General features: G+C 38.6%; 1 protein-coding gene across 3 annotated transcripts; it reads right to left on the bottom strand.

Annotated features, from left to right (window-relative positions):
- Positions 1-40,283: 40,283 nt before the first annotated feature.
- On the bottom strand, positions 40,284-139,544 carry Lrrc8c (leucine rich repeat containing 8 VRAC subunit C). Of its 3 annotated transcripts, XM_078026688.1 has the most exons (4): positions 139,406-139,544; positions 112,575-112,650; positions 79,983-80,124; positions 40,284-48,061 (listed from the first exon to the last, which is right to left on the bottom strand). In XM_078026688.1, the coding sequence occupies exons 3-4, from the start codon at positions 80,118-80,120 to the stop codon at positions 45,788-45,790; spliced, it is 2,412 nt and encodes an 803-aa protein (XP_077882814.1). In that variant the 5' UTR covers positions 80,121-80,124; positions 112,575-112,650; positions 139,406-139,544; the 3' UTR covers positions 40,284-45,787. The 3 variants fall into 3 exon arrangements, with proteins under 3 accessions (XP_077882814.1, XP_077882815.1, XP_077882813.1); XM_078026689.1 differs by lacking the exon at positions 112,575-112,650 and having other exon boundaries at positions 139,406-139,528; XM_078026687.1 differs by lacking the exons at positions 112,575-112,650; positions 139,406-139,544 and adding an exon at positions 104,566-105,531.
- Positions 139,545-144,179: the final 4,635 nt, after the last annotated feature.

Here is a 144,179-nt window from a genome sequence, read left to right as displayed (position 1 = left end):
ATATATATATATATATATATATATCACATTTTTTAACCCATTCATCTCTTGAAGGGCACCTAGGTTGGTTCCATAGTTTAGTTCTTGTGAGTTGAACTTCTGTAAACATTGATGTGGCTGCATCACTATAATATGCTGATCTTAAGTCCTTTGGGTATCTCAAGGAGTGGGGTGGCTGGGTCAAATAGTGATGAGCCTCTTGCTAGACTTCTCTGGAGCCATGTGGATACCCCTCTTTCCTTGGTAGTTTCTCCAGCCCCATGCTCTGTGGGAGTTTATGCCCCCCTTTAAGAGATCCTGAGGTAGAATCTGGAACAGCCTTGGAATGCTCAGTCCTTGGTCCTGTGCGATCTGCCTCTTTTTTTCCTGCCACTGTAGGGGGAAGCGGTGGGGTTGCAAAAATTTCTCAAAGATAGCTACTTGTCCCCTTCTCCCACTCTCAACCTTTTATCTAGCCAAGCACAGTGACACATACCTGAGGTCCCAGCTACTTTGAAGGCTAAGGCACAGGGATCACTGGAGCCCAGGAGTTCAAGACCATTAGAGACAACATAGTAGCAAGATACTGTCTTTAAAAAAAAAAAACAAGAAACAAAAACCAAGCAAACAAAGAAACCCTTTTAGCTCTTAAAGTGAGAAAGAAGCCCCTGCATAACTGGTTTGAGACTTGAAGCAAAGTCTTAACAATTTTTTTTTTTTTGTGTGTGTAATCCTTCTTATGATCTATCTATATAGAGTTTGGTACTATTGGCAAAATGCCAGGGGCCATTCTGACTCGGCTGTGGCTCTCAGCACCACTTGCCAGTGCAGAGTTTTGTTATGTATATAATTTTAGAAGGTGGTACATACTGTGGAAAAGGGAAAGTTGGATAAGATACAGAGGATTAGAAGTACTGGAGTAAAGTATAACAGGTGGAAATTTTAAATATAGTGGTCAGGAGGAGTTTTTTTTTTTTTTTCCTTTTCTTTATGTGAAGGCCATCAAGCAAAGTTGTGAATGTGAATTCTAGGCAGAGGGATGAACCAGTGCAAAAGCTGTAAATACATGCCTGGTGTGTTCAAAGGAAAGGGCATTATAGAAGAAATTGAGGGATGAAGAAAGCAATGGAAGAAAATAAAAAGAGGGAAAAGAGCCAGAAAATGTAGGACCTTCTAGAAAAATGGTGAGGACTCTGTCTTTTTTTAAAAAAATAGGTATCTTTTTAAAATATTTATTTATTTATTTATTTTTAGTTTTAGGTGGACACAATATCTTTCTTTTACATTTATGTGGTGCTGAGCATTGAACCCAGTGCCTTGTGCATGCTAGGTGAGCACTCTACCAATAATCCACAATCCCAGTCTCTCTGTCTTTTACTGTGAGTGAAAGAAGAAGCCACAGCAAGATTTTTAGCAGATGAATAACATGAATTATGTTACATTTTGAAAAGACTGTTTTGGTGTCTGGCTTGAGAATAGACCATAGGGTGGGGGCAGTTAACAGTCTACCATAGGAAGTGACATGGTAAGATGGTGGCAGTGAACATGTTGGGGCTGGGTAGATTCTAGATATATTCTGAAAGTAAAGTCATCATTATTATTGGCAGCACCAGTTTTATTATTAGCAATGCTGTGGTAGTAATGATAATTATGATGTTTTTGACCTCTTACTATGTCCATGTTCTGTTTTATTATCTTCATAAAGTTCAAAGAGGTTAAGCAACTTCCCTAAAGACACACATTTCATAAGGAATAGACCAGGGAGTCATCTCAGCTCTAGCAGATTTTAAAGCAAATGCTTTTATAACTTCTTTGTCTAGGTCAGGTTTTCTTTTTGCCTAACTCTGTGTCTTGTACATAATAGGCAATCAATATCTTTATGTTCAACAAACAAATGGTACCATTTGCTTTATCCTAAACTTACTGAGATTAAGCTACATTTTTGCTTCTGAGGTTTCTAAAAAGTTTATTTTAAGCTAATGTATAATAAACTTTAATATTTTTGTACAGTTCTATGGGTTTCAACAAGTGTATAGATTTGTGTAATGATGACCACAATCAAGATATAGAACATTGATTGCCATCACTTCCAAAAATTCTTTGTGCTGCCCCTTTGTAGTCAAAACCTGTCCTGTTCTATTCTATTCTCCATCTTTACATACTTTAAACACTGGTGTACATGTATTTTTGTATGAGTGCACATGCTTAGGCACAGGGTTGCTGGTTCATATGGATTATGTTGTTTAGCTTCATAAGAAGCTGCCAAGACATTTTCCAAAGTGGCTGTGACATGGTGGATGTCCACCAGCAGCATCTAAGAGTCATAGTTGCTTTGTATCCTCATTGGCATTTGGTAATGTCAATTTTATTTTTCATTTTAGCTACTCTAGTAGATATGCAGATTATGGGATTTTTGAAATTTATGGTAAAAGTGTTTAGACTCTAGAATTTATTTATAGGCTGGGTCCAAATAATTTGTGAATAACCATAGCAAGATGCTTATTATAAGTTTTAAGTTTTAATACTTTGAAAAATTTACCCATTGCTCTTTTTGACCCATATGCTCTTCTACTTGGAGACTCTCTGATTGTGATGATGTAACTTAAATAAAAATAACAGGCCTTGCTGGCATAGTTTTTTTGACAAGTGAGGCAGTCCCTAATGAAATAAACCTATGTTTTGCTTTTCTTTTTTTTTTATTGTTGGTTGTTCAAAACATTACATAGTTCTTGACATATCATATTTCACATTTTGATTCAAGTGGGTTATGAACTCCCATTTTTACCCCGTATACAGCTTGCAGAATCACATCAGTTACACTTCCATTGATTTACATATTGACATACTCATGTCTGTTGTATTCTGCTGCCTTTCCTATCCTCTACTATCCCCCCTCCCCTCCCCTCCCCTCTCCTCTCTCTACCCCCTCTACTGTAATTCATTCCTCCCCCTTGTATTATTTTTTCCCTTTCCCCTCACTTCCTCCTATGTTTTGCTTTTCTTTCAGGGATGTTGTAAAAATTAGGCCATCGAAGTTCAAAAGACATTGAATGGAAAATTGCTTCAAGGTACAAGACTTATAGTACTAATATTATGATAAGATCCAGTCAGTTATTAATTAAATTAAGCTAGTGTTTACTAAATAAGTAACACAATGAAGTACTAACTCGTATAAGTGAAGGTATTTTCTATGGAGAAAAAGGTATAAAACAGATCTTATACTACGCAGAGAAGTGTCAAAAATTTAAATTACTATTCTAGTAACGAACGTATAAGACTTAAATTTTTAAAAAAGATTGCATACACAATAAAAATACCATACACAATACATACATATATTTGTACAAACATGCATGTATGTATGTTTGTATAATGCCCCATCACAAGTTATTTCAGTAACCTCCATATGAGATAGCTTAAGGTAGATGGGTTCAGGATGATTGCCTCAGTCCCTCAGAAGGGGTTTGAGCTGGGCTTGGAAAAACAGGTGAGATTTGGTTTTAGAGAGGAGGGAGAGGTCACTCCAGGCCAATAAAGTGTCAACAGCCAAGGTGCTGAGATGGAAAGTGCAAGGCATGTGCCAGACCTGTGAACAAACCAGATGCCTTGTTAACAGAGGAGTAAAAATAACAGCTGTTATTGACAATCACCTTGTGGCAAGCACTATGTAAAATTTGATACACAGGCTACAGTACTTAATTTCCATGACAACCTCATACTAAGAAACCGAGAATGTAGGATCTTTCATGTAGCTTCATGCTGGCGTTAGCCAACTGTGACAAAATACATGAGATAAAACAACTTAAAAGGAGGATAGATCTATTTTTTTCTCATAGTTTCAGAGGTTTCAGTCTATGGTCTCTTGGTCCTTTGCTTTTGGGTCTGTGATGAGGTAGAGCACCATAGCAGAAGCACTGCGGCAGAGGAAAGCTGCTCACATCATGGTGGCCAGGAAGCCAGAGACAGAAGGGACAAAGGTGCCAATATGCCCTTCTAGGGCACTGTTGCTTTCCATTAGGCCCCACATTCTAAAGTTTCCACCACCAACCAACAGCTCCACCAGCTGAAGATGCAGCCTTCAACATCCAAACCTTTAGAGGGCGTTCCACACCCAAACGGTAACAATTCCTAATAAGCAAAATGCCTTGGATTCTAAAGCAAACAGTCTGATTCTAGACATTCACTTCTTCAACTCTAAGGTCAGATGTTTGAACTTTTGCCTAGAGGACTTGAGGTTTTCAGTCTTTCCTTCACTTTTTTTTTCTAATATATATATTTGAATGTCTGGACATCTCCAGGAACTATACCTCAGTAACAGTGGTTCAATATCACACTTAGAGGAAGGGCATGTGTCTGGGTAGCATGTAGGGGCACTGTACTGCATAGACTGTTCTAGAATAGCGATATACCTCTCAAGGAAGGGCACTCCCCCCCCCCCACTTAAGGATCATTGCTAAAGACAGCAGGGAAGCTCAGGAGATTCTTAGAGAACTTGGTAGATCAACAATGAGTGTCTGGAAGGCGAATCTGGCAGAGACTTACAGAAGCTGGAGGAGGAGAATCAGGAAACAGACTAATGCAGCACAATTGAGCAGCGGGCGGCCTGGCAGAACTTGGTGGGGCAGTGAGGAGAGCTGCTGAGAAGGGAAGAGCCCGACTTGACCACTGGAACGCTTGGGAGTGAGGGAGAGGCAGAAAGGAGCTAGGTTCTAGTCCACTATTGGGTTTCCTTCCGGAGTTGTTGTGTCAGCCTCGGCCACTAGAGGGCTTCCCCACCTCATTTGGAGCCCAGGTTGCCGCACATCCCACAGAGGGTTATGCCTGCTGTTTAAAATCCAAGTGACTTGCTGAAATGGAGCTTGGATTTAGAGCAGTTGTTCTTCATTGAGATAGAAACATGCAGGGTCTCCTACTTGATTGACAGTGGCTGGAATTGTGCCTAAGGCTCATCAGGGATGAGTGCAGGCAGGGGTGCCCAGATGGTAACCCTAGGCAACAGGAAACAGCTGCCTAGGAAGTCCCAGCAGGGGCTGACCCTACAGGAGTCAGATTCCAGAAATTTCTAATATCCTTTCCCTGCTTGCATTAGGCCAATCAGTGAGACGGGCCGTTACTTATGTTTCTCTCCCAGTCCAGGTTTTCAATGGAAAGATGAGTTACTCTAGATGCCCCCCAAACAGCTGACTATAGAGACCTTGTACTGACAAATTGCAGCTGGTGTGTGTGTGTGTGTGTGTGTGTGTGTGAGAGAGAGAGAGAGAGAGAGAGAGAGATATGCATATGAGCGTGCTCCCAAGTGTCTACTGTGTGTCTGTTCTGCAGGCAGAATGTTAATGTTTGCTGCTTGGCTTCAACCCAACAGAGAAAAAAAAAATCATGAGGTGAAAGGAAGTGAGCCGAAGTCTGCTTTCACTACTAATTAGCCCCCAATCGATTTTGACCCAGAGGACATACACTAGACACAAATGAGCAAAGGAAGAAAAACTCAGGGACCTGAGCTCTGCGCTGGGCTGGGAAGCTACTCAGCAGTGCCTAGGGCAGGAGAGGACATCTCAGAAGCCCAGGTGTCAAGATCAGGCGAGCAGCACATTCTCATCTTTAGCTAAAGAGCTGTGCATTGCCCCATCTTGGCCACTTGGCTTTGGCTTCCATCTTGCTTATTTGACCAACCTTTCACTTAAAAAAAATTATTTTTTATTAGTGCATTAATCTTTCACTTTTGAAAGACTGACAGTTATCTACCTCATCTTCTCTGAAGCAGTTTTTACTTTCTCTTTGTCTGTCTAGATTCTGTCCACATTTCTCAGAAATGTGGTCACAGCCCTTTTATTCAAGAACTGCTCAAACAGAGTTTGGACCTGTCTCTGCACTTAGTCATGTTGCTTCTGGTGCTTAGGAAGGACAAAGGATGGTGAAGGAAGCAGAATGGTAAAGATGGAAAGATGGACTATTTGCTGGCTTGGTGAGAAGGAGTTGCAGCTTAGTCTCTAGTTCTGTGTATATATTTACGCTAGAGGCTGGAAAGGTGGTGGTAGACAGTAACCTAGGGACCCCTGAGCAGGCCCTTCACTCATTGGCACCCCCAGGGGTTCCAATCTGTGGGTTCCTAGAAGATCTGGCTCATATGAGCTTCAGATACACTAGATCAGCTGGGCAGTGTCCCCCAAGCTGTCAAAGGACATACCCTACCCTCAGAGAACATGGTCTCTTCCTAGCTCTCAAAACTTCTTGTGAGCACATCCTGGGGGCATATGCTCTTTGAGCATGACAAAGAGAACACTTAAAAATTTTTAAATTTAAAATCTCTCCAAAAAGAGGAAGTTGTCCTCAGACTTGGATTCTTTTTTTTTTTAAGTTATTGATGGACTTCTGTTTTATTTATTCATATGCGGTGCTGAGAATTGAACCCAGTTCCTCATACATGCTAGGCAACTGCTCTACCACTGAGCCACAACTCCAGCCCCACTCTTGGGTTCTTAAGTGTATGTTTTAGCTTTTTTGCTGCTGTGACTAACAGACTTGACCAGAACAATTATAAAGGGCAAAAAGTTTATTTGGGCACTCGTGATTTCAGAGGACTCAGTCTATAGACAGAAGGCTCTATTCCTTGAGGCTCCAGGTAAGGCAGAACACCGTGATGGAAGAGTTTGGTGGAGGGAAGTGGCTCACATGATGGTCATAAAGCAGAGAGAGAGTCTCCTTGTCAGATACAAAATATATATTCCAAAGCCATGCCCCCAATTTCCATCTCCTCCAGCCACACCCTATCTGCCTTTAGTCACCACACAATTAATCCTATCAGGAGATTAATTCACTGATTGGGTTAAGACTTTCATAACCTAATCATTTGTCCTCTAAAGCTTCTTACAATGTCTCACACATGAGCTTTTGGGGGTCACCTCACATCCCCATGTGGGTATGTAGGAAGGTACTTTATCATTTCATTTACATCCTAGTAAATCTAGAGAGTGGTTGATTCTTGGAATTTTTTTGCCCACAGCATGCTCTTCTGCTTTGTTGCTAGTCTTTAAACAGTCCATGTTTTTACTTTGCCCCAACAGGGCACAAGCGGCCCCATCCTAGTTTTCTTTATGTAACTGCTCTTCTATTAGTTTGTTTGATTGAATAGCACCAGGAGCTCTCAAACTTTACGTGAAAAAGGAAAAACAAATGTGTATCTATATATCTGTATATAGAAATACAGATTTCTCAAGTTCTACCAAAATGTACTGGATTAGAATTTCTGGAGTGGGACACAGAAATTGACATTTTTTCCAACCCTTCCTGTCCACTCTTCCCCATGATCCTACATCAGGTGGTCCACAGATCATACAGTTTAAGTCATGGTACTGAATGATACCTTGGGTCTTTGGCTTAGTCTTCTTCATCTGCTCTAATAGAATCCATGGATGGGTAGTTTATAAGCAGGGTGCCATGAGCTTGTGGTCCCAGATAATTGGGAATCTGAGGTGGGAGGAGCACATGAGTTCAGGAGTTTGCAACCAGCCTGAACAGCATAGTGAGACTTGGGGGAAAAAATAGATAAGTAATTTAAAAACAACTGAAATTTATTTCTCAGTTATGGATGCTAGTTAGTCTAAGGTAAGATGCCACAGATTTGGTGTCTGGTAAGAATTCATGTCCTGGTTCACAGAATAGTGCCTCTCAGCAAATGAACTTTCTGGGGTCTATTTTATAAGGACTCTAACTTCTTCCTGAGAACTCCACCCTTGTGTCTTAATCACCTTCCAAAGTTCCTACCTCCAAATATCACCTTTGGGGGTATGATTTTAAAACACATTTTAGGGAAACAACTATTCAGACCATAGCAGTCTTTTTTTGAGGGGTCTAGTTTCAAGAATTTTTTAATATATTCTAGACATGAGGCTTATCTCAAATGTGATTTATAGATATTTTTTTCCCAGTCTGTAATTTATCTTTTTGTCCTTTTGGTGTTACACAGAGCAAACATTTTCAATTTTGGTGAGGTCCAATATTTAATTTTTTTTCTTTTATGGATTCTGTTTTGGTCTTGAGTCTAAGAATTCTGCCTAGTCTTAGATTCCCAAAGCCTTTTCTCCTGTGGTCTTTTCTACAAGTTTTATAGTTTTGTGTTTAAGTATATGTTCCATTTCAATTTTGGAATAAGGTGTGAAGTTTAGGTCTAATTGCTCCAGCACTATTTATTGAAAATGCTATATTTTCTCCACTGGGTTGCTTTTACTCTTTAGTCAAAAGTTAATTGGAGGGGCGGATGCTGGAGTTGTGGCTCAGAGGTAGAGGGCTCCCCTAGCATGCATGAGGTACTTGGTTTGATCCTCAGCACCACATAAAAACAAAATAAAGACATTGTGTCCACCTATAACTAAAAAATAAATTAAAAAAATTAATTGGATCTACATCTGGATTCTGGATTCTGTTCTACTGATCTGTTTGCCCATTCCCTCTGCCATTACCACACTGTCTTGATACTGCAGCTACATATTAAGCCTTAACATGGGAAGAATGATTTCTTCTCATCATATTCTTGTTTGCCAAACTTGATAATCCTAGGCCCCTTCCCTTTCCATAAAAATCTTAAAATAAGCTTGTTTATGTCTATGCAGAAACTTGTTAAGATTTCAATAGGAGTCACACTGATTGGGATCACTTTTAAGAAAGGACTATTTGTTGTCTTGTAGTTGAATTTTGGGCGAGAAAGTTTTAACCAAAGCAGTCTGAAAGTCTGACCCTGGGATATATATATATTTACTTTCAGACAAGACAAACTTTTCTCTAGTTGCCGGGAAGAAACTCCATAAGGAAAAGGTGGGCAGCTGTAGCTGGTGCACTGTTTGCTAATAAACTTGGTTCTATCTAGAATCCTAGAATCTGAGCAGACTCAATACTTTAAATTGGCTCCTTCAGGGCTCACTGTAGCTTCCTGGGGTTCATAGGCCGTCTTTAGGAAAACAAAATAGAAATGTTTTAAAAGAAATAAATTGTGCTTCTTGAAACCAAGTGTTTACTTCAAAGTAAAATTGATCCTCACTTCTACCTTGCCAGAAAAGAAAGGTCTAGTGGTCTCGGGGGATGCTGAAAACACACATCTTGCCAACACCATCAGGAGGAGTTCATTCTGAGGGCTGGGGAGCCAGAGTGGTTTCAGTGAATAGTGGTTTTGTGGGAATTTTCAAACTCCCAGGCTCTGCTGTCCAGCCTCCTCTCTGTTCTCTTCACAGTCTTGCCCATTAGGGAACCAGCTCTCGACACCAGATCCTATTTTTTTTTTTTTCTGAATCCTTTCCTTCATTCAGTGCCACCACTTCCCTCTAGTTACACCCTTGAGTTCTCCAATCTGTCTTATTTTAGGCAATGACCCAGATATTTGGCACGTTAACCTTCATTTCAGTTAACACCGGATAAATTGAGTCCAGTTCCTCCTCTGCTCTCACCTAAAAGTAGGCCTCAGACTAACTTTAAAATTAATTATTTTTTTTTAGTTTAAATTTAATTCTTAGTAAAATGAATTCTTTCTTAGTCTCAGTTGTTTGTGCCCCTTTACTTTTAAGTTTGTATTGGCTTTCGTGCTGGGTGTCACATCCAGGTAGCTGTTAACAAGGTTAAGTCCTGATGGGCAGGACTGCTTACCTGGACTTCATCTTTAGGTGTTGGAAATCTGGATGACTGACAACTGATGACATTCCATGCACCTTCTAAGGGATTCTCAAACCTGGTGTTTTATGGAGATAACCATAAGATGGGTTGAGAGTGACCAGTATGTGGATTGAGGATTATATCCACTTACCTAAACAGTTGTGGTTTTGAATTTGTCCTCCAAAGAGCCTGTGTGAGATGTGTTGGAAACTTCATCTCGGATGCCATAGTGTTGGGAGGTGGGCTCTGTGTCCTGATGCTATCATTGCAGGAGTGGGTTTGTTATCCAGGGAGTGGGCTCCTTGGCAGGGAGTGAGTCCCCCGGCAGGGCTTATCTTTGCCCCTCTGCTCTCTGATACTTTCCACCATGTTGTGCTGCAGCAAGAAGGCCCTCACCAGATGCTGGTCCCCTGCTGCTTTGTTTCTGAGCCTTCAGAACCTTCAACCAATACATTTCCATTTGTTATAAATCACCTAGTCTGTGGTCTTCCGTTACTGTAGCACAAAAGGCAGAATGGTACCTTAACCACAAGTGCCTATTATCATCTGGTGTGTTTGAACTTCAGTGCCTCCATATTAGGTCAGTGGTGAAACCCTTTGTCTGATCTGGCTGCAGAAATGTCTTTACCCTGCCTCAAAGAAAACTTCTCCCCAGTCTACAACCATTATTTTTGTTCCATATTGTTTGCTCATCCTCTCATGTGTCCCCTGCCATGTTACACTGGAAAGGTCTGATTTAAATGTAAACTGTAACTTGATATCATCCTTGAATCTGTCTTCCCCCTTCACTCCCCTCCATCGAGAGTTCCCTATTGGTGAGAGGCCTCTGGAACCCAAGAATGACGGGATGGAGCTTTGCTGTGCTAACCTAGCAGGTGGTGAGCCTGCACTGTATGATCTCTTCCCATGACCGTGGGAGCCCCCAGCTGCCTTCCTTTGGCACCACAGTCGCCTATAGGGTAGCTCAGAGCTATGGAAACAATACACCTGTGGCACTAGGGCATCCACTGTCTATCTATTTGTGAAGTTCACCCCCGAAACCAAAGTAGAAATCACACTCATCCTTCTCCCCTCTTTCTGTTTTAGCCAGTCACTTCCTCTTAGGTTGGCTGAACTCCACCTACTTGCAAAAGGAAGAAGGGAATCTCTTTTGGTATTCACTGAGGAGTCCTAGGTTTTTCAGTTATGCTATTCTCATCCCAAGTTCTGCCTACTAATTGCAGAAAGTTCTCAGATTTTGGTAATCGTGGGGGTTTGCATCTTTCAGTATTTACTCTCTGCAGAATCAGGCTCCAGCTGCTGTTTGGGGGATGGCATTTCTACTGAGATCTGTGTGGACTCTGTCCCTGTGTTGGGTGCTGGGATGAGAATGGTTTCTAAGTCCCTGGCTTTCTGAGAGGAAGTGTGAAACTTCCAGATTGAGTACAACCTAAAAACCCTCTGAACAGCAGTCGTTGATACTTCCTGTGTTGCAATAACAAACACCCCTCCTAGCTGCTGCCGATCTGGGTTTGGCGGTTGAACCCTTCAGGCTCACCCAGGAGCTGGGGCCAGGAGGGTGGGGGTGGGCAAGCTTCCCATGCGTGCAGGCTCCATCAACATCTAATCCCTTCCTGCTTCTGTGTTCTCAGCAATACAGAGCTGATACTCTTGCCTTTTGTAGCCTGTCTGTGCTGAGCATTTCCTGAGTCTCTTGATTACCCTCTTTCTTATGAACTCCCAGGCCGGTTACAGTTTCTCTTCCTGTGTTTGCAGTCATCTAATCAACTGGCAATTTGTTTTCAATCAGTGCCACATTGTGTTTCTCAGATTCACATCTACGCTTTCATTTAGTGAGCAAATTATTGCCTTTCCTCTTTACCATTCATTTAAAATATTAGTTGCCATGTTTTGTGAATTAACAGTCCCTTAAATATGAGGGTATAACCTGGCAGTTCAAGAGAGTGAGCATTTGTTCAGATCTGTCTAGGTAAATCTCACACTGAAAGGCAAATCCAAATGCTTGGGCCTTGGGCTGGGAATGTAGCTTAGTGGGGTAGCCCTTCTCTGGCATGTGTAAGGTCCTGGGTTCCATTCCCAGCACCGAAGAATGAACAAAATGCCTGGGACTGGGGTAGAGTCTTTCATGCCAAGTCTTATGCTCAGTGTTGTCGAAGTTCTTCAGCTGATAGTGTCAAGTTTAGGTTTCTAGAGGCTGGCTGTTATTTAATTCTAGCCAGGAACAAATTTCTTCTTGAGTGCTATGAGGGCTGTCCTAAATGGCTGGGGTGGGGAAGGGCTGCAGGGCTGTGCTGGCACCCTGAGATGTCAGCTACACCAGGCTGAAGAGCTGGCCTGCTTCTGAGGCTCAGAAGGCATATCCTGAAGTGAAGAGCTCAAAGGCAGCTGCAGAAGCAAAGCTTCTCCCTAGCCCTCTCCTGTCTTCCTGTCTCCTGTTCTCCTTTATCGGCCAAGGTAAGACATAAAACATAGAAATTAGAATTTATCTTCCTCGAGACAGGCCATAGCAACCAGAACTCCTTTTCCACAAAGTCAACCACAAAGCTGAAGAATGCTGCTTTAATTTCCCCACTTTCTGCCTTTCTATCTGGAGTTGGCCACAAAGAAATTCTCTGCCTACTCTGTCTGATCCTAAGTTGTAAAAACTCTCATTTTAAAAGGGTCCCACCCCATACCCAGGAGGAAGGAGTGCTCCATAGAGAGGCCAACAAGCCTCTGAACAGACAGGCCTTGCTGGGTGCCCTGTAGTCTGTTACTATTAGATGACTTCTGTCTGTCACATTTCTACTCAGCTGCATGAGCTTCATCCTAAACTTGGACATGAATAGTTTACTTGGGTTTCTGGGCTCTGATTTTGAAATATCACATAAAACTGATCGAATTAATTTGTTATACTTTTCCCTTGTTGACCCATCATTTGATCTAGGAGTGTTGGCTGTGACCCTTTATAATGGACAAGAATAAGATTGTTGCTCTTTTCTCCCCTAAAGTCTGAAAAATTGCAGGCCAAGATCAATAATGGATTATTGTTGTGGCTTGTGAGGTGGGGTTGAGAAACTGATGTGACTCCATTTTTGTCCTAAGGAAGGGGGCATGACCCTTGTCCTTGGAAAAACCCACAGAGACTTTCTAGGCACATACACATCCTGCTGAGTTGTCTGCAAATAACAGGAGAGATCTTTGGCTCCATGTGTCCCTGACTCAATCAGGCTAGGTGAGGACCCATAGCAATCTCCTAGCAACCACCAATCAGCATGAGACAGGGAAAATACCTGGAATACTAGATGACCCCCAAGTAGTTTATGGTGGTTGATAACACGTTGGGAAACTATGTAGTTTAGCACATACACCCCTCGTGGCTTAAACCAATCAGTTCAAATCCTTCTCTTGTACTAACCAATCACCCCTACCCAACTTGTTCCCGCCAGTGAGTGTGCTAATCAATGTTAAGAATAGTTGTTTGACTTTCCCGTGGTATGGAATGATTTGCTGTGTGATGTGACGCATAGAGTATCTCCCCCAAAACCTATAAAATCTCACTGAACAAAGGACTGGGGCTCACTCCTTGGGACTGCTGCATTAGAAATGGTTGTGAGTCCAGGCTCGAGCTTGCAATAAAGACTCTTGTGTGATTGCATCAGATTCGGCTCCTGGAGATCTACTGGTGTCCCATGAATCTGGCATTACAGGGTCAGAAGGGCAGAAGAGAAGCTGGGGAGATGGAGAGACAAGGCAAGGAGACTGGAATCTAGAGGAAGGGGATGCTCTGAGGGCCAGTTGAGACTCAACCACCCAGACTGTCTTCTTATGCTTGTTTTTTTATGCTTGTTTTTTTATGCTTCTTTAGATAGTAATCATGTTCTTAAATGTGACTGTTAGGAATACCTCATTATTGAGAGATTTTGCTCTCTCCTGAGACTTTCCTAGTGGGACAGGAAGGGGCTGGGTAACTCTTGCCTCTGCCTGCCCCTAGTGACTCCTTACTCCTAACTGGAGCCTTCACACCTTCTCTGGATTTTGGGCTTGAAGATCTCTCATTCCTCCAAATCTCTAATACTTCCTTTGTTTGCCTGGCTTTCAAGGGTGCCCTAGAATTTTCACTACAGGAGAAGCTTAGTGGAGCCTCTATATGAAGCAGGGAGTGGAGTAATTCTAGAAGGCCTGTTTCAACATTGCCTGGCTGATCAGGTAGACTCCCAGGTAGGCTGTAGCTTTTTCAAAGAACCCCTAGAAGTACCTCTGCTGGACTCTCTTTAGTTGTTTTTTTTTTTTTTTTTTGGTCTCAGTTTAAATAGAAGCTTCTCTAGGAGGGATTTCTTCTGGCTCCCCCTGCCCCTCCTTTAGACTCAGACTCCTGTGCTTTGTCTCTGTGCTTCTTAGAGCCCTGTACTCAAAGTCAACTACCATTGTGATCTCTGTTTAACTTGATTGTTTCTTTCCAAATACAGGCATATTCAGATACGAGGTGTTAGAGCTTCAACATACCTTTTTGGGAATACAGTTCAACCCACAACATTCACCAACTGGAAGAACTGGTTGAAGAGTAGTAGAAGTGGAGTGGATTTGAATATGAAAGTCTAGAATTGCTAAGGAAGAACATCTGAGCTTTTGACATGCCCTTAAAACTCTTAAGGTAACATTTACAAATTTTAGGCAAAGAAAAAAAAAACTCAAAGGGAAGGTACTCAGCAAAGAAATTGGCCAATTATATTGTTGTAATGTGTGCCTGTATGAATATGTAAAAATAAATCTTACTATTAGGTATAATTATTATGCACCAATAAAAATTGGGAAAATATTTATGAAAGAGAGAGGTGGACAGGGAGAAAGAAAAAAAGGGAAAAGAGGAGAAATCCTCACAGGTATAATTTAAAGACTCAAAATAGCTGCACATGGTGGTGCACTCCTATAATCCCAATTACTCAGGTGCTGAGGCAGAAGGATCACAAGTTGGAGGCCAGCCTGGGCAACTTAGCAAGATCGTGTATCAAAATAAAAAATTATAAGGCCTGGGAATGTAACTTAATGGTACAGAATTTCTAGAGTTTTTGTCCTAGTATCACAAAATACTACTGATACCGCCTGTTAACGGTGATGAGTCCTGCTTTCCCACAAGTTGAAGTTTGAACATTAGAGAAGCAGACCAAGGCAAGCATATGAAGCAGGGTTTATTTAAAAAGGGGTAACATAGACTTCTCCCACGAGGGAGAAGAGGGCCATAGCTGGTATCATGGTATCCCAAGAAATGAGGTTTTCTGCCCTTTTTATTTTCTAGGATTCCTTTGTTCTCCTGCCTTCCCCCTCCTGCCTTCCCCTCTTTCTGCTTCTGTGACTAGGCCCAGGAATGCTCCATGGCCTGTGGCCTGTGGAAACAGGTGGGCTGAAGGGGGAAGGGCAGGATGGAGTAGACAAGGACACTTTAACAACCTTATAGCTCCCTGTAGGGAGGGGAAATTCCTGGGACAGGTTACCTTGGCAACTGGTTGAAGCAGGGGCAGGTTCTTGGTAAGATCCCTCAGGGAACAGTCTCCAACTACCTAGACTCACTCAAAACTGGCCTCCTTGACCCGACCTGACCTACCCGACCCACCTGACTCCATTTACCTATCTACACTGACTGCCTGTCTAATTCTGGCTTCATTACTAACTACTACCACCAATTTTCTTTTTTTTAAAAAAGACCCAATCATGAGAGATGATTTAAAAAATAAAATTCTGCTAGCACAAGTGGGAGTGAACCTAAAGAAAGAAATTACTGTGGCTGCAAAGAATGCTTTGGTGAGTTCTTACCTCCAAGGATCACAAAGAACTGTTGGTGGGTGGAGTACAGAATCAGGAAAGAACAAAATCTGCAAATTATAAAGCGATCAAAGGGAAGTAAAGAGAAAAAGAAGTCAAATATAGACGAGGCGATAGAAAGGAATCACACACTGTCTTGAAGGAGTTCAGATAATCACACTAGACTGTGGGTCAACAAATTTTTTTTCTGTAAAGGTAATATCTTGCAGGTCATGTACGCGTGGTCTTGGCTGATTCTCATCTTTTCTGTTGTAGTGGGAAAGCAGCCATTGGCACTTTAGACTGTGCTCCAATAAAACTTTATTTACAAAACTAGGCTGATAGCCAGATATGGGCTGGGCTACAGTTTGCTACACTGAAGTGTAATTCCCCATATTAAGCAATGACACCCCACAAAATGGAAAGAGCTTGCAGTTGCAACACAGAATCACTGTAAGTCATCTCTGAGGAGCCTTCAGTAAAGAGGAAGTACGCTGCACGAAGAGCAGAGAATTAAAATATTCTAAAATCTGCAGTCCATTTGGTTTAGCACCGATTTCTGATCCATTTCCAGGACAAATTATTACGTAGTCCTTTTCAACAAATATTACTGAACACTTCCTTTGCACTGTTTTAAGTTCTCAGTAGTAAACACAACAGACATGGTCTTTGCCCTTGTGGAATTCTTGGTCTCCAGGAGACACTAAGAAGTGATTGCCAGCATGTTGAATGCTCTCAAAGGGGAAGGGCAGGGCAGAGAGACTTAGGCAAGATAATCAAGCGTAGTTTTGGGGTTCCTGGGAAAGCTCCTCTGAAAAAACTGAGATTCAAAATATTCAATTAGTCTGGAAAGGGAGACAGAGTAGAACTTCTAAACGGCGAGAAAAGTCTATGCAAAAGCCCAAGATGGAGACTCCTGAGGACCCTGAAGTAAACTGGAAGGGGGTCTGTGTGGCTGGAGGACAGAGGAGGAGGATGGGACAGGAAAAAACTGAGTGGTAGGCAAGAGCCAGGTTCAGGACTATGGACTTTGTCATTTTTCTGACTCCAGCCAAAGTGGAAATGTGATAACTTTGACAGAATTTTATTTTTACCAGCTCACATTGGCTTCAGCACTCATAATCTCCTTCCCAAATGTTCATAAACCAGGCTCAGCTCTTCCTCCCATTCTAGTCTTAGTTTCTTCCAATTCACTCCCCACCCAGATGCATCTCTAAAATACAAATGTATCACCACCATGCTTCTAAATCTGCAGTGGATTAATGTGGTCCTTAGAACTTAAAAATATTTAGATTTTAACAAGGCATTTAAATAAATCTTTTTTTAGAAAATTGGTTAAAAGTTGGATATTTTTATGGTGTTGAGCATATTTTGACAAATGTATACATTGTGGAATTGCTAAATTAAGCTAATTAACATATATAACATTTCATTAAGTCTTTTAATGATATTTTAGGTGATATAATAAAATTATTGCTGGATACAGAGAATTTAAATTAAGGGAATATTTCTCTCTTCAGTGTATAGCTGAAGCATCAGGTAAGCTTTTCCTGTAGTATGGCTTCTAGAATGTGACGCCTCCAACCCAGATTTCTATATAAGAGGAATAGAAGAATAAAAGAATCACATTGCCTTTTAAAAGCCTTGGTCCAGAAGTGATGTCATTTACTGTCCATTGGCCAGAGCAAGTCATATGACTTCAACCCAATTACAACAGAATCTGGAAAAGTAAGGGACTGTGTGACATACTTAGCAAGAATTGTCTTTGCTACAATGTGACTCTTGTGTCTAAATATATCATCAAATAAATGATTGCTTAATATACTTGGTAGGAGAATTACTATTCAAAAATATCTCAAGTAGGTGAAATGATATACCTAAGTCAACAAAAAGAAATTGAGGAGTATTAAATAATAAGTCCTACATTTTGGATAAATTAAAAATGAGCTATAAGAGTGGAAAGTAGAAAGTATTTTGCTTAACACATTTCAAGTAAAAAATAACCACACCCACAAAAGAAATAGTTTTGGGGCTGGAGTTGTGGCTCAGTGGTAGAGTGTTCGCCTAGCACGTGTGAGGCCCTGGGTTCCATCCTCAGCACCATATAAAAGTAAATAAACAAAATAAATGTATAAAAAATAGTTTTAATCACATGCTCAATATGAATCACAAAGAAATCTAAAGTAATCACAGAAGCATTAATGAGCATATGGAATTTTGAATTAGAGTCGAAAACAATCCCCTTGCTCTCTCGGTTGGTTGGGCTGCATCTGCCCTGTATTGAGCATCAGGGGCTACATTTAATGAAGTCTGAGAAGCTGGAGTAGGTTCACAAAAAGGTGAGTGGACTGGTAAGTGTTTTTGAGAGATGTGGAAAACACTAGATATAGAATTAAGGGACCCAGGCTTAAGTGCTGGATCTGCCACTTCCACATCATGTTGAGCAAGAGCTACTGTTCACCCAGCTGCATTGCACTTCTTTAAACTCCATCTTCCGCCTGAATAAAGAGAGAGATCTGGACTTTGTCGCCAGCTGGCTGGACTGATGACTTGAGCTAGGTTTAAAGGAGCTGGCTGCAGTAATAACTAAGAAAACGGCGAAGAAACCACGCAACACATGAACATGAGTTTTGAGGGTGGGACTGCTCTGTGACCCCAAGGATCAGCTCCACACTGGCAGTGCTGGAAAAAGCAAGAGAGAGAGCACACCCAGAACCCCGCTATTTATTGGGGAAAAGACATTTGATAGAATATTCCACCCAAAGAAGGCAAAGGATAGGGTTTCTAAAGGTGGAGTCTTGCTTGATGATGTCTTGTGGTCAGCAGATTGGTTGACATCTTGGCAAGTCACACAGATCTCAGGTGCTGTGTGGGATCACAAGCAGAGCAAGAGGAAAGACACACTTGTGTGGCTTGGCCCAATCAGCACACAACGTCAGACCAGTCCTCTCATATGCTCAAATGTGCATAGCTCACACACACAGCCCATGGATGACTCGTGACAGGACTTGACTAGCTGAAGTCCTTTTCAAATTATAAGTCTGGCACTAATGAAATTATGCCATCTGAAAACAGTTGAAGGAATCTGGGCATGTGTTAGCCTGGAGCAGGAAACATTGAAAGAAAGGGGACATTGGAGTTGTTTTTAATTATTTTAAGATTGTCATGAAGAAAAGGAATTAGAATTGCTTTGTGGGCATGTAAGAACAGACCTACGGCCAAAAGAAAGAAGATGCAGAGAATATTATTTTTGGTACCACCTAATGACAGAGTGGGCTTCCATGTGACTATAACCATTCAGCCAAAGCAGAATATATATTCTCTTCTTGCTCCTTTAGAAATACTTAACATGATGATATAAACTTGTGCAAGTATCATATTCAAATATCTATTATGAGATTAGATATGTACCCTTGAGAATTTCCCCAGATTCACTCACCTCCAATGCTCCTAATCCATATTCTTCATTCATCAGCACTTGGGTATCTTCTTTTTGGGCATGGCAATCTTGATTCCCTTCTTCTTTTTTTTCATTTTTAAAAATTTGTTTTAATTAGTTACACATGACAGTACAATGACCTTGACATATTGATTCCCTTCTTCTATCTTGTGTTTAATATTGACAAGCATATTTGGTGTACTCTTTCCAGATTGAGATCTTGGCCCCTCTTTAGACATGATTTTCTCTATCAGCTCTTCCACCCTTCAAAACACAATTTCAAATAATGGGAGCAAAGTCAAGGACCTTCCCCAGTCGAAAGAACAATGTGCAATTAATTTGCCACTAATCTGAAGCCATCTTACATCTCCAACAGACAATGGAGAGGCTACAGAATGCTGAAGAACTCCTATAAGGACTACAAAGAAGAATCCTACATTGGGAAGGAGATTGGACTTGATGATCACTAACATTCACTGTGATTCTCTGAGTCTATGACATTATCATTTATATTTCTCACTGTTCACAAGATGGGAAAGAAACAGTTTTTACTGATTTTTTTTGGGGGGGTCAGGAATGTGTTCTTCCTAGAATTCCATCATTAAATATAACACATATATTTGTAGGTACTTCTTGAGTTTGCCACTAAACAACCCTGAGCAGAGCTCATTAGAAATGAGCTAATGTTTCTTAATTAACCTCACTTCTGGTGCCCAACACGACCATGGGGAGCCTCTGAAGTATGCTGGTTAGACAGGAAGAGGGAAGCAGTCAGTAACGGAGCAGTACAAATGTTGAGAGCCCATGTGCTCAAACCATGGCTTTAGACTACTTGGCCCTTTGAGCTAACCAAGACTTGACTTAGATGCTATTTGAAAGATGATAGGGAGGAAAATCTAGCCACAGTTGTGTTGGTCCCAACATTAAATTTCAATGGAAGGTTGAAGTTGTGACTCAGTGGTCAAGCACTTGCTTGGCAAGTGTGAGGTGCTAGGTTCGATCCTCAGTATCACATATAAATAAATAAATAAAAGGTATGTGTCCATCTACAACTAAAAATATTTTTAAAAAATTTCAATGGAAAATAGCAGAAGGCTAAGTCCCTGACTCACAGATAGATTGCACAATGACTCTTTCCCTTTACAATGATCTTATTTTAAAAAACCACTAAGTTTTATCATATCATTCCACTAATATGCCCTACCACATGTACAATAGTATCTGAACCCTATAGCATAGCCAAAATGGTCCAATTTCTGCTTCTGTGTCCAACCTCTTTTCATATGCCTAATACTTACTTCTTGAGAGCTGAAACCTTGTGTCCTGCTTCATCTGAAATGTTGAGAACAGCATTTGTCATATAGCTTAATACTTATTCATAAGACTTGCAAAAAACTGGAACTAAATTCATATAATGGAACATCCCATCACTAAATTCTTCAGCATAATCCCTCTTTTGAAATTCAATGCCTATACCCTATCATACTTTTGGAATAAAAAAAGATTAGTTTGATTTATAAAAGGATAATTGAAGAAGTGAGGAATAATGTCATGTACAGTTCAAACTCCTTGGGAGAATTTGGTTGTGAGAATGGAATTATCCAAGTTGGATTCTGCCCAACACACTAGACTTAAGTTATTGGGTAAGAGCACATTACAAAAATGAATTTTGGCAGCTGATAAAATATCTCCTTAATGTGGAAGTAAGTGACCTTGGATTTAGTTTCTTTTAAAAGCTGACTTTTTCTGGCAGTGGCAAGAGATGGTACTTTGAAGGAGCCAGGATTTTGCAATGACAGCAGTAGTATACAGGAAATTTGTGGGTTGTTTTAGAGCATCAATTTCTCAGCATCCATTATAGTTAGGAATGTGGTGGACCAAATGTGTTTTTATTTTGCCAACATTTGGCTTCTTCATTTGAAGAATCACCCATGATTGTAGCTGACTATATTCCAAGATTCATGAGCTTTGGCACCTGTATCATATACCTATCATCCAAAAAGAAACTTTCTCTTTCTCTTTTTTTGCTCTTTCATGTAATGTTCCCAAATGATGGTGGATTAATCAAATGTTCCCTCTTCTTCCACAGAGGCTGACCTTGGAGAAGATAATATAGTCCTTTATATTCTTTCCCAACTGGGACATTGTGACATTCTGAGATTTGACAACAAATTTTCTCCATCAGGCCATCCTAGGATGGCTTACACCTCTTTGCTTATTTTTAACAAGAAAGATTGAACACAGAGTCATAACACACAGGATGAAAGGGATTTTTTTTTTGTGTGTGTGTATGTGTACAATGGGAGTGGACAGTGCAGATGGAGCCGAGATTGAGAAGCCAGTGAGTCATTAAGAAGGCTTCTTGTCTAAATAACCCTATATTCCAGCAAGTCCATAAAACTGGAAATGCATTTTAAATAATGCAGTTCTTCTTTGAGACATTTATATTCTCCACTAATAAGGACCCAAATAATCACCTTTAATGTGAATGCAAATAGAGTATATGATCCAAATAGAGAATATATCTCAGTGAGATTTGGAGGAAACCACTTCTACAGACCCCAGTCCCCAACCCCTGCCTGGTCTGGTGTTCAAGTTCTACTTATATCCTCTCTTTGGGTAAAGGCACTGCTTCCAAAAATGGCCCACAAAATGTTGATATTTTAACTGGGGAAAGTTGGGGGGGGTCAGTTGACAAGAAGCGGATTAGTTTATTTAGCTGTCAGCTAAGAATGCAAGTTTTGCAATGAACTGAGTCATTATGTCCTCCACAAATTCATATGTTGAAATCCTATTCCTTTGGGAGATGTATTAAGAGGAGGATGCAAGTCTATAGAAGCAAGTGCTCACACAGTGAAGAGCTCTGGGGAGGCTGAGAGAGCAACAAAAGACACTTGTTTGGAGGGGCCAATGAGATGAGCCAGCAGATTAATGACAACATGAACACGTGTGAGCTGCTTCTGCTCTACAACTCCTACACAAGAATATCAGTTTCAGCCCACTCCAATGGGCAATCCTCAGGGAAGGCAATTCTGACATGAAGCTTCATCAGACTGACACAGGGGTTATACCTCTTTGCTCATTTTTAACAAGACAGATGGAAGTCAGTTGCAACACAATAGGATGAAAGGGATAGAGGAGCAAGATGCAGAACTTTTTTTTTTCCCTTTTTTTTTTTTTTTTGTGGATAATGGGGGTGGACAGAGCAGATGGAGCTGAGGTTAAAAAGCCTGGGAGGGGCTCAGTGGTAGAGCACATGCCTAGCATGCATGAGGCACTGGGTTTGATCCCGGCACCACATAAAAATAAACAAATAAAATAAAGGTTAAAAAAAAAAGCCAGTTAGTCATTCCAAAATGACTCCGTGACCCAAGGCCTTTCCATGACACCACCTTGCCATCTCTCCAAATGGCCCTTTAAATTACTTCTTCATCTTTTAAGCCCAGTAAAAGGTATTCCTTCTAGTCATCCTCATTTATGTTTTTTTAAAATATTTTTTATAGATGGACACAATACTTTTATTTTATTTATTTATTTTTATGTATTGCTGAGGATCAAACCCAGCGCCTCTGTGTGCTAGGCAAACACTTTGCCACTAAGCTACAATCCCAGCCATTCATTCATGTTTTGATACCACATGCCTGGTGGAGGGCTAGCCAGTGGCCTGGGGTACTGTGGTGGAGAAGGACCAGGAGGAGACCTTACAACAGATTAAACTACAACTGCAAAAGAAAAGGGGATGCTCCATGGTGTGTCTCCAAGAGGGTCAGACATTTTGTTTCCTATGTACCTCTAATTGATATATAAAAATACAAAGATTATACATATTAAGGTGGATGCAATGTGATGTTTCAATACATGTATACATTTTGTAATATTTAAATCAGTTTAGACATATCTATTCCCTCAAAAGATTATCATTTCCTCTTGGTGAAAACCTTTAAAATCTTTTCTTCCAGCTTTTTCAGATATACATCACATAATTGTCGTCTATAGTTCCCTGTTGGATAATACACACCACGACTTTTTACTCCTACTTAAGTGTAACTTAATATCCCTTGAGTAAGCCTCTTCCCAGCCCTCCTTGTTTATTCTAGCTCTATGAAGAATGTCATTGGTATTTTGATAATTTGGGTATTATGAACATTTAAAAAAATTTAAATTTGTTTTAATTAGTTACACATGACATTTATGCATTTTGATATATCATACATAGATGGGATATAATTTCTCATTTTTCTGAGTAAACATGTTATAGAATCATATTGGTCATACAGTCATATATATGTATATATATATATGTATATATATATATATATATAAAGTAATAATATCTGTTTCATTCAACTATCTTTCCTATCCCCAAATCCCCACTCATTCCTTCCCTTCCCTTTCCTCTACCTAATTTAAGGTAACTCTGTTCTTCTCTAGTGCCCCCCTACCCGCCCGCTTGTTAATTAGCTTCCACATATTAGTTTTTGGGATTGGCTTATTTCACTTAGCATGATATTCTCCAGCTCCATCCATTTACCAGCAAATGCCATAATTTCATTCTTCTTTAAAGCTGAGTAATATTCCATTGAATATATATCACATTTTCTTAATCCATTCATCTATTGAAGGACAGATCAATTTCCAGTAATGAAATAGAAAACACCATCAAAAGCCTACCAACTGGGCTGGGGTTGTGGCTCAGTGGTAGAGCACTTGGCTTGCATGCATGAGGCCCTGGGTTCCATCCTCAGCACCATATAAAAACAAACAAATAAATAAAAATTAAAAAAAAAGCCTATCAACCAAGAAAAGGACAGGACAAGACAAATTCTCAGCCAAGTTCTATAAGACTTTCAAAGAGGAATTAACACCAGTACTTCTCAAAGTATTCCATGAAATAGAAAAGGAGGGAACCCTTCTAAGTTTATTCTATGGGGCTAATATCACTCTGATACCAAAACCAGACAAAGACACATCAAGGAAAGCAAACTTCAGACCAATATCCCTGATGAACATAGATGCAAAATTTCTCAATAAAATTTTGGCAAATCACATACAAAAAAACATATTAAAAAGATAGGGCACCATAATCAAGTGAGGTTCATCCCAGGGATGCAAGGTTGGTTCAACCTACAAAAATCAATAAATGTAATTCATCATACTAATAGACTAAAAACAAGAATCATATGATCATCTCAATGGATGCAGAAAAAGCATTTGACAAAATACAGCACACCTTCATGTTCAAACCACTAGAAAAACTAGGATAGTAGGAACATACCTCAACATCATAAAAGCTATATATGCTAAACTCAAGGCCAGCATCATTCTAAATGGAGAAATATTAAAAGCTTTCCCTTTAAAAACTGGTACAAGACACGGATGACCTCTTTCACCACTTCTATTCAACATTATTCTTGAAATTCTAGCCAAAGAAATTACAAGAAAGAAATTTAAGGGATACAAATAGGTAAAGAAGAACAGATGCTGATGACATGATTCTATATCTAGAAGATCCAAAAAATTCTACCAGAAAACTTCTAGAACTAATAAATGAATTCAGCAAAGTAGAGGATATAAAATCAACACCTATAAATTAAATACATTCCTATACATCAGCAATGAATCCACTGAAAGAGAAATTAGAAAAAAAAAACACTCCATTCACAGTAGCCTCAAAAACAAACAAATAAACAAACAAACAAAACCTCTGGGAATCAACCTAACAAAAGAGGTAAAATACCTCTACAATGAAAACCATGGAATACTAAAGAAAGAAATTGAAGAAAACCTCAGAATATGAAAAGATTTCCTATGCTCCTGGATAGGCAGAATTAATATTGTAAAAATGGCCATACTACCAAAAGCATTATTCAATGTAGATTTGGGTAGTAAGAAAGGCAGCCAGAGGGGAAATAGAGCAAATTGGAAAGTTAGAGGCAGTTAATTCACAAAATAACACCACAGCCTATGGATGGGGCAGATCCAAAGTCCATGCACCTTATACAGCCTCTTGACAAATAGGAGGTGGGGGAAGGGGTCAACTTAACCCACAGAGACTGAAATCTCTCCATTAAGAAATAGCAAATTAGGAAGAGAAGTAAGAGCTGCTGACATGTCAGAACTCATTTACCCCAGGAAGGCTTTCCTACCACAAGAGAACAGAGGGAGGTGGGAACAACTGAAAGTATATTTCTTTAAATAACCCAACAGAAGACAGTAAAACCTAGGCAAGTTAGGGAGACTGCTCACCCCAAAGGACTCAGCTAATGAGGACCAGGGGAGGGAACTTGCATACCAGAGAATAAAATGCTGGTTGTAACTAATCGGGGGTCCTGACCATGAGGTACTTGATCTTGCAAGACCATCACTAAAATCTTGCTTTTTTTTTTTTGTTGTTGTTGTTGCTGTACCTCATGTCACCCAGCCCATTCTTTGGGTTTGAGTAGATGATTGGGTTTCTCATAGGTGAGCAGGTTTCTCACACCCTGATGATACAGTTAGGAATTTTTTTTTAAAGAGAGAGTGAGAGAGGGGGGGAGAGAGAGAGAGAGAGAGAGAGAGAGAGAGAGAGAATTTTTAATATTTATTTTTTAGTTCTCGGCGGATACAACATCTTTGTATTGGTGCTGAGGATGGAACCCGGGCCGCACGCATGCCAGGCGAGCGCGTTACCGCTTGAGCCACATCCCCAGCCCTACAGTTAGTAATTTTGACCCCGGGGAGCTCTTACAGTGACAACACCTTACCTGGCTGGTTCCTGATCCAGCTCAGACCTCTGTAGTTTGGAAGGCAGGATTGTATGGCCACAGAGTAGACGTGTGTGTGTGTGTGTGTGTGTGTGTGTGTGTGTGTGTGCAGTATGCAGATACACATTGCTTGTTCTCATCCAATTGTTATTTTAAATAGACTTGATTGATTGATTGATTGATTGATACTGGGGTACTAATCTCTGAGCCACATCCCTAGGCCTTTTATTTTTTATTTTGAGATAGGGTCTCACTATGTTAGGGCCTTGCTTAGTTGCTGAGGCTGGCTTTGAATTTGTGATCCTCCTGCCTTAGCCTCCTGAGTCACTGGGATTAGAGGAGTACACCACCATGCCTGGCAAATAGACAGTTTTAGGTTCACAGCAAAATTGAGCAAAAAGTACTGAGAGTCTCCACACATCCCTGTGCTCACACACTCACTATTGACATCTTTCTAGAACAAACTTGGATTTATATGGTTACGAGTCACATCTGGGCTGCAGATTCCAATAATGTTGCTCACTGGATCCCGAGTCTCCCACACACCTGGACTGCCAGACTGTCAGGCATCTGAGAAGGTCAGATGGACAAGCAGGAAACATGGACTGTCAGATAGAAAGCTCTGGAATATTTTCAAGCTCATGTGGTCCTGCGGAGCCCTCTCAACTAAGAAGTTTTCTCCCAGCAAACGTGATGAATTCTTTTCTAGGAATTTCTCAACCCTGGATTTCACCTTTTGCTTTTTAGTTTTTTTTTTTTATCCTGAGTTGGCTCATTCTGCCCTCCAGACTTGCCTAGAAACTTCCTATTTAATGTTGAGCCTTGAATATATTCTCATTTGCCACATGGCTGAGTCATAGTGCATGTCACCCCTCAGTCGCTTGCTCCCAGCTGCCTTTCAGACAGGCAGCCTTGCCCTGTGGCTGAGAGGAAGTAGTGGCCAGCCAGACACCCACACCTTCAGGTGGAGCTACTTTTTAGAGGCAGTGGTGTGGAGAAGTGTCATCTGTCGGTATGGCACAGGGTCATGGAAGGGGGATAGGCTGGTGGTGGTGGGGATGTGGGAAGGAGAGTTGGAGGACGAGGGGGTAGAGAAGCATCTGGCCTGATCTTGCCTGATCTGAGGGGAGGTTCTGGGTGAGCCTGTTTTTTGAGAACAAAGGAGGTGAGGTCATTGATGAGCTTTTCTTACTTCGAAGTCAGAGGGTGAGGTCACACCTGTTTTTTTTTTTTTTTTTTTTTGCTTTTGGGAGAAGAAACTTTTGTTGGAAAAGTGAGAGGAGAGGGTATACCTTGCTCAACATGCATTTTTCTAGCTCTTGCAGGGGTGTGGAGGACCTCTGTCTCCAAAGGAGGGGTCCCCCTCCCAGTAGAGCTGGCTTTCTTCTGTGAAGTGCCCAAGGGAGCCAGCCCCTCCCTGGGCAACACAGCACTTAGCTAGCTTTGCTGTTCTGCTAGGGCACCTAGGGGTACATTATGTCTTTCCTGAATCCTGATGGCTTTTGTCTTCATAAACCATTTATCTCCATAAAAATATATCCATACATATATATGCATATATACTACAATTGTGTTGTTATAGGGATGAATATAATCCAGGCTGAATTTATTATTATATGTGGGCCTCTAAAATCATTCTGGGGCCTGAATTCCTCTGTGCTTATTGTGTCTAGTGGAAAAATTGGCCCCGAGTTTGCTGGGATAGTCAGGGTTCTTTTCAACTTCACAAAGGACTCTGGGACTGGAGCCAGTGTACATAGCTATCACCAGCATGCCCTGGCTTTACCTGTCTGAGATGCTCTTCTGGGGACTGGGCTGAGAAACTGGCCAGAATTGTAGCTTATCTTCTTGTACTTAGACAGGGGGCTGTGCTCCGAAGCAGAATGGTCCATTAGGCAAGAGGTTTAAGGTGAAGGGCCTTTGATGAAGTAATTCATCAAAGAGCAGATACTGATCATGTCTCCAGGGAAAGGCAGAGAGCAGGGGGGAGAGGCTATTTTTGGAAATTTAACTTCAAAGGGTAATCAGCATTGAGAAAACAATAGAAGGTAAAAATGATCATGTAAGTTATTCACATTCAGTAAACAATTTATTAATTTTTATTTATTCATTTAGTAAACAAACACTTATTGAACATCAACTACATGCTAAGCTCTAGGCCTTGGGGATAATGACATGTTCTGGTGTTTATGGAGCTTACCCTTGAATTCCCCAAGGCATCTTTACAGCCATAGAGAAGTTAGAAAGAGGGTGAGGTGAAAACACAATAAGTTATTAGAAGCCTTGTCAATTATTAACTGCCAGCAACTTGATACACATTTAGTCACTTGATCCTTCATAATCCTATGAAGCACATGTTATCCTTTGTTTTATAGGTGAGGAAACAGCCTCACAGAGATTAAGAAATGTGTCTACAATCACACAGTTCACAAATGGGGTTGGAAAGCATTTCTCTCCATTTCAAAGTCTGTGATGAAAATTCCACCTTGCAGGGCTAGGCCTGTAGCTCAGTGGTAGAGTATTGCCTTGCACATGTGAGGTACTTTCAGACAGGCAGCTTTGCCCTGTGGCTGAGAGAAAGTAGTGGCTAGCCAGACACCCACACCTTTAGGTGGAGCCTCAGTTTGATCCTCAGCACCACATAAAATAAATAAATAAAAATATTGTACCAACTACAACTAAAAAAAATTTAAAAAATTTCACCTTGACACTCTGCTTTCTTACTTATGATTTATGTTACAAAGAAATTTGGCTTGCTAATAGTTATCTCAGAGTATACAGGTAGTGCAAAGTCAAGTATACCCCTTGTGGCAATGGTGAAGGTAAACAACCTCAGAAAGAAGCTAAGTTCAAAAATGATGGGGAGAAAATGATGTTAAAAATATTGGGAGGGCAGAGACTTCCTCTCCATCTGAGTTAAATAGAGTGAGATGGGGTCCTGAGGTCTGGGGAAGACCACGACAGCTAGTATAGAAGTAGGTTTCACATAGCAAATGAGATGGTAAAGTAACCTTTCTGTTAAGGTAGAGTACTGTACCACCTAACTATGTTGACCACATATATGATGGTGATCAAGTAAAACGGCGTGACCTGTGATGTGGGCATCTTAGTTTGTGTAACTACACTCTGTAATGTTAGCACAATAATAAAAATCAGCCAAAGATGAATTTCTCAGAACATATCCCTGGGGTGAAGTGATGCATGACTATTTATATGTTCATGCCCGCTGGTCAAGATATGTACTACAGTTATCATGAGTGCTGAATATAAAGTGAAATTGCCTCACCCAGATGCAGACAGCAACTGGACACAACACAGTACTCTGTTCTTAACCTTGGTTTTGCTCTCCAAGTTTTCAGTTATCTGAGATCTACTATAGTCTGAAAATATCAAATGGAAAATATAATTCAAAAATCTTATTTTAAAATCTTTTAAAAATCTTATTTCCATGTTGTTATAATTTTTCTATTTTATTATCAATTATTATTGTTACTTTCTCACTGTGCCTAATTTACTTTCTGTTTAGGAAAAAATAGTGTTATGTAGAGTTGGTTCTGTCTGTTGTTTCAGGCATCCAGTGGGGGTCTTAGAATGTGTCCTCTGGATAAGGAAGGGGTATTGCATCTAGTACAGCATGGAATGCAAACAGAGGTGTCAAGGAGCAAATCTATTTGGGGTAAAAAAAAAAAAATACTTGGATGTACACAGCAGAATCTCAAATCAGCTTTGTCTTCTTTGAACACATACCCAGGATCTGGGGACACACAGTTCAGAAGTAGTCTGAAACTGCATCACCAGAAACCTGGACACAGCAAGGTGAATGTCAGTCCTGACATCAGGGAATGTTTAGTTGACTTGTTTTTGCCACATGTTATAAGTGTATGTGTGTAGTGTTTGCGCGCGCGCCCACACACACACACACACACACACACACACACACACACACACACACATATTAGATGGTAAGGGACAAAAAGCTGGGTTCCAGGTCTTGATAGGAGGCAAGAATCTAACAGACTTTGAATGAAGCCTACTTCCTCCTGAGACAAGATTGAACTTGCTGTGCCGATTTTTCTGAAATGTAAAATTGCTGGTTCATTTTTACATTGCCTCTGCCCACAGAATCAACTAAGTCCAAATATTGAAAAATCTACATAAAAGTAATGTATTTACATTTCTTCGCAGTCCTCTTCTGCTGCCCTTGTTTATCCTTATATACTGAGACCCACATACAGTCCAATCTTGCCCACACAGGCTCAGTCACAAGACAGTAATTCCACTAAAATAATCTGTGAGACCCATGGTTGCTACTGACTATCCTCCATCTCTGCTTCTAAGCCCATACTCTGTTACCCACCTAAATCACTTTAGAAGCTAAAGACTACTTTCCCCACTCCCCTCTAAATATATGCCAGAATCAGGAGGAGAAGGGGAAGTTGTTGGTTAAGGAAATTTCCAAATGCCAAAACATAAACAATCCCAGTAACTGTCCACAACTGGAAGTGCAATGTCTGAATAGAACTGTCTAGATAGTTCATAGCTAGCCTCGGAGGAGCAGAAGGGGTGTGCAGAAGCAAAGTCAGCTGTGATAAAGTGTAGCTGAAGTGACATGGGGAGGAGGAATGGGAACATCATGGAGTGTCTGTGACCCAATTTGTAGAGGAAAACATTCTTTCTCTCTGGAGGAGGAGTGAAGCTGTGAGATAGCAGGACTATTGTTTTCCAAAGAAAATACCAGGCAGGATGCAATATTGGACATCTGACCACACTAAGCAGAGATGAGCCAGAACTTTCGAAGCCAGAACTCTGATGCAGTCCTATGTGTCTTCTGGGGTCTAGTCTTTCCAGTCCATAGAGTCTCTCTCTCTTTTTTTCTTTCCTTCCTTGTACCCTCATCCTCCTCCCTCATTCCTCCCTCCCTCCATCCCTTTCTTACTTCCTTCTACATAGTAAATGGAGAATACGAATATAATTTAATCTGTGTTGTTGATTCTGACAATCCTCTGGAATCTCAGATTGACTATTAGGAATTATTTTCACTGGACAGAAGGACAAATATTGACATAGAAGCCTAGAGATAAAATCTGAGTTTGTAAAGCCTTGAGGATTATCTTGAAAATTAGTTTGAGCAAATCTCACTTTAAAGCTGCTTTCTTGAGATTTTCCGTTTTGTCCTAAAAGTCAAAGATTGAAGAATTTCAGATTAGTTGATGTTTCTGGTTGTTTGGCCTCGGGTTAAAGCTTTCCTTGCCACTCTCATCAGTCCTTTTCCAGATGCTCTGGGAAACTTTTCTTGGTTAAAAGATTAGCAAGAACCTATTTACAAAGCTTCTACATATCTGGCTGCAAAATCATTTTGATATGTGTAATTATCTCTGGCTGAAAACTTATTTTGATTAATTAAAGAACTTCTGCTGCTACTCACAGCAGGGAAGAGTTTCTGGAAAGGACTCCAGAGCCACTTAGCCTCCTTGAGAGTGCTACTGTCCATAAGTCTAGACCAGCAAATGCCTGCCACCACTTCAGTTATTTATCTAGCATAGCAGAAGTGTGGCAGTTGCCTAGTTTCAATTAGTTCTGTGGCAATTTAACACTATTGACATAATTAACATTTCAAAAAATGTTTTGAATTTTTTAAAAATTATCTATTTAAAAATATGCCTTTCTACTTTAAATATCACAGATTCTCATTGCAGAAAATTTAAAATAGAGGGAAACATAAAGAAGAAAATAAATAAAATCCATAATTGCATGACTGGATGATAAACACCATTAACATTTTGATGAATATCCCTTATATTTTTCCCCTATCATACAATTCCTTAAACATGCAGCTAAAACTTACATTCTAATAGGAATTTTTTTCACTTAAAAAATACATATCACACACACACTATCCACATATAGTTTTCATATACAACATAATATTACATGGCTACCTAATGATCCATTATGTAGATATATTAGAATTTATCTTAAAAAAATCCCCTCTTAGGAACTACAATTGTTTTAATTTTTTTTCACTGTTTTGGGTAATACTGACTGAATATCCTTTTACATTAATCCTGACAATAGTTCCTAAGTGCTTCCTAATGGCAAATTCTTAGAAATGGGAAGCTAGATAATAGAGCTTGAATATTTTAAAGTCTTTTGCAACAATTCTGCCAAACTGGCCTCCAGAAAGGATGTTACAATTTATTCTCCTAAAGACATTTTAGAGAGTAATATCCTCAGCAATATTCAGTCTTCAAATTAAAATTTTACTAATTTGACAGAAAAATGGAAATCTAATTTTCATTGAAATTTCCTGGAATACTGGGAAATGGAATACTATTTCACATGTTTAATTGGCCATTTGCATTCAGGCCCTAGAGAATGGTGCACTAAAGCCATCTATTCAGTCTCCTACTGTGATGGTTATCTTTACTTCTTGGGGTAGATGAGCTATTACTTGGTGGTTGCCTCTGTGGATCATATCCAAAGGTAAATTTTATGACAGTGTTTTAAATGCTGTCTTTTTGCCAGCTATCTAAGAATATCATGGATATGTAAGAAGTGACCAATTTATCCTGCCTCCAGTTTGCAAAATTTGGGGGAGGGGACAAGAATGGAGGTGGGGTGGGCGGGTAGGTAGGAAGGGGGTCTTGCTGTGTCGCCCAGTCTAGGTTTGAATTCATCATCTTCCAGCCTCAGCCTCCCAAGTGGCTAGAATTACAGGCATTGCCACCTAACCTGGCTTAAGTGAAAGTATTTTTCTTTTCTCTGTAGTGCTAGGGATTGAACCCAGGGCTTCATGCATAGCTGGGCAAATGCTCTACTACTCATTCGCGTCTGCAGCTCCCTACTTTGTTTTTAGTTACTCATATGCTCTACTATGTTTTGAAATTTTGCCATGACTCCTTTTCATTTTTCAAATAAAAACAAAACTTAGTAGGAAAATGACTTACTACTACATAGCAGATCTCATATAGAGCTGCACTGATAAATATAGCCTCCTTTGGTCCTCTGTTGCTATCTAAATCGAAACTTTAAAAAAGGAAATCAAATTAAGATTTATGTCTCTTACTTGCTCAATGGCCGAATGTGGCTGGCGGTTATTGACAGGTAACAGATGTAAATGGTGGGAACATGAGATTAAGGGGATAATTCTATAATTTGGACCTACTGTACTGACCTTCCACAAGCTTTCTTTTAAAAAGCAATTTTACCGGAAGTCCTACCTGGCTTAAGTCAATAGGATATGCTACATTCCTCAGCAAACAACCTGTTCTCTGTGGGGGTGGGAAGATGAATGCCCACTCCCCCCACCCGGTAGAAGGAGAAAAGGTTACCTGAAAGGGGGCAGTTTCGTGACATTTACACAGACCAGATTCCAGAGGTCAAGGATATATGATAATCAGGAGCAAAGCCCCCTGACAGTAAAATCTGTAATAACAAGTTCCAATTAGAACTGGTCAGAGTGAACCAAAGTGACCCAGAGTTGCCTTGGATCTTTACTGTGCACAGTGGGGACTTGGAAGTCCAATGGAATCCTGTTGTCTGTCAAAAGTTGAAAGGTGGGTCTTGATGGTATTTTCTGGATAATTCCCTGGGATCCCCAATAAAACAGGAGGACAGGAGAGGTATGCCATCGCTCTCGTCTCTGAAAGGACCCTGTGGAGAGCATGCTGGGCTCTACTCTGATTTACTCCATGATGTGTAGAACAACTGTTTTTAGGTTGTGCCTAAACCTTTGTTGCTCCATTTTGTAAAGAGGTGGTTTGTATTTCTAGTTCATTTTGAGTTTAAGTGCTGAGGTAGAATGACTCCATTCTTTGTTTGTACAAGCAAACAACAACCATTTGCCTGGCACAACCATAAGGAATAAGGATAAATAAATTAATTTTGCTAATAAGAATGATCACCTGTGATCTTATCTTACATTCTCTTGTCATTTCCCTCAGAGGTTCATGAAAGCCTTTGGTTTTTGAAAACCAAGCGATTCTGCAGAGTGCTAACCATAAGAAACTCGAAGTTCCATGTTACCCAGGAGGGTAGGATAGGAACACAGCATTATGAAGAACAGGAAAAGGAAATTAAGTTCTGTGGGCAGAAAAGCTCCACCTTTCCTCTGGAGACAGAAAAAGACTAAGAGGTCAGATGGGGACACTTGGCTCAGCCAAGCTTGACTCCCTCCACATCTCTGGCTCTGGGCTATCTGACTCACCTGACTTCAAGGCAGCTGACCGAGGAGCGGCCTTCAAAGAGGATGGGCAGATACAAACTGTGTGCATCCTCATGTGTCCTGAGGTCAGTGGCATTTTAAGAACGAGCACACCAGTGTTCATAGAGGGCAGAGGCAGAAGGTGGTTGTCCTAAGAATGACACTCAGAGTTCAAGTTTATTGAACAGTTTCCTTTATGACTTTCCAGACTCTAAACAGGGCAAACTTGCAATCAGCTGAACAATTAAAAATGGCAACCAGGCACAGGAAAAAAGTAGAGTGTGAAAGAAGAGAGCAAGCCAGGGACGAAGGAGAATGAGTCTGCTGGGTGGTTTCCCTGAGGTCTAGTTACGCCAAGGACAAATTGAAGCAACACATTAATGTTTATGAGACTCACTGTGCACAGGGCGTTGTTAATCTGCAGACTCTTGGCTTTTCTCTGAAGCCTTTGGTTTTCTGCAAGACCAGATGGTAGCTTTTCCTTCTTACAAGGATTTGCAAACAGAGAGGATGGTCTCAGGCAGACTCTGTAAGATTATCCTGGCTTTGAATGTAACTAAGGATGGGCTTATACCTTCTGCGGTTTCCCACTGCCAGTAGGATAAAGTAAAGAGCTCTCTGGCGTGGGTGGCATATGCAGGGCATCTTCAAGCTGATCCTCACATGTTTTTCCATCTTTACCACCCATCTGTCCCAGTGGCTCATGAGCTTTCCCTTGTCCCAAGCCCTCTAATGACATCACATAGTCTTTCAGACTTCTGTCTCCACCCAAAAAGCTCTTTCCCTTACATGTTCTTATTTTTGACTGTAGGTCTCCTGAGTCAAGACTCAGCTTAAGTTCACCTCCTAGAACTTTCTTCTGGCCTGGTGACACTGGACCCATCTTTCTTGTGGCTCTAGTGTGAACAGACATCTAGATTAGCTCTTAAAACCCATTGTAGGTATTTGTGGTGTGTTACTAATATTGGGATACATTACATTTTAGTGTTTCTTGGGAAGGTTGAACTACAGATGTCTTTAATCTAAACAAAGGCTTGCGAGTTAGATTAATCTTCCCAAGGTTATATATCAGGTAAATGGATAGTGAAGATTTGAACTCATTTTGGATTCCAGGTCCTGTGCTAGAAATACAGGTCAAACCTAGTAGTTTGTGCTGCATCTGGAAAGTCAGAGTGAATCCCACAGAGCGTATTAAACAGACAACTGGAAAATGTGGTCAGAGGAACAGGAAGATCCGAGTTACATTTGGAAACGCTAGTTTGGTGGTGGAGAAGAGAAGAAAGAGTGTAGGGTAGAAGGATGAGTAGTTTCTGGGGAACACTTTCGGAGACTGTTGCAATGAAGAGATTTGTTTTCAGCACATTAAGCTTGAGCTGACCGCACAAGTGGAAAATGCAGAGGATAGTTAAGGTGGAGGTAGAAAAACAGGTGCTAACCAGAGGCAGAAGTCTGGAAGCTGCTGTAGAAAGACTGTAGATGTTAGAACTGCAAGTAAATGAGGTCACCAAGGCCTGGAGTATAGGCAAAGGAGAACAAAAAGCTCAGAAATAAACTTGGAAATTTGGCAAATTGAGAGTGAAGAAGAGAGGAAATTGTGAAAAGATAGGAGAAAAGATATAGAGGTGTAGGTCAGAGCAGGGACTTATAAAGCACTGATCAAACAATTACAGAGCAGACATGGAGTCCCTCATATGGCATGGGAGTGTGTTGAAGCCAGGCACAGTGATGTTCCCCTATAGTCCCAGCAACTGGGGGGCTGGGGAAGGTCCTTTTGATCCAATATGTCTGACCAGTCTGTGCATCATAGCAAGATCCTGTCTGAAACAAAACACCTTTAATAAGTTCTTAGAGTGACAGTAAGAGAGTGGAGCTGGAGTGGGAGACCAGGACACAAGAGCCAGGCAGCTGTCCTGCACTGGAAGCCAGAGTTGGTGCCTGGGCTATGGGGCAGGGTGGGAAGGGAGGTGGGGATGGCTGCAGACCTTCCACATTTTATTTATTTATTTAAGTTATAGATGGATGCAATACCTTTATTTATTTATTTATTTATTTTTTATGTGGTGCCGGGATCGAACTTAGTGCCTCACGCATGTTCAGCAAGCGCTCTACCGCTAAGCCACAACCGGAGCCCAGGCCTTCCACATTTTGAAGTGGCTTGCAGTGCTCTGCTTTTTCTCAGAACCTTCATTAGTCTCTAAAAGCCTGGTATACTGGGGGAATCAAGACCAGGGCAAGTGGTCTTAGGAGGGGTTGAAAAGGATCATATTGGGAATGGGTCCCATGGTAAATTGAAGACATTTGTAGAATAGGAAGTTCAGTGTCACTGGCCTGAAAACAGAGCCCACCAGGAATCTGTGAAGTTCTGAGGAGGGCAGTGGACTATCAGAAGGCATGGGATGAGGCTAGAACCAGTTTCCTCTGAATCTAAAGGGTCGTGCAGACCTGAGCTGACATCTGCAGCACAACCTTATGATGGATGACATGCTATCAAACAGTTATTGTTTCTGAATGAATTAACTATGTTGGTGGACTTTGCAAGAGCAAACATGAGTGGGGGAACCCCTCAATGTTTGCAGATTTAGTAGGCTGGAGGGAGAAGTCGGATCTTAATGCAGCATTACGTAGACATAGTTTACATCTGTCGTAACAGGGCAAGTTGCCCGGTTGCGAGTCATTAAACTGTCTGCTGGAGAACATCTCTGGGACTTTTCTGGTCCCTTTGCTCATGAGTAATAGCTTCCTAGAAAACTTTTTCCAAGCCCCAAATGTTTCTTCTGAGCTGAAAGGATGTGACCTATTAGAGAAGGTTGCTGCAAAGCAAGGGGTCAGCAGCCTCAGGCACTTGCTCCTCCTGCCTTTCCTGAAGTCAACTACGAGGGCTTGTGATCTTCAGTAAAGTCAGGTTCAAGAGAGGGCAGGCAGCTAGGGCACTGCGCAGACAGACTCCTATGCTGGGACAAGAACGGAAGCTCCAGGGTTTAGCTGAGGTTACCCAGTTCTTTCCACCTTTTTACCCCAAAGACTGATGAGACATTTCCTCTTAATAATTTGTGTGTGTCACAAAAAGGGTGTATGCATGTGTGCACACACTCATCTCTGAGCAATGTAGGAGTTTTTTGGATTACAAGGGGAGTAGCATTTGATGATTAAATGAAATTTGTGAAAGTGCTAATTGAAACCCTGTCAAAAAGATGATGATTTTAAAATGCAAGTCACTAAAATGAAATGATAGATTGCTTGCAGTTATCTTACAATTTGCATTTTGCTAGCCTCTCCCAGCTTGCCCAAGGAAAAGGTGAAGAAAATACTAGCTTTTTCAAGTTTCCATTTTTTTAAAAAGAGAGAGTGAGACAGGAGAGAGAGAGAGAGAGAGAGAGAGAGAGAGAGAGAGAGAGAGAGAGAGAGAGAGAATTTTTAATATTTATTTTTTTTAGTTCTCGGTGGACACAACATCTTTGTTGGTATGTGGTGCTGAGGATCAAACCCGGGCCGCACGCATACCAGGCGAGCGGCTACAACTTGAGCCACATCCCCAGCCCCAAGTTTCCATTTTTTTATACTAATTTCTGGGTGTGCAGAAAGATATGAAATTCGTGTTAGTTGGCCTCTATGGATCCCATATTTCTTATCTGTAGATGTCAGTAAACATTAAAGTAGGGATCCTCATATCTATGACTTTGATGGTGGGAGCAATGGTTGTGAGATTGTGTAACAGATAGCGTTTTTCATAGATGGCCATAAAAATATCTCCTGTCCTGCCTATTCTTCTTACGATGTGTTACTTGCACTTCTCCCACAGAAAGGTCGGCTCTATGTATTCTCTTTCTCAAAACTCAGCAAGATTTATGATTGTTTTGGCCAACAGAGTATGGTAGAAGTAATACATGTGACTTTTTAGGCTGGGCCAGCAAAGGTGACAGTTTTCCTTTGGTCTGTTGGGACACTCCCTTCAGAGTGCTAGGCTACCATGAAGACATCTAATGCCCAAGTGGCATGGAGAGGCCTGGCTGGCTGACAGTTCCAGTTGAGGTTCCAACCAACAGCCAGAGTCCAATGCCTGACATGAGAATGAAGACACCTCCAGGTGAGACTGACCCCCAGCCATCAGGTCTTTTCAGCTGAGGTTCAGGTATCATGGAGTTGACTTCACTGTGCTTTGTCCAAATTCTCTACCCACAAAATCTGAGTGTCATAAAATAGTTACTTTACACCACTAAGTTCTGTTACATGGAAACAGCAGTTGGAATAGAGATATAAAACTAGGACCCCTGTACACTCCCCGAGTCCTCCCAAGGTACTCTTTTGGAGAGTTTTTGGAACATGATTTGAAAAAATCTGGACTAACCAATCTTCAAGGGTTCCAACTTCCCTGTTTCTAATAAACTTAGAATTTAATATATTCATCAAGAAGAAGTATCTTGCCCCGTATTACAAATTGAATTCTTTTTACTCCAAAGATGCTGAAGTTCTGACCCCTAGTACTTGTGAATAGGACCTTACTTGGAAATAGGGTGTCTGCAGATCTAAGATGAGGTCATTAGTCACCAATATGACTCTTGTCCTTATGAAAAGAAGGATTTGGACATAGAGATAGACACACACACACACACACACACACACACACACACACACAGGAAAGCCATAAGAAATGAGGGTGGTACAGCTACAAGCCAAGGATCACTGAAAATGGCTAGCAAGCTTCCAGAAGACAGGAGAAAGGGATGGAATAAATTCTCCCACAGCAGGAACCAACTGTGATACAGATGCCTCGATTTAGAACTGTGGACATTAAATTTGTTTATGCCACCCAGTGAGTGTTACTTTGTTGTGGTAGCTCTGAGAAACTGACTCAGGGGTGAGTTTTAAGGGGGTGATGGACCTGCATGTTCTGAAGCCCTCTGCAGCTTCATCCAGGCCTCTTGATTGATTCGGCAATGTTAAGTCTTGGTTTTTCTACTTACCAAACTTCAACTCAGAGAGGGGAGATACGCTAGGCCCTATAATCATTGTAAGACAAACAGTAAGTTTACTAGGTAATGAGGCAGATTTAAAAAGTTGGAAGCAATTCTAGGTAAGTCTTAAAACACTTAAGAAAAAAAAATCTCAGGAGTTTTAGTACAAGTAGAGCCTTACACTGGATTTTGATGGAGCCGAAGATAGAAGGGACGAATCAATGAATATGTATTATTTTCTGTGCCTTCATCTAATCAAAGAATGTGAATACAATAAATGTGACTCCTTTATTGTTGAGCCTACTTAAAGCATTTGTAGAGTGCTGGATAGATTTTATTATGTTCTTTTTTCCTTTCCCTCCCTGTATACATAAAACATATGGTTCTAAACATTTTAAAACAAAATTTAAAAAATACAATATTTATGTCTTATAATATTTCACCATAGTGATGGTTAGTGCTATCAATAATGTTACCAGTTTTTATGATAAGGTTTTGGAATCAACTTTCAGATGGTTTTGATTTTTTTTTTAAGGTAGGTAAAGCTAATGGATACTTTATTTATTGCAAGCTGAGGAATGAACCCAGGGCCTTGCACACACTAAGCAAGTGCTGTATTACTGAGCTATATTCCCATCCCTTGATGAAACTTTTTTTTTTTTTGTGGTTCCAAGGATTGAACCCCAGGGCCTTGTGCATGCAAGGAAAGCACTCTACCAACTGAGCTATATCCCCAGCCCTTGATGTATCTTTTTGATGAGATTTATAATTAAAGCACTCAGTAGTTACTAGCAGTTTCTGAGTTAGAGAAAGTTGTGTGACAATAATTTTCTAGCTGGTTTACTGTACTTGAGATTTGATTGTCTTGATGTTGGTAGAATTTGAACAAATCACCCTAAATTTTGGAAAGCACATTAAGTATAAGGAGGTGGCCTGCTACTCAAGTCACAGCTCTAGTCTCCCTGCCCCACATAAAACATGTTATTAATATAAATCAAGTATTTAATCCCTTCAGCACTGTTCATATTTCCCAATTGACATAAATTCAGTTTCTTTGAGTGGTAACCTGGACCTAACAAAATATTTATGTGGCTAAATGTTTAGATTGAATTGTTTTGACTGACACCAAATCTGTAGTTCTCAGTTTTACAGAATGAATTCATTTAAAATATTTCCTCACTAAAGTAAAGGCTGTCAACATCCTGTCTTTGTTTCTTGATGTTAGCCTGCTCATAGTGTTAAGGCTCACAAGTATAACTACCAGGAAAGGTTATGAGTCATGCTTCCAGAGGCTAGAACCTGGGGAGAGTGAAGAAAAAAAAAATCCTTCTAATTTTGAACAAACTGACTTCCTGTTAGAAAGGCTTACAGAAAAGTCCTGTACCTGTGAAACAAAAATTGGTTTCCTTTTGGAGATCATTATTGTGCACAGTCTTTCAGGTTTTCGTTGGGATTGGCTATTCTGTGAAATATTTTTCATAAAGAAATTTAAATCACTAAGAAATATAATTTATACAAACCACTCAATAGGCACAAATGGAACTCATCAACTGTTTCACAAACTTCTCAACATTTATTCCTCAAATGCACAGTGAATACATCTTCATGTTTTTGCATTAGTCTTAATTATGCTTGGACTAAATCAGCCCAAGAAAGATATTCACAGCTACCCAAATGTTATTTAGAGTATGATTTTAACAAAATTATCACACGTTGTCTATGAAATTAGATGGAATTCCAAGAACTTCCACAATTCAAAGTGAGGAAATGTTATAATTTTTTTTGTATCACAATTACTTCTGGGATTTTTTTATGGTAATAGAATAATTATGGAAGAAATATAAGACGCAAAGCTTACAGGTTACTTCTTTTCTGTCATGTTTCTCAACACTTATATTACCTGAGACTTATAATAAGAACTGAACCAAGCTGGGCATGGTGGCACACGCCTGTAATCCCTGTGGTTTTGGAGGCCGAGGCAGGATGATTGCAAGTTCAAAGCCAGCCTCAGCAAAAGCAAGGTGCCAAACAACTCAGTGAGACCCTGTCTCTAAATAAAATACAAAATAGGGCTGGGGATGTGGCTCAGTGATAAGTGCCCCTGAGATCAATCCCTGGTACCCCTCAAAAACAAAAAAAACCAAAAAAACTGAACCAAATAATTTTTTAAAAATGGTGTGTCTCAAGTGTAAGGAGTTGAAATGAAATTAATTCCTTAAAGGACTGAAAAAATAAGTCTATATGCGTTGTGTACACAATGAACTGAAATCACCAACTCTCTCAAATCTACTATATTCCCAGCTTGTCCCCCAAAGTTCTCCAGTTTCATCTAATCTCTTCTAAGGGTCTGATACACATATTCACATGGTATATCCCATCACATTCGCCATCCTTCCTCATCTCAGTCATCCTTCTCCAAAGAGTTGACTATCAGAAAAACAAATGCTATACAGAAGAAAGTTACAGTCATTATTCTCTTATGCATAAGTGATACATAAATTTTTTCTTGTCCAAGGTTTCCATAAGCCTAGAGTGACTGTGGTTAATTTGGGAGGCCTCCTAGCTGTGCAGAACCACTCTGATTCCTTTAAATAACCACCATCATTACCATAAAAGTATTTATTGAAAGCTGGGCTGGACAGCCATTGTACAATTTGGTCAGGCAAATGCCCAACAATTGCACTCCAGATTATATATTAAGGCACTAATTACCCAAATGGAACTCCAGGGGCAGCTTAGGTAGATGCAGTACAGTGAATTAAGGAAGGAAATAATTAGTCACAATTACAGAAACTAGCTCAATACCAAGTGAAAGAATGCATGCAGCCCATTTCCGGCAGAGCACAGGGAGACTTAGTAATAATAGTTTACGAAATGCAAAAGATAAACATGACTTATAAAAATGAGCAAGGGACTAATCTCAGTGTTAACTTACAAAAATGACTTTATTTAAGTTATTTTCTGTTCCTATGTACTACAAAGCCAAATAACATTAAGACATTTTATCATGAATTTGTATTATGACAAGTTAACTTTCAAGCCTTTTTCTTGACAGTCTTAGTTAAGTTTTGCCAGTAGTTGACACAATCTGAACACTTACAGACAGCGAGGAGATGAGTGGCACATAAGGCATGGAGTTTCAACCCCAATAGAAATATGCACTAAAGAAGCAAAGTAAGGTGGGAGAGAAGTATTCAGAAGGAGGCAAATTCAAACAACATTAAAATCCATGCACAGAGCCTGTTACTTGACATGGCCAAGAAATCAAATTGTCCAAAGTTAGATACCCCATGTCAAATTCTTCTGATTAAAAAAAACATTCCTTGTGACATGGGGAGATCTTTCTGTCTCCCCCAAACGAATGCAAGTATGTATGCCATCTTCATCAGTGATGACTCCCGAGAAGACAGAATAAGAGTGGATACTAATTTGGAAAGCAGAAAACTGTCAGAAGCATGGTAGTGGGACCTGATCTGAGAAACTTACAGCAGGTCATGTTCTGATCAAGGCCACCCAAGTTCTCTTACCATGTTTCTAAGTAGATAAGAAAAGAGAGAAAATTGTACAGACCCTTTAGGCAGTCTATTCCCCCCTAATTATTCTGTTTCGTTCATTTGTTTTGCTAACTTGAGGTTAACCCTATCCAAAGTTATTGAGATCCTACCCCTAAGGTGAAATATTTGAATAGCATCATCACATTCAGGATTCAAAGGAAGAATGTTAACTGAATCTTAATTTATGCTTGAAAAATGAACTGAAATTATGTTGACATTTATCTGTTCGCTACTAAATACTGCTGACAGTGTTCATAATGATGGATCATAAATGCTTATTTTAAATAAATATATCATGATGACTAATCAGGTATTTGGTATAAAATTAAATTAGAGAGTAAAATAAATTACTTAAAGAATGGACTTCACTTAGAGTAGAATATAAACAACAGCAAAACCCTACTAGGAGACATCTTAAGAGATAAAGATTTACATCAGAAATCATAAAATAGAGTATTGTAAGAACTTGGACTTCTTTATTCCAAGTAACCTAAGGAAGACTCAGGTTGTTAAGACCCTTCTACAAACAGGTTTGAGATACAGGAAAGGAGGCCCCTAGAAATGAGCACGTACTTGCAATAGGCATCTCTTCCCAGCTTTTCTGAGAAAGCAGTGCCTGCCGCACAAGATACCTCGTAAACTGTTAGGAGTCATTAAAATAGCTGAAAAATACAGTGACAGGGAAAGAGAGGTGAACACTAAGAAAATTTTATCACTGTAAGTAACAGATTCTACTGTATCAAAAACCAGGACATTAAAAATGATGCATCAAAAGCAAAACAAACCCAACACATAACAAGAAGATAGAACAGCTTTCTGAGGCAGGGTGTTCTGAGGGGGGTTCCACTGGGATGCATTTTTTTCCAACCAGACCACCACCAAACAATTATTTCTACTCTGAATTTCAACAATAAAACTCACCAAAAAAAGCTTACCCACCATGAGATTCAAGCAGCCATTGGAGTTAATAATATGTAAAATGCTTTTTTTTTTTTTAAAAAAAATATTTACACAGCAGTTACTCGTGAATTCTATTGAGGCGGGAGAAAGATAGCTAGTTGTCCTTTTTAGCAAGAGCACTTGGAAAACACAGAAAGTGATTAGGTAAATACTTCTGTCCACTGAGTTGATCAGTTAAAGAACTTTAGAAAAAGTCAGTAGTTCATTTACCTGAGTTTCCCATTTAAAGGCTAAATAGTAAGTAATTGAATGCTTTTACCTAAGAATGTGAACAAAATCTTATAATATTAAAAGGGCCAGAATCAGAAAATTTAGATTTTTGATTTTTATAAAATCTAATAGAAAGATCTTTGAATTTCCCTTTAATTAAAACATAAAAGTTGTGGACCTATGCTGATCTTCTGAGTGTTATTTACAACTTAAGTTGGGAATCAGCTTGCAAAATCTTTAAGAAAACAAATCAAATTCTTTTGGAATTTTGAGCAAGTGACAAAAGCCAATTATTAGTGACTTATTTCACTGAGGAATCCATATGAGGTTGCTAGTTATTACTAGTTCAGCATAAATATAATTTTAACCTGAATAGATCCCTTTTGAAGGGTGATAGAGATAATAACCATACATGTCAATCAAGAAAAACAGTGCACACAAGTGTTCTGCCATCAGATGTCTAAGCTTACTTTTCAACAGGGTATTTCAGTCATGCTCAACCATGGACAATCTGCCAACAAACTCCTTGTTTAAAACAAACAGGACTATGTTTCTAAATACAATACAGTGTTCATATTTGGGATCCCAATATTCTGGAATTGAATATTTTATCATATAAGAACTACACCACGTTACTATTCTAAAACATCATTATTTTAACTTCAGGTCTAAATAAATCAGCTCCACAAAATCACATTCTGAAACTTCAACACAGAACAGAAAATGTGAAGCTCTTGGTCTCTGTGATTGGATTATTAAACAAGTAAAATGTATTTTTCCCTTTAATCCTCTCCCCCCTGATGTATCTGAATGTTTAAAACACAACCAAGGTACACGTGTCTGCCCAGCAGTCACCATAGCTGCCTCTTGTACACAGCGCAAAGTAGAATCCGGCAAATTCACCAGGATCAAGGAGCCATTTTTAAAAACAGCATTTTAAAATCCCAAACCATCTTCCTACTTTCTTTTGCTATTAAGTTACAAAGCTTTATCGGATCAGCCAGGGAAATATTTAGCCCAAATCCCCATATTATGTTGGATTTTAAGTACAAAGGTAAATAAAAGCTCTGCTGATCGTCAGGCAAAAATTCTTGCTAAGTGACACCACTTAGCACTTTATTCACACTTCTAAAAAAAAAAAGTTAACAGAACCATTTTAGATGAGATATGTATTTTAAGCCAGAGAGCAGACAGAGTTTCTGTGCTGTACCACTAGCAGGCTTGTGGGAAATCAATAAATATACATATGTATTCATATATATAGAAGTGGGTTATTTTGTGAAACAGGCAGGATTTGAATAGCTTACCACTGCCACAGTGCCTAGAGGAAAGGAGAGCTGAATGGAATATACCAGCTCTTCAACAGAGTGCTTTAGTAGTGACTTTTTTTTTTTTCCCATCTGATGCATCTGCTTATCAAGATATCAAAGATGATTAAATTACTCAAAAAACAGGCTTCTAAGTCTATGATTTTTAAATTTAATTATCTATTAGGATGTTAAAATAAATCTAATTTCTCTAGGGCTCTTCACCAGTACTGCATAGCAATGTTGAAATTACAGCATGGAGGTGCTTTTGTATTTAGTTTTAAAATGTTTTTTAATAAAAGGTTGGTAAAAACACAAATCAGTTGAATTATAAATTACCAATTCAAGCATGCCAACCAGTAAGGACTGCTTTCTTCATGAACTTACAAAATCCTTGTCTAAGGATAATTGTCACTGTCAGTATATGAAATAATACAATTTAGGGGCAAATTTTAAAACTAATACCCTGACAAAGGACTTCAGTGAATTTATACTTTGGAGAACAGTTTTCTGTAGAATGAAAGAAAGGCTTGGCCAATGGAGAAGACAGCTGTTATTAAAAATAACTAACAAGCATAGATTCCTTGGTGTAGACATGATGAAAACAAAAACAGGGACCCGGTACTGGTGCAAATGGGCTAAAAATGACATTGGCAAGATATCTTCATCCATTTAAAATATGCCAAAGTGCATGCAATTTATATTTCCCTCCCTTTTAGAAGAATGAACTGAAAAAAATAAAACAAAATCAAAAAACAGATGGAACCATCTGTTTCTGTCAGTAGAAAACAATAATAGATACATTAGGTTCCAAGACAAATAAAACTTTAAAATATTAATATTGAAAAAATACAATTAAATTTTTATTAAAAAATACATACTCCTTACTCAATCTTTGTGTACATTTAGTTTCGTGTGAAAAAGAAAAAAAAAATAAAATAAAATAGGAAAGGCATTAAGACTACCTAATTACTTATACTGTATTTGGTAGAAGCGTGTTTCAGTCAAACTCTGATGAAAAATAAGTTATTCAGCTTTCATTTGTTCCCGGACGTCAGAAGGCAGAGTTTCAAACAGAGCATCTTCCACAACCAAACCAGCTCTCTTCAGAGCCCGGCAGTCACCGAGTTCGGGAGGGAGGATCTCAAAGTGATTGCCTTTGACATCTAAGTAGGAAAGAAACAGTAAATTTCCAATTTTTGGTGAGAGTACAGACAGGCTGTTTTTCCCAATCTTCAGAGTTTTAAGTTTCTTGCAGAAGTAGAGTTCATCTGGAAGGCTTTCCACTTTGTTACAAGTGATGGAAAAATACTGTAAACTTTGTAGAACTCCAACTTCAGGTGGGATAAATCGAATGTCATTGTAGGATAAGTCCAAGTATCGGATTTTGTTGCATAGGAAGAGGTGGGAAGGCAGCACCTCTATTTTATTGTGACTGAAGGATAGTCGTTCCAGGCTGGTGAGCTTCTTTATATGCTCGGGGATGTAGGTGATGCTGTTATGCCACAGTTTCAGCACTGTTAGCTTTCTCAGGTGCTGGAAGCTCACAATTTCTTCTATAGATTTCAGGTTGTTTTCTTTCAGATCCAGTTCCTGGAGGCTGAGCAGGCTGAACACGGCATGGGGAATGCGCTCCAGGTCACAGTGGACCAGTTCCAGCTCTGTAAGATTGGTCATCTTCTTTAAGTTGTTGAGCATGACCAGCTTGGTGCCGTCGTTATGGATGCACATCTTTTGGAGATGGCTGGAAACATCCACCACTGCCTGAGGGATTTTGGAGACGTTACTTTTGATAGAGAGGATTTTAAGGCTTTTGAGATCCCGCAGAGACTCAAGGGTAATATTTTTGGATATGTCATGACTTAGAGAGCCAACCAGGTAGAGCTCTTCCAGATTCCGGAGTCCATACATCCAGGGGGGCAGCTCCCTCATGTCATCAAACTTGACGCTCAAAACTTTGAGGTTTTCCTTCAGGAAAGAGAGTGCTGCGCTGTGGATTTTGACAGAACACTGGTGGAGAGAGAGCTCTTGGAGATTGTCTAGCTGTGCAATGGTGGCTGGGATCATTACATTCTTAATAATTTCAAGTTTTAGAGACTGCAACTCTGTGATTTCAAAAACAGTGTCTGGAAGGCCAGAAAGCATGATAAGAGGCAATTCCAGTCGATTATGGGCATTTGTCTGCAGCTTCTGCCTCAGTTTGTCAGGAGTCCACTCGTTATTTAAGTTCAGCTGCTTCAATTTATTTTCACTGACTTCGGACAGGAACACTGCAAATCTCTTGGAATAGAGAGGGTCATACTGATCTATCATATGAAGCATAAAAGCAAAATCATTTTTCACATCTGGAATATCATCAATTCCAGTCTCCTGGCGAACATACTCAAAAGAGTACTCCCTTAGGGAACGGTAGAACAGCCAGTATAAGGTGTAAAGGCACGTCAATCCATAGATACTTACAAAGCACAAGTAGCAAAAGGAGAGTTTTGAGAACAAGTGTGCCATGGTATGATTGCAAGAGAAGTTTTTATATCCAGTCATGTCCTGAATGTCAACGTTACAGTCCACTGTAAACTGGACTTTGGAAACCAGAGCACTATTATATGCAATGATGATTAGGAACTTGATAACCTTCAGTACAGTCTGGCGAACATACATGGCATATAATATATCACCTTCTTCTACATGCAGCCTGAACTTCTTCACCTTCTCAAATAAGGCCTTTGCTTGCTCACCTTCCTTTTTATCCAGAGCCCCTGCAGTAGATTTGTCAACCACAAACTTCTCAGGGATTGATTTTAGAGATTGAGAGTTGACCAGGCTGCCTTCGGGGCCAGACTGGGTGGTGTTGGACCTGTTCATATTGTTCTTCCTGTTGTCCTTTTCCTCAGAGTCCTCCCCAGACACTTCAGATAAAGCCCGTGTGGTCCAGGGAGAGTCAAAACACTTCCCCAGGATGGAGATGAAATGTTCTATTTTGGAGCTGGAGCCAGGGAATTTGAACCAAAAGTTGCTGCAGAGCATGAAGACCAGGGTATGGATGAGCACAAGGTAAGGGAAATACTTGGCGTACCAGTGGAGGGCTCGCTCATAACACATCTGGTTTATGAAACTGTACTGTTGCAGGTCCAAGTCTGTCTTCAGTCCTTTCATTTCCACAGTGGCAGGGTTCCCGGGAGATGGTTTAGGTGGAGGCAGTGGGGTGGTACTGGCAACGGCTTGAGACACATTCGAAACGGAAGTGTGGTTCTGAGCAGGCTGCACTCTTTTCGGAAGGCAGATTATCTTGTCCTGCATGACCTGAAACACAGAAATAATATGTTCAAATTATATTACTCTAAGAGCTTTCCTAATGTCATTAGTGCCAAGAAAGGAGCAATATCATCCAATAAATGTCCGTTTCCTCCGCCTGGAGAATATAATGCTCAATTCCAGCACCAGCATTTTGCTCTTAGATCATATGTTGGAAAAAAATGAAATAAATATCTGACTTTATTTCTTATGTGTAAGCCGTGACATAAAACAGCAATTTTTTGAAGATATAGAACAAGTTATAACAAAGTGACTATTTAGAGAATCTTTATATATTTCTAATTTGTATCTCTTCTCTCACCAGACAGTGGAAAAATCAGTCATTGGTCTGGAAAGTATATTTCCTTATCAGATGTAATCTTGAGTTAGACGGCTCCCAATATTATATTATTTTATATATGAGTAGTAAAAGAATTGGAAAGAAGAAATATGGAAAAAATTCTAACTTTATTGTTTCCCTTTTTCTTTCTACTCATATTCTGGTTATTATTCAAAAATTAATATGAATGGCTTAATAAAATAAAAGTTTTATTAATTTTTTTTGGGGGGTGCCAGGGATTGAACTCACAGGCACTCAACCACTGAGCCACATCCCCAGCCCAATTTTGTCTTTTGTTAGAGACAGGGTCTCACTGAGTTGCTTAGCACCTTACTATTGCTGAGGCTGGCTTTGAACTTGCAATCCTCTCGCCTCAGCCTCCCAAACCACTGAGATTACAAGCATGCATCACTGTGCCCATGTTTGTTAAGTTTTTATACTAATCATTTCTTCAGAGAGAGATGAAAGAAGTTGGAAGTGTTCAATAGAAAAATAATTATATCTAAATTTGCTAGCTTTTCATACAATATTGAGAATCTCTCTCCCTCTACTGATGCTTTAAGTAGTTGAAAATAATGTTATGCTATAAGAATGTCAAGACTGCAATTTGAGAAAGAGAAGGGCCCTTTTTGAAGATGAGGTAGGATGAGGCAGAATATACCTTGAATGAACCTGGAGGAATCATATCCATGAAGAAGCCCATTTAAGTGGAACAATCTGAACAATTAGCAAACAGTTCCAAGGAAGAATAATAACTGAGGACTATACAGCAATGACATGTGGAATTAATAATTCAGGAGAAGTCTACTTATACTTGAAGATGTCAAATGGTGGGAAATCCAGTGTTTGGTGATTCTGCAAGAGTAAGGTATCTCACGATGTTGCCATGTCCAAGTCTTTTACATTGACTATAGAGGCAGAAACTGAACCCATTGTAAAGTGGACTGCTAGGCATGGTAGGTGACCACAAACTAGGGATGAGGGAACTAGCATCTCAGCCCACAGAAGTACGAAATTGTCAGTGGAGTGAAGCATCCAACACTTAGGGAAGTGCTGTCACACAGGAGACCATTAGTAAATATTTGCTGAGAAAGTGAATGAATCCAGAGCTGCCACCAGTCCTTTGGCTCAGGGTTGTATGGGCCTGGGTGTCGAGGACACCTCTCTTAGGATGAAGATGAAGATTGTTGACAACAGCAAACTTATATTGTGCTTAGTATGTGACTGTCCCTATTCTCATAATGTCATGGGGCAGGTACTCATTATTTCCATTTTGCTGATGAAGACACTGAGGCATGGGCTCAGGTTAAGCAACTTGACTCATGTCATCTATAGCCAGAATCATCTGGACCCAGAGTCCATGTTTCTTATTTCATTTTACTGAATTTCTAGGAATAAGTCAAAAGGATCCCAGTATGACTTTGTCCTAGATAATAAGTACAAGCTTTTTAGGTACAAAGCTTGCTGTTTCCCATAGCCTATGCATAAAACAAGAAATGAGGCTAGAGAAAGAGAAGTAGAGAGAAGCAGGGGAAAGGAATGTTCTTCCTTGAGCACATTCTCCAAGAGTGCCACCCTTGGGCTAATATGTTAATATGACATTGTTAATGATGTCATGAAAACATAGTGTAAAAACAAGACTAGTTCAAGTCAAGAAAGCAGGCACCTTCTTAAAAGGTGCTAAGTTCTTGCCAAACTACTAGGCAGGCTCTCATGCTGTCCCTCCTGTAGGCTTGCTCCTAATGATGAAGATGGGTAGGGTTTCCTGGCTGCTGCACAGAATTTCAGGCTACGCTCTGCACCAGTGCACCTGGCTGAGGGGCAAGCATGGGCTATTATCTAGCTTGTGCTCCTTTACTTAACTATATGCACACAGGGCTACGTCCACACTGTAGGGGTGGCTTTTTATATTTTGCACTAAGGCATCTGATTGGCTGGGGCGGCTGCTATGCTGGGAAGGTAGATCCCAGTCTCCCCATTCTGCAGAATGGGATCTGCAGGTTCAAAAGAATGACTTGCTCAAGTTCACACAACAGGAATCACAGCTGTCTTCTTTTTCTGGCCCAGTGTTCTTCCACTGTTCCACACAGTCTTCTCATTTCTTCAGCTTCAGTCCCATGTAGGAGGGCAATATTAGCCAAGTTCCTTTCAGACCTCTGATTTTATGTTTCCCCTAAAATCTTCATGAAGATATAGTTTTTGAAATGTGCCTGCTCAAATTTTGGGAGGGTAAAGACAGTGATTTATTTTCCAAAAGCTGTTAACCACTCAGAAATGAGAACTGAGTAGGAAAAAAAATACTGGAATTTAGTCACTAAAAACTGTAGCTGCTCATGTTGCTGAGGGAACATATCATCAGAAGATTCCAGCACAGAGGCAACTCCAAGTAGAATTCTGAAAGAATGCAGGGACAGGTTGTTCAATCCAGAACTATGAAAAGCAACAACCACCAGCTTAGTGAGTCCTGCAGTCAATAGTATGGAGATTTAAACAGTAAAATAGTTATGGGAGAGAGGAAGTCAGTTTCTTCTATGTTTAACAGAAACAGTATTTTTTTTTTAAACACTGTAACATCAGGAAGGACTGGGAGAATGATCAGCACTTTCAAAATTATATTCAAAAAGAGAAAGAATCCCCCTACTCCCAAAGGCAAGATAGGATCCCTAAAAAGGGGTAGTGGTGATACAGGGCATTTTTGGGGTATCTCTGTAAAACTCTATGGCATCCTATAAAACTTGAAATTTTTTTCTTCATCTTTTCTGCTTTTCTAAGAAGTCTGCAAGTTAAACCTGTACTTCATTTTTCTTTACCTTAACCCAGCAACTGAAAGATTAGAGTGCAAAACAAGTCTTAAGGAAAGGCTGCAGAACAAACTTGGAAAGAATTAATTGTGGGGTTCTAGCTGCTAGCACAGGACTATGCTAGAGTATGGGCAGGGGGAAAGTCCCCAGACCCCTCCATGAAGCAGACAGTTATAAAACCCTATGGGAATCCTCCCCAGCAGCTCCTCCAGTTGCAGTGTGGAAAAGTTGTGCCCCTCTCAGGGACAACAACATGCAGTATAAAGCTGCATGTTGAGTTTATGTAGGGCAAGTAGAGGAGGAGGGGAAGAAATTGAGGGTGGGGGCAGAGAAGAAAGGAAAAAATTTGAAAGCAAAGTGAACAGAAGAATGAGATCCAAAATATACCAAGGGGGAGAAAAGTATCCAAAAAGCTGATATGAGAATCCTTCTCAGAATGAAGCCATTTATGTTAAGGAAAATAGATCAAAGTAAACATGAGAATGAGGAGAAGGACACAGAGAAGGTTACCTGACAGCTAGGGTCTGGTGAAGCCAAGGCACAATTTGCCCCCTCTCCATTGTGAAGAAAAACAGTATTGTATAAATAAATTTTTTTTTGGAAATCACAGCAAATTCATGCTTGGATCAAAGTTGAATAGAAAGGAAGAATTTTCTCAGGATGGGTAAAAATAAACTATTTCCATGAAGCAGATACCGGAACATGAGAATGGAATCCTTTGGGCGTGTGCCAAAACTTAAGAGAGGGCACTGGACTAGTGTTTGACCCTAGATCCTCTGGATCTTCAGGAGCAGCTGTCATCTAGTTCAGGCAAGACCTGAACAACTTCAGAGGAGGAAAAGTTTATTTGGGGGCTCACAGTTTCAGTGGTCTCAGTCCAAGACAACTGGCTCCATTCCTTGGGGCTTGAAGTGAGGTAGAACATCATGGCGGCAGAGTGTGATGGAGGGAAATGGCTCATATGATGACCATGAAGCAGACAGAGACTCCATCTTCAGATACAAAATATATGTCCCAAAGGCATGCCCCCAATGACCCACCTCCTCCAACCACGTCCTACCTGCCTTCAGTTACCACTCAGTTAATCCCATCAGGGGATTAATTTACTGATTGGGATAAGACTCTCATAACCCAACCATTTCTCCTCTAAGCCTTCTTGCCTTGTCTCACACATGAGTTTTTTGGGGACACCTCACATCCAAATCATAATAGAGTTACTAAGCTAAATGCTACGTGATCAAACTAAAACTTCAAGGAAGCAGATCTCCTAACAGACCAGTGTTTCCTGAGAGCAGGAGACCTCAGTTTATTTGCGTCAGAGTAATAAGTAAGTCCTCTCTGCTTTCACCCTGATAAGTAAGTAACCTGATGTTAACCAGTCAGCTTTTCCCCTATTGTTCTTTTTCCTTGTCTCTACCTATGAAACCCACTGTTATTCTACTGCCCACCGGGAGTTCTCATTCTATTTTGCTACCTCAGTTCATGAATCACAAATAAAAACCAGTTAATCTGTAACTAATTTTGTCTTTTGAGAGTCAGAATCATAGCACATATGCTGATTATGCAAAAGAGTGTGGTCTACATATTTAGGCAGTTGCCAGAGAAGCAGTTCAGTGAAATGCAGTACACATCTGTGACAACCTATAGAATAGATGCCACATTTGTGTGCATGAGACCCCGAAGGGCTGAGATTAAAACAAAATAAAACAAAATAAAACAAAACCACTTAACTTCAGAGGAACTACTTGAAATAACAAAGATAGAGCAATATAAATAAAGACCAGCTTATCTAGTACATGCCAAAAGTGTAAATGACATCTCCAAGACAGCGGTAGGACAGGGGAACACAAATGCTGGTCAGTTCTGAGTGTGCCTCAGGGAAAGTAATCATTTTGGAATCTCTACTCTTAGTTGCTTTGTTAGGGATAAAAGAACAATAAGGCCTTCAAGGTCAAACACAGGAGAAAGACATTTAAATCAGTTATTAGTGTGAGAAATTCACCTTTTTCACAGCAAACTTTATAATCAATTTCAGAAAAAAAGAAAAACCTGGTAGTATTTTATTGAATTAAATTTAACAATGGATATCTTTATGGTGTTCATCCTTCTACATGATATTTGTCTCCATCTAATTGTGGCTTTCAGGATTGTCTTATAGTATTCTTTACAAAGGCTTTATAAATTTATTGTAAAGTTACACCTTGGTATTTTATTTATTTATTTATTTTTGGTTACCAAAAATCTGTCTTTCCTTTAAAAAATATTTATTTATTTATTTATTTATTTTTATAGGTGCTGAGGATCAAACCCAGCGCCTCACACATGCTAGGTGCACTCTACCGCTGAGCCACAACCCCAGCCCTGTCTTTCCTCTTGGCACATTTATTTTTAATACAGAAGGCAGAGTCTCCTACCCCTATGCCATTCTTCCATGAGCCCTGATAAATTTGGTTCCAGATTTATATGCACATTTACATATGTGATATATAATATATATATTGTATTATATATATATTATATATCACATATGGAATTCTACTGTATGTATTGTTCCTGCAATATGTATATGTATTGGGTTTCACTTTCACATGTCTTGGAGATTTTAATATATTGGCACCTGGAGATCTATTCCCTCTTAAGTGCCCTGAAATTACATACTGTGGATGCACAGAACTTCCTAAAGACATTTCCACGATGATGTGATTGCAGGTAATTTTGCTATTAAGAACTGTGTTGCTCTCAAAAGACTGCATACTGCCTGATTTTATGTGGTATTCTGAAAACCAATTCAGAGAACAGAGAGGGACACAGAACAGATGGGAGGTCAGGGGTAGGGCTCACTGCAAGGGTTCACACTAGGGATTTCTTAGGGTGTGGAGATTCTTCTGTATCCTATTTGCAGTGTTGGTTGCAATAATCTATGGAGGTTTTAATATACCTTAATTAGACAAAAGGCATATTCTTTTTTTTTTTGGACGAGGGTACTGGGCATTGAACTCAGGGTCACTCAGCCACTGAGCCATATCCCCAGCCCTATTTAGTATTTTACTTAGAGACAGGGTCTCACTGAGTTGCTTAGTGCCTTCGCTTTTGCTGAGGCTAGCTTTGAACTTGCGATCTTCCTGTCTCAGCCTCCTGAGCCACTGGGATTAGAGGCATTTGCTACTGTGCTCAGCAAAAGGCACATTCTTAATGGTGGGAAGGCTAAATGCTGTCTAATATCAACACTGCTCTGCCAGATTTTTTTTCTGGTATTTTTATATCATATTCTAGTCTCTTATTTTCACCTGGGTGATTTTGTTATATTCTAGATGTCCACTTTTCAGATTTTTAAAAATCCAAACTAATCACCTTTTTCTTTTCTTTTTTTTTAAATTTACAAATGAATGTAATGCATTGTTATTTTGCTTGCTCATATTTGAATATTTAGACTTATTTCTGGACTCATCATTTTACTTCCCTTCTTCCCCCTCCATCTTGTCTTCTGTTGCATTGGTAACCTCCCCTAGGTCTTATTTCCCACCACCCTCTACTCCTCAGCTGGTTAGGAAAATGTAGGCTGCATCTCTCTTCTTCTAGATGTTATCTACATTTTTTTAAAAATGTACACTTAAAGTTTCTCAGTATCCTACTCCTCTCCCAAGAATGTTTTAACTATTCCCTGAACTATCCAATTTGATTGCTCCTGGAGTTTGTTTTAGCTTTCTTTATTATTTTTACAATCTGTGGTTAACTTTGATTGACTATATATTCATTAAACCTAAGGCCTACCAGTTTTCTTAGATCCTGCATTTCCCCAGCTGTGTTCCTTTTCCTTTTGAAGCATATCCACTCCTTAATTACTTTTTAAATGGGAAACTCAAACACTTGTAGATCTGAAAATGTCTCCTTTGCTTTCATTCTTAAATAATAATTTGGTAAGTTATAAAACTGTGTGTTGAAAGTAATTTCCCCATAACATTTAAAAACAGGATTCCATTTTCTCCCAGGCTATTTTTCCTGGTGAGCAGCCTACTGTCAGATTGATTTTGTTCTGTAGTGGCCAATCTACCTTTCTCTATGGTGATTTCAAGATTTTACCTTGAATGACATATTTTCTACAGTTTCATTTTAAATTTCAATTTATGTGGATTAATCCTGCACCATACTTACAGGCAAGCAATTACTTCAATTTTTTAAAAAATTAGCAAACCTTTCTTTAAATGTTTCTTCAAATATTGCTCCTTCATGTCTTTCAAAATTTCTATCAGGCACATGTGAGAGCTTTGAAGTCTATCTTTCCTAAGGGTGCATATGCTTTGTAATCCTTATCTTTCTTGGATCTTGGGTCTGGGTAAACTTGGTACTCTTGTCTCATTCATTATTTCTTTATGCAACTGAGTATAGTGCAACTGTTCTATTAGTTGATGTTTTAAAATTCATTAATTGTGTATGTGTGTGTGTGTGTGTGTGTGTGTGTGTGTGTGTGTGTGTGTGGTGCTGGGATTTGAATCCAGGGCCTTATGTATACCAGGCAAGTGCTCCACCACTGAGCTACACCCCCCGCCATTGAATTTTTCATTTTCTAAGAGTTCTACATTTTTTATATCTATCTGCTTTTAAATCATATCTCTTTTTTTGAGTTATGCCTTTATCTTTTTGACCACTCTAAATATATATTCATTTTAAATTCATGGTCAGCTGTTTGAGAACTTGATTTCATCTGGAGTGAACCAGTGTTTCAGTTGCTAATTTTCTTTAGCCTTGCTTAACACAGTTTTCTTCAAGTGTTCTGGGTGGCAGGCACATTCGGAATGGGAGGTTGTTTTTCACTGTCTCTATCATGTGTGCTCCTGTGGCTTCCCGTACCTAGTCAGGCCCTGATCCGTCATTAGTTCTTATCATGGAATTCTGATGTTCCATTATGATGTCAGCACCTCCCAGTTCCAGGCAGGCAGATGAGGCAGGCTGACTCAGTTCCTGGATGGGAGGCACCCTAGATGGACAGTTTCCTCTGAAGCACCAACTCTAGCATCCAATTAATTGTCATTCTTTGCAGCTTCCTTTTGTGAGTAGGGGCCTTGGCTTCAAAGAGTGACCAAGCTCTCGTCTCTTATCTGACAGGAGCTGAGCTCCTGGCTGATACTGCTTGGTTTTGGCTAACAGCCCAGCCATCGAATCAGCCCCATTCAGTGTTCCATTTATGCTTCACAGAAATGCTTGTTTGGTTTTTGAGTCCATGTGTGTGTTTTTTAAAAAAATCTCTTCATATTTATCCATCATGACTAAAGACAAACAGAGGAGGGTGTTAATACTTCCTTTATAATACTTCCTTTATCAGCTATTCCATAAGTATTTATGTGTGCTTTAATATAAAAATTAGTCAAAACAAATTAATACTATGAACAATCGGTGTTGCTTGGGTAGTGCCAAACAGCGTCAACTGGCCAAATTCCCCCTCCTCAAAAAGGCTGAATTTCTTTTTCCCTACCAATAGCATACGAGACTGCTTAGTTCCCTACATGTTCTTTCTCTACAAACTATAATCCATAAGCTATTCTTCAATTTCAGCTTTTTAAATGACATTTATGACTATATCATCATAGAAAGAGGGAGGGAGGGAGAAAATTTACAGTATATGATAAAATAGGTGGTACCATTTCAGCATGTTAATTTGTGATCCAAATGTTTTCTTTAGTCTGTGCCTTACTCTTTAAAAAGACTGATCCTATAATTTTAGCAGCTTGGGAGGCTGAGGCAATAGGATCTCAAATTCAAAACCAGCCTTAGTAAATTAGTGAGGCCCTAAGCAATTTAGCAAGACCCCTCTCAAAAAACAAAAAAAAAAGGGCTTGGAACCACCATTTGACCCAGCTATCCCACTCCTAGGTCTATACCCAAAGGACTTAAAACACCATAATACAGGGACACAGCCACATCAATGTTTATAATAGCACAATTCCCAATAGCTAAACTGTGGAACCAACCTAGATGCCCTTCAGTAGATGAATGGATAAGGAAAATGTGATACACACACACACACACACACACACACACACACACACACACACACTGGAATATTAATAAGCATTAAAAGAGAATAAAATGGAGTTGGAGAATATAATGCTAAGTGAAGTTAGCCAATCCCCCCCCCCAAAAAAAATGCTATATATTTTCTCTGATTTAAGGCTGCTGATTCATAATGTGGTAGTGGTGGAGCAAGGGAGGATTAGATGAACTCTAGATAAGGCAAAGGAGAAAAAGGGAGTGAGGGGAAGGGAGGGGGTTTGGGGGTAGAAAAATATAGTGGAATGAGATGGCCATCATTACCCTAAGTACATGTATGAAGACACGAATTGTGTGAATGTACTTTGTATACAACCAGATATGTGAAAAATTGTGCTCTATATATGTAATATGAATTATAATGCATTATACTATCACATATAATTAATTAAAATGAAAAAAAATTAAAAAGGGATGGGGATATAGCTTAGTGGTTAAGTGCTCCTGGGTTCAATCCCTGGTATTAAATAAATAAATAAATAAATAAAAAGACTGTGCCTTGGGCTGAGGCTGTAGCTCAGTGGTAGACCACTTGCCTACCATGCATGAGGCACTGGGTTCAATCCTCAGCACCACATAAAAATAAAAACAAAATAAAAGCATTCTGTCCATCTACAACTACAAAAAAAATTAAAAAAAAAGACTGTGCCTTACCCTGGTTATGGCAGGTTTATTATGGTAAAATGGAGCCACAGAAAGGCAGGTGGACTAATATGATGCCTTTATCCTTCATCTTCCCTCTAACCCAGATTCAAATTTAGCTGGTACCCAATGGCTCTATCCTGAAGCTGATCATCCAGACCTGCACTCAGTCTGTCAGGAGGAGCTGAGTTATTGTTACTGGCCTCTGACCAAAGAATGATGTGACAAGAAAAACATCCCAAAGAACCACTCCCTAGGGCTTCTTTGAAGACACCAAGAACAGACTAGACTTCACCATCTAAAAATTTTTAAGAATTTACTACATGTTAAGGGTCACAGGAAAATCAGAGGCATGACCAGGTGTATCTGCTGTTCTGAAAGCACTTGCAGTCTTGTTGGAGAGACATGAAAAAGAGTACAAATGAAGCAATGTGTATGCCAGGTGAATTACTAGAGGAGCACAGTGAAGAGTCTGGGTGTGGAGTAAGCAGGAAGGCTCCATGGAGCTGGTGGTGAAGAAGGCTTCATTTGGGTCCTGGAGCTCCTAGATTTGAATAGGTTACCAAGAGACAGCAAGTCAGAAACTTGTGGGTTCCAGAGACAGGGCAAAAGGCTGCATTTGAGGAGAAAATAAAAAGAAACTGAAATGATGGATTGTCAACTCTCTCTCTCTCTCTCTCTTTTTTTTTCCTGAGGTAGACCCATTTTTCTTGGCAAAGGGATGGAAATAGAATGGAAGGGAAAAACTTTCATGTCACTAAGTTATCAGGCAAGGTACAACTTAATTGCTATGAGCACTTTCTTCCTGAGACAAGATGCTAGTGGACAAGGAAAGCATTGTTCTCAAAAGGCATAAGATTTACTCTCATCAGTGGTAGGATTAACTATGAAAATACAGGATTTGTTTCAAGGATAACTATTTAAAATGTTTTAAGTACAAAAAACCCTTGATGAGATAGCAGAGGAACTGAAAAGGCAGGGTTGATGGTGAACATCTAAATGCTTTGGGGCTTATTCACAAGTGATTTCGGGTCAGTCTTTGCAGGAGCACAAAAATAGACATCCGTGAGAACTATACATGTTGCATCTTTTGTCACTAGGACAAACACAGTCCTTGTATCCAGGGGAAATGGAAAAGCAAAACTGCAAGTATGAGGCAGCATTTCTTTCCTGCCATGCACATATCATTTTCCTCTTCTTGTGTTTTCTTTTTTAAAAATAATTAATTAATTATTTTTTATGGGGTGCTGAGGATTGAACCCAGTGCCTCACATGTACTAGGCAAGCGCTTGACCACTCAGCCACCACAACCTCAGCTCCACCCCCCCTTTTTTTTGGTACTAGGGATTGACTAAGGGGTATTCAACCACTGAGCCATATCCCCAGCCTTATTTTGTATTTTATTTAGAGACAGGGTCTCAAAGAGTTGCTTAGTGCCTTGCTTTTGCTGAGGCTGGTTTTGAACTTTCGATCCTCCTCTGCTGCAGCCTCACAAACTACTTGGATTACAGACACCACCACTGGCTCTTTTTGTATTTTCTTAAAGACTTTATAAAAGTGCAGTTTCAGGGTTACAGAAAAATAAAGAGGAAGGTACAGAGATTTCTCATGTCTTCTGCCCTCACAGGAACATATCTTCCCCCTTTAGGAACATCCGTCACCAGAAGGGCATATTTGTTGCAATTTAAGAGCATACATGGATACACCATTACCACCCAAAGGCCATAGTTTCTGTTTTAGTTCACTCTTGTGCATTCTGTAGGTTTGGATAAATGTATAATACATATCCATCATTATGCTATCATATAGAGCAGTTTCACTGTCCTGAAAGTCCTCTGTGCTCTTACTACTCATCCCTCTCCTCTTCTGCAACTCACCCCCTACCACTGAAATATTCTTCAATTTTGCCTTTTCCCAAATGTCTTCTTGTTGGAATTAGACAGTATGTATACTTTTCTAACCAACTTTGTCCACTTAATAATGTGCATTTAAGGTTTCTATTCATCTTCCCCATAGTATGATAGCTCATTTTTTTCTGGATAATATTCTTTTGCCTGTATTATCTCTTCCTTTTAATGGATAATTAAAATTTACATTAAGTCCAGAAAAATACATAACATCCATGGAGAAAGTTTAGATTCAGATAGTCAAGAGAGAGAAGAAGCCATCTAAAGCAAATTGTCAGATTTTAAGGTGTTTATTAATAAACTTCAGGCTGGCTAGGTGTGTAGCTCAGTGTGAACCTAGCATGTGTGAGGAGCTGGGTTCAATCCCTAGTACTCCCCCACCAAAAAAAAAAAAAAAAAAAGAAAGAAAGAAAAAAGAAAACATAACCCAACTTCAAGGGTGGAGTAAAAAACATTTTTTAAAAAAATTGGTTGCTCATTTCCCCAATAGAAATAGGAATAATAATAATACAACCTCCCAAAATTCAAAAAACAAATAAACCCTGGCACCTCTGAGATAAAGTTTGTGTCCTTGTGAGGTGGGGAGTCCAAGAGATTGAAGGGATGAGTTCATTAAAACTTGGATCTTTGAATTTATAAATTTTCTCAGTGGCAGAGTATAACAACAGTACTTTTTAAAAAATAGGTTTCATTGACATGTTATTAAAACCAGATATCCAGCAAATCTTCTTGAGTTATGCATCATTAGAAATTTTCATACTTGAGGAACATCAAATGCCACCAGTCTGGTAGAATTTCCCAAGTCATTATTATACAGAATAAGTAAAGGTATAAAGACCCATAAGCTGCTTAAAGGCAGGCACCATGTTTTATTTTTATTAACTGGCACAAAGTAGGCATGCAATTACTATTAGGTGAAAAAAAACTGCCCACAAAGGAGAAGAAACCTCAGCCAAGCAAGTCCACAAATTCATACCCTCAGATGCACTGGACACTGGAGTTATGTGACTTCCGTTATCTTCCTCTAGATGAAACAGTTCATTTCACACATCCTCTGAATTTCCAATGATGTCAGCCCAGTGATTCCTCAAGCCAAAGATCAGTGCTGACTCACATAAGACATACCAAGAGAGTGCCAGACTTGGGAAGCACCATCCATTTATTCCCAAGTTTAAAAACAATCACATCTACATTAGAATTATGTATACATTTTGATATTTTCTCAGTAAATACCACTCTCCTATCACTGTCAATGCTGAGACATCAACTTCTCTGAGGACATAGGTGGCAGTATGTACCATAACTGTTTTCATTTTTTTTTTAACCCTTGGTTGGCCTGGCACTTCCAAGTCATCTTTGTTGTATCTACATTTTGTGTGTGTGTGTGTGTATGTGTGTGTGTTTCCCCCCTCTTTACCTTTTGAAGAAAACTGTCTCACAACAAACAAGGAATTAGGGGGAAAATATCAAAAAATGAAGGTGAGAGTTAAAGTAGTGCCATTTCACTCTGTTTCATGAAATTTCCTCATGAACCAAGTGGACCAGTGAATCATTTGATCCATGGCAATTTTAGTGGGAAACATCTATTTCAAACTAAAAAAAAAATCTGTGGGAAAATTCAATGGATATAAAAACTGTGGATAAATATTAGAAACATATATTTTGATTTATAACAAAGAGTATTTGTTTTACTTATTTGAAGAATTTGAAATATTTATCTAATATTTATGCTCTTAAAATACTGTAGGAAAAAGCTCTTTTTGAAATGACGCCCAGAGACTGAACTCAGTTCTGCACTCAGCTGGCTTAAGACACCCGACAGTTTAGTGATAAATCTGTGAGCAGGAAAAAGATAAAAGAAATTAGGAGTGATCATAAAGAAACAAATCCTTTGGACTATCCACAATGTATGAACGGCACTAAGATACAGAATTCTACAGACTAGAAACATCCAATTAAACAAATAAAAAACTGTTCTAAAATGATTTTTCAAAAACAGTGATTATTTTAGAAATTCACTGTCATCTTCAAGAACAATACACTATAGTACCCAGTGAGATGATGTCACTGGCCAGGTGTGATCCAACCTATGTGAAGGAACAGACTGCATTACTCAAAAAACATTGCGATGTCACTGTGATACCACAGAAGGCTTGCAGTTAACGCAGGAGCCGTGGCATTTAGGAGGCACTTATCAATGAGGGTGGAACTCAAGATACCACTTTCTTCTCTCTTCCTTCTTTCTAGGAGAAAAAGGGCCAATAGAGATTGTAACCCTTAAGGAAAAGTATTGAACCGTGGTATCACAATGGGTCAGAGTCTGAGTTCAAGTGTCAGGACTTTTTTCTCTTGGAATTAGCCCATTTAGGTGCTCACTGCAGCTTCTGTTGGAATTCTCTCATTCCTCTTTCCTCCCTCCCTCCCTTCTTTTCCTTCAGGGTGCTGAGATCAGATCCAGAACCTTGAACATGCTGGACAATGGCTCCACCAATGAGCTGTACCATTAGCCTGTGCATCATCACATTGAAGTCTCTCATCTTCTTTAAAGCTGATGTGAAAGGACAGGTCTGGAGCTGCCTCTCTCCTGAAGCTGATGGTACCCTAGGAGGGCCTGAAGAGGACAGCTCCAATGAGCTTTAGGAGAATTAACCAGAAGTCCATCTCCTTCTGCCCTTTCTTCCCATACCCTTCCCTTTTCCCCTCTATTTCTCCTTTGCTCGGATCCTCCCCATCCACGCTTCCCCCTCCTCCCAAGCATGGCTGAAATTACACTACATAAAAAGAGGCTAAGGAGGTTTCTTTCTCCCCCATTTTCTGGTTGAAGTGTGTAGGCCTTGGGGGAAAGCAAGCACTTATGACATATCTGAGGTCTGTCCCAGCGCTTTAACTTAAATGTTAAATGTTCTCTTGCCTGGTCTTATACTCTTGTCTGTATATCTCCTTCAATGGCTTCTGGGAGAGGAACACAGTTAGCTATGGATGGGAAAATTTAGGCATTTGGTCCTGGATCTTAGACCTCTCTCAGTCTTTAAAAGAGGACCAACTGATTCCATTTATGACCCATGGAGACACCCCAAATGAAGAGAAAGTATTTTGAAGTCTATGGTTAAATAGACTAAATAAATAAATTTTTATTTTATTATCTTCTTGTTACAATAAATCAGTAAAATGTAAATACTACATTTTATAAATGTAAATTTATTTATCTTTCCAGTATATAAAACTGAGGCTAAGAAAGGTCATGAAATCCTACTAAAAATCATAAAGCTGATATTTTCTATATGAAGTCTTTTTTTTTTTTTTTTTTAAAGAGAGAGAGAGAGAGAAGAGAGAGAGAGAGAGAGAGAGAGAGAGAGAGAGAGAGAGAGAATTTTTTAATATTTATTTTTTAGTTCTTGGCGGACACAACATCTTTGTTTGTATGTGGTGCTGAGGATCGAACCCGGGCCACACGCATGCCAGGCGAGCGCGCTACTGCTTGAGCCACATCCCCAGCCCCTATATGAAGTCTTAATATTTCTCTTGAAACTGACTTGACATAGTAGAATTAGAAAAATACAAATTACAAATTTGTATTTTCAGTAAACATGAAGTTTCTTATGAAATAAAATCATGATATAACTGGTGGCCTGTTTATTAGACAAAAGATTTGCAGACTTTCTAAAAATATAAAACTGAGTGTCTAATACAATATGAAACAAGTATTCCAGAAAAGAACATTACTACAACACTGCCACATCTTGCATTATGCATTTTCTGAGAATATGTAGCACCTACATTATCAAATTTCATATCAGTATCCCAAATGAAAAGCTAATAGAGTTGAACTTAAGTTCACATGGCCCCAGCTTTGGGTATCAGCACAAAGAATCTCTCCAGTTTTTTTATTTTTTGTAGCATTACGGATGTAACCCAGGGCCTTGCACATGCTAGGAAAGCATTATCCCTCTAAGCTATATCCCCAGCTTTTAAAAACTAATATACCTTGAGCAGGGAGATGTCAATTCTTTTTTAAAACAGCTGTCTCTAATATTGATAATACTTCCAATATTTCTTAGAAAAACTTATCATTTTTGAACTTGCTGTTACATGATTAAAAGGGTTACTATGTTAAAAAGCCTTTATTGCTTCGTATTAGAAATAAGAAGTGCTGGCAGGAGTATTCCAAGTTCTGGGTCAGCACAGGCAAATTAGTGAGACCCTGTTACAAACCAAAAAAATAAACACGCCCCCCACAAAACAAAACAAAACAAAATCATGGGCTGGGTTTGTAGTTCAGAGGTAGAAAGCCCCTGGATTCAATCTCCATACACCCACCCACTAGCAATGGGAAAATAGAAACAGAAAAGTGTTATCGTACTTATTTGCTAGAAACTTCCATGTGGACATTTCTGAAATTTTACCATGCTTCACAAATCTCATCCTTTAAAATGTCCTAAAATGCTTATTTTCTTCTGAAATATGATTTATTCCTATAGCCATCCTATATAGAATATCAAGGACCTTGATTTTCCCAGACAGAATTAATCATTCTTTCTCCTTTGCATTCACAGCACTCTATTTCACATACCCACTGTGGCAACTACGCAGTTTCTACATTACAACAGTTTCAGAACCTCCAGGACCAAGATTAAGTTTTGTATCATTAGAACCTAGCATCATGTCTATAATGTGTACAGAATAAATTTATACAATGAACAAATAAATGTGTTATCTTACCTCTGCAACTACTTTTTTAGAATCCTTTGGGACAGAGATGAGCCTTAAATTATTCTGTATTTCCCATAATATCTAACAGTGCTGGGAACCTTGTCAATATTCAATAAATATGCACTGATTTATTTGCCGCTTCATAGCAAAATTTTCATTAAACAGAACTCTTCTATCACCATTCTCAAGCAAAAACTAGATGCTAATGTGTCAAGGAAGTTATAAAAAGAGATTTCTCTATTGGACTTCCACTAAATCACTTTCCCTTTTCCAATTTTGATGTTATTTTTCTTAAAAAAAAAAGAAGTTTAACTACTGCAAGACTACATCTTCCATGGAAAAGGAAAACACATGTCATGAAAATATCACTGATTCAAGAATCACTCAAGTTTAAATGAAGTTCTTTTTCTTTTTTTTCTTTAATCCGGAGAGACTAAAGAATGCTAAATGTTTAATGAATATAAACAGGCCCTTGAAGTTCATTTAAAAGTTAGTTTAAAATGTAAAAAAACATTTTCCCACAAAAAGACATGAAGGTTGTAAGACTCTTAGTGCAGCTCATAAAGCCAGCCCCAGGGGTACAGGGTGAAATGCTGTTACTAATACCAACATTAATCACCACTGATAATGAGGTCCACTTGGGATGCTGGCAATAAACCTCTCCACATAACATCAGTAGGAGCGGGCAATCATCTGGATAACAGAAATCTGGTTTTCACCATGACAACTAAAATTTTATTATAAAACAACCACACAGAGCCAAAACAAAACAAATTCTCAGTTCCATAAAATAAATCATACTGACACCGAAATAACTCTGTAACTTGATACAAAGAGGTGCCTCAATTTCTTTAGTTTCTTTGTCATAACAGTACAATTTTTTTTCCTACACAAAATTTGGTTTTAGCTTTCCCACATATAAGGGCCCATAGCAACATATACACCTTAGTACCTGAGATCATATAAATTTATACAATGAACAAATAAATGTCACTATTATCATTATTTGCTGACACTTAACTTCCAAAAGTGTAGGGCAGAAAATGTTATGACAATGTCTCCCTGCTTCTATAAGGTGGCAAAGATTTACTGACCTTTTATTATCATGTTCTGGAATTATATCATGAATTTTTTTCTTCAAATTTGTTATTCAAATATCAGGTCTGTCTCTTTCCTTGACATTAGCTGTATGCTCATTATTTTAAGGATGAGAGCCCTCAGCATTCCTGCCCAGTTCTGCAGGGGTGCTGTGGTAAATTTCTCATAGTACCCAAGAAAGGTTATTATTTTAGTAGCTGTTTTTTATACTTTTCAGGGGAAAGATGATTTTTCAAATAATTACCTTCATACCAAGTTTTCTTCATTATCTCATGATGCAGGTTAAACTGCAGTTTTGCATTCCCATTTTTATTATTAAGATAGCCAATGAAGACTCAGCATTGCTGAAGCATATTTATGTACTCACTCAACAAATATTCCTTGAGTGTGTGTTAGGTGAAAGGTACCCAGGTGGGCACAAAGAAGGATCAGACATGAATCTAGCCTGTAAGCAACTGGCCATCTCATAGAAGCATCAAGACATGCTCTAAACATTTTTTGCCCTTTGCTATGGCTAGTCAAGTCTCAGCAAAGTAATGATAGATAGTGGCAATTCATATGATTCCAGGTATCAAGATCCTACAGGATTCAATTATTTGTCCTAAGTCTGAGATGTAAGACTTAAAGCTAGAAGCTCAAATTCAAGACAGCTGGCATTTATGGGAACACAAGTGCCCTAGGACACTAAGTTAACAGGTGTGGGTGAGGGTTTGTCTCAGGTCCTACAGAACAGATCCACATTAGAAAAACACCTGCTGTCCCTCACCTCTCTGTACCACCACACAGGCTGCACTCTCTGCCTGGGATGCTTCTTCTACTGATAGCCACATGCCACCCTCCCTCTGGTCCATTTGTTCTGTCCAGATGTCTCAGGACTTCCTGGGTCACTCTATTTAAAGCGGGATCCCCTTCACTCTCTCCTCACAGTGCATTAGTTTTTTCCAAGTACTTATATCTGACATTTATATTTTATTTATTTATTTTCTTTTTTTATTGTTGGTTGTTCAAAACATTACATAGTTCTTGATATATCATATTTCACACTTTGATTCAAGTGGGTTATGAACTCCCATTTTTACCCCATATACAGATTGCAGAATCACATCAGTTACACTTCCATTAATTTACATATTGCCAGACTCATGTCTGTTGTATTCTGCTGCCTTTCCTATCCTCTACTATACCCCCTCCCCTCCCCTCCGACATTTATATTTAAAAAAAAATTTTTTTTAGGAGGCAGGGATTTTGTTATTTTTGTCACTGTTCAACCCCACTGTCCCTTCCCACACCCCTCCTCAGGCTGTTCAATTTCTGGAAAGGTAACCTAACCTGGCATTTCCAGAAAAGACTTCACTTTTTTGAAAGTTTGCATTTGTACAGAGCCAAAACCATCCTTCCCAGAGCTTCCATGATTGGCTCTATTGGTCTTCTAGGACACACGGAAGACGATCCAGCCCTTTATATGCAACCCTTCAAGTATCTTCTCTTTTCACATTCCCTTCAATCTTCTAAAGTTGAGATAAACACACCATCAGCCAGGCCTCATTCAAGGTTTCTGGGTCCTTTACCTTTACCGATTACAACCTCTTCCATTATGGCTTCAAATACTCAGAAATGAAGGTTTCATGATATATTTCCAGAACGTGATAATAAAAGATCAATAAATCTTTGCCATCTTTTAGAAGCAGGGTGACATGGTCATAACATTTTCTGCCCTACACTGTTGGTAGTTAAGTGTCAACAAAGTAATGATAATAGTACTTCATGTTATCTCAGGTCCTAAGGTGTAGTAGATGTATACTTTGAAGCTCTCAGCCTCCTTCCAAGGACATCAGGTGCTTGCTGTATGTTAGCATATATTCAGAATATGCCATTTGCCCCTCATCATCCACTCCTCCCTTTATACCAAAGTCCATTCTTCTGAGCTCTTACCTGACAGTTGCTGACTTCCCTTTTGGGGATACAGAAAAGGACCCCGATAGGTGAGGCTTTGCCTCACGGAGTTTCTATTACTATAAATTAAAGATAATTCTTCCAGCAAGATTTTTGTTCTTTAAAGAAATGATTGATAAATCTTAGCCTTTCTCTTTTTTTTAAAATTTTCATTTTTTTATTGATTGTTCAAAACATTACAGAGCTCATGATATATCATCTTTCATACATTTGACTCAATTGGGTTTTGAACTCCCCAAATACAAATTGCAGACTCACTTCTGTTACATACTCACATTTTTACATAATGGCATATTAGTGACTGTTGTATTCTGCTACCTTTCCTATCCCCTACTATCCCCCCTCCCCTCCCCTCCCCTCCCATCTTCCCTCTCTACCTCCTCTGCTGTTGTTCAATTCTCTCCCTTTTTCCCCCTCCCCCTTGCCCCTCATAACCTCTTATAATTTTGTGTATCACTGAAGGTCTCCTACCATTTCCATATGCTTTCCCTTCTCTCTCCCTTCCTCTCCCCCCATTCGTCTTAGTTTACTATTAGTCTTTTCCTCATGCTCTTCCTTCCTGTTCTATTCTTAGTGGCTCTCTTTATATCAAAGAAGACATTTGACATTTGTTTTTTAGGGCTTGGCTAGCTTCACTTAGCATAATCTGCTCTAATGCCATCCGTTTCCCTGCAAATTCTATGATTTTGTCATTTCTTAGTGCTGCATAATACTCCATTGTGTATAGCTGCCACAATTTTTTTATCCACTCATCTATTGAAGGGCATCTAGGTTGGTTCCACAGTCTAGCTATTGTGAATTGTGCTGCTATAATCATTGATGTGGCTGTATCCCTATAGTGCGCTCTTTTAAGGTCCTCAGGGAATAGTCCGAGAAGGGCAATAGCTGGGTCAAATGGTGGATCCATTCCCAGCTTTCCCAGGAATCTCCATACTGCTTTCCAAATTGGCCTCACCATTTTGCAGTCCCACCAGCAGTGTACAAGTGTGCCCTTTTCCCCACATCCTCGCCAATCTTGTTTGACTTCATAATGGCTGCCAATCTTACTGGAGTGAAATGGTATCTTAGGGTGGTTTTGATTTGCATTTCTCTGATTGCTAGAGATGGTGAGCATTTTCTCATGTACTTGTGGATTGATTGTATGTCCTCTGAGAAGTGTCTGTTCAGGTCCTTGGCCCATTTGTTGATTGGATTATTTGTTATCTTATTGTTTAATTTTTTGAGTTCTTTGTACATTCTGGATATTAGGGCTCTAACTGAGGTGTGAGGGGTTAAAAATTTGTTCCCAGGATGTAGGCTCTCTATTTACCTCTTTTACTGTTTCTCTTGCTGAGAAAAAACTTTTTAGTTTAAGTAGGTCCCATTTGTTTATTCTTGTTATTAACTCTTGGGCTACGGGCGTCCTATTAAGGAATTTGGAGCCCGACCCCACAATATGTAGGTCGTAGCCAACTTTTCCTTCTATCAGACGCAGTGTCTCTGTTTTGATATCTAGCTCCTTGATCCATTTTGAGTTAACTTTTGTGGCTGGCGAGAGAAAGGGATTCAATTTCATTTTGTTGCATATGGATTTCCAATTTTCCCAACACCATTTGTTGAAGATGCTATCCTTCCTCCATTGCATGTTTTTAGCCCCTTTATCAAATATAAGATAGTTGTAACTTTGTGGATTAGTCTCTGCGTCCTCTATTCTGTACCATTGGTCCACCTGCCTGTTTTGGTACCAGTACCATGCTGTTTTTGTTACTATTGCTTTGTAGTACAGTTTGAGCTCTGCTATCGCTATACCTCCAGATTCACACTTCCTGCTTAGAATTGCTTTTGCTATTCTGGGTCTTTTGTTTTTCCATATGAATTTCATGATTGCTTTATCTATTTCTACAAGAAATGCCTTTGGGATTCTGATTGGCATCGCATTAAACCTGTAGAGAACTTTGGGTAATATCGCCATTTTGATGATGTTAGTTCTGCCTATCCATGAACAGGGTACATTTTTCCATCTTCTGAGATCTTCTTCTCTCTCTCTCTTTAGGGTTCTATAGTTTTCATTGTATAAATCGTTCACCTCTTTTGTTAGGTTGATTCCCAAGTATCTTATTTTCTTTGAGGATATTGTGAATGGAATGGTTTTCCTTATTTCCATTTCAGAGGTTTTGTTGCTAATATACAGGAATGCCTTTGATTTATGTGTGTTGATTTTATATCCTGCCACTTTGCTGAATTCATTTATTAACTCTAGCAGCTTCTTTGTAGATCCTTTTGGGTCTGTTAAGTATATTATCATGTCATCCGCAAATAGCGATAATTTAATTTCTTCTTTTCCTATTTTTATGCCTTTAATTTCTTTTGTCTGTCTAATTGCTCTGGCTAGTACTTCGAGAACTAAATTGAATAGAAGTGGTGATAGAGGGCATCCCTGTCTTGTTCCAGATTTTAGAGGGAATGCCTTCAGTTTTTCTCCGTTTAGGATGATGCTAGCCTGAGGTTTAGCATATATAGCTTTTACAATGTTGAGGTAAGTTCCTGTTATCCCTAGTTTTTCTAGTGTTTTAAACATAAAGGGATGCTGAACTTTGTCAAATGCTTTTTCTGCATCTATCGAGATGATCATATGGTTCTTGTCTGTAAGCCTATTGATGTGGTGAATAGCATTTATTGATTTCCGTATATTGAACCAGCCTTGCATCCCAGGGATGAAGCCTACTTGATCATGGTGCACAAGTTCTCTGATATGTTTTTGTATTTGATTCGCCAGAATTTTATTGAGAATTTTTGCATCCAAGTTCATTAGAGATATTGGTCTGTAGTTTTCTTTCTTTGAAGTGTCTTTGTCTGGTTTTGGGATCAGAGTGATGTTGGCCTCATAGAATGAATTTGGAAGGGCTCCTTCTTTTTCTATTTCTTGAAATAGCTTGAAAAGTATTGGTATTAATTCTTCTTTGAAGGTTTTGTAGAACTCCGCTGTATACCCATCCGGTCCAGCGCTTTTCTTGGTTGGTAGTCTTTTGATGGCTTCTTCTATTTCTTCCTTTGTTATTGGCTTAATGACTTTCTCACTTGTAAAATTTAAAATGACTTTCTCACTTGTAAAATTTAGTTAATTCTCTACTTCTGAAGCACAACGGAAGTATTTGCAAAGAGATTTATACTTTTACAATTGGAAAAAAGTATAATAAAATTTGGAGAGAGCATCTGATCTATATTCTATAAAAGAAATGAAAATTCATATAGTGAGGATGATTTTGAATGTCTCTCTGTGTGTGTGTGTATGTGTGTGTGTGTGTGTAGGGTTGAGAGAGGGGAACCTTGGGGCAGAGGGTTGAATTATCCATCATCCTGGATGCGCTATATATTATCAGCATTAGTTTATATGAACACTATCTTCCCCCTTCCTCTTTCCTTCTTGTCCTCTTGCTCTCTCTTTTTACTCCTTAAGTCATTCTATAATCACTTCTACCACCATATGTGAGCATTTGTCACATAAATTTTGGGATAAATTTATAAGGTTTCTAAAAAAATCTAACTAGAATTATACTAATATTACTTTGGATTTATAAAATGAATTGTTGGGGATGGGCACCTTTATAAAATGAATTCTGTGCTATTTAAAATATGAAATGTCTTTTTGTTTATTCATACTGTCTTGTATGTCATTTATTAGCATTTAAAAGTTTACTAAGAAGGTATTAACTATTCTCAGCTAAATTTCTAGATACCTAGTATTCTTGTTATTGTCAATAGTGTCTTATTACATTTGTTAGACCTTTTAGCTGGTATATATCTTGAAAAGTTGGGAGAATTTTATTTCATATTTTAAAATGTGTATATAAAACAGTGTTAGTGAATTTTTTACTATATAAAGTCTAGATATTCCAAGATAATTGTAATTATATAATGAACACTAAAATGCATGATTTTTTTCAAAGGAAAACAGTAATATAGCAGAAGAAGGAGCAGCATTCATTGTTTATATTAAACAAAAGGCTCCAAATATAACCTAGCCTATAATTAGAATGTGGTCCTTGTGTTAGCCCAATCCTTATCCCAGGGCCCCTGCTGGTTGGGATGATCCAAGGGTCAGCAGTGTTCTCAGCTGAAGGGGAAGAGGGAACATGCAGAGGAACAAAGAAGTGGATGTGGCACAATGCAGCTCTTTGACAGGATTAGAGGATGGGAGAGCTCCAAGTCATGGGTCCTGATTAGATACAAGGTCACATCTTTCCGTGTATTGTACTAAACTTATTTAATATAGACCTTCAAATAGAGGTTTTGATGTGTTCACACACAGGAATGACAAAAGAACCTAAATATATAATAAATCACAACTGCTTCCATAGACAGAAGACTGGTCCTTTGTCATTGTTTTTGTTATTTGAGGATCAAGGCAATTATTAAACAATCAATAGGCAACAAGATTCTATCAATCCATAATGGTGAGATAAAGCATTTAGATTCATGTGCTGTGTCAAATTGGATCAATCACTCTTGAGACCAGGAATTCACTACACATTAAATTGTCAAGGTGAGATATGACAAAAAGTCAAGTTCTAGGGAAGATCAAAATCAGTTTGAGTAAACCACTAACAAGGAGGTTCTAACTAAGGCATTTTTTGGTTACTAGATATAACAGAGGTTTGTTTGTTTGTTTTTGTATCAGATATTGAATCCAGGAGCATTTAACTAATGAGCCACATCCCCAGCCATTTTTACTTTATTTTGTTTTTTATTTTGAGCAGGGTGTTGCTAAATTGCTGAGGCTGGCTTTGAACTCAAAATCCTCCTCCTTCAGCCTCCCAAATCGCCGGGAATACAGGTGTGCGCCACCATGCCTTGCTATAATGTGGGTTTAGAAACAGTGTTTTTTTCACCTCAGTATTCTCCATTGTCTCTACAGATATGAGAAAGGCTGCTCTTCAAACTTGTCACCATCCAAATGATTTTTGTTTCATATTCCCCAAAGACCCATACAGAATGGTGATGTGTAGCAGGTGCACAGAAACTTTCTAAAGCACATTTTAGGTGAGGTCTTCATTTTAACCCTATTCCTTAGTGTCATCTGCTACTTCATCAGTAGTCTAAATTTTACCTTAAGTTAAGTAAGAATCTAAGAATTTCTGGGTCTTCACCTGTAAATTCAATTTGACCAAAAATCCAAAAAATCTTCTAGAAAATCTCAGAGCATGGGACACAGGATTGCAAGAGGGGAGTAGAAGAAAGAATTCAAGGCACATTATCAAAATGAACTCTTGTGCAATCACTTGAATCCTGTAATTTTTCCTTCCTGTATTTTCAGTGAATTGACTGAACATTTGTGAAGGCCACTTGCCATGGGGCTGACATTGATAGCTCTAAATCAGAGAAGTAGAAATGAACCTCAGTGTGCACCAGAAGTCAAAGTGTGACCCACAAGCTCAGATGTTCCAAACTCTTTGATAGTGTTGCCCAGCTGATCAGTTTGTTCCTGGAAAATTGGTTACATCCACTGGACTCTTTGTAGATGGGCTAAATTCACTGAGAGCATTCCTTTGTGGGTCTCCCTCCCTCCCCTCCACCCCCACTCCTCCAAATTCAGAAAGCAGGAAATGTCCTTTCTGTGCAACAATCACAAGGCAGGTCCCCTAGGGCTTCCGGGGGCTTGAATCTTCCAATTCCTGTTTCTGGTTTCTAACTGTTAACTCTGTATTTGGTCATGAGCTCCCTGTGGGCTGGTGTGGATTTGGTCATAATAAGATAACCTGGAGTTACTGATCAGAAATCTAAAGCAATCTTATTTTTCCAGGAAGCAACACAATGACCTTTGAGAATCTGGTCTATTTATTGAGTGTGTTAAGTTTTTGAATTGTGTTGTTTATAGCACAAAGTTGGCTGTTTACACTGAAGGTCCCTGAGGCTGTATGCCTATACAGGAATAGGATTCCTACACTCCTACATCCTCCTGTTTTACAGTGAGTTTAATTTGTTTCTTATGTGGACTGATGTAATTTAAGGAATGTTCTTTATACATGCACTTATTCCATAGCAGCCTTGAAAAAGGTTGCTTGCATAGAAATGAATAAATATTTGTCAGATGAGTAAGACAAGATTGATGATTCAAATCCTTTTATATCAAGGCAAGAAATAATCAACACTACTTTAACAGATAATAACCACCTCCTTCCCCCAGTGTTTTCCAAGTTGCATCCTACTAAAACTATATGAACATTACCTTTTAGGAGTAAACAGTAATCAACTATTACTTGCCATAAAAGAAGCAGTTTTCAAACTACCCAAAAAGCTATTGGATTACCATTTTATTAGCAATGAGTGATCTCCCACCTTAGATTTGGCTTTGTCATGTTTCAAGCCTAGGAATTAAACTTGCTTTGGAAATAAAAGAATAATCACATGTTCCTTTTGCAAAGGGAAAATCAAGGCATAAAAATTTATTTAACATTTAAATATCACCCTGGAATTGGAAAAGGAACTTGAGCTTCACAGAGAACCCTTTGTTTTTACAGTTATCAATCATTTAGCCAATTTCAGGGGATTATCATAAAGAAGTTGAAATAAGAGCTTAAATTCCTCTACCAAAGAACTGTACTTTCATTTGCAAATTAATCCTGGCCAGTTTTGTTTTCTTTAACAATTTATACCATGTTTTTGCTTATTTCTTTAATGCTTACTGTAAAATATATTCTTTATTTTTTAAATAGCAGGTATATAGTAAATAACCTTTAAAAAATTCAATCCATCATTTAGCAAATTGATTTTTTTAATAACTTCCTATTCCCTTTAGTCATTTTGTACTTGTTTTAAATACTGAAAATCCTGTCTTACAAACAAAACTTTGGCTATGCAATCTATCTAATCATAATGGTTCCATAATATTCTACTCCAGTGAACACAGGGATGAAAAAAGCACAGGGATGAATCAACCTGAGATTTGATTCCTGGCTGCATCCTTTGAAGCAAGTTATGTAACTTCTACACTTCAGAATTCTTGTTTGAAAAATGAGAAAAATATTCATTCTGGGAGCTAAAGAAAGTGCATACAGATTCCAGCACAGGTCTCCTTATGCATTACTCAGTGGAAGTGCTATTGGCATTCTCTACAGGATGATTTCTGTTATATGGAACATCCCACCCATGGCAGGGTCTTTGGTATTCCTGACTCTGACCCCTAGAATGCCACTAGGGCCCTCTACCACTGTATCAATCAATGAGGTCTTTGTGAAATGATCATAGTAAATTGTCTGTTTATGCTGCTTTTTCTTCCATTCCTCTTTTAAAAATATGGTTTTGGCTTTGGATAGCCATTCTTTGAGACATCACTGAGTTATCTCCTCAAGTTCCTAACTTCCAGGGGCTGAGATGACAAAACATTCTATTTAATCTTTGGAGGTACCATCAAGGCTCACCCATTAGGAGGCATTGCTTATATATTTCTGTGCTCTTTAGACCATGCAAAACCTGCAGGCTTGGCTGTGCTATATTTCTCATTCAATGTCTTACACCCAATTCAGTGCCTGACTGACACATTGTTTGTGCTTTGGGATGCTAGCTGAATTTAGTGGCTCACCCCATATGAATTCTGAGCTCTGCAGCCTTTATATTCTGGCCCAGTATTCTCATTTTTTCTCAGAACCTTGGCATCTCAGACTATACTTCCTGTATCCAGCCAATTGGCATCAGATTTCCTTTTAAAGCTTGTAAAGATGAAGCAGGCTTGTGCGAAGAGCCCAGGCTTGAGAACCTGTCTAAATGAGGGAGGTAACAGGAGTGAGGTAACATGGATGCTTCCGTGTCTTCTGAACATTATAGGCAGGATGCAGCTGTGCTACAGGAAGATGATTCTGACTTAAGGAGGCTTACGTTGTGCTTGACACCCTCCTGAACTCACAGTGGACCTATCTTCTAACGATGTCCACTGCAGATGGTTTTGTAGGTACTCTCTTTTTCAATCATTTGATTTCAAATAAACTACTAGTCTTTAATGACATGTTGTTTCCTTTTTCTTTTCTGCATTTCATCCTGCCCTGGTATATGTAAACATGAGATATGATCTCCTGGGCTTGTCAGGCAGATCCTGCTGCAGCTCCAGAAGCTCTGACATAGTAATAAAGTAAGACAGATTTATAGTCCTGTTGATCTGTGTTACTTCTAGTTTCCAAACTGGCCATTCCAAATCTTCACGCTTCTCTTTGAAAGCCCCTACATTTCACTACTTTCCTTGCTGCTTTTCCTGATTCTTTCCACCCTCACAACTTTTAGCAGATGTATAAAAGCAGACTTTTTTTGTACATCACAAAGAAACCAGAAACTATAAGATATAACTCCCATCATTTCTATCACCATTCCAAATAAAAGTGTATTTATTGCCATTAGTCCTATTCTGGTGATAAATACCCTTTCCACCCAAATTGAGGAGGATCCTTCCATCTGGATCCTGGATCCATCTCCCCTTCTTCCTGAAGATAAACATTCATCATTAATCTTGAACCCTAGGGTCTCATATCCAACTGCTTACTTAATATCCAGACTTTGATGGTAAGCATATATTCCCAATGTAACACACTCAAAACCAAACTTTTTCCATTTGCTCAGGTCTAAAAACCTTAGTCATCTTTGATGTCTCCTTTTCTCTCATATTTCTCATTAGATCTTTCAGCCAATCTCAGTGGAATTTCTTTTAACTTATATTCAGAACTGCTATTTCCACCCTGGTCCACACCCTCTGATTCATTTCTCTCCTGGATTATTGCACCAGCCTTCCAAAAACATCACTCGGCTTCCATCCCTGCCCTCCCATAGTGTATTCTGGATGGCTGTAGAGATGGTCTTGTTAAAACATAAGATTATGACCTTTTGCTTAAAATCCTCCAAATGCATCTCATCTCCTAGCAAAGTTGCCTTTCAGTGGCTGACAAGGTCCTGCATGATGTGGCACCCACTGCCTCCTGGGCCTCACTCACTGCTCTAGCACCCTGGCCTGCCAGCTTGTCCTTCAACCATGCCAGGGAGAGCTCTGCTTCAGGCTTAGAATGTTATCGGGGGTCTAGAGTCACCCTCAATGTTCAGACTGATAAGATCATTATAAACCTTATGTGACACCAGAATCACTTAGAAGATACAGGATTGGAGGCACAGCTTGTCAGCAAGGCAGGACCGAGCTTCCTTCTTTGGGAAAATCTTCACAGTTGTCCATGCTGTGGTCCACACTGCTGCCTAGAGTTAGTGTCCCTCCCAGTATCTCCTCCCCCCATATCTCAGGTATAAGGAAAAGACCCATCCTAGGCAGATCCAGGACCTACCCTGACTTAAAAACTTTGAGCCCTAAAGAAGCAAACATCTCTTGCAGCTTGACCCATAAATCTTTGATGTACCGAGCCATACAGTTACAAGTATTACTACAATCACAGAAATCCAATGAAATGGCTTCCTACCAGGCTTTTTATCTCTTTCCCAGCCCAGATATAGCTGACCAATCAGTGGTCATTTATGCCAGGAGCAATATGGCCCACTAACACAGTTAACTTTCCATCTTTACCAGGTCTCTGGGAAACAGTGAGAAAGCTGAGAAAGTTAAGAAAGTCAAATTCTGCAGAAGGTGAAGGGTCCTATTAACCCTTTGTTATGTGCCCCTTGTTCTTGCTGTTCTCTCTGCTAGGAAGGCTCCCTCCAGGACTTCTACATGGCCTGCTCCTGCACCTCCTTTTCTTTCTCAGCCAAAGTTCACAACTCCTAATTCTCCTTCTGGGATATTCTACCATGAATGCTTTTCTTATTTTTCCCATTGCTCTGTTCACCTTCTAACATATTATAGTAGTCCTCTTTGTGAATTCTTTGAGGTTTTGGGTTCTTGTGGTCTGAAAAAATTAAATGGAAAATTTCAGAACCAAGCACTCCCTAAGTTATAAAGTACATGTACTTCTGAGCAGTATGATGTTAGTCTCTTAGTAACTGCCTTGGTTATCAGATTGACTGCTGTGTCTTACTGCTTGTGTTCAAGGTACTCTGTTTTTTTTTAATGATTCTCTTTTTAAAAATATTTATTATTATTATTATTTAGTTGTAGATAGACACAGTACCTTTATTTATTTTTATGTGGTGCTGAGGATCGAACTTAGCGCCTCACATGTGGAAGGCAAGCATTCTACCACTGAGCCCCAGCCCCAGCCCCCTGGTTTTAATAATGACCATAAAGCACAGGAGTAGTGATGCTGGCAAAGTAGTCCTGCCAATGAGGAGTTGTAAAGTGCTTTCTTTAAGTGAAAAGGTGAAAATTCTTGATTTAATAAGAAAAGAAAAAGAAATAATATGCAGACGTTGCTAAGATTTACAATACAAATGAATAGAGAAAAACACAGGTTTTGGTAGTATCCCCACTTTCTGGCACCCATTGGGGGATCTCCAGGGAACGAGATATTTAATTTACTAACCAATCTTGCTTAATTTACATGTTAATTTTCCCACAGAATTTAAGTTCTATAAGGGAGATTTTTACCTTTTATTTTTTAATCCTTCAGTAATGCCAGAACTATGTCAGGCACACAGTAGGTTTTTAAACAATATTTTGTTAAAATTATGACATTCTTAATATTTTGTTAAAATTAATTTCTGCTCTTTCTCTCTTTTAGCCTCTAGCTTCTCATCCTTTCTTGGGCAGGTGGGAAGCGGGCAAAATGGTTTTGGTGACCAAATAAAAGGCAGTGTGTTGTCAGGGTTAAGAAAAAGGACTTTAGGTCTAAACTGCATGATGTGAATAAGGGCTTTGCCACTCACCTTAGGAGGTTTCCCTAACCTCTGAGCTGCAGGTATCCCATTCATAAATGGGGATATAATAACAGCATCTATATTCTAGAATTTCCATGAGAAAGAAATGAGTTAAAATGTGTGTAAAGTGTCCAGAAGAGTGCCTGACACACAGGAGCACTGCATGACAACTACTAATAAAATCAACTTTAACAAGACCTTTATTTCCACGCTGCACTACTTCTAGCTATTTCTCTCACTGCCTACCTCCTCTTGAGCTGATCTTCCAGCTCTTCTTCCAGCCCAGCTGCCCATGGCCTTTAACTTCCACCTATCTTTCCAACCACCAAAACCAGGATTTCTAAGGACCCAGGTGTTGCTTTTCTTTCCTTAGTCTGAGTGGGCTGAGAACTGCCTGTTGTCGCAGATCACACCTTTCTTTGGCTTCTGTCACTCCTCCTGCCTGGTTTCCATCTGTCCTTACCACTGCTTCTCAGTCTCCCTCAGAAGCCTCCCTTCCTCTGCCATGCACTCTTCAGTGTTGTTCCTGACAGTCTCGCTCACCACCTTCTCCTGGGTGATCCCATTCAAAGGCATGGTGCCGACTTCCATACAAATGACACCCAATCTGTGCCAGTCCTACTGAATTTCCCAAAGATGTTGTGTTCTTTGTCACATTCATGACTTAGAGATTTCTCTGCTCTTTCTGGCACCTTCTCCTATGCCCAGCTCCCACCGCCTGACTAATTCTACCTGGTTTTCCAAGTTTTCTCTTTTTTTGGAACCGCGGATTGAACTCAGGGGCACTCGACCACTGAGCCACATCCCCATCCCTATTTTCTATTTTATTTATAGATAGGGCTCACTTAGTGCTTTGCTTATTGCTGAGGCTTGGCTTTGAATTCATGATCCTCCTGCCTCAGACTCCCAAGCCGCTGGGATTATAGGTCTGTGCCACCATGCCCAGCCTGGTTTTCCAAGTTTTAATGCAACTATTACCTTTTCTCTTGTCCTATAAGCTAAGCCCTTTGTACTCCCTTCCTGCTGTGGAGACATCTGTATCATAGTGCAATACAACGTCTGTCTCCTGATTGCTAATGTATTTAGTTCTCCCCCAGAAACGAACTACTCACAGGTATCCATCTGCTCAAAGTATGGTGCAAAATATATCTAGATTCAATATATGAATTACATCTATGTAGAATACATTTTGATTGTGTTACAGTTTAATTCAGAACTGAACATTGGACAAAATAATGATATCTCACCAAAAGAGTAGTTCTTTCAGAAAATCTTACAAGCTTTTATAAGCAAAAACCCCTAAAAAGTTCTGTTTTGGCAATGTAAATGTCACTACGGAAATATATAATATATTCTATAGTAAAGTCAATTTTGAAAGGTAGGCTCCCTCTTTGATGTTGGTGACATTGACTTGACAATAGCCAACTGCAGTTGGGATCATCGAAATCTCACAAGTACCATATTTACCTTATTAGAAAAAAGTTTAGTAAATACGTGTCTCAGGCTCCCTGCCATGATTACAAATGCCATATACAAACAGAGAAGAGCAACTAATATTTACATGGTTAAAAATGACACAGCCAGCTCTTTTTAAGGAGCTTCAATGACTTGACATTTAAGAAGCTTCAATGACTTGACATTTTTTTACCCTGGCCCCATTTCGCCATGGTTCTTGCACCTACCTGTAAAGTACATCCAAATACACCGATCATCAGCATGGCCACGGACAGGTAGTCGGTAAACACGTCCCACCATGGCTTCAGCACCCGGAAGGCAGGCTGCTGCTCAGAGAACTGCCGGAATTCTGTCACTGGAATCATGTTTCTGAGAAAGGAGAGACTGCTGGTGAATTAACTTATCTTCAAGCACAACATAATACTAGTGACCCTTTTACCAGCTTTTGAAATGCTGCTTCAGCCCATCAGAAGCCCAGGTCTGCAGAAGCCCAGGAGCTGTCTGGGAACCAGGGTCTCAATGAGCCACTAAGTAAAACCACCAATTGAGGAAATGAGGAGACTCCCATGGACAAGGCAAGGACCTTTCCTGAACCACTGTCCAGTAGTCAGGCTCACTCGTGCTTCAGTGGGCAGAAGGACCATGGCCAAATCCCAGTTATTTCTTGGACCTCTGCTTGCCTCAAGCAGAACACAAAGACGCCAGCAAGAACAGAGCCCACCCTATAAAATGCTTTAATTTAGCTCTCTATCTTGCCTTCTTGGGTTACTGCTTTAAACTATTTTTAAAGTATCATTTCGGCATTCATTTGTGTTATTTCTTTACTGAGCCCTACTTGTAACACATTTTATTTCCTCTACAAGGAAGGAAAACCATTTTGCCATGTGGTTATTGTCTTTTAAGAGAGATCTTATTGGTGGTATTGGTGGATTGGAAAGTACCACAATTTCACTTCCTGTCCCCATTTTCTCTGTGATTTTTTTTTTCTTAAGTACTAGGGATTGAATCCAGGGACACTTTACCACTAAGCCACATCCCCAGACCTTTTTATTTTTTATTTTGAGACAGAGTCCCACTAAATTGCTTAGGGCCTTGCTAAATTGCGGAGGCTGGCTTTGAACTTGTGATCCTCAGCCTCCCAAACCACTGGGATTACTGGCAGATGCCACCATGCCTGCTTGTGCTTTTCTTTTGTCTTGATTTCTGTTCTCTATTTCTTATGCTTTTCATATGCCATTGATACCCTCTCACTTATGCTGATTTTTTTTTCCTCTGAGAAATCAGTTTGCCCTGGAAATTTACTATAGTTTGGGTACGTGTCCCCCCCAAATTTCATATATTCAAGGCTTAGTCACTAGCCTGTGGTTCTCTTGGGAGTTGGTGGAACCATTAAGGTTGGGGTCTAGTGGAAGGTTTTATGCCACAGGGGACATGCCCTTAAAGAAGATGTTGGGATGCCAGCCCTTTCCCCTCTTCTCTTTGCTTCCTGCCTTCCATGGGAAGAACAGCTTGCTCCACCATGCTTCTCACCATCGTGTACTATCTTGCCATAGGCTCCAAAGCAACAGGTCAACCAACCATGCACTGAAACCTCCAAAAGTGTGAATAAATCTTTGAGAATAAACCTTTCCTGTTTTAAAGTTGATCTGTCTCAGGTATTTGTTACACTGACAGGAAGCTGACTAACATAAAATTCCTATTTGTGTCTAAATGACAGAAGCTAAGTGAATGGGGTACACATGAGGTTCTGCACAAAGGGAAAGAGGCATATCCCTTTCTTGATCTGCATTCTCCTTTGTCACTCTCATCATCATTGCCTTTACTGTGGGAAGAAGCATTCTTTCCTTATTTTATGGCAAGGAATAAGGGAGGCCAATGAAGGCCAAAATGAGAAACTCTCTCTTCAATCTTCTTTAGATCTAATAATCTAGCTTTCGATACCCATCCTTCCTGCTTAGTCCTAACTAATAAGGCAGAGGAAAGGTCACATTTGCTACTCTGTCTCCTAAATCTTGTTTGGTTCATGGATTTTCCCTCCCTAACACTGAATGAAGGACTATACTATAAACACCCTGGATAAAAGCCAAGCTTTTCCTTTGAATTTATTGGTGTTTATAGCTTTAGAAAATATTGTTATTCATTCTGTCCTCTGCCTTATGACTTTTCTTAAACAATAATTTGCTTTCCTTTTGCATCTGTACTTTTACAATGTTAAAAATTTCAGCTGCCTCATGATGCTTTCTACTATGACCTATCTACTCGACATTTCTGTAGCACTTGAAAGATTTCTTCATGGGCTGCAAACTTTTTGAGAATAGAACTGATATAGTGTGTGTGTGTATGTGTGTGTGTGTGTGTGTGTGCGCGCGCGCGCGCGCGCGCGCGCGCGTGCGCGTCCTTAAAACAGACACTGTAGGCAAACCACACCTCCTAAGTTACTTCATACAGTCATGGTGCCATTAAAATTTCAGACTAGCTCACACTTTGACTTTCCTGACATCTTATGGTCTCTTTTATCAATAAATCACAAGAATCTCACTGACCCAAATATGTTCCAGTCAGTTGTTTCAGTGATAATCAGATAGGTACTAATTCATCTTAACTTCCAAGTTCTGCTTCAAGAACTACTGTCTTGTTTCACTTTGAATGCTATGATGTCCAAAAACAAGATGCCCCCCAAAACTGTTGAATAAATGATGAATGCATTTACATGGCCATTCATGGAGCAATGCTTATTTAACTCATATTTGGGATGATCCCATTTAGCAGCAGAGAAAGTGACAATTATCAAAGTACCTGTGCCAAAGTCTACTATTCCTTGACAGATTTTGTTGTTGTCTCTTTGATGATAAGTGCCTTTATATCTTGGAGGAAATTAAGCTTATTCATTGAAGCTGGGACAGTTTCAAGAGGAAAATGAACAGTGGTTCTCAAACTTTTTGGTCTTAGGACTACTTCATGCTCTAAAACATTAGAGCTCCAAAGTGTTAGTATCAGTTATCATAAATATTGTGATTGTCTGAATCTGGAGTGTCCCTCTAAAGCTCATGGTTAGGCAATGCAGCAATGGTCAGAGGAAAAATGATTGTGTCCTAAAGACTCTTAGCACATCAATGGATCCAATAATTTGATGGATTAATAATTTGAATTAATTTACTGGGAGGTGGTAAAAACTATAGACAGGAGGGGCATGAATGAAGGAAGTAGGTCACTGGGGATATGGCCTTGGGGACTGCCCCTTGGTCCCTTCTCCCACCCCTCTCTCTGTGCTTCCCCATTGTTATAATTAGAGGAGCTTTCCTCTGCCACACCCTTCCACTATGTTGTTTCTGCCTTAGGATTAGATAACTATGGGCTGATGCTTCTGAAACCATGAGCTAAAATAAATCTTTCATCCTCTTAAGATATCCTTGCTAGTATTCTGGTCACAACAGTGAACTGTGACTGACTGACTAACACATATTTTTACCATGTTAGAAATTAAAACCAAGAAATTTTAAAAATATGTTAATTCATTATAAAAAATAAAATCAATCCAGGTTAATATGTATTATCATTAAAAAGGACTATATTTTCCAAAACACAGAAATTAGAATAATGGCATTATTTTACCTTTTTTGTATATCTCTTTAATATCATCTTACTATAGAAGACAACTGAATTCCCAGATCTGTTTCTGCATTTAATCTATTGTGATACGTTGTTTGGGTTCAAATGAACAAGTAAAACACAGTCTCACAAATATATGTGGTTAGAAATGTGAGAAGTATCTCAATAGCTTTTTCAAGTTATTATGGATATTCATATTTGAGACTATACTAAACCTTGACTTGCAACATGGAATCTGGAAACCATATCAATTAACTTTTTAAATCCCATAATAAAACCCCTTAGTCTGTCTTATACTTCAAATAAATCTTTTTACCCAAGCATGATTCTGTAATAGCATGCATTAGTAATTTGGAAACTAATGGATCACTGAGTTATGTAATCTTCTAAATGTTGACACATTTCATTGTATAATATTAAAAAATCAGTACAATATTAAAAAATCATAGTAATTAATATCAACCACTGCTATCATCAGAAGAATTTTTTAAGTACTGGGAAACTGTCAAGCTCATGGTGGTGGATACAAGTTCTCCAAAATTCTAATTATTATTTAAGAATACGAATTTCATTACTGTCAACAAATATTTGCTGCTCTCCTTTAAGTTGCACGTTCACTTCATTCATTTTGTGAATATAACATGCCACATACTCAAAAATAACCAGTTGTTTTATTCAAGTAAAAGCAATGTGACAAAGTAGCTAATTCAACCTTCAACTCAAATATCACAGGGCTTTCCTTCCCTTGAGACGCCCCTCTCCTGTGGGAGGAAGCTGTAGTGCTCTGTGTGTTTTTCCCATTACATGACCTAGTGTACTAATGTAATTTAGAGTCAAGGGTTGACAGCTACTAAAGTAATAATTTTTACTGCTTCAAAAGGGACATTAAGAGAAACTGGCTTAAAAAAATAAATTACAAGTGTGTGCCCATGAAGAATACAGCCCCTATAGTATAATATGGTGCCTCTCTCTTGATTCATGCAAAGGTACTTTGTCCACCATTGATTTTGCACCATTGATAAAAAGGGCAAAAAACATTTTAGCATTATATTTTGATCTGTGAGATCCCTTAAAAAGGTCTGGGCTAGCATGGTTCTATGGACCACACTTTGAGAACCACAGAGGTAGGGAACCACACTGTTCCTTTCTTTAACTATGGCTTTCCTTTAAAAAGCAAGGGCCTGGGCCTCCACAGCAGGAGAGGTTCCCTGAGTCCTTGGCTGAGTTGTCTCACAGGCATCATGCTTTTAGTATGGGAAATAAAGGAATCAAAGCAACTTAAGTGTTCCTGCTGCTTCTTAATATCAGCACAACCTAGTTATAATGGATTACATGGCTGGTTACAGAAAGAGCTGGTCAAGACGATGCAGCTTTTTTTAGTGTTACAACGAAACTTTTATTGATTGTACCTAAACTCTTTTGGTTGTGTATATATATGTGCAGATATATATCCACATACATATACATAGTACTACATATAAACACATGTATAGATATATAATACACACATGGACTTTGTAGTTTTAATGTATCACAAAGCTCTAAGCTGTTATCCACCATAACATTAATCCATAACATTTTTGATACAAAAGGAAGAGTTCAATAAAAATCCCTCAACTAATGGATGGACTTTTTACTTGCTTAACTGAAAAATTTCTTTGTATTCTTCTTTCACAACTTTTAGTACCTCTGAACAATCATGCTCTGCAGAGACAACTACACTTGAATTCTCTTTCATTGTCACTATTGTTTCCGAGTTTTTTTGTGACAATTTCAAGAGTTATCACTGCAAACTAAAGGAGCCACTTCTGAATAAACTGCCAGGTTTAAGTAATTAGGGGGCTAAAGATCAACTGGCATAATTTTATTCCTCTTTATACAGTTTCTATTTCAGAAATGTAAATAATTACCCTTTATACTTCCTCTGACCCTAATTTTCAACTCATTATAAAATTTTAGCTTATCTAATTAGTAATGTCTTTGGGAAGATGCCATTTCAAATTAAATCAAGGATTCTGGTATCCTAATTTTAAAAATTCAAACTTTTACTTTATATTAATGCTTCTGTAAACTTTTGCAAAAACCACATGCATTTCTTTTTTTAAAAAAACACTTAACAAAAATTTCATTTTAATTGTTCTACATTCCATTTAAACTAAACTCTCAAAGATATAATTTAATCCTTTGATAAGAAATATTGGTAAAGTTAGGGGCAAACACAGTTTCATAGTTCTTTCTTTTATAGGGCTCTTCCTAAAATAATATATACCCATCAGGATAATTTTAATACTTTCTTGTCTAGAGTTAATTATATAAAATGTATTCTACTCTGTTTATTAGCCCATGACTTAAAGAATATCAAACTTATTCTACTTCCTTGTTGCCATGTTGACTGGTAATGCTGCTCTGCCCTCCTTTGGCTATTGGGTAGATATGGCTGCATTTGTTTTTCCACATTTTTCTGGCAGTAAACAGAATCACCTTTAGATGGCACAGTCAAATATCATTCAAGAAAACAAGGGCCATTCCAAATGATCATAGGAATCATGTCAGTAACCCAGTGAGTGGCTCTTAACAGAATAAACAAAAATAACTGAATGATTCCTGAATACATGAAACACGAGTGCTACAGAGCAGAAATCTACATATATTTTTCATCTAGGTTGTTATATCCAACGTTGGTTCTCATTTTCTCATCCTATTTGATCTATCAGCAGCATCTGACATGATCTGGCCATTCCTCTTTGGCTCTTCGGACATCACAGACTTTCTGTTTTCTTCCTACTTCCTGGTCTGTTCTTTCTTCCATTCCTTGGTTGTCTCCTCCTCTTCTCCCTGACTTTTATTTTGGAGTGCCCAGTGCTTAGTCTTTGGTCCTCTTTACTTTCCTGACTCATTTGCTCCTCTGGCAATTGCATCTGGTCTAGATGCTTTCATTTATATTTCCACTCAGACTCTTCAGACTCTCAGATCCAAACCTACCTGCTGTCTTCACTTCACATCTGCCAGACACATCAAACTTGGAATGTCCCATACCTACTCCTGTCACACTCCATGACTCCCCGACCCCACAGCAAAACCCTGCTTCTTCTACTTGTAGCTTTCCCATCTCAGTAAATGGCAACTCTATCTTAGAATCATCCTTGACCCCTCTCTGTCTCTTACATCCACATTCAATCTATTAAAAAAAACAACTTCTTTATTATGTTTTCTTAACCTACTGCCTCTTTTCTTCCACAAGAATGTAAGTTTCACAAAGGCAGGTCTTAATTTTTCAATTCCAATTTATTTTATTTTATTTTTTAATTGATTTTATTTTTTAATACAGGACAGCAGAATGCATTACAATTCTTATTACACATATATACCCCAATTTTTCATATCTCAGTTTGTATATAAAGTAGGTTGACACACAATTCGTGTCTTCATACATGTACTTTGGGTAATGATGTCCATCACATTCTACCAACTTGCTAATCCCCTGCCTCCTCCCTTTCCCCCTTCCTCCCCTCTTCCCTATTTTGAATTCATCTATTCCTCTCATGTTCCCCCTCCCTACCCCACTATGAGTCAGCCTCCTTATATCAGAGAAAACATTCAGCATTTGTTTTTGGGGGATTGGCTAGCTTTACTTAGCATTATCTTCTCCAATGCCATCCATTTACCTGCAAATGCCATGATTTTATTCTCTTTTATTGCAGAGTAATAGTCCATTGTGTATATATACCACATTTTTTAAAATTCATTCATCCACTGAAGGGCATTCTAGGTTGGCTCTGCAGTGAGCTATTGTGAATTTAGTTGTAGATGGACACAATACATTCATTCATTCATTCATTCATTCATTCATTCATTCATTCATTTATTTGTGGTGCTGAGGATTGAACCCAGTGCCTCACACATGCCAGGCAAGTGCTCTACCACTGAGCCACAACCCCAGCCCCTCAGTTTTCTAATTTTTATCAATGTATCACAAATACCTAGGAAATAAACCTTGGCATATGGTAGACAGTTAAAACTTGATGCATAAATTAGTGGATATTTGTAATTTTAGTGAAGAACCGCAGGCAATTGCCTTCAGCTTTAGAAATGATAATTGCAAAATGAAAGTACGCATCTGAGTAATGTCCTGGGAGGAAGGTCCCTCAAGGCAGGCTCAGGACGTGAGTGCAGCTGAGGCCAGTGTGGAGAAGGGCAAAAGAGGAAGGGCGTAGAAATACCACGATTTTACATTTATGGGTTCTTCTCAGTTGTGCCTGAAGGCTCCACAAATCAAAATAAAGTCCTGAGGATTTGTTTAAAAGAGTAATTATAAAATAAACTGCTTTTCCTCCCCTGGCAATACAAAGATGAAAATAAAAAGCCGGAGCCACATTCCTCCAATTACAATAAAAATTATATCTTTCTCCCTCGAGAGGGCATGCTTCTGGGTTATCTGATTATACAGTTGTGGAATACATGACAAAACATTTCTAGAAAACTCCACCAAAGGAGGATGTAATTATACAGCTCTGTAGACATATTATTAATTAAAAGAGCAAATCACGAATGTGTTACAAGATTTTAGAACCTGAAGGGGACCAAAGAGATCATCCAGTTCACATTCCCTCATTTTATGGGTGAAAAATTTGAGCCAAGAAAGATTAGGTGCCTTGCCCAAGGAACACAGCTGGTGATGAGCCATGATTTCTAACCAAATGTTTTTTCCCACTCTGGAGCTTATCGCTTTTAACATGTGACAGTGATTAGAACTTAAAGAAGAAAAATCACTAAGCAACAAAAAACAATGAACTCTTTTTGATTATTCCCTTCATACATTTGAAGAACAATCCTTTTATTCCCTTGTATTTTAGGGCACACATCTCAAGGCCTTGATATAAAGGAGGATTGTTCATGAGCATTTCTAGTTATCTTTATGGTAGTCTAAAGGTACCACTACAGATAGCACTGTAAATCCCCTAACTATATGCCACATGTTTAGACTAGTATAGGTCGCTTTTTTCTGTTACCAAGCATGATTCACTTTTGTTCACTCATGTGTGATGAGAGTGAATTACAGGTCAGGCACATTGCCATGTGCTAAGGGAAGAGAAGAGATCAAAACAGACAAGGAACTTCCCCTTGCCTACATATACATTCCTGGAAGAATATTTGCTAATGAAATTCCTAAGAAAATATTAATTAGAACTGCTCTTTTTTGTAAATAGTTTTCATTATTGTTTCCTGTGCCAATGATGTACTTAAAGAGGGTTGTTGTTGTTGTTGTTGTTGTTTTGTTTTAAATTTCACTAAGGACAAAGTTTACATTTTGTTCATTCTTCCAGAAAACAGTACAAGATCTTGGAAGAGGCCCTCATTACATATTTGTTAAACTGAAACACGCATAAGCATACATCCCACACACTTGTACACAAACCCAATTAAGTACTTTGTAGTAAAGACCATACTCTTCTTATATTATTATCTTCTTCGACAAAGCTTGATATTATAATAAATAAGAATGACTATTTACTATATATTACATTACCACATAAATAATGATTATTCAAAAAAAATCCTACCAAAGAGAATGCTTGAGAATGAGTCAGGAATTATTTATAATTTCAAACTTTAATACACAATGTTCTGTCACTGGTGCTGAAGAGGATGTATAGATCAATACTTTCTTATGTCTCTGCTTGTACCCAAGTACATGGCCATATTTTATGACTCCTTTGTTTGAACATTATTAAGAAGCAAGTGACAGAAAACAGAACTATACACAACAGTCTTATTAATAATATGGTAGTTTGGAATTTTGCATCTCTAAATCTTGCCAAGGTCTTAAAAGTTGGCTTTAACTTCTTTGGGATTTTTGTCAAATAGCTTCAGTTGTAATGCTATTAATAATTTAGTGCTTATTATGCACACTTCAAGTACATTTAAACTCAGAAGCCCTTTCTGATATGAGGCTAAGCTGTGATCTAATCGTTTTTTTTTTTTAAACTGACCATAAAAGACCACCAACTGAATGTTACTCCTTTCCTTATTCCTATATTCTGAATCCCTCTACAGTGTCAGAAATGGCTCAGCTCTCTGCATCCCATTGGCCTTCTTATTCTGTTTTTAAAATCTGCCTTAAAGCAGGATCCATGTTTGCAGGAAACAGAGTGTGTACAAGCCCCTGCCCAATAGGAGTGGATAACCTGGAATAGGCTGTGTGCTTCCCCTCCAGCCCCCAGTCCCACTGACAGTGCTTCAGGAGAAGTTTGAGTTCATCTGATCAGTCTCAACAGCCAAAAACAAAGCTTAAGATTCACCTGAGTTTTATTTTTAAGGCTTTTATTTTCCTTTGGCAAACAAAGAGACTGAGGTTTATCTCCGATCTAGGCTTGTGCTCCCAGCAGCATTCACCCAGCACCTGATAGTACCCGCCAGAAAACCAAGCAGAGCAGAGCTACAGGCCGCTGCCTGGGATGCCATCTTCCCATGAAGGGGAGAGAAAGGGGAGGAAGGAGACAGGAAGGCCCCTGCTCTCCACAACATTACAACTAAAGCTTCTTGCTTATTTCTTAACTTCTGGAGTTAAGAGTAATCTGAAAATTGCAGGGATCACCTTTTATTTCACATTACTTGCTCTGGGGACCAAAACTGCTCTAGAAATTGTTGAGTTAAATTCTTACTGATTCTACAGGGCAAGGTGGTGGTTGTCATTTCTGTTCTGACCAGAAGTATAGCTTGTTTTTCAAATACCTTTTCACAAACATAGATGGTAGACTGGTAAGTACCAGCCATCCATAAGTGTGACAAGGAATCCAAAGCAACATTTTGTCTAAAAATCTTCCTCACTTGGTTCTTTCTTTCTTTCTTTCTTTCTTTTTTTTTAAATATGGGTAAAACTTTAAATTTCCAGGTATGTTAAAGTAATACTATAATGAAATAAGAGATTGATGTCAAACTGAAAGATTGACAGTATAACAGATTTACAGTATAATCATTAGGCCTTTATTTTATTTAATCATATTTGGTGCTGAGAATCAAACCCAGTGCTTCATACATGCTAGGTAAGGGCTCTACTACTTAAGTTACAACCCCAGCCCAGTATGATCATTTTTATCTTCCTGTCTTAATAAACTAATTTGTTTTTTCAGGTACTGGGGATTGAACTCAGGGGCATTCGACCACTGAGCTACATCCCCAGCCCTATTTTGCATTTTATTTAGAGACAGGGTCTCACTGAGTTGCTTAGTGCCTTGCTTTTGCTGAGGCTGGCTTTGAACTAGTGACCCTCCTGTCTCAGCCTCCTGAGCTGCTGGGATTATAGGCAGGTGCCACTGTGCCTAGTTTAATAAACTAATCTTTATAAAAATTTGCTATTTAAAATTTCCCTTGTAGTATTGGGGACGATGGAAGGTTTGATACTAACAAAAAAAATACTAACTACTGAGTACTTCTCTGGGGCCCCAAGAAGGCTGTTCAAGTGTCTTGCCAGTTCTTGATTTTTGTCTTTTCTGTTGAATGTGCTCAGTAAAATTCATGATGGAAAGAGGAAGTTCAGGTTCTCCAGGCTTTAGGAAAAACAGCTCTGCTGAAGGGAGCAACTATGGAACTTGTATTGCCAGACTCTCAAACTGACGTGAAATGCAACTAAGAATCCAAGTCCTGGGTTTTTGTCTACCTAGTCAATAGTGATAAATCTTTATTTATTTATTATTTGTTTATTTATGCAAAATCTTTGCCCTAAAAATAATTATTGGGTTTGGTTCTCAATTTAATGTACTGATTGAATGGTCACCTTTTTCAAGTTAGACATTATATGAGTTCCTTCTTCCAAGTTTTATTTTCTCATTATGAAATTAAACAAAAATATAATGTGAAGATATTCTGAGCTTCCAGAATCACACACTCAAAGTCTTGGAGGTAGGACATCAAAGATTTCTTCAGATGAAGGTTCTAGAACAATATGAGCAAAGGCTGCTGGCCTTTCAAATAAGATTGTGTCTAAAATATGTATGAAAAAAATGTCTTGGAAGGTACAAGTCATTTAATTAAAATAGATGTTTCTAAAGATGAATATATTCTTCATTTAAAAAAGATAGACAACTAACTCCCCTCTCCCCCCAAAAACAGTGAAACTAGGTGATATTCAATACATGATAGCAAAGAGTTAATGATCTATATGACTCATTAAAAGTGTAGAAAAAAGATTCAAATAATAGTGGCAAGGCCCTGTGCTAATCCTGCAACTGGATTGTTCTTAAAGTCCTCCCCCACTGCTTTGTAAACTCCTATGCATACTGTAGACTGAGGCTTTAGTGCCACTCAAAGGTAGCATTTCAGACTCTCAAAGCACCACGGACATACCTCAATGACCACAGGCATCATGTTCCATTCATCTGTGGTCTTGGGTTAATGCTGGTCTCCCCCTTGCCATAGACTCCATGAAGGCAGGAATATTTCATTTTTGTTCACCACTGTTTTCCTGATACCTCACTGTGTTTGGCACCTAAGTGCTGAATATATATTCACTGAATAAATAAATGAATAACTAGTAAAAACAAATTTTCAAATTAGTCCAAATGTAAGATCATGGATTTATTAATTTAAATCTTCTGACAGCAAAAATAAATTAAAAGAAGAAAATTTAAAGGCCCGTCAGCTAAGGCCGTCAGCCAAGGAGTGCCATCTTTATAGACAAAATGGTTTACTTGTAGATGCTATTATTAGTAAGAAAGTTGGTTTGGGGCTAGATGAGGTCTTCCTGAGAAAAATCATCTCAAAAATGTTGAGAGCTTTGCCAAATATATTTTTAAAAATGGTTGAAAGACCTAAAAAACAAAATAGAGGAGCTTAGCAATATATCAACTTGTATGGTGACATCTAAAGTGGTTTAAGAATGGGTTTTGTTCAGTAATTTCACCAGGAGAATGAAAGGGTGAATGGGGGTACCTAGAAGGAGAAAAAGTAGCTCAAGTTTTGCTGAATTGGGAACCTAAAAATATCAATTTTGAATACTAACAAATGAAAAACTAAGTAGAAAGGTCACAGGAATTCAATTAAAACTAAGTTTTAACAAGGAAAAACATAAGGCAAAAACAAGAAGGAAAAACTACTTTTAGAAGTCAAACACTTCAAAGATGAGATTGGAAGTTCTGAAGAGGAATTTAGGAATGAAATAGATGATCTTTTGGATGGTGGAAAATAGGCTTAGAGCCAAGGGAAAAGACAGGGCTTATGGAACAACTGTGGGGATGTTTGCTTTTATTTGTTCTGTTCCTCTTTTCAGATGACCCATATTAAAATGTTAATTCTGACCAATGTTTTAGGGACTTAAATTAGTTTCTGCAAAATAAAAAAATTATATTCAACAGAGAAATGGAAATTGGTAGAAAGATAGGCTGGTTCATTTTTACTAAGTCCTTGGACACAAGCAGAGTCAGCTTTGGGATTATAGTGGCAAAGATGTGAGTGGGGAAATGGGGTGGAGACAATCCAAGGACCTGATTCAGCCTGACCTTTCTGTTGCTGGAGGGAATACAGATTTATCAATGGAGAGAGCCACTCCTGGAGTACAAAGTTTCCCAAGGACAGATGTAGTACTTTAAAAGCTTTACATCCCTGACACCTACCATAGGTTCTTGCAGCTTTATTCATTCTTTCTACACATACTGGAATTGCTTTTATCTCCAAGGCATGATGTTCACTAATGTGGATAAAGCAGTAAGTAAGAAAATAGAACATATGTCTTTATGAACTTTGCCCTATGGTAGAATGAGGGTAAAACAACACACATTTAATCACAACTGAGACAAACATGAGGAAGTAGAAGTTGAGGATGCTCAGAAAGCACTGAGCTACCAGGAGTGTGGGTAGCAGTGACTGCATACAAATATGAAGCATCACCTGGAACATTTAGCCAGGTAAACTGGAATCCAGGGCCAGGAGTACATTTCAGATAGGGTGGAGGTCTATAATGATAGTTTCTGACTCCATTTAAGATGTTTTTTGTTGCCCTCCATTGATTATAAATCACAAATATTTGGTTTCTGTTTATTTTGAATAAATTAATTTGATATTTTCTATCTCTAGAGACAGAAGGACAGGACTGAACTGGTCCAGATGCTTTGAGAGGAGGATAACAAATCACACATTCTTAGATTAAATTGCCAAAAGTCTCACCAATAGACTTTATCTAAGGGATGTGTGAAAATCTATCAACATCATGTTGTTATAATCTGGATATGATATTCTCCCCAAAGTATGTGTGTTAATGCAGGAATGTTCAGAATTGAATTAAGAGAGCTGTAACCTAACCAGTGGATGAATCCACTTAATGGATTCATAATTTGAATGGACTAACTGGGTGGTAACTGTAGGCAGGTAGGTGTGGGTGGAGGACATAGATCACTAAGGGAATGGCTTTGTGGTTTATATTTTGTCCCTAGCACCTCTCTCTCTCTCTCTCTTTCTTCTCTCTCTCTCTCTGCTTCCTGGCTATTACAAGTTGAGCAGCTTTCTTCATTCACCCTTCTGCCATGATGTTCTGCCACATTTTGGGTCCAGAGCAATGAAGTTGGCCAACCATGGACTGAAACTGTGGGCCAAAAATAAACATTTCCTCCTCTAAGTTTTTCTGCTCAGGTGTTTTGGTCACAGTGATGGCAACCTGAGTAATGTGTGGAGCTTCACAGTTTCACCTAGTGTCTGAACGTTAAATAAGGGACTCTGCCATCCAGACCACGTGAACAGACCCTAAACTATATGGGTTCGTCTGCCACAGGATGCCTCAACTCTGATTCAGCGTAGAAATTTAAAATACCCCAAAGCTCTGGCTTAGTAGTTAACACATTTGATAGCAAGCAGCAAACATTGTTTTAGCATTGCAGTGTGGCAGCCATTACCAATGAAAAGGTTGGCTCAGCAATTTTCTGGGAATGAATACAAGACATAATGACGGGGGTCAAAGACTGCTTTCTGCCCTATGTCTGTCCAAATGTGTGCTAGCCTCCCATGTAATCGCCTCACTCAAAATTCATCCAGAATTCCTCCTTAGGAACTGAATTCTGAGCTGCACACTGAAATCCATTCTTGTCAAAGAATAAACTCCTATGATCTGTATTAAAAATTTCTTTAAAAAGATGTTTACTGGTAGATCCAAGATAGTGGGGCAGAGGGAGGCAGCATTCTGTGTCACCCCATGACCTGATACTCGTGCTCCTGCGTAGGAATCATGGCCACCATGCCCATTCAGGGCTCCAGGGCTCAGCGTCAGAGTAGGTCTCCCAACTACTTGCCCACGCAGGACTAACGGGTACCCAAGTGAGATCATCAGTGGAATCAGCACCCATACAGAACTTTTGGCCACCCACCAGAGCAGAAATCAATGATGCATGCATAGGAACTCAGCCACCACTCCCATGTGGATCCCCATCTACCAGTGTGGGGCTCCCCCAGAACTTCTATCTTGGGGCTCTGCAGGAACAGAGATAGTACCCTATGTGCAGGAGTCTGCCTGCACCCGAGAACTTCATACAGGCTCTGAAGTCAGCCGACAGCCACACATTGCACACCACAGAGCTCCTCTAGGAACTCATTGTCCAACGCCAAAGCCTGGCTCCCCCCACCTGAACCGACACCCCTTCGCTGAAAGCCACCACCTCCATCTTGAGTCACTTTAATCACCATCTTTAGTGTGGGCAACTCTCACTTTGGAACTCTGGATGGACAGGTACCCAGTTTCTAGCTACCCCCTCTCCCTAGCAGCTGCTACCCTGGCACAGTGAGTGCCCAACACAAAACAGCTTTCAGCTGGGCAAGTGCGCAGCACACCCAAAGCACCAGGCTCAAGAGCCCCTGAGAGAATGGTCCATTATTAGGAAGGGAGAGGGTGAGTGTGATATAGATCAGAGATTAACACAGAGACCAGGAACTGAGAGGTCTTCAAGTGAGATAAGAAGAAAGACCAGATGCTTGCATCATATGAGTAGACCCCAAAAGAGATCCGTGAGGTGCAGTCTCCCTTCAGGGATCGACAGATCCCACACCCTACTTCCAGGTGCCCTCCAATCAGGACCAACCCTCCCACCTTGGTTACCTTCACATCCTGAGGGGAGAGAGATACTAACTAACAACAGACAACCCCACCTATTGGATGAGAAGGGAAGCAGGAAGGATAACTGATCTCCAACCAAAACAATCCCTATTTTTTCCTTTGAGATTTTTTTTTCCTCCCTCTCTATTCTCCCATCCTCACATCCCCAACATACGTGAAACCAAGTACTTTGCATGAATTAGGATTTTGAGGACTGGTGCATCTCAATAGTATATTACAGATGTGTTGTATATTCGTTTAGTTGTTGCTTTGTTTTCTTTTTTCCCACCAATTTGTACTATTTAAACATTTTTTATTTTTCTTAATATATATGTGTTTGTTTTATGTACTCTACTGTCTTCCCACTTATTGTCTACCAAAAATTACTTCCTTTTTCTTCTCCTGCAACTAATATTCCTCTTTAGGTTTCTCTTTCACACTTCCTAAGATATAATAACTCTATATCCTCACCTCTTACCACCTCTGCATATCATCCTACTCCTCATCCCCAGTTCTTTGTCCACCATCAGAAACTGTAAACCATTTTATAAACCTACTGAGTATATTGTAGGTAATAATTGAATTCACCATTTCTGTACATTGTGACCAAACTGTAAACATCTTAACAGCAAATATTTGTTTTTAGAGTGTATATTGTTTATGTTAGGATCTGTTAACATTGTCTTTCACCTCAAAGGAGAGGTATTGGATCCTTATAGCACTATAAGCCTATAGGGTAAAAGTGGTAATGCCTCGGATCCACAGTGCTAGAAGGGAAGACGCACAAGCAATATGAAAAGATAAGGGAAGAAAGTGCCCCAAACAAATCAAGAGACCACATTATTAGAATCCATGGACAGCACAGCAGAAGAAACGACAGAGCAGAAGTTCAGGATATACATAATTAAAGTGTTTTGTGAATTAAAGGATGATATAAGAGAGTAAATACAGGCAGAAAAAGATCATTTTGACAAAGAACTACATAAACAAATGTAGGAAGCAAAAGATTACTTCAATAGGGAGATAGAGGTTCTTAAAAAAACAAACAGAAATCCTTGAAATGAAAGAAACAATAAACCAAATTAAAAGTTCAATTGAAAGCATCACCAATAGACTAGACCACATGGAAAATAAGACCTCAGATAATAAAGACAAAATATATAATCTTGAATAGAATGTAGACCACACAGTGAAAGTGGTAAGAAACCATGAGCAGACCATTCAGGAAATATGGGATAGCATAAAAAGACCAAACTTAAGAGTTATTGGGATAGAGGAAGGCATAGAGGTCCAAACCAAAGGAATGAGCTATCTATTCAATGAAATATTACCATAAAAATTTCCAAACATGCAGAATGAATTGGAAAACTAAATTTAAGAGGCTTACAAGATGCCAAATGTACAAAATCACAACAGATGCACACTAAGGCATATTATATTGAAAATGCCCAACATACAGAATAAGGAGAGAATATTAAAAGCCAGGAGAGAAAGGAATCAGATTACATATAGGGGGAAACCAATTAGATTATGTGCAGATTTTTCAACCCAGACCCTGAAAGCTAGAAGATCCTGAACAACACAGATCAAGCTCTGAAAGAAAATGGATGCCAACCAAGAATCTTATATCCAGAAAAATGAAGCTTTAGATTTGATAATGAAATAAAAACCTCCCATGATAAACAAAAGTTAAAAGAATTTACAACTAGAAAACCTAACTACAGAACATCCTTGGCAAAATATTCCATGAAAAGGAATTGAAAAACAACAATGAAAATCAGCAAAGGGAGGTATTACGCTAAAGGAAAAACTAAACAAAGAAGAAACCAAATCAAGTTAAATACCCAAAATAAACAAAAATCACTGGGAAAACAAATAATGTCTCAATAATAACCCTGAATGTTAATGGCCTAAACTTATCAATCAAAAGACATAGACTGGCAGATTGGATTAAAAAAAAAAAAGACCCAACAATATGCTGCCTTCAGGAGACTCATCACATAGGAAAAGACATCTAGACTGAAGGTGAAAGGTTGGGCAAAATCATACCACTGACATGGACTGCGGAAACAAGCAGGGGTTTACATCCTCATATCAAAAGTTAATCATAAGGGGTAAAGAAGGATATTTCATAGTGCTTAAGGGAACCATTCTTCAACAAGACATAACAATAATAAATTTATATGCCCAGAACAATGGAGTGCTATGTTCAACAAACAAGCTTTTCTCAAGTTCAAGAGTCAAATAGACCACAACACAATAATTCTGGGTGACTTTAAAACACCTCTTTTACCAATGGATATAGATCTTCCAAACAAAAGCATCAAACACCAAAAGCAGCAGAAGATAGGAAATAATTAAAATCAGAGCTGAAATAAATGAAATTGAAACAAACAACAACAAAAAACAATTGAAAAAATTTACAAAACAAAAAGTTGGTTCTTTGAAAAAATAAATAAAATTGACAAACTCTTAGCCATGCTAACAAAGAGAAAGAGAGAGAAAACTCAAATTACTAACATATGTGATGAAAAAAGAAATATCACAACGGACACTTCAGAAATACAGAAGATAATTAGAAATCATTTTGAAAACTTGTACTCCAATAAAATAAAAAATATCAAAGGCATTGACAAATTTCTAGAGTCATATGGCTTGCCCAGATTGAATCATGATGATATTTACAATTTAAACAGATCAATTTCAAGTGATGAAATAGCAGATGCCATCATAAGCCCACCAACCAAGAAAAGCCCAGGACCAGCTGGATACACAGTTGAGTTCCACAAGACTTTTAAAGAACTAATGACAATACTCTTCAGTTTATTTCAAGAAATAGAAATAGAGGCAGCACTTCCAAACTCATTCTCTGAGGCCAATATCACCCTGATTCTCAAACCAGGCAAAGACACATTTAAAAAAAAGAAAACTTCAGTCCAATATCTCTAATGAACATAGACGCAAAAATTCTCAGTAAATTCTGGAAAATTAAATACAAAAACAGATCAAAAAGATCCTGCACCATGATCAAGTGGGGTTCATCCCAGGGATTCAAGTTTGGTTCAACATATGGAAATCAATAAATTCATCACATCAATAGACTTAAAGAATCATATGATCATCTCAATAGATGCAGAAAAAGCACAACAAAATATAGCACCTCTTCATGTTCAAAACACTAGAAAAACTAGGAATAACAGGAACATATCTCAACATCATATAGGCTATCTATGCTAAGCCCCAGGCCAACTTCATTCTAAATGGAGAAAAATTGAAAGTACTCCCTCTAAAAACTGGAACAAAACAGGGATGCACTCTTTCACCACTTCTATTTAACGTAGTTCTTGAAACACTGGACAGAGCAATTAGACAGATGAAAGAAATCAAAGGGATACAGACAGGAAAAGAAGAACTCAAATTAACACTATTGCCGACAATATAATTTTATACCCAGAAGACGCAAAATTCCACCAGAAAACTTCTAGAACTAGTAAATGAATTTAGCAAAGTAGCAGAATACAAAATCCATATCCATAAATCAAAGGTATTTCTGTACCTCAGTGACAAATCCTCCAGAAAGGAAAACTACCCCATTTATAATAGCCTCAGAAAAAAAAAAACAAAAACAAAAACAAAAAAAACAGCAACTTGGGAATCAACCTAACAAAAGAGGTGAAAGACCTCTACAACAAAAACTACAGAACACTAAAGAAAGAAATTAAAGAAGACCTTAGAAGATGGAAAGATCTTCCTTGTTCTTGGATAGGTAGAATTAATATTGTCAAAATGGCCATACGACCAAAAGCATTATAGAGATTTAATACAATTCCAACCAAAATTCCAATGACATTCCTCATAGAAATAGAAAAAGCAGTCCTTGAAATCAATAAATGTAATAAATAAATGCCATCAGAAGCCCACCAACTTCATTCTAAATAGAGAAAAACTAAAAGTACTTGCAGGTGGCATTACTATGCCAGACCTAAAACTATTCTATAGAGCAAGAGTAACAAAAACAGCATGGTACTGGCACCAAAGTTGACTGGTAGACCACTAGTACAGAATAGAGGACACAGAGACTAACTCGCATAATTACAATTATCTTATATTAGACAAAGGTAACAAAAACATGCATTGGAGAAAAGATAGCCTCTTCAACAAATGGTTCAGGGAAAACTGGAAATCCATATGCAACAAAATGAAATTAAATGCCTATCTCTCACCAGGCACAAAACTCAACTCAAAGTGGATCAAGTACCTAGGAATTAAACCAGAGACCCTAGGTCTAATAGAAGAAAAAGTAGGGCCAAATCTCCACCATGTCAGGTTAGTCCCCTACTTCCATAATAAGACTCTTATAGTGCAAGAATTAAAATCAAGAATTAATAAACAGGGTGGATTCAAACTAAAAAGCTTCTTCTCAGCAAAAGAAACAATCAGTGAGTTGAATAGAGAGCCTATCACTTGAGAGCAAATTTTTACCACTCCCACATCAGACAGAGCACTAATCTCTAGAGTATATAAAGAATTTAAAAAGCTGAACACCAAAAAATAAATAACCCAATCAATAAATGGGTCAAGGAATTGAACAAATACTTCTCAGAAGGTGAACCAATCAATAAATGGGTCAAGGAATTGAACAAATACTTCTCAGAAGGTGAAATACAATCAGTCAACAAATATAGGAGAAAATGTTCAACATCTCTACCAATTAGAGAAATACAAATCAAAACTACTCTAAGATTTCATCTCACTCCGCTCAGAATGGCAACTATTAAGAATACAAACAATAATAAGTGTTGGCGAGGATGTGGGGGAAAAGGCACACTCACACATTGCTGGCAGGACTGCAAAATAGTGCAGCCAATATCGAAATCAGTATGGAGATTCCTTGGAAAATTGGGAAGGGAACCACCTTTTGACCCAGTTATCCCACTCCTTGGTTTATACCCAAAGGACTTCAAAACAGCATACTACAGGGACACAGCTATATCAATGTTTATAGCAGCACAATTCACAATAGCTAAACTGTGGAACCAACTTAGATGCCCTTCAGTAGATGAATGGATAAATAAAATGTGGCATATATACTCAGGGATAAAAGAGAATAAAATCATGGCATTTGCAGGTAAATGAATGGTGTTGGAGAATATAATGCTAAGTGAAGTTAGCCAATCCCAAAAAAACAAATGCCAAATATTTTTTCTGATATAAGGAGGCTGATTCATATGGGGTTGGGAGGGGGAGCAAAAGAGGATTAGATAAACTCTAGATAGGGCAAAAGGGTGGGAGGGGAGTGGAGGAAGTATGGGCGTAGGAGAGGAGGTGGAAATGAGATGAACATCATTACACTAAGTACACATATGAAGACCCGAATGATGTGAATAAAACCAGAGATATCTGTATAAAACCAGAGATATGTGTAATATAAATTGTAATGCATTCTGTTGTCAAATATAACAAATGAGAATAAAAAATCTAAAAAAATAAAACATAGAATTAAAAAAGTTTTTAAGTGTTACCTAATATTTGTGCAAATTTATGGTGTGCAATATGACAATTCAATACATATACACAATGTATAATGATCAAATCAGGGTAATTAGCATTTCCACCATCTCAAAAATGTATAATTTCTACGTGTTAGAAACATTTTTTCTCCTCTAATTATTTTGAAATATATAATAAATTACTGTAGCTGGGCATTGCAGCACATGCCTGTAATCCTAGCAGTTTGGGAGGCTGAGGTTGGAGGATTGTAAATTTGAGGTCAGTCTCAGCCATTTAGTGAGACTCTCTCTCAGAATAACTAACTAAACAAATAGTACTTCTTAAAAAAAAAGTGAATTTCAGATAATAAATAAATATTAAAAAACAAATAAATTACTATAGACTATAATAAAATACTATGGCTATAGAAGACAAGAAAGAATTCTATTCAGTTGTATTTTGGTACTATTTAACCCCTCCCTCCTGTCCTACCTCCCTATCTTTCCTCTAGTCTGGAGTGACCATTGTTCTATCTACTCTTTTCCTATGTGGGATCAACTTCTAGATCTCATGTGAATGAAAATCTGCAGCATTTTTCTTTCTGTACTTGGCTTATTTCACTTAACATGATGTCCTCCAGATTCATACACTTTGCAGTTTTGCTTTTCTCATTTTATTTTTCCCTTCTTTTGATGTGTCCTTCCATTCTTTTCCTTCTTTCCTCCTTCTCTCTATCCTTCCTTCCTTCTTCCCTTTTCCAACATTTTTTTTGCCTACCAAGTGCCAAACACTGGGGATCAAAGATAAATAAGAAGCTAAAATAGAATCTGTGGGCAATAGAGCTAAGTACAAAAAGATTTTAAAAATGCATTATCACTTTTCTTAGCTCCTCAGCTCTTTACACTGATTCAAAGGGGTTTGTGTGAGCCAGACCAGCACTGGCAGAGATGCATGCCAACTAGTCATTTAACTCCTGTAGGGAATTTGCCAAGAGACCTGCCAGAGAAGGATGGGGTATAAAACCAAGCCTGAAAAAAAAAAAAAGACCACCAAGCATGAGATTGCTCTGGAATGAAGAAATTAAGATGGACATACACAAATGTCTGTTTAGACACAACATGAATTTAGAAATGGAATGGATTCAGAGAGATTTTCTTGATAAATTCCTTGCCATACAAACTCTTGCAACTTGCTATTCATAATCTAAGACCCAAATAAATTTGGACAAGAAATGCTTGAATAATCTTCTGTATGTCCAACATTTTCCTCCACTATTTCTTAAACTGGCATTTTTTAATGAGAAGGTTCAGAGTTCTTTTTTAATTACCAGTGGGATTTGTAATTCCCCCCCAAATACTTAACCACTATGCCAACAATGCACCACTACGATTATAATAGAAAGAAAAGCAGAAAGCATCTGTGTAAGGAAAGTAGCTGCAGAAATTAAACTAGAAAAAAATTCTAAGAACATAAATGAGTCAGCATGAGGTATAACAGCCTTTAGGGCATCAACTTCAAAGAGAAAATGAAATTATTTTGGTTGCCCTGGTAACACCAAGATAAAATGTGGAAATGAAAATGCAAGGTTTAACATTAAGAAAATCTTCCTCAGCACTAAGGTCTCTCACATCATGGAATGAGCATTACCATGACAACATGCAAATAACACGTAAACAGATTAAATACAGAAAATATGCGAGGGGTTGGAAGCATGGCAATAAGAACTAAGCTGATCTAATAAATATTCTGTACCTTTCTTTTCTTTGACTCATGGAATTAAATACTGTTATGGCAAAGGGATTGTGGAGATCAAGTGAGACTTCCTTCAGAGATAGAGAATCGTAAATGGTTTTAAAAATTAAGTGTTATGTAATATTTCTAACCATTTATTTTTCTCCAAATGATATGGAATCTCTGCTCATTCTAGAGTTCTGGTTTTCTGGTAAAAAAAAGGGAAAAGAAAAAATAAATGCATAAGAAATAAAAACATTATCTCACTCTGTGGTTTCTATGCCTGATTTGCACTTTTGAGGGGAGGAGATATTTCTTCAGTTATTAGGGCAGTTCATATCTCAAGAACAGATTATTCTGTTAGTATAGTGCTAGAGTTGTAGTATTGTTGTTGTTTTAATATTATTACTTTTATTTTGTGCTGTAATTGAACCCAGAGCCTTGTGCATGCTAAGCATGTACTGTACTTCTGAACTATGCCACCAGCCCCAACACTAAAGTACTGGAGTGATACTCTAGAATCTCTAGATGAGAACATGGCACTGAAGTTAAGTTGGAATCCTCACTCTGCCACTTTAAACTGGGTGACACCAAGCAGGCTACTTTTGTTTCCTTGTTTTTAAAATATGAAAAAAGACAAGATGTTTTTTTATGGGTTTATTGGGAAGTTGGCAGAGTGACAAGGACTGATTGTACTACAAGGCAGGAAATCAGCATTCGATTTGTGACAAGTACTAATATTATCAATAGAAATAAATCATTAAATCAAATTTGGTGTGATCAAGGGAGTTAACCATTTTTAAAAATGTTATGTTATTGTGGTAAAAACAATTAATAAAAAGTTCTGCCTTCTAAACAGAAATTTAAGTATATAACACAGTTTTGTTGACTATAAATATAATTTGTAGACCAAGTCTCTAGAGCTTATTTATCTTGCTAACTGAAACTTTGTGTCTGTTGGTTAGGAAATCCCCATTCCTACTGGCCCTGGGCAACCACCACTGCTCTCTTTGATGCTATGAATTGGACCATTTTACATACATCATTTAAATAGAATCATGTAGCATTTGTCTGTGACTGGCTCATTTCACTTAATGTCCTAAAGAATCACCCATGACATTGTATATTGAAGAATTTCCTTTTTTTAAGAGTTGAATAATATTCCATTGTAGGTGTATACCACATTTTAAAAGTAATATGTTCATCTGCTGATGGACACTTTGGTTATTTACACATCATGGCTATTGTGAATAAGGGAGTTTATTATTAATAAGAATAAGAATTTCTTGGTGTTTGTGCCTTCAGTCCCCACTTGAGGCATCACACTAAAAAAAGAATTCTTAAAAAAATGGAAGACACAAACTCTGAATCATTTTTGTTAAGTGGGAAAAGGAAAGGTATAACAACTGGTAATTAATACTATTGTACCTGCTAATTGCCAGTTATTAAAAAATGTTATCTGTTGAATCTCTACATTAAGTCTGTGCTCTACAGAAGAGGAAATCTGCAAAGGCAGGTCAGGTTCCCCATGGTTACAAACCTCATGAATGGCATCTGCAAAAATTCCAACTGAACTCTCAGATTCCAATGACCAACCTCATTTCATTTCACAAGGAAAACTACCTTAGACTCTAATAACCTCTTTTATGGGAAGTCTAGACTTGATATCGATTGGTAAGATCACCTGCTTGAGAAGTCAACCACCTGAGGACTGTATTCAGAACACCTATGACTTGATCCAGTCTAAAATCTCACACAAAGAGAGCAATTCAGCCCAAGGAAAGAACTTTTTAAAAAGATGTTGAAAGGACTCAACTTCTGTCCATGAAGGAGTCACTAGTATGGGAAAGACTTCTGCCATAAGTGGCTAGGAAAATGGAAATTTACGGAACCCCAAAAAGCACTCCTACCTTATATTCTTGGTTATACCTGTCCTTGGTTTGATACTGAATCCTCTGGTGAAGAATGCTGTCCCCAAACATGGCCCTATTCCATTCTTCTTACGGGCGATCTGCATGTGATTTCCAGTAACTCCATACAGAAAAACAGCAAGAACCTTCTGTACTGAGAATTTGAATACTGGGAAACTTATACCAAATTGAAACTGAAGGATACTGACTATTAACTTCCTTTTCATTGTTCTTGTTCGAATTAATTTGGATGAAATACTTAACTATTAACCATCTCTTAGAAAATTATCAGGCTCTTCCTTCCCTGATGTTCTAGCAAAGTGTCTGACTTTATTGCAGTTATGCCTATAAAGAGGTCTGTTTTCCTGTCACTGGCTCAAATGTTCACTGTTTTATTTTTTATATTATGGCTGCTTTTTCGGCTTCCTCCTCAGCTCCCACAATGTTTCCAGAGACACAGAATAGGAAACACTTTAGGTGAACTTGATGTAAAATATCCCCATGAGTACCTATGGTGTCTATCTAATTCATGGGACTGCAGGCTTATTCTGCCAACTAACACTGATATTGAGACATATTAAAATATATATTTTGGATCACTCTGAAAGTTTAGCTCTTTTATAGGAACATGATTGAAGATGTGACTTCATATCAACCCAAGTTCCTGAACTCACACCAACCCGAGTTCCTGAATTTACACCAACCCGAGGTTCCTGAACTCACATACCCTTAGCTTTGGCTTTCTTTATTCTACCAAATACTACCCCACCGTTACTTCTATTACTGCTCAACTTTCTATTTTACCTCATCTTCTTCATCTAACTTCTCCAAGTTTTCTCCTTTTTTTAGTTTTTCTCAGTACAAGTACCTCATGCTCTAGCTGATAGATTAGATATGGGGTTTGAGAGAAGTCAGATAAAGCCAACATTATTTTCATTGTTTTTTGATCTTATTTTCTAGGATTTTTCCTTTTTCTTTTTAACTGATACATAAAAGCCATAAAACTGTCCATATTAATAGAGTGGCATGTAACATTCAATAATGTACATATTATGTCATGTTTAAATCAGGTTAAACATATTTACCTACTTGAACATTTATCATTTCTTTTATGGTAAACACTTCCCAAATCCTTTCTTCTACCTTTCTGCAATGTACAATACAGGTACAAGATATCTGACTTGAAGAGAAGAAAGGATGGGTTGCTGAGGGAGCAAGAAACTACGGGAAGAGCAGATTGCAGGCAGAAGGGGAATGGGGGGGCTTGGTTTCAGCTTGTGTGTATTAGACATCCCAGTGAGGGGCCCCACAAACACTTGAACACACCAGACAGAGTTGGGAATGATCTTGGTTGGAGTCACCAGGGGACAGAAAGTGTTAAAGTCTTGAGACAGGATGAAAACACTTAGGGTGTATGGAAAGAGAGGAAAACTATCTCAGGACTTCCTAAAACAAGGAACATGCTGCCCCCAGAAATGGGCATGAATACTGCTCTCTCATTTCCTTCAGGTCTCTGTGCAATTGTTTTCAGAGATGCCTTGTCTGCTTACCCTACTGAAAACATGAACACAAACTCAGGCATGGTCGCAGCGTGCCTTACCAGAATTCCCTTTTCCATTTTTCTAAGTGGCTTTCCTCATAGCATCATCCTTTATAAAAAATTTTAAATTTCTTTATTGGTGTTATATGATTACACATAACAGTAAAATTCATTACGACATGTTTGTATATGCACACAACAGAACTTAATCAACTCCTCCTCCAGCACTCCCCTTCTCCACCCTCCCCCTGATCTTCTTCTTCAATTCTACTGGTCTCCCTTCTATTTTCATGAGTATTTTTTTTTCTTTTTCTTTCTTTCTTTCCCCCCCCCCCCACTTTTCTTTCTCTAGCTTCTCCATATGAGACACAACATGTGACCCTCGACTTTCTGAGTCTGGCTTATTTTGCTCAAATGTGATGCTCTTCAGTCCTCGTAGCATTATCTATATGGTAGGTGTGTGCTTATTTACTTGTGTTTCTGTTTCCTGCATCATAAGGTAAATTCCTAAGAAATACGAACTTTTTTTTTTTTTTTTTTTTTTTTTTTTTTTTTTTTTTTGGTGCTGAGGATAGAACCCAGGGCCTTTTGCATGCAAGGCAAGCACTCGACCAACTGAGCTATAGCCCCAGCCAAGAACTTTGCTTTTGTTTATTACTATTTCCCAGTGTCTGCCTAGCATAGTATCTAGCACAAAAAGTGTACTCAATAAATAATTGTTAAATGAATGAATGAAAAAAAAATGAATATATGCTTATTCTGCAAGTCTCCCAATTGTTTAAAATATATAACAAAAATATTTATGTGGCTACTAGAACTTCAAGGAAGCTACATAATAGTTTTGGGATGAGGACCACCTGATTCTTCGAGAATGAGAACCTTTCTGCATTCCCTCATGACATCTGCACTGTACTGAAGGACAAAGAGGAAGCTCCTCACTGGAGGCTACCTGAGAGATCTGCATGGTGGTAGAAATGGAAAATCTTCTCCTCTTTGTTATTTGGAGAGTTGGGAGAAGGAAGAAAGAATATGAATGAGACTAGAGTTATTTTCAGCCTGATTTATTCTGAGCCAGGGGCTCCTTTATGATGTTATTAGCAGTACTGCATTCTTTACTCCAGTTGTCTACCTCAGTCACCTCCCTGGATCTACAGTGGAATAAGGTACAGGAGAGAATTATGGGTGTTTTCTAAGCAATAGCAGGGCAACAGTGCTCATGGATAGTTGGGGTTACAATTTTCAGTGTCAGATGACTAGTAATGAGCAGAATCAGAGCATGATATTTGTGGGAAGTTACAATGGTCAAAAGTGGTTCAAATCAGCAAAAATGTCATTCCTTAAAAAAACAGATCATACTGAATTCATGGTATTCAAGATCTAGAAAATTTACCTAATATTATAACTAGCATCATTCAGATTCCTTGTTGGAGTTTGGAGTTCTATTATTTTAAGAGAGGAATGTGAAAATGAGACCCTGTCTCTAAATAAAATTCAAAAACTAGGGCTGGGGTTGTGGCTCAGTGTCAAGTGTCCCTGAGTTCAATTCCTGGTACACCCCTCCCCCAAATTAGATGGCACTTATTTAAAGACAACAAATTCTACCTTCAAAAATATATCCAGATTCTTTCTTTCCTTCCTTTTTTTTTTTTTTTTTTTGGAGTGCTAGGATCAAACCCATGACCTCATGATGACCTGCTAGGGAAGAGCTCTACCACTGAGCTACTCCCTTAATCATTTCTGATCTGTCTGCTATTACCTTGGTCCAGCCACCATCATTTCTCCACAGATTACTGCAACGACCTCCTAGCTGGTCTCCCTGCTCTCATCTTTGACCCTTAGAGATTAATCTCAACTGAGCAGCCAGAATAATGCTTTCAAAATACTGGGTCTCTATGGGCCTTCTGGGAGACATTCCAACCCCACATGTAGCAGTTTTGTGCTTAATATTAAAATAAATAATTATAACCCTACATGTAGCAGTTATGTGTTTCAGGATTTGGAAAAGTTCTTTTGTACTTAATATTAAAATAAGTAATTATTGAAAGATGAAAAAAAATACTATGTCTCTTCTCTGCTCCAAACCCACCAGTAACCCTCCATCTCACTTGGGAAAGGTCAAAATCTTTGCAAAAGTCCTAAAGGCCTTATGTAATCTCACTCCCAGCCCTTCTAGTCTTAGTCCTCTCCTGAACATTCTCTTTGCTCCAGCTGCATTGGTTCTTATGGCAGTTTCTAGAACATTTCAGATTTACTCCTGCCTCAAGGCCTTTGTACTCACAGTACTTCTGCCTGTAGTTCTCCTCTTCCTGGTTTTGGTGTTGGTGTGGCTCCATCCCTTGCCTTCTGCAGACACTGCTGAAGCTGCTCCAGAACTGAATCACTTTTTCACTATCTCCACCACCGCCACCCTGGTCCAAGCCTTTGCCCCCTCTTGTTTGGACAATACTACCAAGCCGATTTAATGTTAAGTCCCACCTGCCACAGTCCCTTTCTTCCTGCCATGAATCATTTTTTCTCCATAGAGTTTAATAACTTTGAACATATCATGCCTATTTTAGTTGCTTATGTAATACTTTTTCCAACTTCTTCCACTTGAATGTAAGTTCCATGAGGGCAGTTTTTGCCTGATTTGGAAACTGTTTGGTTCACGAGAGTGACTGACCCATAACTAAATAACAGAATAAAGCAGTACAAATAGAATGTATAAAGAAATGTCACATACTCGAGATAAGCAAAGGAATATATAAGGCTAACGGATGTGTTAAGAGCCTTGAAGTATATAGATACATTGAAGTAAGTACCAGTTGCAAAATGCTTCAATTTGGTACAGGACAACAGGTTTCGACTTGCTACATGAGAGACTTAGGAAGAACCTGCTATTAAATGGCCTAAATAAAAGGTTCTAGAACAAAACCTGTGGTTGTACCAAGGAGATGTGAAACAAGGGAGTAAGTCATGTCTGGCTGGCGGGCTCACTGTTTCAAGGTGGCAACCAGTTGAGAAAGGGCTGTGGGATGAGCTTGAGGATTTCTCAGGAGCCAACATTACTTCCTGAAGCACACAAAGTGCCAAGTGTTTCCAAAGGGAAAACGTGGTATTAAAATAGGAACGACTGATTTGAAAATTGTTGATGGATCTGGGCTGGTTTGGTTGCCTCAAATTTACTGGAGAACACCTAAGGGAAATAAAACCAGGGCAGGCAGAGGGGCAGCTCAGCCTTGGTTGTACATTAGAACCACCTAGAAAGTTGTCAATATATTGATGTCTGGTGTGGTTAAATCAGAATCCCTGGGGGAGGACCCAGGCATGAGGTGTTTTGCAAAGGTCCTGGGGTGGGTGATTCCTGAGGTTGAGACCTATTCTCCAAGAAACATCTGTTTCCCTTTCTTGTGATTAAAAAGTAAAGCTGGGTACCAAATAAGGTCTGAGGGAAAATCCAAAGTTTTACCTGACCCTCCCAAGGAAGGCTCTGCTTCCTTAGAATGATTTCAAGACCCAAGGAATTTATTTTTTTTTTTCATGCTAGGGATTGAACCAAGGAACTTGTGCATACTAAGCGCACATGTTCTACCCACTAGAGCTACCCACCAGCCCCTGTATTTCAGGGAAGAAGAGGATCCTGAGCCTCATGAGGATTGAGAAATGGATAGGGCGGGCATGCAGACTGAGAAAGGGACCAAGAGATCTGAGGACAGAAGAGCATAAGGAAACCCGACAGACTCAGGGCGGTCGCAGTCTCTCTGGCTCTCAGTCTCTGTGGCTGCTCCCTCCATGTTCACTTCGCCTTGCCCTCTCCTCCTCCGGGACTCGAAAGCCCACAGTACCATATCAGGACTGACAGGTTTCCCCATGTGGATCACCCTCCCTAGGGAAGAGCATGCGACATGGACAACACTGGGAGGGGTCTTAGGCCATAACTGCAGTTTCTATTTTGGAATCCTGTGGCTGAGTATTTTCTATGCAATCCAAGATCAACAGTCTTCTACCTGCCCTCTCTATCCTTCACTGCCAGGGTTATTTATATTTGCACCTATCTCCCTCCTGCACTGTAAACTGTGAGGGCAGAGACCGGGTTGCTCATCTGGGTACACCCAGCCCTTGACCTATTTGTCTGAGCTGTAATGGTTTTAACAGAGTTTCACACACATAGCATGATTTACCCTCTGGAATAATTTCTGGATGTAGATGATGCTTTAGGCAAAAGAACTGTAATTCTGATGGGGTCCAAGTTTATTTGATAAATGCTTTATTTTAGAGTAACAGCGAATATTAATCTTTGTTAACAAAGCTCTCTTTACATATGAAGGAAAACACAACAACATGAGCTAACATTTGCTGTAATGTGCCTTGAAGGTGGCACCAGGAGCTAGCAGCACTTCTATGTACTATGTTGTTTAACACCCAAACAGCCCTAGGCTTGAGGTACTATAAGCCCATATTTACAAAATAAATTGAGATTTTGGAAGGTAAATATCTTGCCTGGGGTTACCTAGCACAGGAGGGGGCCTAGAATCAACCAAGGTCATTTGTGTTCAGAACCCATTATTTTAAGCCAAAAAATCTAACATTCCCATAGACAACCAAAAAAACAGAATGGAATATTGAACTCAATTCTGACTGAACACAGGAATTAGTTAAGGAGAAATGGTGTTCCTTTATTCTATAGAAGGATTTCTTAAAACTGGGTGTGATACTATCTAAAACTTCCTACCAACTTATATCAGAGATACTTTTTCAAGTTTGTATTACATTCAGATTATAATATAAACTCAAAAAAATTTTCTTTCACATTTATTTGATTTTCCATGGGCAGTAGCTCCTAACTCTTTGGCTTTAAATCTTTTAGATCTATAGCTTCTTAGGTGCTTAATAACATCCGAGAATTTAAAGGGTAGGCACTACTTTATCCAATATCTAAATGAGAGAATAGGCAGTCTATTTTCCTGTCAGGAAAGAACCCATTCAGCATGAAGTATATATATGTTTTTAATAAATAGTTTATAGTTTATCACTCAGTGTAAGAAACAATGATACACATGTTAAATCTTTATATCAATTGCTTAGTTTTGGAAAAATAAACATATCCTTAATTCTATTTACAGGTGATTCTAATATAAAAACAGATGGGTTGGGGCACTGTGGGGCCTGCCTATAATCCTAGCTACTCAGAAAGCTGAGACAGGAGGATCTCAAGTCCAAGGCCAGCCTGAGCAACTTGGAAAAACCCTATCTCCAAAAAACAAATTAATAAAAGTAATTTTATATATAATAAATGTATTTTCTTTTTTTACTGGTAGAGGGTGTAACTCAGCATGGTTCCCTAGTAGGTATAAGTAGGCATAAGGTCCTGGGTTCAATCCCCAGTACTGCAAACAAAACAAAACGAAGATGGGGCTTAGGTATAATCTTTCTAAAAATAAGGATGCATATTCTTAAAATACATGCTTCCTTCTCCACTGCCATTTAATAAAATGCCTTATCATATGAAATACTGAGATATGCACAGTGACTATTTGAAAACCTTTCTGTGGCTAAGAATTTTCTAGTCTTTTTCAGATTATATTCTAAAAACAAATATATTTTAAAACAGGCTTCATTCCAGGTTTCCAAGCAAACACACTCAAATAGATTAATTAACATATCAGAGACTCAGACTGTTTTCAAATGCTATACTTAACACTGCTTATGATGTCACGCAAGTAATTTTGACTCAGTGAATATGTCAACAGGAAGGGGTCTGGCAGAAGCATAAAAATTCTGAGCAAACTAATCCTGAGACTCAAGCAACTCCATTACCAGAAATGTTAGTTAAACCAAACAGCAGGGTGGCCAAAGAACATCCAGGAAAACCAGTGTTTTCAAGATTGTGGTTTCCTCATATAAGGGAACTATTATGCTCCCATTTGGATGTGGCACAAGGGGCCTCTTTGAAAGCACGGTATATTTCAATTAAAAATAAAATCTCAGTCCAGCTGAGAGAATACAAAGGTACTCTCAGTCATATGCTTGCATTCCTGAGATTCTCTATCTCCTGCTTACCCTCAGTAACATGCCCTATGGCCTCACCTCATACATTTTGTTTTAGCTTATAAAATATTCTAATGTGACATAGTCCTTTGTTCATGTCCCAGTTCGGGCCTAAAATTTTTTCCCCTTATCTCGAAGAAGAGGTCTTCCTAAAATTTTGCAGAAATGAACATCATATCATGCATCTTCTAAACCACAACAGCCACAACCTAATGGTCCCATGACAACAGTTAGGCAGACCATTCAAAAGACATGATGTGCCCCTACTGAGGAAACCAGCATTACAACAATAGATCTTAATAAAAAACTGAAAGGTAATTTTGTGAATTCTCTTCCCTAGAAATGATTACAGTCATTTTGTACATTTAAGGTGATATGAAGTCCTTTATCCAAAACAATATAGGCCAACAGTAAAGTTAATAAGAAATATACTTTTCGTTACCTTATATGTATATGTTACTTCATTCAACATCTGCATTCCCAGAACTCTAAGTTTAGTCATAAGCAGCCACTTTAACCTAAAAATATAAAAATAAATGTAAGTCATGTCTACTCACTGTTTTGTGTAATACAATGCAATGATTATGATGTAAGTTTTATAGCCAGAAAAATTTAGGTTTGCAATCTAGCTTTATAGCTATTAGCTGGTGATCTTGGGCAGGTTTTTAAACTCTTTAAATTATACACCCTTAGAAAAAACAGTAAATACAAGTAAAATACAGTAAATACAATTATGGACTGCATTCTTAAAAAAAAATTTAGCTCTGGTTTTCTCGGGACTCTTAGATTCTGAAAGGTCTTTGTGTTTCTATGTCTGTTCCTCATGGAAATTGCCAATAAGTACCACCAAATCATGGTGCCCCCTTTAAAACATTTGGTAATTTTTCTCCTTGTCTCAAGAGAAGCCAGTTTCTTTAAATCAACCATCTCTAACTCCATATGTAGCTGTCAAAACCTTGCAAAGTGTCAACCTGCCCCAATCCAGAGGTCCCAGGTTCCCACAGACAGTGTGGCTCTTGGAGCTTAATCAGCACCTATCATCTCTAGTGCATGACCCAAAGTTTTAAGGAAGGCTCCAAAGCTAAGACCAATGATAACATTATAACAACTCCTTAAGAAAAAGGGCCCACCCTACCCAACACCTTGTAGGTGGTTAGACCTGCTGCTGTGGAGTTGGAACTTTTGGAAAAGCTGCTCCCCTGACTGCTGCCATACAACAACACAGCTGCCTTTCTGGGGTCTACAGGAAGCTGCACCTGTGGCTGAGGAAACCAGCAACAATCTGTGGGTTCCCTGAAGACAGACTTCCTGGAAGCTGAGTCATGGACCTCCCAGAACAGTCACTGAAGTGGCCTCATGTTGTATTTTTGTTATTAGTTACTTCTGTGCTCATGCGCTATTAGTGCCCTTAGCTAGAAGATAAAGCATCATGATGAGAGAGACAGCCTGTGGTCTACCAATACCCAGCCCCTCCTTTTCACCTAATAATGGATGGGTACATGTTCCAGCCTCCTTGCAGGCAGATACGGCCATAAGACTCTGTCCTAGCCACTGGAATCTAAACAGCAAAGATAGATTCAACTCTCAACTGTGCGTTTAAAGAAACTTGTCCACATCTCCTTCTACCCACTTTTCAGATGGGATATAACCTCGGTATTAACTGCCTTCAATCAGATAAGTGAGAGATATGTACTAGCCATGGTGGAACAGTAAGACATCAGGAAGCTAAGTCCTTAACATCATATGAATATGCCTAGATTATTATGACAGAGAAAGATACAATGTCCTTTCTTAAGTCACCATGTGTGTGCCTGTGTGTGGTGAGAGGAGGTGAAGAGTTCCTCTGATAGCATTTGACATCACAGCCTAACTCTTCAGTCACATGGGCTGTGCTTCCCATGTTGATGTAGGCAAATGCATTCAAGTGGTGGAGGAGGAGATGGAGGAGGAGAAGAGGGCATAGTATGCAGAGGGCATATTTTCCTGGTACTGACTTTAATCAAAGATTTTCGGGCTAAAAGGAAATTTTGTATTAAAACCAAAAAGAATATAGAATCAAATGTAAAATTTGCATGCTTTTAAAAGGTAAAATATAGATATAAAATGAAATTTGGTCCTTTGAGCAGAATGCTTCCATCTCTATTCCCAAATTCCTGAAATATTCCTGAGAAAGTTACTGATGGAAACTATGAGGAACATTAGCTGAAGAGAGAAGATTTGACAGGAAGTCCGAGGTCTAGATCCAACTCTACTTCTGACTGTAATATATTATGCAAGTCCTCCTGCCCTGGTACTTCTACATACAAAACAAAGCCACATATGTAAATCTCCAGCGAAAACATTGTCATACATACACATTATATACTTATGCGTTACATGAAGATAAAGATGACTTAGGGTTGAGTTTGGAAAGCAAAGAGATGCCAAGGATCGTATTCTGGGAGTTATGGTATCCATGTGAATGCCATAAAGTCAGAAGACATGACCACTCTGCTGAGAAGTTACACGGGTCCCATAGTTCACACAGATCTCCCAAGGGTCTCCTCTAGAACTTGTGTTCAAATATACTTGTTATGAAAACAGTTTTAAGAGGTAGAACTTATACTTAAGATTGAAAAAAAAGAATATTAGTATGTTTGTACTTTGCTATTGAATAATAATTGTGCATCTTTATGGGATACAGTGTGATGTTTTGGTACATTTATACATTGCATGTTGATGATCTGAGAATACTAACTTATCCAACATCTCAAACATTTGTCATTTGTTTATGTTGAGTACAAACTTCTATTTTGAATTATATAAAAAGTATTATTAACTATAGCAAACTTCTATGTAATAGAACATCAACAATCTTCTTCCTATATGGCTATGACTTTGTGAACATTATGTTGTTTTTTATATTGTAGAGACTAATCCCTCGTTGAAAAAATAGTATGCAAATAATAAAAAAAAAAGAGGTGGAACTTCTAAGAGGTGTTTAGGGCATTAACTCATTCATGAGGGTGGAATCTACTGCCCTTTGCTTGTGTGCTTGCGCTCTCTCTCTCTCTCTCTCTCTCTCTCTCTCTCCCTTTCTCTTGCTTTCTTTGCTCTTCTGTCATGTAATTCCATCTACCACATGATAAAGGCTGCTGCCCGAGGCTGATGGCTTGATATTGAACTTCCCAACCTACAGACTGTGAACCAAAAATTTCTGTTCATTATCAATGACTGACTATGGTATTCAGTTACCAAATGGACTAAGATGTATAAAGACACAGTTATAGATGCCCATATATTTGGGGGAATGTTTCCAATCTGAAAGATATAAATAGAAAAAATACACAATCAAAGGAACAAAGAACACATATGTGAATCACAAGTAAGAGAAAAATACAAAAGCAGACAGCAGGAGTTCACATTTTAAAACCTTCAAACTCAAATTAATATTCTCAGCAAGCTAGTAGTTGATGTGTGTTCATCAGAAAAAGCTTAGAAATTAAAAATCAAGCAATCAACCTAAGGGTTGGATTTTAATTTTGACAAAACTAATCTTAAAGCAGAATAAAAATGTGGGAGAAAAATTAGAAATCCACTATTTGAAAAACAGAAATTTTCTAGAGTAAAAAGAAAATGAATGGAAGTTATCAAAGAAAGAGTGAAATAAAGTTTTTCCAAACGATTGAACTCAATATGAATTAATGAATTAATAAAGACCCACACCACTATGAAGTCTAGAACATTAGGGAGAGAGAAGATCCTAAAAGTTTTTAGCAGTGGGGTTAGGTCAGGTAAGAGGAATATAGAGAGAAAACACAGAACATTAGGTTTCTCAGCAACAATTCTGAATGCTAGAAGATGGTTTTTATTAAATTTTATTAAATTACAATTTTTTATTAAATTCCTAATGGAAGGAGGTGTCAATTTGGAGTTCAATATCTAGTCAAACTAACTTTCTAATTGAAGAGTAGAATAAATAGAATATTTCAGACATTGAAGGACATAGATAATTTACTTTTATGCATTCTTTACTTTAAAAATACTGAAGTATTCCAAGGCAATACAAAGCCCCTTCCTTGGCCAGCTGTAATCCCAGATACTTAGAGGAGGCTGAGTGAGGCAGGAGGATTTAAAGTTTGAGATGAGCTGAACAATTCAGTGAGACCTTGTCTTAAAATAACGGTAGGGGATGCAGCTCAGTGGTACAGTGCCCCTGGGTTTGATCCCCAGAAACTCAAAAATACATATATACATAAAAATAAATAGATAAATAAGTTCCTCCTCTGAATTCCAGACTTAACTAGATATTTCAAAATTAATTAGTTAAATAAGTAGGTACCCAAAATTTATTCACTTCCTTCCCAAATCTGCTGTTCTCACAATCCTCACATTTTAGTCAATAGGAAATCTGTAATTGCATTTCCTTTGATTGAAAATCTTGGAGTCAATTTTGACTTCCTTCTCTCACATACAGTTCTATTCTGTCAGCAAGGCCTACTAGCTCAACCTTAAACTACATCCAGAAACTCAACAGTTCTCACTACCTGAACTGCTATAGCCCAAGTCACCAGCAGGTCTCATTTGGTGTATACAGCACATTCCTAACTATTCTCTATGCTTCCATCTTTGCCTCCTACAATTTTCTCTACCACTGTTTGTCAAAGTATGCCTCTTTGGGGAATTAGAGAAGTCAAAATTATTTTCATAAAATACTATATATTACCTTGCCTTTTAAATTTACTTTCCAGTGAGTGAACAGAGAAGTTTTCTAGAGGCTAGAGAGGACATGTGAATGAACAGATCAAATGCCAGACACAGAGGCGATGTGCAGAATTTATACTGCTATCTTCTCACTTCATTTGTTTTGAAAAATATAGTCATTTTCATAAAAATGTTATTTGCATTAATATCTAGTGGCTTCATTATTATTTTAAAATAGACATCAGTTTTAAATTTCACATACAGTAAATATCTACAGAAAAAAAAACCTATATAAAGCTCTTTGGAATCTTTAATAATTTAAGAGTACAAAGGCCCTGAGACAAATGTTGATAAGAATTGCTCTATGCTGCAGCCAAAGTGATCCTTTCAAAATCCAAGTTAGATTAAGACTCTTATTTTCTCAGAACCCTCTAGTGGCTCCTCATCTCATTCAAAATAGAGGTGGACAAGACACTTTCAAGCCTATCCGATACATCCTTATATTTGCTATCCTACTGAGAGGATCTCCCTCCTTCAGATGTGGGTAATCTTTCTTCCTCTTACATGTCTTGGCTTTATGAGCCAGATTTTTAATTGTGCCCCTTTCCAAATACTGAAATGCTTACAAATGCATTCTTGTTCTGTGATAATGCTACTCCACATTGTGGTGCATTTGTTTACCCTCTCTCTTCTTTCACAGTGTCAGTCTGCAGGATCAGTGGCTGTGATCAATCTGCTCAAAGGCTAGTCGACCTGGTGGTTTGTACCCAGTGTGGTCTCAAATTATCAGCACCAGGCTGATTTTAAGAGATTATCCAGCTAACCCATCAGACAAGACCACACTGAAACCATGCAGAAAGCTGTAACTTGCTTCTATTTTTAGTTCTTCCAAAGACCCAGCCTCTGTCAAAATTTGTGGAAAAGCTGGCTATTTGATGTCTGACAATTCTTTCTGGCCACTGGAATTCTTATGTGCAGGTTAAACTTCTGTTTTCAAAAGAGATGCACAACCGCTCTTTGTACTCAATTGGAGATCCCCTCATACCTGCAAATAGTTACTAAATTTTTCCTTAACTTCCTCATCTTAGCTGAAACATCTCAATTCCTTTCATTTTATCGCCCTATACAGAGTTTGTTTCCAGTGCCCTAATTCTTTTTGTGATGGTCTTCTGATTCTTTTCCAAGTTTTTCATCTTTCTATTTGTGTAGTCCTAAGTTAAACAAGCTATAAGAGCTAGTGTGATAACAAAAGGTTCCTACAGTTTACTTTTCTTTTACTGCACCCCAGGGTATGCTTTTAAAAATGGACTATTACATTGCCTTGTTTAAAAAAAAAAAAAGTCCCAAACCTGTGTGATGTTATTTACAACTTCCTCCCAGAAAGAAATTAACATTCCTAATAAAACTGCTTAAGTAATTGATTCCCATGAACTTTAATAACACTGAAAATTATTCTGGGAAATTAATTAAAACACACAAAGTTGACCAGGTGTCAACCAAGAGTTTAGTGACCTTTAACCAATCCAGTTTCTTTTGCTATAAAATAACCTTACCAAAAGCAAATTTTGGGGCTGGGGATGTAGCTGAGTGGTACAGTGTGTTAGCATGTGCAAGGCCCTGGGTTCAACCCCAGCACACACAAAAAGAAAGAAAGGAAGGAAGGAAGGAAGGAGGGAAGGAAGGAAGGAAGGAAGGAAGGAAGGAAGGAAGGAAAAAGAGAGAGAGAGAGAGGAGACATAAAAAAGAGAGAAAGGTAGAATGAACAGATCTTTGAATTAGCTAGTAGAGAACTTTCCCCTTATAGTAAGTTTGTTGTAAATCTTTGACACATATTAACAAACAAGTTTTCTTTTATTGATTTTTTATAAGTGCAGAGATAACTCTGTCCTATAAAGGCAGAGATAGCATATACTTAAGCTTGACAGATCCCATGAGGTCTATGTTACATATTCTGAAAACAAAATAAAACCAAAAAACCTACCCTTTAAAAACATAAAAATGCAAATACCAATATTAGTCAGTTGACCAGACAAAATCAGTTTGCAGACCCAAACCACATGGGCCACAGTGGTCAATGTCCATTCTAGTTGCTCTTAGAAATCCCACAGAGGCTTGCTCACCTCAAGAGAAGCGGAGCTGTCAGCAGCCTCTGGCTCAAGGTACTTTGCTAGGAATGCTACTGAGATTCATGGTGTTTCTCTTCCTGATTCTGGCTTTTTTTTTTTTTTTTTTACTGAGATATGGCAGCTAGAGCACTTAAATGTCAATCTAAAAAGTCATTTGAAAGTGCTCCTATGCTGCTGGTCTTAAGATTACTTGCCATCTAAATTAGGAGTCTAGAGAGTTGTTTGGGTCCTAACAATTGGTTAAAATGAGGTTGCAGTTAAAACAGAATTCTGTCCCTAAGATGGAATTAGAAAGGTTTTAAAATACATAGGTAACCTAAGAACAGAAATAAAGAGTAGGCCCAAAGCTTCTGGCTCATGTTTTGAGTTTGAGGACTTCCATGGCCAGTGTCTTGTATCTGACATCATACAAATGTCTATTGCATTACCAAGAAACAACTAAAACTCTTAAAAATAAGGTTTAGGATATGCCAGTATGAATTGTTTAAAAAAGTATAAAAAAAACCTTGGAATACGGCAAAGGGAGAACAGTATATCCTTTCAATATAATACTGAATAATTATTTAACTGGGCCACCCAAAGATTATTTAGGGAAATATGCCCTTTTTTTGACTTGCTAATTACTTCTAGTTAAATTCCAGACTTGTACATTTTTTTATCCAGTAGAAAAGAAAATTCAACACAATATGACTTTTATTTCTTTGGAGTACATTTGCGAGTTTATATCTACCCTAGCAATGTTATTCTAACATTCTTTAAAAAAAATAATTCCATGAATATTGTTTGAATCAGTTTTGTCATACTGTTGGCTCCTTCATTTATGAGTAAAATAAATCTTTGACATGTTCATTCTACATTTGTCTGAGCCGTATTTAATTTTTTGAAAATTATCTTCTGACAACATCCAGAGAAGCCTTAACTTGTCTTGTGTTTTGCCTGCCATGGGTTCATTTGTGTATATAGCTGCCTCTGAATTTGCATTTGTCTTACAATTAAATATGTAGATGGGAATTGGCTTGGAGATTTTCTGTGCATTTGCCTGTCTGTAAGCAGTGGGGTTTTTTTTTTTTGGTCAGTGAATTCTTTGGGTACCTACTCAACCTTCAGCTTTCCACTTGCTTAGAACACCTTTGCGATTGAAGGTTACAGGAGCACAGGAGTTTGTCCTGTGTTGGAGAACACATCATTACCAAATGGATTCATTTTGAAATGAATGGAGACAGTCAAATCTGCCTGGGTGGTTACACAGAGTGTGAAGAGAAAGGGTTAAAGGACACGGCTGCCAGGTCAGCAGCTGACAGTGAATTAAAAGAATAGCTCTAAATAGACCTAAGCAGGCCCAAACAGATAGAATCTGTAATCTATCAAGACAGGTCCTCCAGCACCATCCCTGGCAAATAGTTTGTGACTGAAAGAAGGATGTTTTTTTGTTTTTTTTTTTCTGATTGTACAGGTTGCAGAATCACATTGGTCATGCAGTCACGTATATACACACAGCAATAATAATGTCTATTTTATTCTGCTGTCCTTCCTTTCCCCCCTTTCCCTCCCCTCCCCTCCCATCACTTCTCTCTACCCAATCTAATGTGACCCACTTCTTTTTTTTTCCTCACATCATCATACATGTATTTTGTGTAACGATGAGGGTCTCCTTCCATCTTCCATGCAATTCCCCTTCTCCCTCCCTTTTCCTCCCACCTCTCTTCCCTATCTAGAGGTAATCTTCTTCTCATGCTCTTCCTCCCTACCCCATTTTGAGTCACCCCCACCCCTTATAACAGAGAAGACATTTGGCATTTGTTTTGGGGGGATTGGCTAACTTCACCTAGCATAATCTGCTCTAATGCCATCCATTTCCCTACAAATGCCATGATCTTGTTATTTTTTAGTGTTAAGTAATATTCCATTGTGTATAAATGCCACATTTTTTTTTATCCATTCATCCATTGAAGGGCATCTAGGTTGGCTCCACAGTCTAGCTATTGTGAATTGTGCTGCTATAAACAATGATGTGGCTGTGTCCCTGTAGTATGCCGTTTTTAGGTCTTTTGAGTATAGTCCGAGAAGAGGAATAGCTGGGTCAAATGGTGGTTCCATTCCCAGCTTTCCAAGGAATCTCCATACTGCTTTCCAAATCGGCTGCACCAATTTGCAGTCCCACCAGCAGTGTATGAGTGTACATTTTCTCCCCGCATCCTCGCCAACATTGTTGTTGTTTGACTTCATAATGGCTGCCATTCTTACTTGAGTGAGATGGTATCTTAGAGTAGTTTTAATTTGCATTTCTCTGATTGCTAGAGGTGAGCATTTTTCTTGTATTTGTTGATTGATTGTATATCCTCTTCTCAAAAGTGTCTGTTCAGGTCCTTGGCCCATATATTGATTGGGTTATTTGTTTTTTTTTGTTGTTTAACTTTTTGAGTTCTTTGTATACCCTAGAGATTAGAGCTCTATCTGATGTGTGAGGGGTAAAAATTTGTTCCCAGGATGTAGGCTCCCTATTCACTTCACATATTATTTCTCTTGCTGAGAAAAAACTTTTTAGTTTGAATTTGTCCTATTTGTTGATTCATGGTTTTAATTCTTATGCTATAGGTGTCTTGTTAAGGAATTTGGGGCCTAACCCCACATAATGAAGACTAGGGCCTAGTTTTTCTTCTATTAGATACAGAATCTCTGGTTTGATTCCTAGATCCTTGATCTATTTTGAGTTAACTTTTGTGCATGGTGAAAGATAAGGATTAAATTTCATTTTGTTGCATATTGATTTCCAGTTCTCCCAGCACCATTTGTTGAAGATGCTATCCTTTCTCCATTGCATGTTTTTAGCACCTTTGTCTAATATAATGTAGTTGTAATTTTGTGGGTTGGTCTCTGTGTCCTCTCTTCTGGATGCCCTCTCCCACCACTTCTATTCAACATAGTTCTTGAAGCACTAGCCAGAGCAATTAGACAGACGAAAGAAATTAAAGGTTTAACTATAGGAAAAAAAGAACTTAAACTAGCACTATTTGCTGATGATATGATTCTATACCTAGAAGACCAAAAAGGTTCTACCAAGAAACTTCTAGAATTAGAAAATGAATTCAGCAAAGTGGCAGGATATAAAATCAACACCCATAAATCAAAGGCATTCCTGTATATCAGTGACAAATCCTCTGAAATGAAAATGAGGAAAACTACCCCATTCACAATATCCTCAAAAAAAAAAAACAAAAAAAAAACTTGGGAATCAACTTAAAAAAGAGGTGAAAGATCTATACAATGAAAATTATAGAACCCTAAAGAGAGAAATAGAAGAAGACCTTAGAAGATGGAAAGATATACCTTGCTCATGGATAGGCAGAATTAATATTATTAAAATGGCCATATTTCCAAAAGCACTTTACAGATTCAATGTGATTCCGATCAAAATCCTAACGGCATTCCTTACAGAAATAGAAAAAGCAATTATGAAATTCATCTGGAAAAATAAGAGACCCAGAATAGCTAAAGCAATTCTAAGCAGGAAGAGTGAAACAGGTGGTATCCCCATACCAGATCTTAAACTATACTATAGAGCAATAGTAACAAAAACAGCATGGTACTGGCACCAAAACAGGCTGGTAGACCAATGGTACAGGATGTTTTACTTTTAGAAGTTCCCTTCCCTCTTTCCACAGAGAAATCAATTGGACTGTCTTTTAATTAATGGAGGTTACATTTTCCAGTTAGAAATTATCAAACACTTATATGTATCTAGAATAATGTAATCTGAAAAATTCCCCCTCCCCTGACACACAACAAAAAGAGGAAAAACAATGCAGTTTGAGAGTTAATGAATGGTGTTCAGGTTACCAAGGATAATGAACAAAAATTATGAAAATAGCTCATGGTCAGCTTTCTGACACCCTTTCTCTATTTCTTAAACAGAATTTTAAAAATCCGAAACATAAGGCATTTTTACTAGTATTTTAGTAATACTTTACATACAACTAGAAGTGAATTATATAAAATTTAAAATTCAAGTGATAGCCCTGATAATGATGAATACTCACACAAATTAAACTATTTTTTTTACATTTTATTAAAAAGATACTTAAATGTTTTAGCAGTTATTTTATTGTATTTTGGGATGTAATGCAAAATTATACCTAGTTTATATCAAAATGTCCAATTTTACATTTTTATCCCAGAGAAATGAAGTACACCCACACAAAAACTTCCTCATAAATGTTTATATAAGAATTACATATATATGTAATTCTTATATATAATTATATATCTTATATATAATTATATATATAATTCTTACATATATATAATTCTTACATATATATATAATTCTTACATATATATCTCCCAAGTGGAAACAAACTCAATGTCTATCAGCTGATGAAGGGATAAACAACATGTGGTATGCCCATGCTATGGAATACTATTTGACAATTTTAAAAAAATGTAGTAGTAATGCATGCTATAACATGGAAAACTTCAAATGTATGCTAACTGAAAGAAAGCTACTAACCACCACAACAACAAAAACATGTATCATATCATTTGTAGGAAATATCCTGAATAGGCAAATCTATAGAGACAGAAAACAGACTAGTGGCTGCTTACAGCTTGGTATGATTGGGAATGGGGAATGACAGTTACTGGGTACACATTTCTTTTGGGGATGATGAAATGTTCTAAAATTAGATTATGGTGATGCTTGTATAACTCTGTAATTATATTAAAATCTGATGATTAAACATTGTAGACTAATATGATGGTATCTAAATTGTATCTCAATAAAGCTGTTGAAATGTGTTTTAGTTCAAGTACTTTATTTATTTACTGGTACTGGAATTGAACTCAGAGGCACTCAGCCCCTGAGCCACATCCCCATCCCTATTTTGTATATTCTGTAGAGACAAGGTCTCACTGAGTTGCTTAGCATTTCACTTTTGCTGAGGCTGGCTTTGAACTTGTGATCGATCCTCCTGCCTCAGCGGAACCAAACAGCTGGGATTACAGGCATGTGCCACTGCACCCAGCAGTTCAAGTTCTTTAGTTCATCCTACTGTTCTCTGACAGGATGCCCACTTAACTGTAAAGCGTTAACTTGCTTGTATCTTGACAACACTGAATTGTAACTAGTGTCTGTTTCTTTAATGGTTGTAAATTTGAAACAATGCTGTAATGTGAGATTCATGAAATGTCACATTTCTTTAATAAGTCTTTTTTTTTTTTTGGTGTGGGGGGGTTTGCTAGGGATTGAAATCAGGGCCTTTCTTGTGCATGTTGGTAAGCACTCTGCCACTGAGCTATACCTCTAGACCTGATAATATGAACAATAGTTATACTACTGTTTGGTGATAATACAAATTATTGAACTAATATTAAAAGTAGGCAATTATGTATAATCTTTGGCAAAATAATTATCATAGAGTTTTAACTTATGTATCGTACCTACACATAAACACATTGTGTTCTTCATAACATTCAAGTAAGACTATAATCCTTGTCTTGTAATATGCTTCATAAAACTACTTGAATCTTTAAAAACTGAAGTTTAAGACTTTAAAAATATCGTCATCCACCATGGTTTGACTGATGTGACTTATATGAAAAATAACATTGAGATAAAATTACTTTTTAAGTAGTTAAGGATAGAAAACAGTAACTCCAAAAGAAAAAAAAAATATTTCTAGAATTGATTTTCCTCAATATAATATATTTACTTCCTGTATGTGGTACCCAGATGGCAAACACTACTTTTCTCCACATTGAGCCCAAATGTGCTCCTTCAGAAGAGGCAATTAGCTTTCATGCTTTTGTGCTGCCTTTTCGTATTTCAAAATTATAAGTAACTACAATCAAACAAATATACTAATAAAGATTTCTAGCCTCTAGAGAGATTAAAATTCTAACACTTTTCATATACTTTCTGATATAGTTATTAGTTAATAAGCCAGCTGAAACTATGGCCTTCTCTTACCCTTGGGCATCTATACTCTCATCTAACATCATTTAAAAATGTTGCTGTAATTTTGAAAACATGTTTCAAATTTGGAGCAGTAAAAACAGGAGCAGGTGCCTTTATGCCCAGAACATACAGAATAGACACCAGAGACACCAGATAGCATCTAAGTAGCACCAAAGTTTGCTTTTCTCCTGTGGTACCCACAAGTTACAGGATGCTAGAAATAATTAGTTTTAATTTATCTGCTCTTTACTTCCTTAATTAGGTCAAGAAGAGGTGCTTCTGTTTATTGCATTCACATTATAGGAAAAGCTTTTAAGTGAAAAAAAATAGGTAAAATAGTGTTAATGTGATTATGTTATTAGACACCCTTTCAGGATAAGTAAAATCAAATCCATGTTTGCATACAAAGGCTGACTGACACAGTGGTTATTAACAGTTTTACTTCTAAGTTTTTTTTTAAGTTAGAGATTAGCGTGGCCCTTATTATTTTTAATTATTGCTTTGTAGATTCCTTACAATATGGAACCTTAATTTCTAAAGCCTGTATGCTTTCTTGCCAATATTTGCCTTTTTTTAAATATTTTTTTTACTTGCCTATGGACACAATATCATTATTTGTTATGTGGTGCTGAGGACTGAACCCAGCAACAACCCCAAACCCAATATTTGTCTTTAACTCTTTTTTTTTTTTTTATCCTTATAGCACTGGCTAGCTTCCTGTACAATGTTGAATGGAAATAATGAAAGCAGGTATCTTTGCTCAATTCTTGATTTTAGAGGAAAGGCATTCAAAATTTCACTTTAAAGAAAAATGATAGCCATAGGTTATTTTAAAACAAAATGATTTTTTGAGACTTTAAATGGTAAAGAGTCTTTATCATTTCAACATCATGAATAAATATTGAAAATGTTGACTACATGATAAAGTTTCCTCTGTTTTCCAGTATGATAGTCACATAGGAATAGTTTACAGGTTTTTGTACTTTACAGGCTACAACTTTTAGTATAGTAAGTATTGTTGTTGTTCAGGTAGAATACAAAGTTGTAAGAAATGTATTTTAGTTTTAAAGGTAAGTCAGTTTAAACTAACAAAAAAGTAACAGCAAAGGTACACAGGAATGCAACAAAATCAGTGTAGGATGTATACAAAAGATTTAGAACACACATTATTTTGGTATACCCTGATTTTTGAATGCTAAACCCATCTTGCACTCTTGGAATTAACCCCTTGTCTCTGAACTTTTCCTTGTAGGAACATTTTTGGTTAAGAATAAACATTTTGTCAGACTTTATAAGTTGTGCTTTTCAGAGAAACCCCACCCACACAATTTATTCAATTTGTCAAGTGTATTGGGTCTACAGTTTTCACAACATTTCCTTGCTGTTCTCATCTCAGTAGGGTCTGCAATGACACCCCGCCCCTTTCATTCCTGATATTGGCAATTTGGGCTCTCCATTTTACCCTCTCTCTCTCTCTTCATCTCTTTATAGGTTTTGCTAGGCTCATTAATCTTTCCAAAGAACTGACTTTTGGCTTTTTAAGTTATTTTCTATTATTCATCTGTTTTCCATTTTATTAATTCTATTAAGTCTATTTTTAATTCTATTATTAAGTCTTTCCTTCTATGTTGGGGGAATTTCATCTAGCTTCTTGTAGAAATTAGGATCATTGCCATCAAGTGTTTCTTTTCTAATATAAACATATCAAGTTCTATAAAACTGCATCTGTTTCCTAAATACCTATTATCTATTTACTTAGCAACCTACCTATGGCCTGCTTTAGCTACGTCTCATCATTTTTCCCATTATTTTTGATGTCATATTTTTATCATTCAGCTCGAAATATTCTTAAATTTTCTTTGGCCTGAAAGGTATGTGGAGGCTTCTCATTTTATTTATGAATCTTTGATACTCTTCTAGATATCATACTGATTTCTCATTAAATTCTATTGTGGTCAAAGAATACACTACAACATTCAATAATAATATTTTGTGCCCTTTTTTTGAGAAAAATTTAGCCTTCATCCATATTGTTGTCATGTCTGGAATGTATTTTTATTTTCTTGAACTTTTTACAGCTTTCTCTGCATCTTTGGTTTCCAGTGGTTAGACTATGGTGATACATCTAGGGATGGTTTTGTTGTATTTAGCCTGCTTGTACGTGCTTCTTGGATTTTTCACCAAATTTGGGAAATTTGTTTCTTCAATTTTTTTCTGTTATTCTTTCCATTTCCCCCCCCCTCTTTTTTCATTGCTGGATGTTGTTATACTCTTAATGTTGTCCCACATGTCATTGTGGCTCTGTTCAATATTTTTCAATCTTCTTTCTAGTCTGCAGATTGTATAATTTCCACAGATGTATATTTAAGTTCTCTGTTTCTTATTTGCTCTCTTCAATTTGGAATTAAGCCCATTGAGTGGATTTTTCATCCTAGATTTCTATTTTGTTGCTTTTTATAGTTTGCATTTCTTTTGCAAGGGTCCTCCATCTGTTAATTCATTATGACTGTATTTCTTTTCTGATTGCTATGATAGTAGTTCAAAAATAATAATCTGTTAATTCAACATTTATCTCAACTTGGAGTTAGTTTCTATTGATTATTCTTTGTCTTAATTATAGGTTAAATTTTTCTGATAATTGATTCTTACTGAATATTCTGGATGATAATTATGGAAGTTCTCAAGTCAGTTCTTTCTACTGAAAAGAACTGATTTCAGTTTTAGCAAGCCATAGCATGGCTACAGTCTAACTCTGCACTGTGTCCCCTAAGGTGGGTGGCAGCCGAAGCCCATAGTCTGCTCTTTCAGTTCTCCAACTCTGGTCATCAGTTAGGTTCCAGGGATTCTCACCTCTCAAGAGCACTTTTTTAAAAAAAAATTATTTCTTATTTTTAAATTTTAATTTGATATACACAACATCAGAATGCATTACAATTCACATGACACATATAGAGCACAATTTTCTATTTCTCTAGTTGTACACAAAGTAGAGTCATACCATTCATGTCTTTATACATGTACTTAGGGTATTGATGTCCATCTTATTCCACCACCTTTCCTACTCTCATGCCCCCTCCCTTCCCCTCACACCCCTTTGCCCTATCTAGAGTTCAACTAATCCTTCCATGTCCGCTCCCAACCACATTGTGAATCAGCATCCTTAAATCAGAGAAAACATTTGGCATTTGGTTTTGGGGGATTGGCTAACTTCACTTAGCATTATATTCTCAAACTCCATCAATTTATCTGCAAATTCCATGATTTTATTCTCTTTTAATGCTGAGTAATATTCCATTGTGTATATATCCCACATTTTCTTTATCCATTCATCTACCGAAGGGCATCTTGGTTGGATCCACAATTTAGCTATTGTGAATTGTGTTGCTATAAACATTGATGTGGCTGTGTCCCTGTAGAATACTGTTTTTAAGTCCTTTGGGTATAGACTGAGGAGTGGGATAGCTGGGTCAAATGGTGTTTCCATTCCCAATTTTCTAAGGAATCTCCTCCATACTGCTTTCGATATTGGCTGCACTATTTTGCAGTCCCACCAGTAATGTATGAGTGTGCCTTTTTTCCTTGTCTCGAGAGCACTTTTGAGGTCAGGCAAAGACCAGCAAGGAGTTTATAATGTAGATTTGAGGGCTTTCCCTTTTAGGTGATTCCCTTTTTTCTAAAATTTCCCCTTCACTTTCCAGCCACTGTGGAAGGCTCAAACTGCTCCCTCTGCCTTTTCAAGTCAGCATGACTACAGCATTTGGTTTGAGATTCCGTAGCTCTGGGCCGCAGGAACTTGGTGTTTCAGAAGAAAACCATGATTCAAATCTCATTCACTGCAGTTCCTATTTCTCAAGGATCAGTTCCCTTCCAGTTCCAACTTGCTTTTCATTGCTTTCCTATGCCTTCAAAGAGTTGGGTTTCATATTTTGTTCAGAGTTATAACTTTCTCTGCTTGAGAGTTAACTGATAGAAGCTACTCCTCCATTGAAATTTATTTTTCGAAAGGTATTTGATACCCTCTCCCTTTTTCTTCTTAGATGATCTCTTTTTCTTTCTTAAATATTTTTTAGTTGTCAATGGACCTTGATTTTATTCATTTATGTATGGTGCTGAGAATCAAACCCATTGCCTCACAATGCCAGGCAAGCACTCTACCACTGAGCCACAGCCTCAGTCCCCTTCTTAGATGATCTCTAACCCTTAATTTAGCAGGTTATTTCAGTGAATTTGTAAGGTATCTTTTTAAAAAGTTGTAAAACCCAAAGAGTTCTAACTTACACATATTTGATACTTTGGTTATGTTTGCAGCTACTATATTACCAAATAACACTATTTTAGGAGTTGAGGGATTAAATTTTTCATAATACTTCCCACATGAGCATATTCTTTAGAATCCTGGAACTTACAAAATTTCCAATATCATGAAAGACAACATCCTGCCAACACCGTGGTGCATACCTATAATCCCAGATACTTGGGAGGCTGAGGCAGGAGGATTGCAAGTTCAGGGCCTGAGCAACTCAGTGAGGTGCTAAGCAACCTCAGTGAGGTGCTAAGCGACTTAGCAAGACCCTGCCTCAAAATAAAAATAGCAGATACAAAAAAAAAGAAAGAAAGAAAAGAATACATCATATATGGATTAATAGAAAAAGTTCTGACCAAGAATTAATAAACATAATCTTTTTAATAAAGGCCAACTTAGAGAAACACAACTAGTTTTTGTTAAAGATAATTTAGATAAACTTTATTTTTTTTTTATTGTTGGTAGTTCAAAACATTACAAGTTCTTAATATATCATATTTCACAGTTTGATTCAAGTGGGTTATGAACTCCCATTTTTACCCCGTATACAGATTGCTGTATCACATCAGTTACACTTCCATTGATTTACATATTGCCATTCTAGTGTCTGATGTATTCTGCTGTCTATCCTATTCTCTACTTTCCCCCCTCCCCTCCCCTCTCCTTCCCTCCCCTCTTCTCTCTCTACCCCCTCTACTGTTAGATAAACTTTATTCTAACTACTAAAGGTAATACAATCTTATCTGTAGATAACTTTACTATTATGGAATTCCCCTAGAAAATGTGACTCAAAAGTTTGTCTCACCTACAAAACCATGCAGAATGGCAGTCATTAGTATGCAAATTGAGACCCTTTATGGCTTCTAGTAATGTGGTTATTTGCATAGGTTCACTAATTCTGTTCTCCTTCCTACTGTATATAATTTAATAAAACAAATGTGTAGTGTGTGGTGCCAAAAGTGTCACATTCAGAGATTTATTTAGTTTGGCATGATGACCCACTATTAAGGTATTAGTGATACAAATTACAAATGGTAATGCCTACAACATCCTTCCAATGACCTACTCTATAACCTTCAGAATCTCAACTTTTTTTTTTTTTTAAGAGAGAGTGAAGAGAGAGGGGGACAGAGAGAGAGAGAGAGAGAATTTTAACATTTATTTATTTTTTTCTTAGTTCTCGGCGGACACAACATCTTTGTTGGTATGTGGTGCTGCTGAGGATCGAACCCGGGCCACACGCATGCCAGGCGAGCGCGCTACCGCTTGAGCCACCTCCCCAGCCCCGAGAATCTCAACTTTTTAGGAAGTAAAGACTGGAACTTCCCAGCAGGACAAGAATCTTAGGGGGGAAAGTGGGTCCTCAAGAAAATAGGATTATCACAATTATCACAGTGAAAAATACCATAGACAAAATCTGATGGAGATAAATCACATACTTCTTGGATTCTGGTCTTGGGATAGATAAGCTGAGAAGAGAGTAAAATGTATTTTTAGCTTGAAAGAAGCAATAAAACTTATATTCTAGAGTCTCAGAAAAGAGTTAACTCCTTTGCCTTTATAGTTGTTCAGTACCACACAGCAATGAACTTGATTACATAAGATAGTTTAAATGGTGTGGTAAGCACCTCTTGCTGTACCTTTTTAAATAAAACACTCTAAATAGGACAGAATACAGAAAACATAGAAGTCCACGTCCATACATTATTGAAACAGATAAAACTGAACGTGTTAGACTACGCTTTGAAAAAAGTCTTCCCTAGTTGAGGGTGGTGGCACATGCCTGTAATCCCAGCAGCTGGGGAGGTTGAAGCAGGAGGATGGTGAGTTCAAAGCCGACCTCAGCAACTTTGCAAAGCCCTAAGCAACTCAGTAAGATCCTGTCTCTAAATAAAATATTAAAAGGCTGGGGATGTGGCTCAGTGGGCAAGCGCCTCTGGGTTCAATCCTTGGTTTAAAAAAAAAAAAAAAACTTCCCTGATGTAGAATACCAGAGAAAAATAATCATGATTGTGAATGTACAGCATAAATAAAGAAATCTGAAATTAGTAGGTCACAAATTTAATGACCTCAACATAAAAAAAAAAAAATGGAATGAGGTGGATGGATCTTTCCTTGACCAAGACAGATTTGTAAAGACTTTCTAAATTGAGTGACTTAAAAACAAAAACTTTCACACTTGATCTGGGACAGAATCTACTTGTTGGGAGAATTCACACTCTCTGGTGAAGAAAATTAACATTCCTGATAAGATGCTTAAGAAATTTTAAAAATTAACTTTAATTAGAATAATATGTATTCCTGGAAATCAGTTACTTTGCCATTCAGTTGTTAGCTGTCAGTCAAGAGTCAAGAAGTGACCTTGAACCCATGTTTTAAAATGTAGCCTAACCATCTACTTTTTAAAAATCAAATGTTCCTAAGAATAATTCTTGAATGGACCTATCAGAACTCTTTAAAGATATAAATAAAACTTTGCTCATAAATTATTTGTCCAAAAGGTTGTTTATTAGTTATTCAGTTTATTAGTTTTTCAGCACCATGTGCTTTTACCCTCACAGCACATAGTCATTCTCTATCATACATTTCATTCATTTATTCATTCAGAAAATATATTCTGATCTTTTGCAATATGTTGTGTGCTCTTCTTAACCCTCTTAAATACAACAATGAACATAATAAAATCAGCATCAAGTACATTTGTTGGTTTGTTTGCTTGTTTATTTTTCTTTAAGATACCAACCTGTCTTTACCTTCAATTTAATTGAACTGCTTTTTTTTGACTATATATTTTTATTTTATGCCATCCAAATCCTTAGATAAAATGTTGAAACATCTAAGTCAGATCCCCACCCACCAGACACACATCTGTAGCTACTCACTCCTCAACTGATAGCCACTTTCAATGATCAGTTATAATGATCCACACAGCTGTGCTTTAGCTGGAAAGGCAAATGTGCTGGACAGTGTTTCCTAACTTTTCTGATAGGCACATGGTTCTAGACCTTGCTAATGTCAAGGGAGAAAATATAAATTAGCCTGACGGTGTTTTCTTAATGAAATCATTCTTCAAGTCTTCAAAAACATCCAGGTATAACTGACTAAATAATCATTTTTCTACAAGTTAGATTTCATTTTCCTATTTACCAAACAAGGGAGATATTTAAACATGTTTTTAATTTTCATAAACCTCTAAGATATCTGAAAAAGACTACTAAGTAATTTTTATAAATTTTGACAAGTTCTTCAAAATCTACAGATGGAACTCACGGGACCTAGGAGTTTTCACATATTTAGCTTATTTAGCCACTTACTCAGGATTTACTCAGATGTCCTGACTTCATGCTTTTTTTATATGCCAGTTTATAATTAACTTTTGTATGCTTTCTCCTAATTTTCAATCACAAGTAGAAACATTTACATATACATTTTAGTGTCTCCATTAAGAAAGGTGATTTCAGGGCTGGGGCTCAGTGTTAGAGCGCTTGCCTAGCACATGCAAGGCCCTGGGTTCAATCCTCAGCACCACATAAAAATAAACAAACAAAATAAAGGTAGTGTATACAACTAAAAAATAAATAAATATTAAAAAAGAAAGAAAGAAAGAAAGGTGATTTCATACTAAATTTCATTACCAGAACTTAAAAGAGCAGAGAAGGAAATGAATGTACTCCAATATAATAGGTATTAAGTGTCCAGGGGTTCAATCCCCAATATCAAAACAAGCCAACAAACCACTAAATACTTATGACACAACTATTTCTTGAGCAGTTCCATCCCAGGCACTTTGCAGTGCTGCTGACAGGGGGGTGCCCAACACAGATAAGGTTTCTGGCTTCATGGAAGTCTCACTGAGCTCCAAATATCAAACACAGAGAAAAGTTGTGAAAAATATACATTTTTTTAATAGTTTGAGAATAAAGAAAAAGACAATATGGTTAAAATAAAAACTGAAAAGATGAGAGATGAGAAGTTGTGGGGGTAAGAAACATGCCAGGGCACAATAGGATCCAGATGCTGAAAATAGCCAACATTTAAAAAGATAAGCTAGTTCTTCTAGTAACTTCCAAGATTAGACATCAGGAGGCCAGGCTTATACTCCCTGGGGAACCTGTGCAACGAACCAGATATAAGAAGCCAAGAACAACTTCAGGAGCCACACCCTCCCCAGATATCTACTTGCTGTGAACGGAAATCTTTTTTTTTTTTTTTTCATTGCTAGAGATCGAAAACAGCACCTTGCATATGCTAGGCAGGCACTCTACCACGGAACCACACCTCTAGCCCTGAAGTGTTTTTGACAGGTGACACAGTGTTTCATAATTATAAACATGTGGTTTAAGGTGTAAGTTCTCTGATACAGACAAACTAGTTTATCTCATATGTAATTAAACAGTCACAGGAATGAATAGCTAACAGAGCGTTGTCAGGATCGTCAGAAAAAAAAATAAAGGAAATTAAGTATGTGAAGTTTGGGGAGGGCAGAAAACAAAAGGATGCAGTAGAGGTGGCTCTGGGAGATAACTTTAGGAATTTAATTATTTTGCCAATGTGAAATTGGAGCAAGTAGGAATTTACATTTTTCACATTTAAATTTCAGTTTAAGATAAAGTGTGTTTATTTTATAGAAGGAAAACCAAGTAGCAATATAATTGCAGAGGATTTGTAAATTAATGTATGAGGTGCACTCATTCAAAACATATTGATACACTGACCATTCTTCATGTTTTTAGCTGTCTATGGCTCTTTGGTTATTTCTGACATAACACTGAACCATGTGACATCCATTTGTTGGGGTGGGAAGACATAGGGTAAAAAAAAAAAACTTAACTAATGATTGTGGTCCATCAGGGTCCATGAACAGATACATAGTAAAATATATCTGCAGTATTACAATTTCTCTTTAAAAAGGCTTGTGCACTGAGGATGACCCTGAAAAGTGGGTTGAGAAACATTTCCCTATGCACTCCAGCATTTTCTCTCTTGTACTGCAGACTTTGGAACAAAAAACGTTTGGTTTAACCAAACTAACTTTCCTCTTGTTCTACCTCTATAGCCTTTTCTGGCAATGGGAATAGCTTTGGTTCTTCTGAGTCTTTAGAAAGTTTCTTTAAACAATGTCTAACTCTCCTGAACTTCCTTGATGCAAAATATTTTGGTTTTCTGAAACATTTTCAGTTACCTCCCTAAGCTTTAAAACAGCTCTCTTATGACTGGTTTTTGAGTTTTGCTGAACTTTCTGAGCCCATGTTTCAGTTCCTCTATCAACTGTCATTCAGTTCTACACAACAGTCTACAGAATCACACTTTCAAAAGGATATCCATCCAGGGTGTGGGGTATAGCTCAGTGGTACTGCATATGCTCAGCCTGGGTTCCATCCCCAGCACCCAAAACCAAGCCAAACCAAATAATAACAACAAACCCATCCAACACCAGAAAATGTTCCTAAATTTGCTCCTAAAACACTTCTAAGTAGATAGTTGTTTTTGTTGTTGTTTTCGTGTCTGATATTTAAAAAGACCATACTCATTTTCTACTTTTTAATAATTAAGATATTTTCAATATATTCCTGAAAATTACCTATTTTAGATGAAGCTCTGAGAGGTACCCTCTTATCCTTCTATGCTAATCCTGGGAGCAACGGGGAGTATACTCATGTGCTAGATGTGTAAGGCTACATTAGTTTGTCTCCTTTCTTGCCCTGCCTGATGCATCTCTCTTTCCTATTTTAATAGTAAAGGAATGGACAATATCTAGCAGGTCTCAATCATACAGTATTTTGGTCATACTTCATTTCTTTTGCCTCTTCCTTTTTATTTATTCTGGCCCTAACTGTGGAGAGATTGTCTGGATCTTCCTTCCACTTATGCTAATTCTCTCCTCAAGGTCATTTCTGGCTGTAGCCTCCACACTGGGCCACAATTAGTCCTACTTCCAACTAAACTGGTTTGAAATCTTCCTCGCTTATCATCTCAAGCTTCCTTCCTCTCAGGTAAATTCAGTTCCTAATTAAAGAAATCCACCTGGACCATTACCCTTCTACACTGCCAAAGTACTCAAATATTGAAGTACTTAATATATTTGCAACCTAAGGTGTTTTTAAAAAAATAACTTTATTTATTTTTTAATGTGGTGCTGAGGATCAAACCCAATGTCTCACACATGCTAGGCAAGTGCTCTACCACTGAGCCACAACCCCAGCCCTTAATATGGTTTTTATATCACACTTGGAGCAATTTATTAATGAAATTTAGTTATCTCATGTGGCGCCTAGTGGCCTAGTGGCCTTAAGAACCATGGCCTCCGGGGAAATGTAATGTCAGTTAAACTAGCGGAAAAGGCTGAAAGGAACAAACTTCAAAGTGATGAGGAGGATGTCACTAACAATCATGTAATAGAAACAAATAATTTGAGTATGTTTCCTAATTATTTTAAGGATCTCTTTCAAAACATATGATTTGTTTTTCATTCAGGAAACAAAAATCTTTGAAGTGCCCCTAACCTTAGTTTTATATACTGTTCTTCTTGAAAAAATAACTTGAAAAAAATATTTTTTAAAAGCATGAGGGTATGCGTTATTTGAATTAGAAATACACTAAGGATTCAGAGGGAGGCATATGGACTCAGGAAGGAAGTGGAGTTTAGGCTGTGCTTTGAAGATGCAGAATTTCAGCTAGCAGGGGTGTGGTCAAGGGTGAGGTGTGAGGGGGGCAGATACTGCCATTGTCTGGTGCCTTGAGTGATAAGCAAGGCTGAGAACCAGGAAAGGCAGAAAACAGGAAGTGTGTTTGCCAAAAACATACAGATTCCTGTCACTGAAATATTGCTAGTAAAGTTCTAAAAAATATGCAATGTAGGGCAAAGGAAAAACTACAAAAGGGCAGTATATATTTCTAATTCAAGACTACAAAAAAGGATGTGATTCAAAAGTTAAAGATACTAAAATCTGACATAGACTTCAGTACAGCTGTATAAAGAAGGAATCTGTGCTTTCCATGTGTAATTACATTTAATCCACACAACAACCAGCTACGTACGTTTTATTAATTCCATTACACATGAGGAAAGGAAAACCAGGGCTTACAGAAGTTCAATAATGTAAGCTCCTTTGTATTCCTGCTAGGCAACTGAGGCAAAATATGATAGCAGCTATTCCTTTAATAATCCTATCTTGAGGATACTCTTTTTACTCCATGCCAATGATTTAAACCTTTTTAAAAAAGTAAATGAATTCAAGAACATCTCCATAGTAATGTCATCCTCATTGGTTGTAATAAGCTTTCATGAGTGGTGCAGGAATGGAGATACAGCCAACACTCCAGGTATGATGTGTGAACTCTTGGGAGTAAGACCCTCTTCTCCATGTAGAAGACAATAGCTGATGGGCAGGAGTGAATAGTCCATTAGGCCAAGTTTTAATTCATTCATTTAATAAAAATCTGTGGCAAGAACATAGATTTTTGAAATAAATGACTCTGACTGAAAATTAGAGTCCTACTGGATACTAGATACATGCAAAACCTTGGACAGATTACTTTCTCAACCTCTGTTTCCTCATATAGACATTATGTCAAGTCAACAATAAATTAAGGTAGGAATAATAAGAGCCTTTGGATAATGAGAGAAAGTGTATCATTAAGACTAAAGAGGCAGGGCCTGGTGGTGCACAACTGTAATCCCGGTGACTCCAGAGGTTGAAACAGAATGATCTCAAGTTCCAGGCCAGCCTGGGCAACTTAGTAAGATCTTGTCTCACAATAAAAAATAAAAAGGGTTTGGGTTGTAGCTCAGTGGTGCAGGACCAGGGGTGGGAGGAAAACAACAATAACAACAAAAACAAAACAAAACAAAAAACTAAGGATGTTTGTTCTCATTAGGCATTAACTTAGCTCTAAGGTGTTTGGAAAGTCACAAACTGAGCTCCTTTCTTCTGTAAAATGTGGATGGCCATCCATTCTAGGGGTCTGTTATAAGAATCGGAGATAATGTGTTAGGGACTTGGAGCAGCCAGACTATATTGTATAGCAATACATCATATAAAAAATCATTAACACTTGCTTGCCAAAATAAAGTATAGTTTTCATTTCATTTCTTTTTAAACTTAGGCTTTATTCTAAATGTACTGGTGACTATAACTTAATAATACTATACACTATTGAAAAGGGCTGGGGGCTGTAGCTCAGCAGGAGAGCACTTGCCTGGTATGTGTGAAGCACTGGGTTTGATCCTCAGCATCACATAAAAATAAATTAAAAAATATTCTGTCCATCTACAACTAAATTTAAAAAAAGTGATAGCAATAATTGGCAAAAATTGAAACTTAGGAATTAAAACAGTTCTCATTTTCTTTTTTGTTGTTTATAACTGTCTCATTTTTAAAGATAAACTTCATATAAGTGAAAAAAATATTCATTTCTCTTACAGCACTCAATGTAGTCTTTCACTGGAAGCATTCCCTTAAGCACCTCATTAATTCAACAAATTCATTAAATAAAACTAATAATCACTTCATTAAATATTAATAAAATTTGAAAACAGACTAACATCACTAACAAAATTATCAAAACTTCACTAGTAAGAAAATTGTTAACTGTGCTTACTGTCTTCTATACAATCACTGGGTTGTTGGATCCTTTCTACAGCAAATCTATTGTGAACCATAGAAAATATCCACCTTGACATCTGTTCCCCCTCTCTTTCCTAAAGAAAACAAATAGACCCCAGGACAAGACAGAATTTAAGTTAGTCATTCCACAGGAAAGCAAATCTGTTTTACACCTTTGGCCTTTCCTATTTAAGCAGTCACAAGAAATGCAAATATCAAAGATTAGAACTGTAAAAATCTAATCTGTTACCTTAATCCACACATCCAATATGGTTTATGAATCTGAGCAAATTCTGTCAAGTTCAGGCTACATTTTGAGTTTTCTACAAATCATTAGAAAATAAAGAGAATATATACATGTATAAGACTGACCACGCTGTCAGTTTGGCAGTGTTGGGACAACCGAGAAAATTACCTGTCCAGGCTGAAGCTTTATCTGCTTTAGGAAACCACCACATCCCTGTCCAGAAATGTGACCGTTTGTTAAGGCTACATTTCTTGTACTACTGAAGTATGTGACTAAAATGGAACTGCGATTTCCTCTACCCATTCCTCTTTCCTCTGAGGTTGTGTTAAATAGGGTAATTCAAACCTCCCTCTGCCAAATGCCGGCACTCCTATGAAGATTGATTGGTTCTTATTTTTTACTTTAAGGAGGATGGTAACCTGAAAATGTTCCTAATTGGTTTGCTGGGAGTTTGAAATACTTAAGGAATTTGAAACCTAGTGAAGTTTGGCCCTCCAAAATATCCGCATAAGGATGTGGATTAAGTGCCTGGCTAGATACTGCAAACTCAGGTACTGTGCGAGGTTTTAAAGAAACTGTTTGAAATCTGATGTACACGGGCAGGCGTGGGTGGGGGGTGGGAAGAAAAGAAAGGCATTAGCATCTAGAGAGCACAACCTGGAGTTGCTAACTCCATCCCTAACCACCTCCTTGCTGGGAGCTAGCTGAAAAGAGGCAGATAAAGAAGGCTCAGTTCGCGGGTGAGGGAGAAGCAAAGGCCCTGGTCTCAATCACTGGCCTAAACACCTGGCTTTTGGGGCCCGCCGGATCCGCGAAGCCCCTCTCCCGTCTCTGGTACTGCAGGTGAGCGGACAGAGCTCTCTAGTTCCCTACAAAGCCCTTCAAATTCTCCTCCACACCCCAAAGTACTAACTTTAGAGGCTTTAGGGTGGCAAGGAGAGAAAAGACCAGAAAGGGCAGGCCCTGGGGTCTCAGGGATCTTCCAGGTAGGAAAGAAAGAGGATGGATCGCGTTTTTTTCCCTCGTGTGTCCCCCTCCCCCCCCACCACCACCCGCAGAACCTGCTGTGGCCGCGCTGCGCTTGGCGCCAGGCTGGGGTTCCTCGTGCGGACGCCGGTGCTAGCGTGAGATGGGTGGGGTAGGGGTTGCCGGGTTCCTAAGCAGCAGAACCGATGGTTCCAAGCACCACACGCTGGGCAGGCGACCACATTCTGCTTGTCCCAGGGCCAGGAGAAGGCAGAAAAGCAAGCAAGGCAGGGAGGGCGAGTCCTAGCTCCGGCTCTGCTAGCGGAACGAGCCCGGTGGCCCTCTGCGGGCCGCCCCTCTCCATCCCTCCACGGTTCCCCCGCCCTTACCTCTGGGTGCTACGGTGTCGGCACGAGAGGGTGCTGGGGAGCGGCGAGCTGTCTCCGGGCCGGGCTTAGCCGCAGCCAGCGACGGCGGGGTCGCCCGCGGGACCGCTGCTCATGGCTTGTCGCACCCGGAGCACTGCAGCCGCGGCCACCGCGGCGCCTTCCTCCTCGTCCTCTTCGCGGGCTCCGAGCCGGGACGCAGCTAACGCCCCAGCCCTGCAGCCCTCCTCCTCTGCGCCTCCCCGGCCGCGGACGGAGCCGCCTCCAGCGCCGCCCCGCGTGCAGCGGGGCCAGCGGCAGCCAGCGCCGCCCAGCGCCCGGCCCCGGGGTCGCCGCCGCCGCCCGCCGAGCCGATTCCGCGGTGCCAGCCCCGCTGTGACGCAGGCAGCAGTGCCCGGGAACTTCCTTCCCTGCAGAGACCACCCCGGGCCCTCAGCCGGCCAGTGAAGATTGCCGCCGGCCGCCGAGGACTTGATTCAGGACAGGAAAAGAAATTTCTCCAGCCGCTTCGAGATCCAGCCACTCTGGTCTCTGAGCTGCCCACCTGGCGGGCTCTGCCGGGGGAATTGGCTGTGTCTGATATCACCTCCACTCCCCATCCCTAACAATGCGCGGAAAACCCGTGGCTCCTGGGCGCGCAGCGTTTGCTCCGTTACCGCAGCTCCTCCCTTGGGGAAGTTGGAGCGGAGCAGCCACCACTAAAAATAGCTCTTCTGGGAAATCTTCGAAAGACCGAGGTCAGGATGGAGAGAACTCCTCGGCAAAGAACGGAAGGGGGTCCCTGAAGAACCAAAGGTGGAGAGGATGGAATTACACTGAAGGAGAAAGGCAAAACTAAGTATTGCTGGACCACGAAATCGTTGAGCCCCTTGACTACCAATACTCTTTTCCTGCAGGAATCCCTATCTGCCCCACACGACCAGATGGGCTCCCAGATCTCTAAGCAGCAGGTTCTAGGGAGACTCCGTTTGAAAACTCCGCCTACGATTTGTGTTGTGCATAAAGGAGTTGACCGAGGCACACCAAACCACCTGTTGTTTAGAGCGAATGGGGAGGGAGTTCTTCATTCGTTGATCTGAAACTTTTTTCTCCACATTCCCCGCCCCTAACCATCCCGTCCAGTATTTTAGGATGAAAAAGCAAACTCTGACTTCTTGAAAGCTAGCAGTTCTCTGCATGGAAAATCTAATGCTCAGTTTTTAAAAATGTAAGACAATAGTAAAAGTCTTCTGGGAATACTTCATCAATACCAGCTATTTTAAGAGCACCAAAAATTAAATTGTTGCCCTATCCTGGCAGTTTGAGAGAGACAGATGTATGTGAGTGGAGAAATTAATAGATAATTAGTTGTCTATTTTTTCACCCCACTTCTATTTCTAAGTCAAAATGATTTTTCCCCAAAAAAAGTTGTTCTCTTGGGCTTTTAACTGCTGTTTTCCTGCTCTGCCATCAAAATACTATGCTTTTTTCCAATCCCGTGGGGTGACTGGATGTCCTTCAAGGAGAACAACCTTAAACACCCTCTGGCCTTAGAAGATGACTCTAGCATCAGTCTTAATTAACCTAGAGGAAGACAAAAGTCTAGGGTGGGACTTTCCTACTAGAGAGCAGATGGAAAAATTCCTAGAGGATCTCTGGAGAAAAGGCAGAAGCTGGCATTAGCAATTTGCTAAAAGTAACAATTTAAGGACCTTGCAAGCCACCAGCTTAATGCAGGAATATTCTCTTAGGTAGCTCCAACTCAGATATCTTATTTCAATTTAAATCCCCACTGAAGCAAGTACTAATGCCAGAAATCTCCCGTGGAGGGCCTTATTCTTCAAGTGCTGAGTGCCCTTGCATCTTTGTACCATTGGCACCCTGACGACAAGTTTAGGCCTCCCTGGGATGCTCCCTTGCTACCCAGTACCAAGGAACCACTGAACCCTAGACTTTTGACTTTGGTGAAACAGACTTAAATCCCCATCTTTTTTTTTTTTTTAATGGGGTCTCACTGTGTTGCCAGGCTGGTCTTGAACTGGACTCAAGGGAGCTTCCTGTCTCAGCCTGTCTCCAGTGCTGGGACTACAGGCATGAGCCACCATACCCAATTTTGCTTTTCCTCTTTAACCTTAGGGAAGTTACTGCTCCTTTTATTTTTTTCCCCATACTATTATTAATATAGGTATAGTAGCACCACAGGGTGCTGTGAGAACTAGACAATATTCTTAAAGCACCAAGAACACTGTCAAGCATCTTAGAAACAATAAATGAGAGCAGTTATTGTACTTATTATTCTTCATTGCTCTGAAAGCAAAACAATAAAAACAGCACATTCATATCCCTTGGAGGCATGGGCTATGAATTCCCTACAAGTCAGCTCCCCTGAAGTTGCTTTCTACTAATATTCATGACTACTCTGCCTTCTAACAGAGGAAACAGGACAGGTCTACAAGTGCAGGCAGGTGATTCCAATGTGCATTAATGCTTGAAAGTTACTAATTCAAAAACTAATCTGCTAATCTGCTTAATCTACCTTTTTCTTTTATAGCATATAAACCTTAAGTCTGTTGTCTTACTTCAGTCAACCTAACTTGAATCACAAATTTACCAAGCACTCTTTAAAGCACTGAATGAATCAGCAATTAATGAGCCAGCTTGTGTGAAATCTGGGTCTTAAAAATGTCAGAGAAATATAAGACTTATTCCCTGGCTTTAAGGTATTTTCAGTTCATGGATGACGGAATCTGGCATACACCAGAAATTTAAAGTTTGCATCTTCAAACTGTGCATGAAATTCAAAGAAAGGAGAGGGCACTGTGGGCTAAGTGAACATTGTGTATACAGTTTCCATCTTGGCCTTTCATTTTATAGTCAATTTTTCTACCCCTCTTTTTTTGAGGGTTTCAAATGCTAGGTAAGCACTGTACCACTGAGTGACATCCCTAGTCCTGGTCCCAATCCTTTAATCCAGAATTTGATGTTCTATTTGTGCTTCCAGATTAAGTTTCCACAGTGAAAGTCCACACAGATGAAAGTTAACTGTGCATTGCTTGGTAACAAGGAATGAAAGTGGATATTTCTGGGCAAGACAGGACAATGCTATGGTAAAGGGTATGGAACCATATAAATCTGGGCTCAAATTCTCTGTCTCCAACTTTGTGACCTTTAGCTTCTTAATCTTTGAGCTCCAGCTTCTTCATTTATTGGAACATAGAAACTTTTTAGGGCTGTGGTGAAACAGGATATATCTTGTAAACTGTATGAAAATGGTAAGAATATTACGTTGTTTAGTCAGGCCTGAGTTTCATTCCTTGAAACACAATTCAAATATCACTTTGTGAAGCCTCCTGGGGTTCCAGGCAAGTGTAGTGAATTCTGCCTTAAATTTGTACCAGAGGAGACGGTGGTGACAAAGACCTAAAAATAGGATACTTTAAAACTTTGAATCAGATTCTTCCAAAATCAGCCTCCTCCCCGCACCTACAGCAAATCAAACCTCTGTTTTAGCACTTACCAGGGTAAGTTGTCATTTATCTCTACATGTCTGCTTCACTCCCAAGTCTGTGAGCTTCTTCAGGGCAGAGACAGTACCTTTATTCATGTCTGTATCCATCATCAACACCCAGCCCAGTACCTGATATTAAATATTGAAAGAATGATGTTTTAAATTTCTTGTACAGATTCTTTCACTATAACTCATGTTACAGGCTGTAATTCTTCCTCATCAAGAATTTATGCTAAAAGTATGTATTATGTATATGTATAATCTACTTAAATTTTTTTAATGCTAGGATGATGATGATGATGATTACTTTGGTGGTTCTGGGGATTGAACCCACGGCCTTGGGCATGTAAGGCAAGCACTCTACCAACAGAGCTATATCCCCAGCCCCCCTGCTAGGATTATTCTTTAAGGTGAACCTGCTACTCTTGATTTTCTTATTTTTGATGTCCGTTGATACTGCCTAGTAATAGTGAAAGTAAAATTTAAATTCTAAACCAAAACCACCAGCAGGATTTTACCCTGCATTCTCCACCCACCATGTGCACATGTGCTCCCAAGATCATTTCTGAGCTTTGGGAAGGAACTAAGCTAACAGAAAACATCCTTTGTTTTAAGTTTCAGCTGTTAACATTGTTGCAACCATTAGCACTTTCTGAATTAATAGCTCCAATATAAAATTCACCTTTAACAACAGTTTTGAAATCCTTGACTCTGCACCATTAAAAATGCTAACACAGAGAGAATATAAACCTTCCCCAGTAATTGTCCTTTGAGCAAGATGTGCCCTGAAAGGTAATGTGGTCTTGACCCTAAAATGGCACTTAAATTTGTACCAGAGGAGATGGTGGTGACAAAAACCTAAAAATAGGATACTTTAAAACTTTGAATCAGATTCTTCTAAAATCAGCCTCCTCCCCGCAAGACAGAATTGTTTGGTCCCACTACATTGTGAAATTTTCTTTGGTAATCATAATGAATAAGTACTATGGGGTACATACTGGGTGCTGGGCACTGGGTTTGTATGCATTGTCTCATTTAAACACCATAGCTAACCATTAAATAGGCAGTCCTCTTTTTCTCCTTATGACAGGAAGCCATATAATTAAGTAGTTAGCCAAAGATCACATGATTATGAGTAAAAGAGTTATGATTTGTTCCTGGGCAAGTCTAATTTCAGAGTTCTTATGCTTAACCACTACTCAATCCGATGAGAAAGAAATATTTGTTTTTAAATTGAATCCATCAAGCATAGTCAGGAAGTTTAATGATGTACTTTTCCCGTAGTTTTTG

Source organism: Ictidomys tridecemlineatus, chromosome 11 (genome assembly GCF_052094955.1).
Source record: "Ictidomys tridecemlineatus isolate mIctTri1 chromosome 11, mIctTri1.hap1, whole genome shotgun sequence".
NCBI classification, from domain to species: Eukaryota; Metazoa; Chordata; class Mammalia; order Rodentia; family Sciuridae; genus Ictidomys; species Ictidomys tridecemlineatus.
Note: the sequence above shows the minus strand (reverse complement) of the source record. Positions and strands in the feature narration are given on the sequence as shown.

Bases quoted from the DNA above. Each gene is read 5' to 3' on its own strand.
- Lrrc8c (XM_078026687.1), bottom strand. From the start codon at position 104,792: ATGAAAAGGAAGTTAATAGTCAGTATCCTTCAGTTTCAATTTGGTATA. The intron at 80,125-104,565 runs GTAGGAGTGCTT...CTCCTTTCTCAG, and splicing joins GGTATAACCAAGAATATAAG to AAACATGATTCCAGTGACAG. The intron at 48,062-79,982 runs GTAGGTGCAAGA...TCTGTGTTTCAG, and splicing joins TATTTGGATGTACTTTACAG to GTCATGCAGGACAAGATAAT.